At 39.1% G+C, this 140,606-nt stretch overlaps 14 protein-coding genes and 1 long non-coding RNA gene across 26 annotated transcripts; 9 read left to right on the top strand and 6 right to left on the bottom strand.

The window, feature by feature from the left end:
• The first annotated feature begins 4,532 nt into the window (after window positions 1-4,532).
• On the top strand, window positions 4,533-6,234 carry LOC116246246 (U-box domain-containing protein 28). Its single transcript, XM_031618009.2, has one exon. It carries the CDS (start codon window positions 4,857-4,859, stop codon window positions 6,099-6,101), a length of 1,245 nt encoding a protein of 414 aa, XP_031473869.1. The 5' UTR covers window positions 4,533-4,856; the 3' UTR covers window positions 6,102-6,234.
• Window positions 6,235-6,601: 367 nt separating this feature from the next.
• Window positions 6,602-7,803, bottom strand: LOC126409723 (uncharacterized). Of its 2 annotated transcripts, none has more exons than XR_007572339.1 (2): window positions 7,086-7,803; window positions 6,602-6,993 (listed from the first exon to the last, which is right to left on the bottom strand). It is a non-coding gene; the product is annotated as an uncharacterized LOC126409723 (long non-coding RNA). The 2 variants fall into 2 exon arrangements; XR_007572338.1 differs by having other exon boundaries at window positions 6,602-6,990.
• A 4,498-nt stretch (window positions 7,804-12,301) lies between these two features.
• LOC116248246 (protein TONSOKU) lies at window positions 12,302-22,629 on the bottom strand. 2 transcript variants are annotated; one of them, XM_031620936.2, is made up of 21 exons: window positions 22,211-22,629; window positions 20,541-21,338; window positions 19,056-19,232; window positions 18,774-18,865; window positions 18,545-18,643; window positions 17,984-18,468; window positions 17,873-17,913; window positions 17,546-17,791; window positions 17,137-17,284; window positions 16,875-16,994; window positions 16,599-16,699; window positions 16,355-16,475; window positions 15,924-16,036; window positions 15,383-15,494; window positions 15,090-15,194; window positions 14,931-14,997; window positions 14,695-14,818; window positions 14,434-14,604; window positions 13,400-13,517; window positions 13,249-13,307; window positions 12,302-13,176 (listed from the first exon to the last, which is right to left on the bottom strand). In XM_031620936.2, the coding sequence occupies exons 1-21, from the start codon at window positions 22,481-22,483 to the stop codon at window positions 12,730-12,732; spliced, it is 4,017 nt and encodes a 1,338-aa protein (XP_031476796.1). In that variant the 5' UTR covers window positions 22,484-22,629; the 3' UTR covers window positions 12,302-12,729. The 2 variants fall into 2 exon arrangements, with proteins under 2 accessions (XP_031476796.1, XP_031476788.1); XM_031620928.2 differs by having other exon boundaries at window positions 12,302-13,307; window positions 22,211-22,626.
• Window positions 22,630-25,320: 2,691 nt separating this feature from the next.
• Window positions 25,321-30,998, top strand: LOC116262851 (uncharacterized). Its single transcript, XM_031642377.2, has 2 exons — window positions 25,321-26,943; window positions 30,488-30,998. The coding sequence occupies exons 1-2, from the start codon at window positions 25,519-25,521 to the stop codon at window positions 30,704-30,706; spliced, it is 1,644 nt and encodes a 547-aa protein (XP_031498237.1). The 5' UTR covers window positions 25,321-25,518; the 3' UTR covers window positions 30,707-30,998.
• A 1,708-nt stretch (window positions 30,999-32,706) lies between these two features.
• On the top strand, window positions 32,707-38,188 carry LOC116246345 (uncharacterized). Of its 7 annotated transcripts, none has more exons than XM_031618181.2 (9): window positions 32,707-33,630; window positions 33,730-33,809; window positions 33,917-33,980; window positions 34,941-35,018; window positions 35,461-36,088; window positions 36,307-36,808; window positions 36,879-37,107; window positions 37,210-37,675; window positions 37,836-38,188. In XM_031618181.2, exons 5-9 carry the CDS (start codon window positions 35,652-35,654, stop codon window positions 37,837-37,839), a joined length of 1,638 nt encoding a protein of 545 aa, XP_031474041.1. In that variant the 5' UTR covers window positions 32,707-33,630; window positions 33,730-33,809; window positions 33,917-33,980; window positions 34,941-35,018; window positions 35,461-35,651; the 3' UTR covers window positions 37,840-38,188. The 7 variants fall into 7 exon arrangements, with proteins under 7 accessions (XP_031474041.1, XP_031474040.1, XP_031474039.1 ...); XM_031618180.2 differs by having other exon boundaries at window positions 33,892-33,980; window positions 35,464-36,088; XM_031618179.2 differs by having other exon boundaries at window positions 33,892-33,980.
• A 10,691-nt stretch (window positions 38,189-48,879) lies between these two features.
• LOC116257934 (PH, RCC1 and FYVE domains-containing protein 1-like) lies at window positions 48,880-57,154 on the top strand. Its single transcript, XM_031634958.1, has 9 exons — window positions 48,880-49,545; window positions 50,571-50,657; window positions 51,712-51,801; window positions 51,969-52,055; window positions 52,148-52,267; window positions 52,617-54,689; window positions 54,775-54,921; window positions 56,009-56,496; window positions 56,681-57,154. Exons 1-9 carry the CDS (start codon window positions 49,498-49,500, stop codon window positions 56,808-56,810), a joined length of 3,270 nt encoding a protein of 1,089 aa, XP_031490818.1. The 5' UTR covers window positions 48,880-49,497; the 3' UTR covers window positions 56,811-57,154.
• A 2,616-nt stretch (window positions 57,155-59,770) lies between these two features.
• LOC116252507 (autophagy-related protein 2) lies at window positions 59,771-73,414 on the top strand. 2 transcript variants are annotated; one of them, XM_031626828.2, is made up of 16 exons: window positions 59,771-60,074; window positions 60,884-61,758; window positions 61,835-61,984; window positions 62,141-62,286; window positions 65,129-65,385; window positions 65,490-68,789; window positions 68,917-69,029; window positions 69,559-69,757; window positions 70,084-70,197; window positions 71,219-71,326; window positions 71,431-71,563; window positions 72,124-72,326; window positions 72,533-72,729; window positions 72,802-72,874; window positions 73,003-73,054; window positions 73,158-73,414. In XM_031626828.2, the coding sequence occupies exons 1-15, from the start codon at window positions 59,907-59,909 to the stop codon at window positions 73,006-73,008; spliced, it is 6,042 nt and encodes a 2,013-aa protein (XP_031482688.1). In that variant the 5' UTR covers window positions 59,771-59,906; the 3' UTR covers window positions 73,009-73,054; window positions 73,158-73,414. The 2 variants fall into 2 exon arrangements, with proteins under 2 accessions (XP_031482688.1, XP_031482681.1); XM_031626821.2 differs by having other exon boundaries at window positions 61,829-61,984.
• A 3,958-nt stretch (window positions 73,415-77,372) lies between these two features.
• LOC116251578 (phosphatidate phosphatase PAH1-like) lies at window positions 77,373-82,847 on the bottom strand. Its single transcript, XM_050076371.1, has 4 exons — window positions 82,724-82,847; window positions 81,223-81,351; window positions 81,044-81,139; window positions 77,373-78,314 (listed from the first exon to the last, which is right to left on the bottom strand). Exons 1-4 carry the CDS (start codon window positions 82,724-82,726, stop codon window positions 78,294-78,296), a joined length of 249 nt encoding a protein of 82 aa, XP_049932328.1. The 5' UTR covers window positions 82,727-82,847; the 3' UTR covers window positions 77,373-78,293.
• Window positions 82,848-88,800: 5,953 nt separating this feature from the next.
• On the top strand, window positions 88,801-92,703 carry LOC116249849 (uncharacterized). Of its 3 annotated transcripts, none has more exons than XM_031623176.2 (3): window positions 88,801-89,099; window positions 89,229-89,414; window positions 92,245-92,703. In XM_031623176.2, exons 2-3 carry the CDS (start codon window positions 89,232-89,234, stop codon window positions 92,506-92,508), a joined length of 447 nt encoding a protein of 148 aa, XP_031479036.1. In that variant the 5' UTR covers window positions 88,801-89,099; window positions 89,229-89,231; the 3' UTR covers window positions 92,509-92,703. The 3 variants fall into 3 exon arrangements, with proteins under 3 accessions (XP_031479036.1, XP_031479021.1, XP_049931879.1); XM_031623161.2 differs by having other exon boundaries at window positions 88,802-89,099; window positions 89,213-89,414; XM_050075922.1 differs by having other exon boundaries at window positions 88,802-89,101; window positions 89,199-89,414.
• Window positions 92,704-94,084: 1,381 nt separating this feature from the next.
• On the top strand, window positions 94,085-98,683 carry LOC116257715 (RNA-binding protein 2-like). The gene is made up of 6 exons (XM_031634677.2): window positions 94,085-94,391; window positions 95,918-96,069; window positions 96,155-96,437; window positions 96,555-96,616; window positions 97,444-97,525; window positions 98,399-98,683. Exons 1-6 carry the CDS (start codon window positions 94,322-94,324, stop codon window positions 98,506-98,508), a joined length of 759 nt encoding a protein of 252 aa, XP_031490537.1. The 5' UTR covers window positions 94,085-94,321; the 3' UTR covers window positions 98,509-98,683.
• A 160-nt stretch (window positions 98,684-98,843) lies between these two features.
• LOC116257693 (putative pentatricopeptide repeat-containing protein At3g15130) lies at window positions 98,844-101,013 on the bottom strand. The gene has a single exon (XM_031634648.2). It carries the CDS (start codon window positions 101,011-101,013, stop codon window positions 98,965-98,967), a length of 2,049 nt encoding a protein of 682 aa, XP_031490508.1. The 3' UTR covers window positions 98,844-98,964.
• Window positions 101,014-101,021: 8 nt separating this feature from the next.
• Window positions 101,022-102,620, top strand: LOC116257700 (pentatricopeptide repeat-containing protein At2g20540). Its single transcript, XM_031634657.2, has one exon. It carries the CDS (start codon window positions 101,022-101,024, stop codon window positions 102,618-102,620), a length of 1,599 nt encoding a protein of 532 aa, XP_031490517.1.
• LOC116257707 (serine/threonine-protein kinase ATG1t) lies at window positions 102,472-104,974 on the bottom strand. Its single transcript, XM_031634666.2, has 8 exons — window positions 104,570-104,974; window positions 103,662-103,779; window positions 103,510-103,568; window positions 103,358-103,422; window positions 103,168-103,261; window positions 103,019-103,099; window positions 102,824-102,935; window positions 102,472-102,745 (listed from the first exon to the last, which is right to left on the bottom strand). The coding sequence occupies exons 1-8, from the start codon at window positions 104,831-104,833 to the stop codon at window positions 102,693-102,695; spliced, it is 846 nt and encodes a 281-aa protein (XP_031490526.1). The 5' UTR covers window positions 104,834-104,974; the 3' UTR covers window positions 102,472-102,692.
• Window positions 104,975-110,311: 5,337 nt separating this feature from the next.
• On the bottom strand, window positions 110,312-112,652 carry LOC116262622 (uncharacterized). The gene has a single exon (XM_031642110.2). The coding sequence runs from the start codon at window positions 112,381-112,383 to the stop codon at window positions 110,566-110,568; it is 1,818 nt and encodes a 605-aa protein (XP_031497970.1). The 5' UTR covers window positions 112,384-112,652; the 3' UTR covers window positions 110,312-110,565.
• A 2,226-nt stretch (window positions 112,653-114,878) lies between these two features.
• LOC116263467 (SKP1-interacting partner 15) lies at window positions 114,879-122,084 on the top strand. The gene is made up of 2 exons (XM_031643227.2): window positions 114,879-116,252; window positions 121,625-122,084. Exon 1 carries the CDS (start codon window positions 115,148-115,150, stop codon window positions 116,240-116,242), a length of 1,095 nt encoding a protein of 364 aa, XP_031499087.1. The 5' UTR covers window positions 114,879-115,147; the 3' UTR covers window positions 116,243-116,252; window positions 121,625-122,084.
• The last annotated feature ends 18,522 nt before the right edge of the window (window positions 122,085-140,606 follow it).

Genomic DNA, 140,606 nt, shown 5'->3' with positions numbered 1-140,606 from the left:
TGAAACAGGAGATCATGATGCGTTACATTATTCTGTTGAGGTAATAAATAGCTTCAAGTTTTAATTACTGTCGGTGAAACCACCCGGTGTACTTGGTTTGTGCGAGAAAACAGACATGGAAACCGGAAAGATAGCAAAGAGGAGAAAAAGACATTTTAAATACATCATGTTGGAGGACTCTCCAAAATTCAAAACCTCTGGGGATCCCTATAGGGCTTCTAGGTCTCGTTGATGTCACTATCCTCATTACAGCAATGTCCTTTGCCAAGTAAGCCATTGAAAGTGGTCACTGCGGCCAGTGAAATGTTGTTTTCCTACCACACCTTTTTTTTACCCTCATTGGCACATGGGTTCCCATGTTCTCGATTTGTCTACACCTACCCATCAAAGACGAAACCAATTTTACATTCATAGAAAGTATGAAAAAGTATGAGGGCAACATTTAAGTCGTGATGGAAAATAATAACTACTAATAATGAAGACAGCCTTACGGTCTTCTGTTTAAGGCTGGACAGCAGGGCGAGCAGTTTACCAGCTGCCTGTGGAATAGCTAATTTAACCCAACCTGGGTTGGTTACTGGACTAGGAATGAGGTCATTTCTTAACCACCCACCTGCTGGGGAGGCCAAAGCAGGCAATCTGAGATCGACCATTTTCTGGTTGATAGGTAGCTTATAATTCGTTCAGTGTTTTTTTAATTATTTTTCTTATTTTTAAATAAAACTCAATGTTTTAGCATCCAAATAGTGAAGCCTTTTTGGATGACTTGGTCTGCCAAGAACTTACTCTGGAGCAAAATAATGGTTTTGTTAAGCTATGAGACCCTTATTCTCGTTCCAAAGAGGTCCTTGTTGTTAAATTTCTTTTTGGTTCTAGAGAGGGAATGCAGGTACCCTCAAGTAACACAAGTCACTCATTTGACTGAAAACGTAACCTTGGTAAGCTACAAAGAACGGTTTAAGTAAAAGTCGATGGATATCTTCGATGGTGCAAAAGTCATAATAATAAGGATAAATTTATCGATTGCAACGTAAGCAGGCTTACTTCCATGAACTGCATACAAGATAAGATAGCAATGCATTTTTTTTTTTTAAAAAAAGCCCAAATATACAGAAAATTGCTGCCTTTTTTGGTGATCCAAAAAAGAGACGTAAGAACTCCATCTGCCATTAAAAACTTAGGTCAAGAGTCAAACGAGGGTCCTACGCTGCTGACACACTAAATATGCCTGGTACTTGTATAAGATAACCATTTAATATGCAATAGATGTAAGTGGTAGCAGGAAGGCCAAGGTCAGCTATCGATATAAATTTGCACAGAAAGCTATATTCCAGTGAAAATATGAAATGAAGCAAACAGCTGAAATAAGGTGAACTAATTTATGGAAGGACCTTTATTTTCAGCTATCTATAGACAAGCAGTCACTTTCTTAGAAAATACATTGAGGCACTTGTGTGATCAAGGTGCATTTCATTAAAATGAGGGCCTGAATTTCAATTACCCGTCTTAATCTTGTCTAAACCTTGTTTAGCTTTTGGCAAGAAAACCAACAATATGTTCATCGTTGTCACTTCGCTTCCACGAGACAAAAGGTCAAGGCATTTCCTGAAAACCAGAAATGTGGATGTTGATTGTGTAGCAGCTTAAAAGTTAGGCCGCAGCCGTACGGATGACAAATAAAAGGCGTTCTAGCAAATAACTGCAAGGAGTAAAAGATTCTCCCTCGATTTACCTAATCAAATAATCTATCTCAATAGAACTACGAAAATAAAATTCCAAAGTTTTTCATTGAAAATAAGTTTTGTTAAAAGAATGAAACGGAAACCTTGTTTACAGAAAAAGGTTGTAAACATCTAATGTCGATCCTAATAAATCTCAAGGTTGAATAGTGTGCGGCATTGCTTTTAAACCTCACAGCGGTTTTCAACTCTCTTTTGATGGTTTTTATTTGACAAACCCTTATTTGATAGCATGAATATCACTGTTACTAAGAAAATATGAAAGACAGTTTATTTTTCTAAAATTATAAGCAAAGGGTAATCCCTAAATAAAAAAAAAAAAAATCAAAAGGTCAGTTTTTTCTTCATCTGTCCATTTCAGTGTCAAGCAAGCAACAAGCCCAGCCCAGCATTGACTCTAATTGCAGAAGGATGTCCCAAAGCTATCAAATTCACATTATGGGCTTAAATTTTACTGATAAATAGGATCTCGAGTTAAATTTTATCATTCTGGAGACTCTAAAATGAAGGTGTTGTCGACCTTGTTTGGAAACAGACATCTACTCTCACAAGAAAAGATACTATTGTGTCGTATAATTTCACGAGATTTTTGGCCTGAGTCAATGAGTAGTAGGTAAAGGTAGCACCTACATAATAATCATCCCCCAAGACGGAGACGACTTGTGTGTTACAAAGAGGCGAAGAGAAGGGGACTAAAAGGGGCCATTCCCCCTCCCAAGTTTTGAATAAATAAATTTTGCAGATTAACATTTTTTCTAAATGTTTGTTTGACCCCATGACGGATTGGTCCCTGTAAGGCACTCCATCATCGCCTAACAAATAACCTTCTCCCGCCATGGTAGGAGCTGCCTCAAAAAATCCAAAATATAAGTCGCACTTTTTCAAATATAGTAAAAATTGACTCTTCCTTTTTATTTATGTGCTTATTCTCCACGAATTTTTATTCGTCGTGGAAAGAGCTTAAAAAGTGAAGGCTATAAAAATTTGGTTTCATCTAGCAAATGCCAATGCTCAATCACTCACAAGTCACAAAGACGTGTTCCCCATTAGGTTAAGTAATCAAAGGACCAAGTGGGCCCAGTAAATAGTTCTGTATGAAGTCATTTATTTGTATCTGTATTTGGAATCGTCTGGGTCAAAGGAAAGCTTTCAACCACTTGTTGTACCCAAAATTTGATATTAATATGATCTGTCCAATAGTGACCCGTAACCGAACCAGCAATTAGGTGCCAAAATATTTTGACGCATAAAAAAACAAAATAAAATTAATGACAAAGTAGTGAACGTAGGAAGGAAGAAGCATAGGATGCGGTTCTACTAAAAAAGTATTCCTGCGGATGCTTAAATCATTGATGCATATGAATAAAAGTTATAAAACATTTTAAGTATTTGATTAGTGCGCTACTAACAGCTAAAGCAGTCATTAGTGGAGGCTGACTGTTCTTATTCTATTGAAAACAAAATGAGAAAAAAAGGAGGAAAAAGAAGAGGCAACTTTGGCTTGTGTGAAACAGGTCTTGTTATATATGACTAAGAAATCCTATATGGCATAGAAGCCAAGAAAATGCATCCACTTTATCAGGATTTTTTGGTCTGTGGTAATCACACTGAATCATAAACCTACTTTTCATTATAAAGTTTTTGACAATTGAAGCCACATAGTATATAAAAAAGCTCATGCAGATGGATCATACCTGGTAATGAGAGTTTTCACATTGTTGGCTGTATCTCACCCTATTCCAACCAGATTCCAACTGTATTTAGTGATTCAAGACCTAAATCTATCGCCTTCCATGACCTGAAGCTCGTCGCAGTGGAAACATGTGGAGTATAACCTCATATTAGGAAAGTAAAAATATGAAATATGTAAAGAATAAAGAAGACCAGTTCAAATTGAATACAAGTTCCAAAGATGCTGATAACAAAGGCGATATTTTAATTTTTATGTACACCATGATTTTATTTCGCACAACAAGATGACCTGAAAGAACATTGCCAGTGTTTATGCCACTGATTTGAGAAACAGAATGATTTGAGTGCAAAAGCAACTTTAAATATTGGCCGAGAACGAACGTTCCTTGTTCGAGCTTATTATTTTTCTATTATTCCGTGATTTTATCGTTTCCCATGCCTACCAAAAGTTCGCAGAAAAAGAAGCGGTAATATTTGTGTCACTGCTTTGAACAACAGAATGATGATGGTAGGAAGCAAAAGTAACTTTAGCTATTAACCATTAACCTGAGAAATGAGAACCGCCTTTCCTTACTCCATACGGAACATAAGTTCACCGTTCATGCAATCCTTATCTACAACACAAAGTACCATCTAGCTGTTTTTTACTGCAATGTACAAAGTTTACATATCAGAACATCTCCTGAGTCCGCTATTCTCTACTACCGAACGACAATTAAATTAAAACACAAAAACTGAAATCACATTAATTCACAGCAAAGCAACATATTGAAGCTATATTAAGCATCAGAGAAGCAACAAATATTTTACCATGTTTGAAAAGCTTACTGTGAAAGGCCGCCACTACGGCAATGCATTATACCCCACTGGCAAGTTGAGAAAGTAAACTCCAAATCGAGCTGCATTCCTTCCCTTTAGCATAGTGGGACTCTACCTGTCCAGCAATGGAAGGAATTTCACCAGACTGGGGAAAGATGAGACGTAGAGGAGACGACGAGGATGTCCAAGAAGAACCAGAACGAGCGAGCACCTGAGAGACGCACGCGCGCACGCTTTTCCTTCCCCACCTCCCCACCACCATCCCGTGCTCATCACCCACAAAACCCACACGCGCGCACTGTACCGCCTCTTTGACCACGAAGACCAAACAACCAATTAATTAAACCACTCCTAGCGGTCTTCGCCTCTTCCCTTCTCGCCCTCCTATTAAAGTAAAAGACAGAAGCGCTACCGGAGAAAGTCAGTAGGGCAGATAACGTCATTCGTCTTTCCGCTTGTCCCCATCTCCTTTGACCATCTCCTTCTTACCCCCGACCTCCCCTTCAAAATCAACCCCTCCCTTCCCCTCCCCTTTCCCAACCCTCGGTTCGAGATTTCTCTCCATTGAGACTCTTGCTCCCTAGCCTTCAATCCCCAGTTGAGGAGATGCGGAAGGACGATCTATGCATCACGGTCCCCAGCTTCTTCAAGTGCCCGATATCGCTGGACGTGATGAAGTCGCCGGTGAGCCTCTGCACCGGCGTTACCTACGACCGGTCGAGCATCCAGCGTTGGCTTGACAGCGGCAACAATACGTGCCCTGCCACCATGCAGGTCCTCCAGACCAAGGAGGTCGTCCCCAACCACACCCTCCACCGCCTCATCCAGATGTGGTCGGAGACCGCTTCCACCAAGCGGCACCTACACCCGAACGGCCCCTTGGACCACCGGAAACAGCATGCCGATTCTGTCCAGCCGCCGGATGACCTCCCGAAGGTCATTGTCGGCGTCCGCGACGGTGCGATCGACTCCGTCAAGAGGGTGGCGCAAATTGTCCAGTCCAGCGAGCAGTGTCGCGATGCGGTGGCGACGGCCGGAGGTGTTGACGCGATTTCTGGCGTTCTTCGGGTGGAGAAGGGGATGGCGGTGTTGCAGGAAGCCGTTAAGGCCCTGGGGCCCATCTTGGCCGTCCGATCGGACCGCGCGGCCGCGGAGATGCTCACGACCCCGGAGGCGGTCCGATCCTTCGCGGCCGTCCTCGCCGAGGGGAATGACCCTGAAGCGGTGGCGGAATGCGCGAGGGCGATCGAATCGCTTGCGACCGCCAACTCCGAGTCGAGCTCCGCCATTTCGGCGAGCGACCCCATCGTGGCAGGCCTCGTGAAGGTGATCACCGCCGATTCGCCGGCGGGCGCCCGCGAGGTCGAGGCCGCGGTGTCCTGCATGGCGGCGATTGCCGCCTTGAGGCGCGCCCGGACACGGGTTGTGAGGCTGGGGACGGTTCCGGCAATTGTGAGGTTCCTACAGCGGCCGGATTCCGGCGCTGCAGCCTTGGATAAGGCAATGAAGGTGCTGGAACTCGCGTCGACGTGTGCCGAGGGGCGAGCGGCGATATGCGAGTCGCCTGAGTGCGTGACGTCGATAGTTGGGAAGCTGATGAAGGCCGGCGGGCCGGCGACGGAGAGTGGGGTAGTGGTGCTTTGGAGCGTATGCCACGCTTTCCGGGATAGGAGGGCGGCGGAGGCGGTGGTGAAGAGCAACGGGCCGGCGAAGATCTTGTTGCTGATGCAGAGTAATTGCTCGCCGGGCGTCCGTCAGATGGCCGGAGATCTCCTGAAGACGTTCCGTGCTGATTACAAGAACTGCCTCTCTCGCTACGAGAGTAAGGCGACGCACATAATGCCCTTCTGAGAAAACACCTGAGAATCCCCGTCTCTTCCTCCTCTCTTTTCCCCCTTTTCTCTCTTCATTTTCTCTGATTTTGTGTATGAGAAAAATTGTAAATCCTAGGATCTAGAAATGGAAAAATGGGGAATTCTCGCCATTTCTTTCTTGCAACAAATTTTGTTTGCCGGTAGTTTGCAATTCTGTTCGTGATCTGCGCAATCTAGATTTGAGTCAGGGAGTTTGGAAATATTTTAAGCTAACATCATGATTATGCGGTGGATCGGCGTGACTGTTTCTAGTTTAATTTTGCCGGTAACTCGAGGAACTTGAGGGGATTCAGATTGCATTTTCTTGATATGTTCGAAGCGGCGAATTTCTGGAAATTTACTGATTTGAGCTTATAAGAACGGCAAAGATTCTTGTAAAAACTGTGCTATTGAGGTCAGGATTGATCTTTTCAGAGATGAAGAAGGTAGAGTGTGATCCGAGACGAAAACAAAAAGAGAAACCATTGGAATATGCAATGATAAAACCAGAAATTTACTGGTTAGCTTAAAATCTCGAACAAGTCCTCAAATTATAGTCAGAAAAAAAAACAACCGATCGGAGGAGAAAAAAAAGTTGTATATTTCTGCTGATCTCTTGGAAATGAAGTTTCTAAAACAATAAAAAAAGGGAGAGGGGAACGTCATCATTCGGATCAAATTCTTCACCTACTGCGAAATTTAACGTCATTTATTTTTACCAGAAATTCATTAAAAGCAAGACGAAATCGGTCAAAATCACCCTTGCTTCGGGTAGATTTTCTCGCGCCTCTGCTGTCCCGCCCGGGAGACGAAGCCTCAAGGAAATTCTGCAATTAATGCGAACAAAAATGGGGACGCCGCAATTGCCGAAAGAATTCCCTGTTTTCCTGCTGAAAAGAAGTCAAAGGAAGAAATAAAATAACTATCTTCTTACCAAAGCCTTCCAGAATATTCACCCGGAAAGGACACGCAGAGATAATACTTTTGAATTCTTTTATCTCTCGATCGGCTCCACATCTCTCCTTTCTTTCGCTCCTCCCCTGATCGAAAGCATTAAAAAATAGGCACACGAAAACCACAATAAATAATTAGTGTAACGTCTGCTTGAGCGAGTGCGTTTGCTTTTCTTGCCTCAGGATCCAAAGAAAACCGAAGGGATGAAGGAAACCGCGTCTCCTGACATCGAGCAGAACAAGTCCTTCCTGGATCCAGCACTCCTTATTTCTCCTTCATCCTCTTGAATTCGTTCCATGAGCTCCCGGGAGAGCGATCTCCTGCTTCATTCGCCGGAGGAGGACGGAAGATCCGGCAGGAAGATGGATCCGGATCGGGCTCTTGAGTCCGTGCAGGTCAACCGCTTTGATTTGGACGACACGGCACGCCTAACCCCCGGATTGCACAAACATGCTCCTTGACCGCAAGGTCGGACGGTAGTCCGCTGGTAAAAGCAATAACAAACATCTCATCTGATGCGCCATCTCGGATCCCTCTCCCCCACGGAAAATGGGGATTCGAGATCGTCCTTTCCAATCTGAAGGTCACGGATCTCTAGTTCCACCGATTAACCAGGCGTTGCACTGCGGCATGGGAACTAGATGACCATAAGATCTTAATATTCATATGCATCTCTTCCGTGTTTGATCTCATTCGAATTGGGATCATGTGGGATTGGTAAGCATTTTCGAAAATTAATAGCCATAACAATCTTCAGTCTGTACGATTGGAAAGGAAATTTTGAATCGAGAAAAGGGACGATTAGGAGGTCCAGGATATGGGATGCTCATAATGGAGCAAGAGAGAAAACGAATTACATCTCGCTGTTTTGTTCTTTTGGCGCCTACTGGCTGGTTGAACATTATTTTCTAAATGTGACTTCATCGATGAGCTCAAGAAGCCGCGAATTTATTTACATTTGAAAAAAGAACCATCCAAATTCAATGCACCAAATGAATTTTATGACTCATTTTTTTATGAACTCAAAAAATCTAACGGCATTATAAAACCAATAATTGCATTTGATTTAACATTCTTTTCCATCGTATAAAATCTAGATTTGTGAATTCATTATTCTTCTAACATAGTACATAGTATAGTTGGTCGGACTAAAAGACTATACTCACAGGCATTAGCAGAACCAGAAATTTTTTTTGGTGGGGATATTCATTCAATATCTTTAATTTCTTTGGGGCACTTACATGTATAACAATCAAACATATCAAAACATTAACATATATATTAAACAAATTTTGTGAGGTTGGTGTGGCAGTTGCCCACACCAGCCACCATGTGGCTACGCCACTGCTCATAGGGCATATACTATATAGGGTAAAGCACGGCACTAACTCTTTGACTCCACTCAAGTTTCGATGCAGCTCTAAACTCTAGAGGTACTTTGACTCCACTCAGGTTTTGATGCAGACCTAAACCCTAGAGGTAAGAGGTGGAGGCTTTGGCTCTGGTTTAAGCACCTTTTGGTCACCTGAAAGTTAGTTTTTACAACAATGACTGCAATTTGACTGAACTAACTAGATGGTCGTGGATGGCTATGAACAGTTCATGAAACATCTAAACTAAGGAAATATGATGAATTATGAACTATTAGTCGAGTTTATTAAAGAGCTCATAATCAGTTAAACATCATATATTCTTGTTCAATCAATGAATATGCTTTTGTCTAAGCCTGGCCTACTCGATCTTGACCTCATACTAGCGCCTACAAGTCTTAGCTCCACTAAATTGACCACGTACGAGCCAGCACCATAGAATCTAAGCCCCACTTAACTTCACGTCAATGTGAACTCTTTGACAATGATACCTTAAGAAATCTGATATCGGATGATAAATAAATCAAAAAGCATCAATCAAAGCATGAAAGTCTCATTTAACCATAGAGTTGGGTAGAATTAGCATCTTCACATTTTGCTTTCCCTTGCATCGAAAGCTAAGGCACTAGTACGCTTATGCAAGTGACTTTTGACCATACTATAAGGGATGTCTTCTTGAGGATTTGATGCAATACAGAGCCGTAATTTCTCTTACAGTTTCATTCTCTGGGTGTCAACTCCCTGTGCAAGCCGACATAGTCGTAGATGCTAGAGATAAAGAGAAGAAGGGAGAGCCTTGGACTCGAATTGCATTCATTTTAGTCTCTAATCACCTAATAAATTCAGTAGCCAAAACCCAATCGCTACCTCTACTTTGCCACTTAAATGAGCATTTGATTTCAATCAACCAAAGGTGTGTTCCTTTACACCTTACTTTATGTCAAATGAATTGCGGAAACTTTGTTTCAGTTGACAATAAATAAAGCTGTCACAGCATGTGGCCGCTTTGATTCAGCCAATTTTATGATTTTTAGATCATTTAATGTGGCAGTTATAGCGAAAACTGGTTGATGTGCCTAAGATGAAATTCATAAAAGGACCAAACCAACCTCACAAAACATATTGACTTGACCAGACCTATGCTTAGGCCCCACTTTTCTTGGCTTTAAGTTGGGTCTAGGCACCAAACTGTTGAGATAATTGAGGTGCAGGACTGGTCTAGTCAGTTGGTGCATTCATTCCTCACCTAATCAAAGCCCAATGTAGCCCATCCTTTGTACCAGTACATTTATTAAACCCATGTTGAAGAACAAGTGACATATCCAATGAATTTTTCTCAAAAGAAAGTCCAAACCTACTAAAAGAAGAACGCATTTAAATGATTCCAAGAAAAGCCAACAAGAGCACTATGCACCTGGTTAAGTGTTTGGGCTTAAGATTTTGAAATGGGTGTTTTGGCCCCAAGACCTTAATTTACTGATATAAGTCTACGTTGGCATATAAGATTCGGGTCTGCCTAATCTCGTCTTTTCGATCAAAAAGAAATGAGAAAAAAGTTAAAAGTTAATTCAAAAATGTTTTTGGATTTCGAAAGTATTAGTGCTATAGTTATTACATTCAAAATCTATTGCATAACTCAAAACTTTAAATAAAAAATGGGCTTTAAAACTTAACCATGTGATAAGTATTTGGAATATGTGGATTAGGTATCACGACTATGTGAACTAATTATGAGCAGCTTGATCAACTTGATTATGGTTAATATGGTAGTAAGTGTATAACTAAGTTACTTGATGAAATTGTGGGCGAGAATTAGTAATTTAGCTTCAGAAGCTGTAATTTTGCTTGTGACACTTTATAAATCATCCATCATGTTCATTGAATGACTCACAAATATTAGTGAAAATATCTTATGTTTACTTTGTCATCAAGAAATTCTATGAGCTCGTGTGACAATCACACCTTCTATAAATCACAAAATCATGATCTTTATCAACACAGAATTTCTGTCTCAAACATCATTGCATCAGCTTCTAATCAAATTTTTCACTGAAAATATCATGATCCATTGACGACTTTACTCATTAGCCTTCCTTGTTTATATTTCCGGGCGTGCCAATACTTGGGCAGCCACAGTTTGTTCTCTATTTGCCTTCCCATGCTTTTTGCACACTTAAAAGGATTTCATATTCTAATCGAACCATATTGAAAACGGAGTGTTGTTTGGGTTTTTTAGATTTTCCTCATCTAAAAATGCTTTGTTTTCTTTTGTTTGTCTTCAAGAGAGAAATACGTATGTGAGCTATTTCTAAGGTGAACTATTTCCGAGTCTGCATTCAGACCAACTGTCGAAGAAAAGGCCAAAAGGATCATTGTCATGAAACAGTACTCTGCTAAATAATTAATCGCCCACAGAAAGGACCCAATAACTGCAACAAGTTAGTATAAGTTGGCACGTCACATGCAACACTTTCCGTATGATCCAAGTGATGAACAGTTCCTTGTTCAAACTTCAAAGTCTTGCGCCCATGAACAAATCCAAGTCCTTGGATTTTCACTTATATTCTTCTAAAATTGGTTGCTTGATGCGCAAGTGAATGTGCTGAAAAGGAATTGCTTGCATTAGGGGACAATATGACGTTCAGCCAAACATTATATGCCTTTAATTAATTAAAGTAAGATGTGTCTGTTTGCATCATTCAAGGACCGCCCCATGAATTGGTGTAATTTAATTTCTCACCATTGAAGTTACAGCCGCTTCTTCCTCAATCACCCACCATTCCTTCGATGGGTAATCAGCTACACAGTCCAAGATTGAATTAATATTTGCCAACGGTTAATCACGATCTGAGTCTGCCTTTCTAAGTTATATTGCTTCTTCCAAGAATTTCCAAGAACTGGAATGGTTTAGTATTCTCGACTTGGAGAAACAGCACCCAGGTCAGGAGACTTTGTTGCTTGCCTAGTAGCATAAAACTCCAGGGCGCAGTACCTGCGCCCAGGGGCCTTCAGCTTGCACAAGGTGTGACGCGGTGGCAGCCGAACCAGTGAGGAACCGTGTCCTTGAAGAATAGTTTCACCTCCACAGTCAAAGACCCCGTAAATTGTGCAACAAGAGCATATCGTGCGATAGTGTAAAAGAAATTTATAAAGTGTTAAGCTTTCAGCTTATAAAAGCGTTCGCCACAACATAAAAATAACAATAATACCTTTATGCCAATCTTGGACGCTTTGGCAGGAGGATCACTTCCATGAAACTAGCTTTATGAAGAACAACTAGGAAAACTCTGTTTCGATAACAGAGTTCCAAAGTAAGCTCACTGTTTGCAAACTAACTTTAGAGGATTGCCATTTCCAGTTCTTGACCGAATCTGTTGTAATTGTAATTTGAAGTCTGTTAACCTAGAGACACGACCTAAGGTAAGAACCGTTTCAGCAAACAACATCCGGCAGAGACCACTCTGCAGAACATTTCACAAGCGATGATATTGCAGAAACACCAGAAATTGCCTATGCGTCTCATTAGTTCCAAAATGAACTGTTGGGAGCAATATGATGATTATGAGAAAAGTTGATGTTCCCAGGCACGGAAGGGAATCAGATCCCTTTTCCCATGCAAAGCAAAGCTAAAGGAATGCCCTCTGACGCCTTAGAAAACTAAGACGTTCAATTTAGCACAGTGCAACCGTACAAAGAAACATCGTTTTTCTTCTCTTTACAGATTTTCTGGTCGCGTCTCCTCCACTCAACGCGGTGCACATTTGGTAACGACTATTGAGCAAATAACGTGAAATGCAACTCATCATTCCACCAACACAATTGACTCAAGTTTCCGCATTAGTCAACCAGAAGGTTAGCACTTGAAGGAGATAGGTGAGAACAAAAGAGCCTGATCCTGGTGGATTCCTTTGTGACCAAAAAAATAACAAGCGTCCCACAGAGGTTGCTTAGCGTTATATCATGATAATAGAACATGAGTAGAGTGTCTCAATACGCACGTATACAACAGACGCCAGAACATAGTGAGGGCCACTAAAATTAATAAGCAGGAAAAGTGGAACACCTTTTCTATGGTAGAACGCCTGGAAGGTCAAAGAACCGTGTGCCCGTCCTACGCATTCCTCCAAACAAGTGCCATTTAGCGACAACCATCATTTATTCTGTACAAGCTTGACAAATTGAAGTAGTTCACACTTCGCAGAAGCGTAGCGTATGAGAGCACCAAAAGTTCCTCTGCGGAAGATCAACGCGTTAGATGAGGAAAAAAAAAATTGTACCTTGTTCTAATTTGGTTCCATCAGTTTAAATCCCACTCCCACACCAGTCCTTTTTACAGCACGACCTTACTCCACAGCATTGCTTTCCCTGCACTGAGAAATGAACAATCTCATTCTCTGTGTGCCTCGCTGTTGAGCACCTGATCCTTGTAGATGATGACCACGAGGAGTAAAGTTTCTCAACAACCTCCGAGGTGAAACCGTTGCCACTGAGGTCCAGGCATTGAAGCTGCTTTGCATTGATAATGGCTCTTGAAAGGTGTGCCAAATATGGTGGTTCATGTTCTGAAGTCATTTCTGGTGTCTTGGATGACGCCAAGTTCGCTTCAGGTGATTGGCTTGAACTAGCACAAGTGTCATCATTCGGACCCTCTCTATCTGAACCCTCCTCGCTGTCTGCAGCTACAAGCCCGTTCACATCTGCTTCATGCACATCCAACACCGGCTCAACCGTTTCCACCTCCATGGCTGTCTGTTCAGAAGCAACAGCAAGATCAAGCCCCTGCGAACCCTTCAGACTTGCAGTTCTAGTTGGACAGCTTACAATGTCCGTGTTGGAATCAACGTTTTCTGAAAGACTGAGCTCTTCCAATGAGTTGTTTCCTGCAAGACATGAAGCCGTTAGATGCTGCTTTTCTCTGATGTTATCCTTTTATACGTTCTACAAGCCTACGTAATGACGGTTGCAGACGGACCTGACAAGGCCTCAACTATGCAAAGAATTCCAGAGAGACCAAGATGACAGCCGTCGAGTTTGAGGACTCTCAGAAAGCAACGAGAACTTGTGAGAAGAGACGCTAATCCATCCACGCCCTGCATATGTGACACCGCCATTCTTTAATTAAAACTGAAATCATGTCCGCCGTTACATGCCAAAGGAACCTGAAGCATTCTTAGGATATACCGCACCAGCAACTGTAACCAAGATACTGCACTAATAGCACATAGAATGAAATATAATCTGTAAATCATAGCTAAACATGCAGTCTCAACACACAAATGCTTTCACTTGCCCATATCGATTACTTATTAAAACATCTGCTCATCCTTTTCCATTTTGTTTTATGTGCTTTATCATCCAAAATGATGGCCTGGCTTTTCAAGGGTATTACAGAAAAGCGATGATAAATGCAATAAGGCTGGACTGGCAGGGAAGCCCGCCCCCTTTAACATTTGGTAGAACAAACAGATTCTTGTAAGGGGAGGAAAACGGCCAAGATAGCAGCATCTTGTGGAAACCTCTCCTCATTCCTAATCCATGTTGGCAGCTGCATTGGATTCCAGAAAACGAAAAAGTGCCTTTTCCAGTTCCAGCCCATGAAAAAAGTGGGCGATGAAAACTTGAACTACTTACGCGCACACGCGCGCGCGAGAGAGAGAGATAATGGAAAAATAAATGCTAAAATGAACAGGGTTATTATGGTGTAAAATTATTCTCGTTTTCCCTTTTTCCTCCCGTTGGGAAGGGCTATGCACGCCTACGCTGGTGAAGGAGAGACCATAAAATGTTCCGTACAAATTCAAGAATAAGAATACCTGACAACAATCTTAAGAACACTACTCATAAGTTACACTTGAAGATGAAATTAAGAAAAGGAACATCCCACGTAGATCATGCATCTGGAAAGACATAGGAGTCTGACTAGAGAGATGCACCAGAAAATATCAATCAAACATGATAAACGATATGCCTAACTATCAGTAATTAAGTAAGCCGAATCAAACAAACCTTTTGTTCGATTGAATTTCCACTTATATTCAGTTCAAGGATACCGGTTGAGGCTATGCTCCTGAATATGCCAATCATGTCACAAGATCTTACTCCACAATTTGATATATCAAGCTTCACAAATTCTTGAGATACATTTGACAAGGCTTCAGTTAATATAACAGCACCATCCTGTCATGTAATGTTGCCATTATTAAGAAAATGGGGAATTTCATCCACCCTTACAGTTGATAACTCTGAGAAGTCAGAAGGAACACTCACAGAGCCTATACAAGTGTTCCCAAGAGCCAGCGCTGCTAGACTTGGTACTTTTCCGGCAAACTTGCACAGACTATCAATTACAGCCTGGCCCAACCTTACACCAGTTAAACTGAGCTCCGAAAATCTACAGGTGTATAATGTGCATATACAAAAGGAGATCAGCAGTTTCCTCGTCCGCATATCAAGGTTCAAAAATATAAGAAAACAAAATGGAGTAACAATTGCCTGCAACAGACCTCCTTATACAAGAAAGTCTATCCAATAAATGCATGATGACACTCACAGAAATAGGATTATTTTTCCCTGCATAAGAAAATCAAGCCAGAAGTCAATGAAGAGGAACTTGAGAGACCCTAAAACTGAAAACTCTGTAAATGATCCAGAAAATAGAATACCTAAAGCAAGATGTGAAAGACTAGATTCAGACTGTATTGAATCCGCAATTGTTTGCACTGTTCTTGATGTGATTGAGCATTTCTCTAGGTTTAAGCTATATAGAGCTAAAACAGAGTAACATCATCAGGAAAAAACCATGACAACAAACTCCAACAAGAACGAAGACCTAATGTAACATTTCGGCTAACAAATGTCGAACAGTAGAAACAACTGCTTACAACAAGCTACCGGTATTGGTAAACACAGTATAAAAAGGAAGCATTTTGTAATGCTTAAATTTAAAGCAACAAACCTTTGCAGTTTTTCAATATGACTGAAAGGTATGATGCACAAGCATCTGTAAGGCGATTTTCAGATAGATTCAGAACTTCCAATCGACTAAATAGCACAGGACATTCACAGACCTGGGGAAAAAAAAAAAAGGGAGTGCTCACTGTTAAATTTTTAAAGGAACTGAGGCCAATCTAAATTTGTGGTTTTTGCATTCAACTTGTTCCATATATTAGAAATTTCTGAAATTACAAACCAGATAATTCAAGTATGTCTATATGCTGCCTTTGTTCGTGTGTACTGTAGGGCCCAAATTTTCCAGGCAATGCCTTAAAATGATGTACAGTTATTATTTGCACAAGTTGAAACCTAAAATCTACTAAAGATCTAAAATCTTATAGCCACAAAAGAACATGCATGTACAAAAGTGCTATACACAGAAATAGACTATTTTCCCAGTTAATGGGTTGATATTTTAAATCCTTCTTGTAAATTTCACGAAGTTAGCATGGAAGGAATTGCAAGTCCTCCAAAGGAGGAGGGGAATACTTTTGAGAGAGCACCTGGAATAATGCCGTTGCTCCAAAGCGATTCTGATGCAAATCTAGTGTCAAGCTGCCATAAATATGGGTAGTAGAGACAAATATTTGATGCAACTTCTTCATTGTCTCATTTCCTGAATCCAGTACACGAAAACATGACAGCCAATTATAGTCATAAGCCAGAAACCGGAAAATGGCACACAGTGGCAATGTGAAAAGTGAACATCATATTTAATTCAATTGAACTAATGTATTGAAAATCTTTTCGATCAAATTCTAACCCAACTTGGAATTAGATGCACAAAAAGTCTAGCTATACTAAGGGGGAACAGAAAACTGAAAAGTTCAAGCCAACACATGAGACCGGTTAGTCATTCATACTACATTTGACAAAGATATGGTGGGGCAGGAAATTTTTTAATATGTAAAGGCAAGTATAAGAAATTTCATACCCAACACGTTATGTGACAAATCCATGATAGCAACTGGATAGTCATAGAGTGCGTCCAAGAAAGGTAAAATACTCATGTCATCCAGTTCACAATCTGATACTATAACTTCATCCTCGGAAACCTTTTAGGAAAAATTCAAAAGAACATTGATTAGCAATGGGGAAAGAACCTAAATCATAAGAAAGATTTATCAGATAATACACAAAGATAGAAGAAAGTAAGAGCAAATAGGACCACAGCGCACCTCCAAATTGTAGAGCTTCCTAAGCAACTTCATGTTCGGAGATTCAGAGGTTTTAGAACAATAGTCAACATATAACTTCATCAAACGCTTGTGAATCCAACCTATAGAAAATACAACTTAGTGTCCATTAACATGTATAAAAAAAGTACTTCAGGCCTACGATTTGGTTCAATTCATGCTTGAGACTGACAAGACTTTTAAGATCCTCATAGAACGTAAGAATAATAAAGAGGCATGTATCCAATCAGTAGCATGAGCCTTAAGAAGCATGCATACCACTAATAACTGCTTCAATGCAGCCTTTTCCATTACCATAATCCTCAAATTGTTTAACTGGCTCGAGCAAATCCAGAGTTTTCTCATTCCATTTCAGTAGCTGAATAATTGGCAACATCCCTGAATGAAGCACAACAAGAAAGACAGGAGGCCCGAAAAGAGTAAAAATGACATGAAGTAAGCCTCCATAATTTCTTCTGCTAAAACATAGATGACAAACAAAAAGGCAAAAAAAAAAAAAAATGGAAGGTGGACTACTTACCACGAGAGCACTTGTCTTTAGGAAGCCTTAGATAATAAAGACATGCTAATTCCACCTTCATACTATCAACATTCACTTTATCGCCATTAGTGCATGAAGATAAATCCAAGTGGACCATTGTTTCATCAATTTTACAAGGAACTACAAGCTGCATTACAATTTAAAAAAGGAACATTATGCATGAAAAAAGAAAACCAGAAACTAAGCTTCAAGATGCTAAGCTGGATAGTTGCTTAACATTAGATGAAGTGTCTGAAGACTGACAAGAAGTACAAGGTAAATCTGGATCTCAGTTCAACTTGAAAGGCAAATAAATAAGGAATCCTCAAACTTTGTTATTTGAAAAAAGAAGGTCAAAGTAAAACAGACTACTGGCAGGCACCATTGTTATTGAAACTGGTACACTTACAGAATCTCCACTATTGGACGTCAAAGGATCAAACTCCCCTTGGTCAAGAAGTGTATTTCTGGAGGTGGAGCCTTTGGATACAAAACGTGTGTTACTTGTGGTCTCCCAAGCGCCTGTTTCTTTGCATCTGATTTCATTTCCTGAGTTTGATTTGTGATTATCAGATCTGTAGGAGGAACTAGCTTCTAGATGAATGGACTCGCATATGCTATGGTTATCTTTTTGGGCATCAGGATGTGACGATGCCTGAAGATCCAAGAAAAAATTGTTTTCAGTTTATCAGTTCAAAAGAAAGAAATCAACCAGCAATTGTCAAGCTTCATCAACCTTATGATCTTGAGAAGCACCAAGAGGAGAACTTCTCACACCTGCAATATGAGAAATTGATCAATACAGAAATGAGGAATGCCTGTAAAAATTAGTAAACAGTGAAGAGACCTTGAGAAGTAGCAATATTTGAAGTTAGAGGGTTATGTGCTTCCTCTCTAGAACAACCACTTTCATCATTCCCAGAATCTTCATCATCGGAAATGATAACACGAACTCTTTTACGGGAACCCAATTGTTGATCATCTGTAGAACGGCTTACATCAACAGAAATATTTTCCACTCGGAAACTAGAATGTGGAGCCTTCTCGGTGCAAAAACCCAACTGGGATGTCCTTTTCTGAGACGGCCGCTTGTTACGTTTGAGAAACATAGACAAAGGGAGGTCATCACCAATCTCTTTGTCATTATGAGGTGGATCTGACAAAGCAGAAAAAGGTTTTACATGCCGCTGGGAAGAAACATCCTCATCTGATCCTGTATCAGACAAGCAACAGGCTGTCTCAGTCTCAGAGCAGCATTCAGTACCCAGGTTATGGTGTTGAACTTCATCTTCCTGTAGACTCTTCAATCTATCTATGTCAACCTGTAATTTTCTGCAAGCAACAATCTACATAAGATACAATCGCGAATAAGGTTCAGTGCCACATACTCAACTCTATATTCACCAACCTGGCTTTTTCAACATCATCAAATCGGATCATATAACTGTAATGCATATTATCAAGAGCTAAAATCTGTTCATCAAGTAAATTCCCCTTGACTGCAATTCTGCATGAAAAGGAAAAATAGTATACTTAGTTGAAACACAAGAAACTGCCAGCATCAAGACACTGTGAACTGGAAGCATGAATTAATCAGAATAAAAGTGAAGTATAAGAAAGGCTGTCTTGATAATTGCCTGTAACCCTCTTCAAATGCATCTAGTGCACCCAACCAGTCACCATCAGAATCCAAAGCAGCACCAATGTTAGTTTTGGCCAATGATTGCCCCTGTAGAAGTTATAAAATGCAATATACATTAAAGTAGCCTTCCCAGTATTAAAAAGTAAAGAAACAGCTCAATATGTCTCGGTATCTCCAAACAAAGAACACAGACAACTAACAAACCTTTCGATTGCAGTTCTAAAATTGCAATTACAGCATAACCAAATAGAAGCAAGCAACATGAAACAAGACTTACTTTCAAGTTTCTAATTGACTTATAAGCATCCAAGCTTCTTGTGTACCACTTGCATGCTTTAGGAAAGTTCCTGAGGTTTTGATATGATTCCCCGATTGCAAGAAGTGAGTCAGCGAGCTTTTCCTTGTCACATAGTTCTCTTGCCACCCTTTTTTTCCTTTTGGCAAATTCCCAGTGCTAGAATGGCAGAACAAGTTAACTGCAGTAACTAAATACAGAACAGTGTACTCAACCAGAAGAAATTATATAGTGGAAGAAAATAGTTTGCAACTTTGCATACCACATAGTTAATATGTCATTAAAAAAGCTTTGTTAAGAATGAATGAGGCCATAGAATCATTAAGTAACGTCCTGTGAATTCTCTAAAAAAAGCCTTCTATTCAAGCCCTTCTAGTATGTAAAAAACTATGTATTTGTAAACTCTTTGCTTAGCAGATATATGAACCTGGTATATTAGGTAGTGTAATATCACTAAAAACAATAGGAATTTTTTTTTCAAAATTTTTATATTTAGAACATCGTCATTCTCATCATTGAAAAAAGAAAATCAGTCTTTGTGACACATCCAGTTTCAGTCAATTTCCCAAACATAAGTTGATCTGCCAATTTCCTCTCATTTTCACAGTTTTCACAACTTTAATTTGTGTTCATTTTTTTTTGCCAAGTCATACAAAACCAAGAGAATTTGCAGTTTCAAACACAATAAGTATAATTGAAGGATGTAAATATTGACTTGTATGGTCTTATAATTCCAGCACCAAGAACTGGGTTGTTAAAAGATCTAGGCAAAGCCCAACCAGCGAGTTGAGCCTAAATCCTAGGCAAGACTAGGTGCATTTAAGTGGTCAAAATAGAAAAGAAGTAAACCAATGAAGTTCAATATTAGTCTTTAAATTTAATTATAAATATGAAAATATTTTTAATCAAAAAACAATAATTATTAGTTATAAAAACAAAATAATCAAAACTGTACAACAACCCTCACAGTAAACCTTCAATAACACGATAATTCATAGGAAGCATTATTAAAAGTTTAAAGGACCAAATTTAGTAAAACTGAACAAATTAAAGTTTAAAAGTTACATAGCATAAAGACTAAAGAAAGCAAGTTTACAATTTACATCACTGATTTGCAATGTTTGTAAAGCAAGAAAAGCCTAAGTATAAAAATCTATGAACATAACTGTAAATACTTAAATGCAAACATGCATATATAGTTCTAGTGCAATCAGATGCAACATCAAAAGGAATGAGGGTAAAGACCATCTGAGTAAAGACAAAAGATGAAGAAAAAAAACAAACTACTTTAGACTGCACAAGGGGAAAAGAAAACTAGGTTGTTAATGAAGAAAAAAAACAACACAATCGAGTATACGGCTTAGGCTTCTTCAGATGGCAGGTAGTCTAGCAACGGCAAGCTTCGATAAAAGCCTAGGCACTTCATAACAACATAGACCAGGAACAAGAAATGCTTAGTGAACTTACTCTTGGCCAAGCCTGAAGCAGGCTTGATATCTCAATGAGACGATCAAGGGATGCACTCTGCTCCAATAAAATTTTTCTTTCAGCATCAGTTCCTTTAGCAAAAACAGCATTTCTGGACAGTTTCTTTAGATTCTGTTCTTCTTTTTTCAATTTATCTAACTCCTCAGAAGCACCTTTAACAGTGTTTATGTTCTCATTAATTAGTGCAACTAGTGCATTTTCATCTTCCATCGATTTTGCTATCTTCAAGGCCTTTTGGTAGCAAACAATTGCTTCGTCATACTTCTGCACTCGATTATGCAGCTCACCCAGATTAATGAACCCCTTCGCCTCACCTTCTGCATGTCCAATACTACGACAAATTAGTATATCCCTCTCAGTATGATATTTGGCTTTATCCCATACCCTCAACTCCATGTATAGGCGGCCTAGATTATGATGCAGCCTGCTACGCCCATCATCATCCTGCTTTACCTCTTCCTGATCACATATTTTTAAACCTTCAAGCAGTATTGCCAGCGCTTCATCAAGGTTATCAAGATCCATCTCGAGCAAACCAAGGTTGTTATAAGCATCGATCAGTTCTTTCAGGAAAAAGGAACCTCGATGGTGAGGATTTTCTTGTAGATCCCGAGCAAGATCCATTGCTGACCTAAAATACTTCTTCGAGTTTCTTAAAGCATCATGATCCTTCTCAGACCTTAGAAAAATTTCATGGTACGTCCGGCCAAGCTGTGTACTGGCTCTTTGCTCTTCAACAAGATCACCAGCTTTCTTTGCTAACTCCAGATGCATTTTCTGTAAATAATTGAATCAATGACATGCCAACAATCAGGGTGCGTCGCCGTCAAAGTTCATTATTCCAACTAGATTCATCAAATTTACAATCCAATTTGTCAGAGCACTCGATCTAGGATGCTGCGTTAAACAAATGAATGTAACTCCATAATAGAAAAATACAGTTCCAAGCGTGAGACTCGCATGGCATTGTCGAAGGAGCTAGCGGCAGCAAAAGATAGCACATCAATCGGGTGATATTGAAGCTAATACCAAATATAACTAAAGCTACGGGTCTGTGGATAAAAACTTCAGATGACTGTGAAACAGAAGGAAACCCTGCTGAAGAGTTGGCAGCAACAGAACTAAAACTCGATACCCACCGGCTTCAAAATCACAAGCACATGTCACGAGATGGGCTGCAGAAATTGGCTGTGCAAACAAAAATGCCCAACTCTCCTTTTTTGTTCTTAATTAAGCATAGGTTAACGCAATTCCACAAAATGACGCACCTAGGTTGTAAAAAATATGGTCATGCAGCAAGGCTGTAACAGGGCCGCCAAGGGATAACTAGCAAACAGATTCGATTAAGGTTCCTAATAAGTCTGGGATAAGTACAATCAACCAAGTAGATATTAATCGATGCACCAACGAGCCAGCCATTTTGGCCAACGTGACGAACATAGGTCACCGAAATTCAAGCAGAGGTGTCAAATATGCCAGCACCACAATGCGCTATACGATTGCTAAACCTGCACTCAGTCGCGATAGACCTTTCTCCTCTAGAAAATTGAGGCATCAGCAACATTTTTGAAACGGCATTCTTTTTCAGGAAGCCCTAGACGTCCAAACTCGAAATGAGGGGGGGGAATGAAGAAGCTTCAAGGGGAAACCTGATAAACTAGAGCGTCCTCGAAACTCTCCAGCCGGAGATAAACCTCTCCTAGGGACTGGCACGTCGGTAGCAGGTGCTTCTCCGGCAAGTGCTTGACGGATACATCATAATCGATCCGAAGCCACCGCAGCGCCTCGACGTACTCGCCGCGCCGCCTTAGTAGGTCGCCCATGACGTTCGCCCAGCGGGCTTCCTCCCGCCGATTTCCGGTGGCTACCGCCTCCTTATACGCATTTTTCGCCGCCTTCAGCTCCTGATCGTTGCGAGCCATCCAACTGCTACAGAAATTTCACAAAAGCTTCTCAGATTGGTCTTCCAATTCGCTATATTACAGACCCGAAAAGGAGAATCGAACAAACTAGGGCATGAATTCTTGGAAAATCGAACACGGAGCGAAAGAGAGCGACGAGGGCGGGAGGTTTTATATGGTTTTACGCGTTTCGAAATCTTCCCGCCAAGTTAAGTCCGAGTCATCGAGTCGGAGGAATTAATACATCGTTGTGTACGTATTTTAACTCGCCGTAAGGGTACGCTGAGGCCGTGTTTGATTTGGAAATCCGCCTGTTAAGTTTTGTGGACTAGAAAACCCCGGATCTGTTGTCCAACTCCTTCCTCTCGGACGCCAATTTAATGGTTTCCAATGTAAAACATATTTGAAACATGAAATCCGTTGATCATTCGGTACAGATCGCTTGGATCTTGGATCGGAGGCTACCAAATGCTCCTTATAGTTGATAATACTTGTTTTAACTTCACACTGGGGATGTGAAATAATTTGGACGTGGTTGAAAAGAAAGAGATATTTGATAATAAGTGTGATTGATCGATCGGATAACTCGTTCCTGGACCCGAAGAGAATGTGTTGTGTATGAGTCATCCAACGATTATTAATCAGAATTTAGATGGAATCTATGATTTTTGGAAACATTTGCGTTTGACTTCTAAAATTTAGTCCAGTATTGATCAACCAACCAGACACAATTACGCAATCGAACTTAATTGAATACACATCTGCCGTGGTTTTATGTTTGAATTTGGATCTGTTCCGATCGTTTGACAAATATCTGACCCGATCAATAATGGAAATGATCTTCTTTTATTTAAGATCCACAGCATCTGAGATAAAAGGATTTAATATCAAACTCTCCCTCTGCCCCGTTTTATGTCAAACTTGCTGTAAAATTCAAAGGCTTTTGGTATTATAAAAATTAACATAATAATATTTCATATGTGTATGTTTTACAACAACGTTCAGATGCAACTATATATGTGGTTTACTGTATGGGCAGAGAAGGTATGGCCGGCAGGGGCTTGGCCTGCCATTCATTATATATATATATATATATATAAGTAAATTAAAAAAAAGTATCATATATATTGAAAAATAATATTATAGCTGTTGTAATGTGTATTATATAAAACATAAGAAAAAAAAATAAAAGCTGATTTCGTTGGCCGCATGCGAGCAGCCACTCGTTGGAGCTTTTAATATCGTCCACATGTTCGGCAACCATACCGTCGTTATCAAACGAGTCGGCAATCTAACCATCTCACCCTGCTGCGCATAAAATAAAAATAAATAAATAAAGGACAAGGCGTCTTTCAGAAGCCAATTTGTTTGACAAACTATAGATACGTCTTCGTTAATTTTTGTTTGTTTTTAATAGCATAACTCATTTTCTATTAATTTCTTCTTTAGTTAAATATTTGGGACGTTAACATTGACTATAGTTCTAATCATTCCGATGTTTGTAATTGTATTGCTTTATTTTTGTGACTGGTGACTCGAATCATTTAGAGTACCAACCATTTAATCAGGGCAGTTTATTTGACGTAGATGGATGATTGAGAGAGTTGTAAGAAAATGTAAGAACCGATAGATAAAAGTACCGTGACTTTCGTTTTATTGTTTTTATCTTAACTCTTCAGAATGATAAATCAAATGGTTTTGATTATATGGTTAGGTAGCTCTAAAAAACCAAAGTTATCATTCAACTTTCATACATACACACACGCATATTATATATTATATACACTCACTTGAGTGGACAATGATTTTGGCTAAACAAAGACACCTAACAATTTAACAAAAACTTCAATTTAAAGCTGGTAGATGGTTGAGTAAAAAGTGTGTAAGTTAATATTAGGTTATGAAAATCCTCACTCATTTCTCCTTGTTTTTCTTTTGACCATTTGTCATGTTGGATTGAACGGGTCGTTAGGTGTCTTTAAAAAACTAGAGAGCTATCATTCAATATATATATATATATATATATATATATATGTATATATATATATATAAAAAGAGAGAGAGAGAGAGAGAGAATGGTGACTATATTTATAGTAATAAAATCATCTAACCAAGGCCACCTATAAGTTAGTTGAAAGAAACATAAACAAATATATAAACCAATATTAGATGACAAAGTTAAGTGACTAAACGACTCTGCAAAGTCATAGCTCAATATACTTTTGATGTGATTAAAAGTTGACACCCGATATCTTTGAAGCAAACCAATTTATTTCGAATGGACCGATTTATTTTAAAAGTTGATATCAGATCGACTGAGAAATTAGATGGAATTTGATTTGGAAAATGATATACGGACTAGATCCGTATTAAAATCTAAATAAATATACAAGTGGATTCAGGTCGGATTTAGTTCTAAATAAATTTATATATCAAATGTTCATATGTTTTGAAACTGTTATATTAATTGTAACGTTATTTAAAAAGCGATTTGAAAGTTTGGATTCAATTTAAGTTGTGAATTAAGAAATCAGATTAAAGTAGAATTCAGATTGTGATTTAGATTTTGATATAATATTAAGATTTTTCTCTATCGGTAGTCTCAATGCAATTAAAATGAGGAAAGCAGTATGGTTGACGAATCGAATTTGTTGACATTTATAAGAAAATATATTAAATTTTTGTTCATACATAAAAAATGTTTCAAAAGGGTAATGGGGGGGCATACTCTTAATGAATATATTTTACATTTCATATTATATCATCATAGATATTATGTATTATGCAGGGACGAAACTTTTCTCTCGGACAATTTTCACATTTTCCAACCCCCAACTTTTTTATAGGCAGAAAAATGATTCGCAGCTTACCAAGAATCGGGGATAGACACACAACCCCAGGCGTTCTCCTTTTCAGCATTCGTCTTCGCCGCCTCAAATACTTCACTGGTTGCCATCATCCTCATCTTCGTCTTCTTCTCAATTCGCCTTTTCCTTCGAAGTAACAGTTTCTCCCGAAAACATATACTAGAATCCCCTTGAATTCGACAATCAACCATGGCCTCTCTGGCCACCAATTTCCTCCTTCACCCTTCTCCGACAGAGCCCAACAGGCTTCTCCCATCCTTCCTGAATGGCAGGATCCTTTCCTCTACTAGGCCAAGGAAGCTGTTGTCCAAGAAGTTCAATCACTCCAGGGTCGTCGCGTCCGCGGATTCCGACGGGGCGAAGCTGCTTGACAGACCGCCGTCGCCGACGCCGAGCTCGAACGATGCTATTCAGCAGTTCCTGGAACGAGATTACAAGTGGGGATTCGTCTCCAACGTCGATTCCTTCTCCCTCCCGAAGGGCCTCTCGGAGGACACCGTCCGCGCCATTTCAGCCCGAAAGAAGGAGCCCGAGTGGATGCTCGAATTCCGCCTCAACGCCTTCCACAAGTGGCTCAAGATGGCGGAACCGCTCTGGTCGGACAACCGCTATCCGCCCATCGATTACCAGGACATCTGCTACTACTCCGAGCCCAAGCAGATGCCGAAGAAGAAGAGCCTCGAGGAGGTCGATCCCGAGATACTGGAGACCTTCCGCCGCCTCGGCATCCCCCTGACGGAACAGAAGCGGCTGGCGAACGTCGCCGTCGACGCCGTCTTTGATAGCGTCTCCATCGCCACCACCCACCGGAAGACGCTTGAGGCCGCCGGTGTCATCTTCTGCTCCATCTCGGAAGCAATCCAGGAGTACCCCGATCTCGTGAGGCGGTACCTCGGCAGCGTCGTACCTCCCGGCGACAATTTCTTCGCTGCCCTCAATTCAGCCGTGTTCAGCGATGGCTCATTCTGTTATGTCCCCAAGGACACCGTCTCCCCTATGGATATCTCAACCTATTTCCGGATCAACGCCCTCGAAACTGGACAGTTCGAGCGGACTCTGCTCGTCGCCGATGAACGGAGCTACGTTGGTTATCTGGAAGGTTGCACGGCGCCCTCCTACGATCGAAACCAGCTCCATGCTGCAGTAGTGGAGCTCTACTGTGCAGAGGGTGCCGAGATCAAGTACTCCACGGTGCAAAACTGGTATGCTGGTGATAAGGAAGGAAGGGGTGGAATCTTCAATTTTGTAACAAAGAGGGGATTGTGCGCCGGAAACCGATCGAAGATCTCGTGGACGCAGGTGGAGACAGGTTCGGCTATTACCTGGAAATACCCGAGCGTCGTCCTTAGGGGGCACGACACAATTGGGGAGTTCTACTCGGTTGCACTTACGAACAACTGCCAGCAGGCGGACACAGGGACAAAGATGATACACGTGGGGAAGAACTCGAGGAGTAGAATCGTTTCGAAGGGGATTTCGGCAGGGCAGTCCAGGAATTGTTACAGAGGGCTTGTGCAAATGCAGCCTGGTGCCGATAATGCGAGGAATTTTTCTCAGTGTGATTCGTTGCTAATTGGCGACAATGCTGCCGCCAACACATACCCTTACATTCAGGTAAATTGATGAACTAGTCGTCTGTTTAATGGTTTTTCCGTTACTCGCGATTTCTAATTTTCGATGGGTATGCCGTGTTTTTGGTATGGATGTCGTATGTGGTACTTTTCCAGGATAATTTACTCCTACTTCGTTGTCTTTCAAGACAGAAATAGTTCCTTCTTCACTCATTCTGCTTCTAGTTTGGGTACTTGGTTAGTCATGGTTGGTGGCACTGAAATTGAAGTTGTAGGATGGAACTTGGAACCATTTAATGGATCGTAACTGTACAGGAATTGTCTGAGTGAATAGAAGTATTATTCTTGAATCGGCTTCTGTTTCTTTTGTCCACTTTGTTCTTAGACATGATGGTTTATTGTTGGGTAATCAGCTTAACATGTGCTCGTGTTTCATCCGGTCCCTTCTTCATCCTTGTCTCTCTATCTTAGTTTTTTGCTATCTGGGTATCTAGTAGGCACCATGACATTATCAACCTTATAAGAATCTTGCTTTGGCCCAACCACCTGATTTGCGTAACCTGCTTGAACGTGTTGCATAATTGGACATTGGCTACTTTCCAGGAAATGGCTTCACCTATATTTCTTTGCGCTAGGATGCTTGTTGAAGCATATGTGTTCGGGCCAAAGTTCCAAATTGACTACGTGGGAAAATTTGAAAATTCAGGCTCGTTTGGTAGAAAAATTCGAGAACAGTGCTAGATGGTGGAGACTAGATCCCAAAATTTACCACATACTTCATATGGCTGTTTGTGCATGCATGCATGTCCATGTATAGATGTATATATGTATGTTTCATAAAAATAGTCGTATTTTAATGAATGTTTCATGACGACCTTATGATATTTCTATGAAAGTTGTCTTCTGATTACTGTCATATCTGGAAGCTTGTTATTATACGTTGAAGGGGTTTTCAGTTATGTCATTACTAAGGAGGTAATACACTTTCCCTATTTTCATATTAGACAGAACGGTGTTGATCATTATGTCTTTTCGCCCTTGTAGCTTTCTGCTCCACTGTTCATCAGTGCTAATAGCAGCTTGATTTCTGAGCAGTTTTGCTTTATTGACCCTAATATATTGGCTAGTATGTTTTTTTATCGGATCACTGGGATTTAGATAGGGTAATGTTGTGAGGAATGTTGCACGCTCATGAGAGATAGGCCCACCTCTCATGACCTACCTTTCGTTGTTTGCCTTTTTATTTTATTTAAAGGTTACTGTTGTTTCTCTTACGCAACATCATCTTTTTAGAGTTCTCCTGAAATCAAATTTGATGTTTCCTAATTTGCTGTATTCAATGTTTCTAATAATAGATGCTTCTTAAGAAGGGACGTTCTTTAGTTTTATCTTTGGCAGGAAGGCATGTCTAGTTGTTGGCACAAGGGGTTCTTCACGTCTGATGGGTCCCATTACATGGTCACTTTTGTGGAGGCTCCTTGATAGAGCCTTAAGGCTGAGAAAAACCTAGTTATTTGTCAAATCATATCCAGCTGATCATCCTAAAGATCTCCTGCAGTGGCTGCTTAAATTGATTAATTGTTCCTACTGTTCTAATGAATGTTGGATAACCCTAACTTGCATATTGGAAAAATGGACTACAAGTTCCATAATTTCATGGACATTGTTTAGTTGAACATGAGCAACATTTTTCTTGAAGTCGGTTGAAATCTAAAGCTCACAATGCTGGTACCATCAGCTTAGGCTGTTTTTTTTTTAATAGAATCTCAGGTGTAGAATAGGATTATGAAGGAATTTGAAGTAACCGAGAGATGCAAAGATAACCCGAGAACAAGGAACATTTTGGCTTTTATTTTTTCCTATTGAACAACCAAGCATAGAAGTGTCTGTCTTGGTAATTAGGTAATTATATGTTGGAAAAGTAAATTCATTTAGTTTGTGAATCTCTTTTTCTAGCAAGACTAGTAAATTCATGACTTCATACATGACAACCTATATTCAATTTTTGTCAGTCGAAAAACACAGAAACTGGAGCATACTTACGTGCCTGAAATCATGGAAACCTTCACTGGTAAATAATAGATAAAAACAATTGGAAAGATATTGACTTTAGCTCATAGATGGACCATACTGGACATTAACCTTTGCACCCTTTTTTTACTTCTGATTTGTAACCACCACTGGAAGTATGTCATCTGTAAGAAGGACAGGAAAACCATTGTGATGGGCCTGTGGAGATTGAGTGGTATGGAATCCTGTGAAGCCCTTTTTACTGAAGCTTGCCCTAGGGGATATGAGGCTGAATTGCACCTGCTGAGTGGTTGGCTGCAATTGATAGAGAGAGTTGTCGGAATTTTTGGGATCTTATCAAATAATAAACGGTGGAAGCATAGACTCAGGGGTATGCTGGCAGGCAGAAGGTCGATTGGTCAGAGATGGAAGCACATTAGAGTGCTCAGCCACTGTTTACAGGTGCTTTGTCAACTGCTTAGGGTAGAGGCTGTTGAGCAGATGCGTAGATATGGGGAAAGGGATGAGAAGGATGATGGTGATTAATTCTGTCTAGATCCTACAGCTGCTGCTGTGCTTGACGTCTTTTGCTTTTCTAAGTTGGGGGCAGCTTCTCTTGTCGTAGCTGGTTCTTTTGATTATGGTTTTGAGGCAGCTGGGTTATGCGTGCCTGGTTTTTATTTCCTTTTCTGGCTGATGCTCAATATTTTGTAGATATTTTTTTCTTCCTGTACGTATCATAATTTTTTGCAATAAAGGGAAGGGAGCCTATCTCCCAGCAGCCAATTTATTGGCACCACTGGAAGTATGTCAGATTCTTAAAGCTCCAAAAAAACGTAACGTGGGTGCAATAGATCTAACTATGTTTCTCCTATTAAATATTGGAGAGATTGAGGCTGTCACAGTCACATGATAAGTTTCAAGCTTTACATTAGCTATTATAACCACTCAGTTGGGGATGACGATTACATCATGGCAGTGCTTTTGAATTGAAATAAGTGAACTTAATAACAAGATATCTGATGGCCTCAGTACACAGAGTAAAAGACTACAGGCCTTGCAAAAGCTGTTCTATAGGGGCCTTCCTGCAGCGTTTGACATAAGAAAGCATGATGATTGCTTGATCTATGATCCTAGATATTCTTTGACCATCATGTGGGAAATTTTCAAGAACAAAAGATGAAGCCATCCTGATGCATGACCAAGCATATCACTTTGTTGAGAAGTTCAGAAACTAATCCAACATGTAGGACACCTTATCTCTCTTTACATGTGGGGATTTTCTTTTCATGTTGGTAGGAGGCAATGGCATGCGTGACACAAATTCCTTTTGTGTGTGTGTGTGTGTGTGCGCGCGCGTGCATGCTTGTGCATGTCTGCAGTCAGATCTTCAACCGTTTTTTCTTTTCAATTGATTTGTTTAGAATTCATTACTTTGCTAATTGCTGAACAGTAGTTGAGTGGTGCTAATGATTTCTGATTTTGCATGAATCCTGAGCTCAAGGCGTTGATAATGAGCTTTCAGTGAGCGTGATAGCTTTACTAGATACTAATTACTGGCATGGTTACTGTTGCAGGTGAAGAATCCCTCAGCTCGTGTTGAGCATGAGGCTAGCACTTCTAAAATTGGTGAAGATCAGTTATTCTATTTTCAACAAAGGGGCATTGACAACGAAAAGGCTGTTGCTGCCATAATTGGTGGGTTCTGCAAGGATGTCTTTAATGAGCTTCCGCTTGAGTTTGCAGCTGAGGTGAACCAACTCATGAGTTTGAAACTAGAAGGGACTGTTGGGTAGGCCTAACAGCCATAGGATGAGCACCATTTTGTGTATTTTTCCGTATCACGTAGCCACTTTATGTGGTCAAGATGTAAATGATGTACCCATATCTGTGGGGACTTGGAAGTAGCTTGCTTGGAATGGTGGTGGTAATGTAACGCAGTCCTGATCGCTCTGTACACGCATGTAACATAAGTAGCTTATTTTGAAGTGTTTGTAAGGCTGCAAATCAACTTGGTGATTATCTGCCTTGACGCTTATTATGGTAGCTGAGAAATCATTTTCTTTTCCCCTTCCCTTCAGTGGGGGATGTTTTTGGGTGGTGGGAGGAGGTTTATGATGAGATTATCAAGCAAAACTGGTTTCTGTCAAGGTATAATTCTGCGTAGAGATGCAATTTTTGACATTGAGTTCTTGTCTTTTTTAAGTTTGTCCATCGCAGAGCGAAGGCTCGCTTCCACCTACTTTAGAGGTGCGACCTATGTCACCAGGGTGCGGCAACCCTGGTGACGCACCCGCGTCGACGCGATGCGGGTGCTGGTGCGGGTGCGACCCAGATTCACACCTTATTGATTTTCAGTTTTTTTTTTAGTTTTTTTATCAAATTTGATACTATTAATATATTATATTAATAAAATAATAATAATAATAATAAATACTCTCGTCGCACCGTTGCACCGTAATTTTTTGAGATGTATCGCACCCACACCCCGCGTTCTGGTGACATAGGGTGCGACGCGACAGGAAGAAGTGGATGATCTTTACAATTGGCATCATGGCATGTGTTGTGGTGTGGCATATGCCATGCGTTGTGATCCTCCACTGAGTCTATTAGGACATGGTCGAGTCAGAAGTTACCATTTGTCGATCAAACACGCCTTAGTGCTATGTTTGTCAACCTCGGATTTCATACTGATGATGTGATATTCTAGGTGATTTTAGATAACTGAAGATTTCAAATCTGACAATCTGATGTCCGAAAACCCCCTCCAGACGGACTTGAGATCAGAGGGTTTTGCTACTTAACATGAACCTGCAATTCATCTGCAGTTTTTTTCTAAACTGAAATTCAGGAAGACTGCAGAATCTGGGTCCGACAAAGTCTCAGTCTCAGTTCATTTATTTCCCCTCAGAGATCTCAAATTCAGGATGGCTGTTCAAACAGCGGATTTAGCTTCTCCCATGGCATTGGATCTCAGATCCACACTGCTTGTTAAAAAGTGTGGGCAGACTTCAAATTCGTGGAGCGAAATTCATCGTGATCTTTCCGCAGTAAACAAATGCGACCTAACGGTTAATAACCAAAAGAGCCACGCTACTTGACAGCTGCTCACAGATACAAACGCCACTCCGAAGTCCGACCTGGAGAAGCAACATGATGGAGCTTGAAAGGACTTCATCTCCAAGTTCTGCACCATTTTAAGACATCATTTTAAATGTCACGGGTTGATTTTTTCAGGCCTATTTGGTTTGCATGGCGCCGAAAGTTTCCCAAGGTCTTCAACTTTACACCATTAACGTCCCCTTCTTACCACCTTAGATAGTTATTTATTTGTACTATCCGCTAATTTAAAGTGCCGCGCTGTTGATCGGCGTGGATACGCTTGGAGACAAAGATTCAGACACTAACTGATCCATTCGTTATTTTACTAGTTCGTATTATTTTTCTTGGTCTAATAATGATGTTTCTTTAAAAAATATTGAAAAATTATTCGTTCATTTTTTTAGCATAAGGTATCTGGGATTTTGTATCCTTGTGTTTTCACATAAAAGAAAATAGTTCGAATTTTGGGCCAGCCGCCGAGCAGTTGCCCACACGAACTCATATAAGTTGGTTTACTGCATATTTGTGTTTCACGAAATTTTTACTATGTATTTGAAGGGTTAAGATGTTTTAGATTTATATTTGTGTTAATTACTACATATTAGTGGCCTTCAGTATAAAAAATCCATGCCTCCGCTACTGTTCATCTCCTGTTGGCTTTGTTCAAACGATCTACGATAGATGGTGGAGCCGATCTGATGAGGGAGGTATCGTCCGGCCAAAGGCTCTGATCAAGTGGCCTCAACTTCTCACCATTTGTATTGTTAACCATTCTGCTCTCACGAACTGTGGCCCTTCTCTCTATCATCGGCTCTTTCTCTCAGTTAAGGTTTGAAGAAGATAGAAACGGAAGAGGTAGAGCAGTAACTCACAGGATAAGAGTCCGAAAAGTAAGGAGAGGGGGAGAGAAAGAAGGGAACAAATTTGGAGTTCTTTTCTTCAGTAGTTTAAATGCTTCTTAAGTAAATCTATCAAAAACTTACAAAATTCTACATGTATTTGTTTTAAATGACAAGATTTCTTGAATCTTCCTAAAATCTGTTTGCATGAAATTTTTTCGAGTTCTGCCGGTGGCTCAATGGCTCGTACGTCTCATAATTGACAGCCAATGTTGAGATAGTTGTTCGATTTGTTCTTTGCCATGTTCCATCAAAGCGAAAAAGAATGTTCTCTTTGAAATTTTTCTTGATTGAGAAGGAACCACAACATACTCCACAAGCAACTTGCTTATTGTCTGCTTTTGGAAAACCTCCACTCCTGTATCTCTGCCATATGCAGGAAGAGTGCTTTTATTGCAAAAATTTTATCCTCATAAAAATTGAATCACGAACTTCTAGGGCTCGTTTAATGGGCGGGAAAAATACTGTAGCCCAAGAAAAAAATTTCAAATTTGTAAAAGTTTTTCGTTTCATCAGACGCACAGATATTTTTGAGACTCAGGCTGGAAACGGAAATTTATTTCCGGAAAGGCACGCTCGCGTCTTCCTCCCAACTTTTAGTTTTCGTGCATCGTCCTGCTGCTGCTGCGTTTTCCTCCTTCCCCCATTCCCTGTCCCCTCTCCGTCACAGAGACCGTCTCTCCTCCGCTTGACGGCCGTGGTCCTCCAGCCGCCCGCCGGTGAGCCCTCTGCCGCTCTTATCTCTCACTCTCTCTTTCTCTCACTCTCTCTCAATCCCGCTCTTAAAATCACACAGTCTCATTCTCTCTCTTCTGCAGCTCCACCTGTGGCTCTCTCTCTCCCACACGCACCCACAGATACCCAAGCCCTACCGACGTCGCCCGCTTGCAGCCCTAAGGTGAGCCCTATGCTTCTCTCTCTCGCTCTCTCACATGCACGTTCTCTCGATAACCCATCTCTCTTTACTCTCTCTTCTACAGCTTCACCTGTTGTCATCAATTGCAGGCCTTCAGGCACCACCTTCAACAGGAAATTTGGTTTTATCCCTCTTGGCTGCTCCTTTACTCAGGTATGCCTCTCACGATTCCCCTTTTTTTCACTTCTATTATTCTCTCTTTGCTTCTATTCAGGTATGAAACCGAACATTCAAAAGTAGTATCTCTGGTTTATATTTTTGTCCTCTCTCTCTCTCTCTATATGTATATATCTGTTCAAGCGGTATATATCTATTCTGCAATGGCTGCTGCAAACGTTCGGCAGACTCTCTCTCTCTCTAGCTGCAGATTTTTTTTTGGCTTAAAATGTTGATATGTTGTTGAATTGGTGTGGTGTTTTAATATTAGGGTCTGATTTGTTTAACTGCAGAATGTTAAATTATGTGTATTTCATATTAAGATATTATCTGTTGAATTTCTGAAGGATGAATTTGTTTCTGCTTCAAATTAGGACCTGGTTTGTTGTCTTTTTACCAAAATCTTTTCTCTCTTTCTCTGTATTTTAAGTGTTGAACAGCTCTTAAATTGGAAGACTTGGCCATGTTGGTTTAGCTAGAACAGACACAATTGTATGAGAAAAATGGTATCCGTATTTGCCCACTGGTGGAGAAGATAATACATGCCGTATATGACCTGCTAGTTTCTGTTCAGTGGCTATTTTTAGCATAAACAAGTAACGATGTGGCCAAGGCCTCTGCTTATTCACCTGCAGACGAGATACATGGCCATAATGGCAAATCATTTGTAAGCAGTGGATAAATAATGAGAATGGTCATGCAACTCCTAATAAGCTGGTTGAAAAATACGTCCAGTTTTCCCTTGTTCTGCAGATCAGCCTTAACAAGCATTTCCTGATTACAAGAAGTTTGATTGAAGATAAATCTTTGAACAAATACATTGGCTGGCATGCTATTTCTGCTGTATATTCTGGATCAGTCTCCTTGTCTGAGCTCTCTGTATTTGCTAAATGATGATTATCATTAAAGATAGATCTTCAATCTACTAAATGATGATTATCAAATAAAATGAAGTAGGTGTTCGAAGTGAAAGCAGATTAGCAGAAAGCAAATTTGGAAACAATCTAAATTTCAGTCTCGTTTCATTCCAAATTTGTAAGTAAACTTTTGTCATTTTAGCTTGGTTGGAGCATTTCGAAGAAGTGTACTTAGTTTAGAAATTTTTTCCATTTTGATTATTTGTTTTAGTGCTAAGAATACTGCTGTTTCTATTGAGAAAAACATGGCTGTTTCTCTATTTTTGACATGTCCAATTTCATTTGCTAATAAATTGTGAAGTTATTCATCCAGTCTTCAATGTGTGCTTACATATCACACAGTAATGCCATCCCAATGTTGGTTGCAGACTGTAAACCATGTTGACATCACTTTGAATGTAAATATGATCATGCAAGAATATGAAAAATGGTACAATAATTACGAGTACTGGGTTTAATCCCCACTTCATTCCTCACCCAATTATTTGGCCATATTATGCTCTTTTTTTGTTTTATTTTGGGGTTTGCAATTACTTATTTTCTTTTCTTTTGTATTGTAGTAGCTATGGAAGGTTCAAGCAACTCAATGAATGATACTCATATGGACTGATGCTCAACTAGAATATCTTATAAATCTTCAAAGGAGGGCAAAAATGAAAACACTATGAAGAGTTACATGAAGTGTATGGCCAGTCAACTACCATAGGTCGTGACAGTTATAATTGTACTTCGTACATGATGACTGAAGACTATGAGCCCTATAACCCATAAGCCTGATTTCGGGATAAATGTTGATGAAAATGTATCTTTCACACAAATGTTGAACAGTAATTCTCCTATATCATCACCGACACACATTCAACAAGATTCAGGTCCTACTACATCAGAAAGTAGGACCATGAATTCATCAAAGAAAAGAGCAAGATCAAGTACGAATGACGAGGAGTATCGAACACTATTGCATGACATAGCCGATAGTTTTCGAACAATGATAAACACATCTACAACACAAACAAGGAACAAATGTGCAGTTATATTGCGTGAAATGCTCAACTTGGGAGAGATTGATAAGAACATGCACTTAAGAGCCCTGATGCTAATGGAGCAAGGAAAAAAGCCACACATCTTCCTCAACCTTCAGCCTGATAAACGGGTGCCTTGGTTGCTGTTTAATCTCAATCATCAATAGTAAGTAGTACATGTTCTCCTACATCTTTATAATTCAATGTTGTGTTTGTTCTAACTTCTATGCAATTGAAAAGATGTTATTGAAATTGCTTTATATTTCATACATATATGTTTGTTTTATGGCTGTTAATTCCTTTCACCTTTGCATATTAGAATGTTTTATTCGTAGATGGTATGATTAGACATGATGAAAGTTACTTTTTGTCTATGTTACCCAGTTCTATGCTACCCAGTGCAACAGTCATGTCGTCAGATGAAGAAAGAGAACATGCTATGGTGAAAGTGATGTTTGCCTTGGTCATCATATTTTTTGGGTTCCTTAATCGGCGTAGGCGAATTGTTCACCCTTATAGAAATGTTGGTAGTCAATTTATTGAAAATATCATCAACGGCCATCCAAAGAATTGTTTGGACTTACTGCGCATGGATCGCAGCTCGTTTATTACACTATGTAATATCTTGAAAGAGAAAAATTTAGTAGAAGATGCTCGGGAAATCAGCATTAAAGAACAAGTTGCTATCTTTCTACTTACTGTTGGCCATAATGAGCGCAATCGTGCATGCCGAAACACGTTTCAACACTCAAGTCAAACAATTAGCAAGTACATCAACCTCATTCTACGAGCACTATGTCAATTGGGTAAGGAATACATCAGCCGACCGAACGATGACACTCCATCCAAAATCCGCTTCAATCCTCGTTTCTATCCATATTTTAAGGTAAGCTAATTCATGATCACATATTATATTGTACAAATGCAGTGCAACTAATATTTTTCACTGTACGTAGGATTGTTTAGGAGCTATAGATGGCATTCACATACCAGTCTGGGTACGTACATCAGAAGAATCGAGGTTTCGTAATAGAAATGGAACTCTTTCACAAAATGTCTTTGCTGTAGTTGGATTCGACATGCGATTCCACTATGTTTTGGCGGGTTGGGAAGGCAACGCAACAAATTCAAGAGTATTATACAGTGCACTAGACACTGAGATCGATCCTTTTGTCATACCTACAGGTTAGGTTGTCAATACTCTTTCATAAACAATTAATAGATTGTTGTGTAGGTGTTAGCTTACTATTTATTTAATGTCGAACTCATAATAACTGTACTGTGTAGGGAAATACTATCTTGGTGATGGAGAATATCCAAACATACATGGTTTACTAACTCCATATCGAGGTCATCGATACCATCTCTCTGAATTTAATGCATCGGGGGCACGACGTGTTACATCTGCAGAGGAACTGTTTAATCATCGTCATTCATCATTAAGAACAACTGTTGAACGAGCTTTTGGTTTATTAAAAGGACGATTCCCTATACTAAAAGCACAAGTGTCATTTCCTTATCGTAAACAAGTTGGGATTGTGTTAGCCACGTGTGTTCTACACAATTTCATTATAGATCATAATCCTCATGCAGAACAGTTTGATGTTGACGAAGGTGCATCTGACGATGCAAATGAGAGTACATCGTTTGTAACCGAACTTGAAAGTGCGACACAAAGTATTCATCGAGGATCCAATAATGACCTGCGCACTTCAATAACATCTCAAATGTTCATGGATTTTCAAACTCGTAGGTGCGTAGTAACTTATCACACGCAGAAACTATTGTGTTGATGAATATTATTCATATGTTTGTTTTGTTTATGTTTTACTGTTGTTAGTTATTGTATTTGAATATAAGCTCTTCACGCTTTAATGTTTGTTAAAATGTGATGTTTATGATTATGTTCATAGGTAATCGAAGATGAAGCCCCGACATAAGTATTATGTCGTGTTCGAGGGTCGTTCACCTACATGAAGAAATACGATCACCAAATTTTTGATGACATGTGTCAACACACTTGAAGAAAATGAAGATTCTTTGAAGGTTGACATTCATTTACATGTTTCAAATCGATTCATGTGGTGGTCATTGTGATTTTGTTGAGCTTGTTTCCGTTATGGTGGATGTGTACATGACGCACTATATGTATATGCTTCTATGCATACTCTACCTTCACACTTGGCTATGTATTTAACGGTGATGCTTTTGTCAACACTTATGTAAATTATCTATCACTGATGAGAATATGTATGTGATTTATCTAGTATTGTCTACTTCCTAGTGAAATTCTCATATATTATCAATTGATGATGCCTAATTCCGAGTGTAAGGAGGGTATGTATAAAGTCTTCCAGAGGAAGAGAGGCTATGCCTATGCAGCTCTTTGATCAGACGCAGGAAGATGGTGTGAAAGTGGAGCCTGTTCTTGTAATTGGCTTGCTCAAGCCTTCTGCCTTGCTCTGTGCTAGTAGTATTAAAGTGTCTGTGTAATGGTTATTTTTTTTATTAAGAAATGTTATTTTGACAATTGATGTTATATTATTTATTAAGATTATAGTTGTTAAATAACTGGCAGTTGATCTTCACGTTCATTGCATCGCTGGTCGTGGTTTGATTCATATGCAATTTTCAAACCAGAGATCAAGAAATGTAAACTGCGTATTATCATTTATCAAATTTGGTAGATGGTTTATTATTTATCCGTGTGTTTATGCTAATGTTTGTGGTCGTCGGCTGCCTAAGATGCCTTGTATGCAGAAACATGACAACCACTAAAATCTTTTTGATGACAAATATGCCATGATTTGCTCCTGAATAGCAGATGCAACAGATGATCGATCATTTGGTTGTATGCTTCTGGTTTTTGAAAGGCATCATATTGCTGCTGAGTTATGGAAATGGCGTCTACGCTTTTGCTTGTCTGATCCTCGTATGTGGTTTATGTGTTAGATCAATCATCCTCTTCTAGTCATGCTTCTTCCATTTATTTCACTAGTCTGCATAAACGTGGCCTGCTACTTGCATGAAACAAAACTACTTTCAGGTCGTTTCCAGTAGAGATGCTACTTGCATTTGTTCCGATGTTCATTGGCAGTGATTCCAGGGCCAATTTTCCATATATAAGAGAGATAGAGGGAGGCCAGACTAGTGATTTAAGAAACTATATCTAAAGATTATGTAAATATGAAAATATGTTTCTTTATTATCAAACTAAGAAATAATTTTTTGAAAATTTATTTTTCAATTATCACAAACACATCAAAATGAGAATGGAATCTAAAGATTTTCTCATTCTTTTATTTGAGGAAAGTTATTTCCATAAGGTCGACCTTATGTGATGCACCGGAAATCCACTGTTCAACGAGGAAAAAAAAAATTAAAAAAAATTTCCTCCCCAGGACCCATCAAGCAAGAGAAGGAAAAACTGAAAAAGTGACCGTTAAAGTCATTTTCAGAAATATATTAGACCGTTAAAGCCATTTTCAGAAATATATTTCGGGAATTTTTTTTTCGCCTCAAAGCTGAAAATTTTTTTCCAATTTTTTTTTTTTTTATCGTTACCTGGCTCGCCTTCTTCCTCCCTCGCTCGTTCTTCCTCCGCCTCCTTTCTTCCTCCCTCTTTCTCTTCTTCCTCCCTCGACTCCTATCTGTCGATGGGAATGAGGATTGATATGCTGGAGGACGAATCGAGCAGAGTAGGAGCGGAAGAAATCGGTTCAGGCTTGATTCAGGCTATCGCCGGACAGATCCCTGAAACTGTCCTACATTCCGGCGATTGGTCGGAGCTAGGAAGGGGCTTTCACTATCAGGAGATCCGCATAGCCCTCACGAACATGTCCTCCAATTTTGAGAAGAATCGGTGAAGGATCGGACAAGATTTGATCAGAAGAACAGACGAATCGGCGAAGGATCGGACAAGATTCGATCAGAAGAACAGACGATGTCCAGTTTTAGAGTTTCCACCCACCAGTCCTTGATTCCGATCAAATTACCGGTGACTGCCCGAAAATTCCAGAGGGCTTTTGATCGATTGCATCCGCCACATTCTAACAAATATCTCCACCAATTTTGAGCCAAATCTATCTAACGGAGCTAGAGGAGCTGGCCGGAAATAGGAGGAAATCAGCGGCGATCTGAGGAATTTCTCCGCCAATGGCGGCCGCAACCGAATATTAGTCAGATTATTGGGTAAATCATGAAATCGGGTGAACTATCCACATGGATCTGTTCGTGTTTTGATTGTCTATCGATTGTTGGTGTTTTCATTGCTGTTTGTCTTCGATTTGGTGATAAATCGATCCAGGGAAGGCTGCTGCTACGTAACAGAGGCGTCGTTCTGGAGACAGGAGCGTCAGGCGACAACGAACTTCACAAGGGGCACGTTTTGCACCTGATCATCGGTTTCAGCTACAAACCGGGGCTTCCAATCCCCTACTCCGTGCTTTAGCTGTGGACCAATTTTTAGGATTTTTCAGGAGATTTTCCTGAATTTCTAAAAATTGGCGAGTTCGAGTCACTCTGTCAGCAACCGAACCTGATAAACGCCTGAATTCAATCATCGAGGCAGCGCCTCATCCGGCAGGTGAGACCTTGAACACCCTATAGTAGCAGGGTGGGCGTAAGATTGGAGCCGGCCTTGAAGGAGCTGAATCGGCCTATAGCATGTGGCTGGCACTCGTGGCGTTTTAGACGGCAATTTCCCTTAATTTCTAACACTGAACTTAAAAATATATTTCTTTTTTATCAAATTAAAAAATATATTTCTCAATGATCACGGACATCAAATGAGAATAGAAAAGATTTTTTTATTGTTTTCTTTTAAAAAATATATTTCCAGATGAACCATCTTGAATTATTTTTAGAAAACACCCCAAAAAAATTATTTCATGAAGCAATGGAGCCCCTAATCATGGACAGATGAATTATCTTTAATTATTTTTAAAAAACAAACAATTCAACAGTAAAGCAAATGTACTCTTCCTTTGTCTGTGAACATAGATTCAATGTTTTATGCCTGTTTAATACTTAAAAAGCAGTGCACTTCGGCCTTCATTTCTGAAAGCCACAGTTTTTTATGATTATGTGTGGTCTCTCAGCTTGGGATATGAGAACTTCAAATATAATATCTTAGTTATTCCAAAATTCCCTTTTCTCATAGTGACCGGCAATCATGTGTTGAATGCACAACTCCCAGTAAATGCACTTTGGAATCATACTGTGGTTACCATGCTAGCTTTTACTGTGATTCCATTCCTTCACTTTAATAATCCCTTTTTTTTTGCCTAACTGGAAATGGAGACAGTCATCATTTGCAATTTTGCAGTGCTTCTTGAGAAACTCAGGGCATTTTCACATTCCATTCATTACTTGCATTCGATAATGAAAAAATTGCATCTATCTCCAGTATTCTTGTGAAACTCGTATTCTAAGAACCTTATGTAAGTAATATTATTAATAATCAATTTTTAGTCAAACAAGTACATCCAGTATTTGCTTGGCAAAGTCCACAATGGGGCAATCGCCCACACTGACCAATGAAAAATATTTATTTTCCTATTGACACATGAGAAACTTTTCCTTTTTGCAGATGCTTGCCATCATTGCGGCATCGGTCCTGTGTTGTGTTTATAAAGTTTATCAGCATCATTAGGTCTTAATCATAAGATTCATTGGTGAAATCCAAGTATTTAATCATGAAATGGATTCTTCTCAAGATCCAAAATCTCATTGTCGGGGAAAATCTCACAATCTCTCTCTCTCTCTCTCTTTTTCCGGAAATCTAAAGGAGATTTGATTTTGGCATGCATATAGCACACAATATATAGAAAAACATGGATAAAACTTCGAAGAAAAATGATGAATAGTTTGTGTCGGTTTTACCAAAAGAATGTGGTTTTTTCTTTTTACAGCAAGTGATTTTTGAAAGTATCACGTTGGTCAACAACGTATCAAACTTTTGCACAAAAACGTAGTGATATATACATATATAATATAAATATATATGTTTTTTTTTTTCTGATTCTCATGGAAAAAGTTAAGTTCACACTAGAATCGTCAAAACAGAACTTGGGTACATATTGGATTGATTTCAAGTTTGATCAGCCAGATTTGGTCATCGTTTGAAATCGGGTTTGGTTCATATCTGGATCGTCGTCCAATCTGACTGCAACTTTACTGCTAACTTGCATGTTTTTTGCCAGTTCGTATCAGATCCGGTTCGTTCCTAGATACATCTAATTGGATGAACTTGGTGGTCGTTGAACTTTCAAAATTTGGATTAGGTTACAGGTAATCAGATTTTTCAAATTCAGATCAACTGCAGTTAGGGTTCACCCGGAATCCGATTCCAAAGCTCTAAAATTCTCAAGGATCTTCAAATCTGAATACGAAATTCAGGCCAATATTTTGGCTGTTCTCCTTCTTTTTCCCTCCTTAGAAAGACTCTAGGGCTTTCAAGAGGTGAAGAGTTCAATGCCTCTTGTGCACGCTTCTTGCCATAATGTAAGGACCAACCTAATTCTTGCTTGCAATAAAAATTTGAAAATTAAAAAAAGGAGATCATTTACATATATTTTCTTTTCCAGGGCTCGAATGTGTATGTTCTCCTGTAACATGACTTAGCAATTATTTGTAGAAATTTCTAGATATTCATACTTTTTTTAAAAAAAAAAATGAAAGCAAATTGGTTTAACGTGAAGCCTGAAAGAAAGGGACAACGGAATGTGAACCGAAGAATCTCACAACCAAAAGTAAATGGCTCGATGAAAATAGTGTTTATTTTTTTTTTCAAAGAATGGAAAATTTACTTTTTCGAGGATGCTACGATCCAATTGCATAACATGACAAATGACACTAGAAGACGTGCTATTTTATGGACCAGGGAATGACGATATCGACTCAAAGCCAATCAAACTTTGCCAAGTTAGAAATGGGAAAATTACATGCGGTATATATATATATATATATATATATATATATATATATTATAATTCAAACATGAAAAAGAGGTCGATACAGGTCAATTTGCGACTATACATATTGGCCAACATTAAGCCGTATGGATAAGCAAAGGTTATGAACTAAATTTAGATCTTTAAATGTGAAAAAGAATTTTGAAATTGAGATGCATGGAAATTTTTAATATCTCTTTCACATTTTTGAGTCTCTCACTCAGATAGGTTCTATCCTGCCACTCAAAATAAAGCTTAAAGACATCTTCATTGTCCTACCTCGAGGGTTTTGAGCTACACCAGAGCCAGTGTCAAAACAGTTCACTCTTTAAATTAGATGTTGTGTCTTACCATCTTAACACAACACCCATGAAAATCGAACTAGAGACCTATCTTTTTATAAACCTTTAGTCTCACCCACTATAATATGTTGGTTGAAATATAATATATTTTCACATTTAATAATGTAATTTTTTTCGCTTTTCATTTATTTACTATATTTTGCTTTCGATAAAGGAATCCATTTTATTAAATATGCATGGCATTAAAATAGTAGAGAGGGAGGAAAAGGAAAAAAGGCATGGTAAGTGCAGTGACGCGACCAACTCAGAAGGTTGTGAAAATGAAATTTTGTGACAAGAGAACATAGATTGATAGTAACTCAACACCTCCATCCCCTCCACATGGAAAGGCATTGTTTCCATATCAATCGACACAACATGCCCCACAACCATGTTTCTGGTGTTCAATGGCCTCCATGATGATTTTGTGGGTCCCCCATGGCCCTTTTTTAAACAGAATGATGACAAGAAAGGAATTCTAAAAAAATGAATTATAGGGGGGCTACAATAATTCTATGTTTGACGGCCTCAAATATGAGATCCGAGGCTACACACATCGAGGGGGATTTAAAATCATGGATCTATAGTCCGACCCCTTCCCGCCTCTTGGATTATAAGTCTTATGGTTTTTCTATTATGATACTCTATTAAAATTCAAAATTTAAAAATCGTGTTTGAATTTGGGTCCAGATCCGAATGTGGCAGGGTCGAACCTGGATCTAAACTATTTACAGTCGTCAAAACAATAATCTTACCAAGTATTTCATTTTTTCTTTTTAACTTTCCAAATGCAATTATTTTGAAGCCATAGTTATAAATAAGGTTGTGAACGGATCGGATCTAATGCAACAAAACTCGTTAAAGGTCGGATCAATTGACAGAATCGTGGAATTAGTTATAGATTGAGTGCCCATTGATGGAAAAATGATATAAAGGGACTTGATGATAAATCGAATTGGTTTGGATAAGCGTCATGATGATTGAATGGGCTTGAGATATTGGTAGCATCTATTTGGGGCCAAGTACCAGTTGGGGGTAGGCTGCTTACCTGAAGATTACAACAAGGGGATGATGCCAATAAGGACCTGATCATTGTGGCCCCCCCCCCACCTTTTTTTTTGTTGGGTTTCAAGAATGGATTGGCCCAAGTCTGTTGCTTGACGCCTTTTGATTTTCTTCTAAATTAAGGGCTACAACTTCACATCACACCCTAATCGTTCAGCTAATGAATCACTATGCTCTTCAACCTTCTCCAACGATCGAAGTTATTTCTAAAGTGGATATATACACACACACACACACACATGTGTGTGTGTGTGCGCGTGTGTGAATTCAAATATGCAAGATGCTGAATGCTATCAGGTGTTTTAAATTTAAAAACTGCCATAAAAACCTATAAACTGCAGGTAAATGTACAATGAACTATTGTTACAGTATAAATCATAACCATTTTTTAGCAATATGTTGTTTTATGTTAATAATTTGGTAATCTCTGACATTTTGTATCTCTGTGTGTGTATATATATATATATATAAAGCGAAAAAGAGAGGAAAATTGGTACATCCCAGACTATTAGGTCAGGGGACAAAACCAGATCACTTTAATGGAGTGATTAAAGTCTGTTTTTTTTTTGCTATCTAATATTGCCAATATGACCTTAAGATTAAGTTGATCATTTCTTGAAGTTTAATAGTGTTTTTATAAGAAAAAAATGAACGGCTGCCATAAACATCAACATTTTGATAGCAGAAAAATCTATATTTTTCATAAAACAACTTTAATCAAAGCATGTTTCATGTCAAAACAGTTTTTATAAATATAGATATATATATTTTATTTATGACATTTTTAACAAAAATTTAAAGGGCCTAGCTTTTTTTTTTAATCTCTGACCTAACGGTCTGAAATGTACCAAAATCTTTCAGTGCCTCTCCACACACATATATATATATATATATACACACACTGCTAGAGAGTTCATTCTTTCTTCCTCCTTTGGAAGCTACCAACTCTCTTTTTAAATCTAGACGCTAGATTATTTGAAAAGATGTATGCATGATCTTAGCTTTTATTTTATATGTTAGATTAAGTTTGAAGAATTGTAACTCTCGTGTTGGTTAAACACATAACACGTAAAGTTAAAGTCGATTCGCCCGATCCCAATTGTAGAGAAGAGTAGATGGATCAAGTTTGTGTGCCCGCTAGGCCTGCTCACCAGTCCTGTCACTCTCTACTGTCTATTATTATGCTGCCATAAATGGCGACCAAAGGTACGGAGGTTGAAGTCTAGGCAAATTAGGCCGCGGATCTTAATTGTTTCTCTTCTTTTGCTTCCTAATTATTTTTGGACCAAATCAAAAACTTTCTAGCACATCCATATGCACATCCTCCAAATTTTATATCAAGTCATACAACCATTTTTAACATGTTTTGTGCTTTTTCTTCGAGGAATTTATTAAGCGAATGTCATCTTCATGTGCAAAGATGGCGTGTGCACGCACACACACACATATTTTCATTCGTCAATATTCAACACCCTAAACATTTGATCATATATTAATTAATAACTTTTTTTTCGTTTTTTTTTCAACCATCCATCTTAAATAGCTTAATGTCAAATATGGTTCTTCAGGGACGGACTAGCTATATATATATATATATATATATATATATATATATATATATATATAAGTCAATGCTGCTGAATGCCATATGGCTAAAAATCTATAAATTGAGCACTAACATGATTATATATTGTTAATGTCAGTGGTTATTTTTTTAAGTTTTAATCATCTAACATGATTGTGCCTCTCCTTTTTCTTGTCTCGAAAGTCTTTTCACTCATTCTAAGTGCTATCATCACATGTTATACCTTGTTCACAATTAGATTTATGTGAAAGAAAAAGGTTGAAACATGGGAAGACACTCTTAAGCAACATGACACAATCTAAGCATATACAAATATTAGGAAACTCGGTATATCTCAAGCCACTTAGGTCAGAGATAAAAACAAAACCTCTTAATTTTTTGTTAAAAAAAAAATTTAAACAACATGTAAACATTCTAATGTGTTTGTAAATGCTGATGAAACATAAAAATGTTTTAATTTAAGCTCTTTTTAGAAAAAAAAAACATTGATTTTTCTACTGTTAATAAATTTTAATATTGGATGATGCAGCCTTAAACAATTGATTTTAATTAATTGATTCAGGAATAACATACCGCTGTCTTAAATTTCCTATTTGACGCCATAGAAACCAATAACTAAACTCAAAAGGTTGACTATTTCAGCATAAAATTATTGTCAAAATCTTTACGGTAAGGAGAAACAGCACAAATACTTGAACAATCAATTTTGTCTTACCTATTTACCACATATATATATATATATATATATATGGAGAGAGAGAAAAAAACTGGTAAGTAAGGGATTCTTAGGTCCATACCAATAAAGAATCATCTTAGTAATTAATTTTCTAACATGAATGGTTGAGGTAAAATCAAGGAAAAAAATTATGGGTGACTACAATATTCTATATCATTTTTTTACTTGATTTTCTCTTAGCTATCAATTTTAAAAAGATCAAACAACTAAGAGTCTCCTACCCGATGGGTCTCTCTCTCTCTCTCTCTCTTGTTTTGTATATATATATATATATATATATATATATATTATTTGTACATAAACTCTACAAGCAAACCAACCGAAATCGTGAAAATTATGTTAAATAGTCGGTATTAGGAAAGTCAGGTTAAGCATGAATATTCTTGGTTTCGGAAGTTCAACTTCTTTTTGTTGGTTGGCCAAAATAGTTGTACTTGAAAAGGCTGTGGGTCCCACCCTTTTCCTTCAAAGTTCAATGCATTCCCATCGAAACACTGCGAAGTCTCATATCATAACCCAGGCGATCAGTTCTGCATGCAATATGATGAGCCCCTCGGTTCACCGGAAATAACTTTGCCTTGTATTTTACAAGGCAATCAGGATTGGAAGCTTTCCAAAGCAACAAAATTTTCAACGTTTCTTCACGTTAAGAACGAAAGACCGCGATACGTATCGAGCAAGAGACATTGGTTGGAATCCGTCTTTTTTGTGAAGATCCAGATTTGAATACAATTTTGACCCGACCCGTTCAACGCGCCCACCGCTCTGACTTGATGACCAAATCAACTGCACGCTAAGACGTCAAATCAGCCAATCCCAATCACCAGTTCACCTCCTCATGCTTTGAAAAGTATTGCATTAACTTACTTTCATTTCCCAAGCACTGTAGAAATTGCCTGAAATGCCCTTGCGAACCAAAACTGCGAGTCCTGCCCCGTGACCCGAACCCTTGTTGGATCAAATTCCGTTTGGATAATCTTGATTGGACCCAAATATTATGGTCTGAACTGAGACCGAGTTAGTCCAAACAAAACCGATGTTGGGTGGATTTTGGATTGGCTGCTCGGTCCGACAAGATTGGAGAATTCGCGAGTTCTGGACCTTGAAAATCTGCCCTTGTAAGAGTCCAATTTCGATCGGGTTTTAGCATTAGATCGTGCGTTTGGATTTGGTTAAAACTCAGGGAACCATGAGATTTGGAACGTCTTAAACCAAATTCAGAGTGTATATCGTTTTCATATCGAAGCTGGATCCATCTTCTCTAGTCCGGGTCCGTGGGCCCATACCGAACCAGAACTGTTGATGACAAAATAAAAATATTCAAGGACAATATCGGAATCGTGGAAAGCGCAGTAAGAGCCGACAAAAAGTCCACGAGGGCGGGTAAAAGATGCGTCATGGTCGCCGGGGGCGTTCTTTCCTGTGCGAAATGACGCAACTATCCTTGACTTTATCGTAAAATGTCCCTGCGGTTTGGCAGGAGTTGAACCCTAGATTGTTGGCGGCAATATACCGCCAATTACTTCGAGGCGGTTTTCGGGAAGAAGTTCAAAGGACGGGGGGCTGAACAATGAATTAAACCTGAAATTCTGTATCTCGGGGGAAATTCTTCTCCATGACAATGAATTAAACCCAAGTTTGACTTTCGCACAAACATGCGTCAACCACTAAACGATTTTGCCTCCAAAATCCAGATTTAGGTGAAATTTCAGTTGCCCATAAGAACTTGTATCTTTAAAAGTTTTTCAATACCTAACCTGGGGTATTAGAATGTCATTAGAAATTCAGAAACTTCAATAATTTCACATGACATCGCCTTTCCCATTTAGCCGAATTCGAATTAACTCATGACAAGAAAGGATATGTTTCAAATGAACAAGAAAGGATGACCTGATCCCACCTTTCACTATAGGGATAATTTTGTAAGGAAAAATTTTCAAAATTCACTTTTTCCCTCGTAAAGAGTGGATCTTCCATTTAGCATTTTAATCATTTCGAGTGCATAACGTATGTTACCTTGTTTGGGGCAGTAACACATAATATGCTCCTAAGAATGTAGGTTAATAGAAATAATAAAGAAGTCAAGAGTTATTCCGAATTTCAGATGAAACTCAACCAGCCTCCTCTAATTTTCCGCCGGCGAGAGGACGAAAGAGAGAGAATAGGCAATACAAGAAGGTAATAAAAGTTAAAACGGAGGGTAGTTTCGTAACGCAGGCTGACGAGATCAGACCCAAGTTACTACGGGCACAAGGACCCCGGGCGCGATCATTTCGGGAGAGGAAGAAAGAGGGAGGAAGAGAGAGAAAGAGTCTTCCGTTTCCGTGCGAGCGTTTACTGCACTTCCGCTCTCTCTTATATCTCATTTTGTAATTTATTTGCTATTTTTTTTTGCATTTTTCCTATATTTTCTCTGTTTCTTTACGACCGGAATCCGAGTTCTCCGGCGATCTTTTTTCCCTCTCTTCACCGCCGGAGTCTGACTCCTCCGGCCACCTGCCTGTACCAGCCGTTTGATCAGAAGACTCGACGTGGATGCTTCCCGTACCTTCATTGCGGAGCATTGCTCCTCTTTTTTTCCCTTAGTGGATATCCCGTGAAAGCGCTGCATGTGTCTTCCCGCTTCAGTGATTTTTCGCGGCGAGGAGAGTGGGGGACTGTGGCGCGGAAGCAAGGAAGAGTATTTCTAGCTGGGAGAGTTGTGGAGGACTAGGGTTTCTCGCAGTTTTTTGTGGTGATAGGGCTTCTGAGATCGGAGATTGATGTCAATCCGCCGGTGGAGGCTGTGGAGTCTATGAAGAACCGCGTCCCGGAGCGGCGGAACCTGATGCGGGGTGGTCGAACGGGTTGTGCTCGGCGGGCGGTGGCGTCAGGCGGCAAAGTGTCTCACATGGAATGGCAGATCTTGCTAGCTATGGGAGTTCTGAGCGAGATATCGAGCAGGTGATTTGATCTTTCATTTTTCTCCGACTTCGTCCCTCTTTTATCGTGTTTTCTGTGCCTCTCCCCTCATTGACTTGGATGAGGTAGAGTTGTTTGTGACTTTGAAATGCGAGAGGTGCCGCACCCTTTGAAGGTTTCTTGAAGGTTTGAGAGTTTGTTTCTTTGACATTGTGGGCTTCTTCTTCGTGTTCCAAGTTATTTGATTCACATGGTAGACTAAGATCGAAAAATTGAAAAAGTTGAACCGAGAACGTACTTTTACGGAGGCAAAACGATCATCCTGTTACTCTGTTTTCATTCTTGTTCAAGGTTTTGTATGCTAAATGGAGCCACGGATTTATAATTTTTACTTTCTCGGAATGTATTTACATTTTACCATCTTGCATATGCTATTTGTATGAATTCCTTTTATTAGGTTTGTGTTCTCTTCAGTTTGCTCTTTTTTTTTTCCTACGGAAAAAGGGAGTGGAGAGGGAGCCCTGAGTAAGTCTTTCACATTTCACAGTGTCAGAGGATAAAAACTGTATTTGATCATGATGCATTGCCATTGTTCTGATGTGGTTTGGAGAACGGTTTTCCGAGAATTTTAAAGCTAGTGATCAACTGTATGACAATGGATTACAGAGAGAAACGTCAGTGGAACTTCTTGGTACTTGTTCATCCGCTCTGGTGACGCTGGATTTTTTGCTGTGTACGGTTCTTTCTTGCTGTATCGATGATCTGCGACTTCGAGCATCGGGTTCTGCTAGCGCATCTGATTATGGACTACCTTGGCTTCCAGAAGAAATTTGTGGTTTATGTACTTTAGAATATTTGCAACTGTGAACAATTAAGAGCAAATGATTGTTATCTTCTATATCATTTACTTGCTTTTTAGTTTTTGTTGTGTGGAATAATAAGTCACTCTAGATGCCTTGTTCATGCAGTTAAAATCTGGAATTTTTTATCCGGCTATCTTTTTTCTACCTCGTACATTTTCTGCTTTTATTTGGCTGATTTTTTTTTTAATATTTCTCTGTTTTAAGGCCCTTATTGCTTTGAAGAAAGGCACTCAGTTGCTGAAGTATGGCCGCAAGGGGAAGCCAAAGTTCTGCCCATTTAGACTTTCTAAAGTAGGTTTCTATCTCCTTCGTTGTCTTTATCTCTTGTTCGGATACTTATTTCTTGCTATATCTCCTTTCTGATTTAGCATATTGCTATCTGGGTTTTAAGAGCAGAAAATTTTGCGTTTCATCAATGCACAAGATGGTTAATCGAAGTGTTATTCGTCAATAAAATGGGTGCAGTAAATGACAGTTATTTCCTGTATGTTATACGGAAAGAGAATCTTCATTCCTACTGCATTCCACAAATTTCTGTGTCCGTGCTATTAGTGTGAGATAAAGAACAATGGAAATCAGGGAATGAGGCATACAATATGAATAGGAAGATAGACACTCCAAAATATATGTGTGAGTGGAAAGCCCATTGCCTGATGAGTGTGTTGAATTCCAATTTAAAGTTAAATAAGAGATTTCAACTACTTAAGGGTTGCATAATTCTGATGCAGAGTTCCATATTAAGTGCCTCAATGTCATCCTTCATCTTGGCCATCTGAAAACAGGACTGCTTAGTGTTTAGAAGATTATCACAGATAATCACGCTTTGCATCAATACATTTTTCATTTTCAATTTTGTGTGTAGGCCATTATCTTTACATGTTGATCACTTTTCTAGGATTTGACTGAATGTTCAAATTTTTAACATGATATAATTTTCTTTGTTGTATGATTTTTGTGATTGCTCAGTGCTTCTACTTTTTGATGCATTTATGCTCTCACATCCTTTTTCTTTCTATTGGAAGTATCTCTATCTCTCTAACTGTACACAACAAATACATATACATATCTATGTCACATGGGTGCGGGTACGGGGACACGGCAATTTTCAAAATTTTTGGACACGTGGACATGGTAAATTTTACATGAACAGATGAAAGGGCTCATTTTCAGTTCATAGCAGTCATTGTACATTGCTATGTTAAGATATTCTCAGATTTTATTTATAGTTTTACAGCAGTATTTAGTATGAATCATGTGTCTGCTGAGACATTTACATCACAACTTGGGACCTCTGGTTCCTTAATCTCCTATAAATTCCTAATTTATTGGACTATCTGCTTTTTAGGATGAATCAACTTTGATCTGGTTTTCAAGTGGTGAAGAAAAAAAGCTAAAGATTGCATCAATCTCCAAAATTGTTCCTGGACAAAGAACGGTTAGTCACTTGTTTGATTATTGAAATTCTTGTTAGTGTTTAAGAAGAATTTGATTGGCTTCTGTTTCAAATATAGTTAAAGTCTCTTACATTCTGAAGAAAGAAAACTTTTTTGTCGGAGAAGATCCTTGTCTCTATTAATAAAATTTCACGAATGCTTTTTCCAGCCAATTTTCAAGCGAAATTTATGCCCTGAGAAGGATTATCTGTCCTTTTCGTTGATCTATGACAATGGTGAGCAGTCTCTTGATCTGGTAAGTTCTTTTTTGCTTTTTTTTATGCTTGGCTTCTCTAAGTCAAAATTATCTGATTCTTAGCAAAATATATCTTCTATTCGGTTCTGTAGATCTGCAAGGATAAGATTGAGGCTGAAGTTTGGTTTGCTGGACTGAAGGCATTGATTTCTTCTGGCCAAAGGGGGCGGTCAAAAATAGATGGCCGGAGTGATGGAGGCCTATATTTTGATGTAAACTTTTTCTCTAGTTTGACTGCCATATTTTTATTGATAGTTGCAGTTGCTCTTTTCTGTTTCATGTCACCTTGTGCTGCTGACCATATTATTTATATGTGTGTGTTGTGGGGCTGTGTGTATTCATGCTTTGCATGTGTATATACATACATATATACAAATGATATGTCATATGTATATATTTGTAGCATCTATGGAAAATAATATTTGGTTTCGAAAAAATGTTGTTTTCTGCTTTGATTTTTGCTTTAAGCCTTTTGGAGTCCCCTGTGCTAAATCTTGATAAATAAATTGATGAAAAATTCCCAACTTTACAGTGATGTCCATATTCATGGTAAATTTTCAGGATAATTGTGTTCTCACATCTAGCAGTCCAAGCGAAATTTCGCTTGGTAACACCATAGAGATCAGCTCTCAGAAAAGTTCCACCAGTGTGAGCATAGAAAACTCGAGGAGAGCTCAATCTTTTGAGAGTGTGACGACTTCAGTTAGATCAGATGTAGGGATAGATAATACAAATATGCAAGTTAGAGGAGCAAGTTCAGATGTATACCGAGTCAGTGTTTCAAGTGCCCCTAGCTCTTCTAGTCAGGGTTCTGCTCAGGACGATTGTGATGCTTTAGGAGATGTGTACGTCTGGGGGCAAATCTTGTCTGATGCTTCTCTGAATAATGTTAATGGTAGAGCTCCTAGGATTGACCTATTGGTTCCTAGGCCTCTTGAATCAAACATTTTGTTGGATGTTCATGGTGTTTCTTGTGGGGGTAGACATGCTGCACTTGTCAGCAGACAAGGTGAAGTTTATACCTGGGGTGAGGAATCTGGTGGCCGGCTTGGGCATGGGGTTTTAATGGACGCTAGTCAGCCTCGGCTTATCGAGTCATTTGCAGCTTGTAATGTTGATTTTGTCGCTTGTGGTGAGTTCCATACTTGTGCAGTTACTCTGGCCGGTGATCTTTTCACATGGGGTGATGGCACACATAATGCCGGACTTCTTGGCCATGGCAGTGATGTTAGCCACTGGATACCCAAGAGAGTTTGTGGACCTCTGGAAGGAATCCAGGTTGCGGCAGTTTCTTGTGGTGCATGGCATACTGCCTTAATAACTTCAACTGGGCAATTATTTACTTTTGGTGATGGGACCTTTGGTGTCTTGGGGCATGGTGACCGAGCAAGTGTTTGGTTCCCAAAGGAAGTTGAATCTTTGAAGGGGCTGAGGACAATTGCAGTGGCATGTGGAGTATGGCATACTGCTGCAGTTGTAGAGGTCATTGTGACACAATCTAGTGCTAGCCTTTCCTCAGGTAAGTTGTTCACCTGGGGCGATGGAGACAAGAACCGTCTTGGCCATGGAGACAAAGAGACACGGACTGTTCCTACTTGTGTGCCTTCCCTTATTGAGTATAACTTTCATAAGGTGGCATGTGGACATAGCCTTACAGTTGGACTGACTACATCGGGGCATGTTTTCACCATGGGCAGTACTGTTTATGGTCAGCTTGGCAACCCTCAGTCTGATGGCAAGGTACCTTGTTTAATAGAAGATAAGCTTGTAAGTGAATCCATTGAAGAAATTTCCTGTGGTTCCTACCACGTTGCCGCCTTGACGTCAAGAAATGAAGTCTATACTTGGGGAAAAGGAGCTAATGGAAGATTAGGCCATGGGGATATTGAAGATCGGAAATCACCCACACTTGTTGAAGCCCTGAAAGATAGGCACGTTAAACACATCTGTTGTGGCTCAAACTTTACTGCTGCTATATGTCTTCATAGGTGGGTATCTGCCAATGACCAATCGCAATGCTCAGCATGCAGGCAGGCATTTGGCTTTACGAGAAAGAAACATCATTGCTACAATTGTGGGCTTGTTCATTGTCATTCCTGCAGCTCCAAAAAAGCATTAAGAGCAGCTTTGTCTCCTAACCCTGGAAAAGCATATCGTGTTTGTGATTCTTGTTACTTCAAACTTAGCAAAATATCAGAAGGTGGTGGTAATAACAAAAAGAGTGTTGTACCTCGTCTATCGGGCGAAAACAAAGACAGGTTAGACAGGCTTGAGATCAAATCTTCTAAATCGGACCTTGTTGAATATACAGACAGCAAAGCAAACAGACATGGCAAGAAACCTGATTCCTTGTCGCCAATTCTACCTTCACAGATGGCTGCTTTGTTACAGTTTAAAGACATTTCTTTACCAGGTGCAGTAGCTCGTGTTATTCCCAAGCCATTGAGCACTCCAGCTCTGCAATCTGTGATGAATTCTCGAGCTGTGTCACCTTTTTCAAGGAAGTCCAGTCCTCCTCGTTCTGTGACCCCTGTTCCAACAGGAGGAGGGCTTTCCTTTTCTAAAAGTATTGCTGATGGACTTAAAAGGACAAATGAACTTTTGAGTCAGGAAGTGCAGAAGTTACGGACCCAGGTAAAGGAATTACTTGCATATCGGATTTTTTCTTTCTCCAGTGGATATCATCATCATTTTGTATGTCTTCGCTCTTGTCCTCTAGGTTGAGAGTCTCAGGCAAAAATGTGAATTCCAAGAATATGAGCTGCAGAAATCTGCAAAAAAGGCTCAGGAGGCTATGTCACTGGCTGCTGAAGAATCTGCAAAGTGCAAGGCAGCTAAAGAAGTAATTAAATCCTTAACTGCACAGGTAAATTTTTTGTCATCTTTGCTAATCTGTGTTATAGACCTTGTAGTTCCATTCCTGCAGAAATGTTCTAAAACAATAGAAAGAATGACATCTGTGGTATGATGGTGCATGCACGCAATTGATGGTGAAAGACCCATATATGGAGGATGTATGGTTAATCATTAATCTGTTTTAAAATGCCATGTTCTTGAGTGATAAATAGCACACTCTTTCAGGAGGGTGGTATTTGAAGGGCTAATATAGGTTACTAAACCGACGTGCTATAGCTTTGGAAGGGCAGACAGTCTACTACGCCTTTTGTGGGTTTGGTATAGTGATATTAGAACACGTGTTAAGTTATTTCTGCAGCTACGTGTTAAGTTATTTCTGCGGTTAGGTTACGACATAATACTAAGCTACCCTGGAATATTGGCCTTTAGAAAACAGAAAATCTAGAAGCCTTTCATTAGTAAGTTAACTATACATAATAATGGATCTTGGGCATTTGCACACATTGTTAATGTTGAATTTCGCATGATTAGGGCTCACTTACCAGATGAGAATATGAGAAGTTTGTTTTTAAGGCATGATGCTCACATGGGGGTCGCTTCTTTCCGATGGAAGACTTCTGGGAGTTAATCTCCCTTCCCATTTTATTATCAAAGAACGTAACATGGGGGTCACTTCTTTGCTTGAGTACATTCTCCTGGTTACGACAATGTGAGCCGTCCAGCTACCTCACGCAACTGTTGTCTACCTTTCAGAATATTAAAATACCCGCTTTTTCACATGGTGATATCCTTAAGGGGACCGATGATTCACTGGAGGCTCTGCTTCTGTATGCCCTTGAAAAGTTAGCAAACTGCAACCACGTGTCCGATGTCTCTTCACATCTCATCCAGTCCTTTTCTTTGATCAAATCGCTTTGGACATGATTTTGTCTAATCCATATATGCGTCATCAGCAGGCAGTTGTGTAGGGTGCTTAAGCAATGAATTTGTGCTACTGCTACCATTCCCTGATTTTGTTTGCTTATTGTACTAATGGTCACTGCATTCTTGATTTCGTGCTAATATGATTATCTTTTTTTTTTTTTAATGGGGTTTAGCTAAAGGATATGGCTGAGAGGCTCCCACCTGGAGTTTATGACAACGACGGTTTGAGACCAATGTACGTGCCCAATGGGGTGGAGCCTAGCACCGTTCACCGACCTGCTGCCAGTGAAGAGAACCAACACCATGTCCATGCAAACCACTATCAACCTGCAGAACCTCCAAATTTAACTGGCCTTTCAGGCCAGACACACTCGCTGGGAGATGATCGAGTTGCAACCAACAGCACAAATTCTCATTTGAGAGAGCCAGAAAACTCAACAATGCAAAATGGTGAAGAAAATTTGCCACTAGCAAAGAGTTCAACAGGAACTACGCGAGCAGAGTCCGAACCCGTCCAGAATGGCACAAAGGGCTCCATCCCCACGTTGGCTGGTGGTAATCAGGTCGAAGCCGAATGGATTGAACAGTATGAACCTGGTGTATATATAACCTTGTTGGCACTTCGGGACGGCACCAAGGATATCAAGCGAGTGAGATTCAGGTAGTCATTCAACAACTTTATTACCTATTTTCTTCTAAATCCTTTTTTGTTAGTCATCCTAGGATTTTTTTTTCTCCTTTTAAAATCATTTTCAGCAGAGGTCAGGTGATTTTCCTGGTTTTTGCTTGTTTCCACTCGTTGTTTTTGAGTCCCTTTATCTAACGGCTGTGATGAATTTTCCCAGCCGGAAAAGGTTTTCCGAGCGCCAAGCGGAGACTTGGTGGTCAGAAAACCGGGAGAAGGTATTTGAGAAGTACGACGTGCGGGGGGAGGAAAAGGCCTCAGTGGGATCGTCAGCGCAAACTGGGCAATAAGTTCGAAGGTCTGCCCGTATTTCCCAAGTTTCACCGCCCAGGAAAAAGCACGCGACGACAGCAATGCCGCTCATTGTCACGTTTTTGTTGCTACTGTAAGCTTGGGAACCCGCTCTTTTGATGGATGCGAGAAGGCAAGGAAATTTTTTTCTTTTTCTTCCTCTTCTTTCTTCGTTGATATCTATTCTTTTTTCTCTTATCATCCTTTTTCTCTTTCCTTCTCAGTTTTGAGTCTTGTTACTCTGCCCTTTGCTGTTGTACGTTGTATATATTTATACATATACTCGCTTCTTGTAATCTATGGGCAGCAAAATATTCGCCGGTGCCATCCATCTTGTTAAAAATGGGTTCATATCCACTTGAATATATTTATGCCTGAGACGGGCATTCGGTCTCCGACTCAAACATCAAACAAATTTGGACTGGACTCATCGAGGACCGAGTCTCTTTGTATCTCAAGCTGTTAGTCCACGTGGGTGCGACAATATAGGCCTGTGCTGGACACTACAATCGGATAATTTTGACGATCCTAGCAAGACCAACCAACCCTACCAAAACAGAAAAATAAAAGAACAAATATGTCTTGTGTCCGATTTGCAGTATGATGATCAAATTTAAAAATTAATAGTTGACCTTCTGGCTCATCCTTTGGCGCCCTCTGATGCAAACAAGTTAGAGAAAGGAGAAAATCCAAGGTATCTGATTGGCAGTTAAGAGGATCTACCATCCAAAACCAGAGTATTTTCGTGTCCTTCCTGAGTATATAATTTGGCCAATAAAACCCAGATTTCTTCCAGTGCAGAATTGCGGTATGAATCTCAATTTGCCAATGACCTGTGAACATTTCCTCTTGTGAAAACTAAAATTAGGTGGAGCTCTTGGGGTTTTGTTTGGATCTGCCCCAATCTTTCAAGCCTATTCATGAGACAGTAGTAACATGCTAATTAGTTATCAACATGAGCTTCCATCCACAAGAAGATGTCTGTTAAGGCAATCAAATTTGTGGGTTCTCCAACGCTGGGTAGGGTACTTGCATAGGGCACAAAGATGTCAATCTGATATATTAGTGAACACGAATCCAAAGAGCTGGGACTGGTAAGAGACGTCATATCCAACTGGTAATTAAGTTTGAACGTGATATTGAATATTCTTTGAAATACGACGGATATCCGACGCTCATAAACATAAAACATTAGTGAAAAAGAGGGTTGAAGACTCCCTCATTCTTGCTGCTTTCAGGATCCTCGAATGCATAGTCATCGAGTGTCAGCCGTGCATCCTTCAACTTAGGTTCCACACTCCACCAATTAAGACACAAAGGCATAACACTTATAGGAATTATCATTTTTAACAGCATACGATTTGTTTGGGACCAAATTTTTAGTGCATTTCGGTGTTTGAGATCCAAGATATCTGCAACCCTAATTTCATTTGCTTAAAAGGCCAAAAGAAACATGAACGCTTGGCAATTTTGGTTCATATTAGCATCAGCTTGCCGACGCGCTTCTTATTAGGCCCACATCAAGTCCTTAAGTAGTCGTACCCAATTTGTCTCTTGGGGATGGCCACCGACAAAATTTCATGAACAAAAATCCATGGTATAGTTACCAAGAGATAAATGTCCATGGATAAAATTTGTGTCTCGTGTATGATGGGCATAGATTAAAATCCTTGAAATAATGTCCACCGTGTATGGAACTGGATAAAATTCTATGGGGAAAAAAATATCCGTTGCAAAATGCAGTGTTGCCAAAATCTGATTTATCTCTTGATCTCATGAACTTGAAAGTCTTGACCTCCACAGTTTACCAAAAATTCTGAAGCTTCAGGTTTCAAAATATGGTATACTTTATAAAATTTTGGAGAACTTTATGTTAAATCTTAACGTTTTGCTTGAAGGATCAATTAATTGCCAATTGATCAATCCAACTACTTGTTGTTGCTTGCAACCCTGTGAAAGTTTCAAATTTTACTTTTTTTCATTGTTTTCGTAAAAATTTCTTTGCTTAGAAGAAATTCAGGCAACAGAAATGTGGATGTTACTGTGCAATATGAATAAAAATTCCCTCCTCCACCGGTGAAAGTTGCTGAAACGGAATATCTGGGAACCGCTTATTTTCAACAACTTTGTTGACTTCCTCTGGTATGGGAAATTTGAGCAAACAAAAAAAAAAAAAACACACCCTGTGTAATAGTATGCTTTACAGGGCCGAGTCGGAATCAATTCATTTTTACAGCCTATATATAAATATATAAAGAAATTGGTAGACATGATGAGGCCCTTAGGTGCGGACACACACAAAAATTCATCATAGCCATTCATTTTTTCAAGATGAATGATTGAGATAAAATCAATGAGAAAAGTTATTAATTAGTTATATATAACTAAAATATTTTATCCCTTTTCTCCTTCATTTTATCTCAACCAAAAGATCAACGACTAAGAATATTTCTTACTGATATAGCATGTAAGGATCTTTTTTTTTTGTGTGTGTATATATATATTATATAGGGAGAGAGAGAGATTATTTTTTTTTTTTGTTGCCGAACGGTAAAAATTTTAAAAACCATTCTTAAAAGTACAACAAATCATTGCTAAAAACACTATAAATTGTTGCTGCATCATAAATAGGGACTAAAATTTACATGATATTTACATGACAACTGTATTTTAGTTGTATATTTTGAATTCTAGCCATTAACCACCTTTGCAGGTAATTAATGTTATATAACCGAAATGCTAGTCTTTTTCCCTGTCCTGTCAACCATATACTTACAGGTCTAGCACCAAAGAATCCGGTACGGTACCTACTCATTCCTACGTCGGGACGCAAGTGCCAGCGATCCCATCCGAAACTGATTCGGTATAATATCAAACGAGTCGAATCGGGTCCGACCTTCCCTCCCCCTCCTTTTTTTGATGATTGCTTTTCTTATTTGTGCCTATCGCGTTCGAGAGAGAATAAAAACTTCGCCCCCTTCCATCTCCGCTGGTTGCGGATGGGTAATATTATCTTCTTCCTCTTTCGCAGTACCGTGCGGAGCTAGGGTTTAGTGGACGGAATTCACGTTGGATTCCGGTGGGTCGTCGGCGCCATGTTGTCGCGATGGGCGCTGAAGCACGTCTTCAGATTTATCTTGAAGAAGAAGCTTGGGAAGATCATCCTGGGGGATCTCGACCTCGACCAATTGGATGTCCAGCTGGGCGCCGGCTCGATCGAGCTTCATGACCTCGCTCTGAACGTCGAATACCTCAATCAGAAGGTGCGCCGTCTTTTTTTTTTTCCTTCTTCCCTGTCTGAATTGGTCGGTTAATGTTGTTGCCAGCGTCGACGGTTTTGTTTCCTTTCCAGAAACTGACTCGTGGGTTGGGAAAAGCTGGCTTGTTTTTGTCGAATTCTGCAACCTATGAGTGCATGAATCGTGACATCGATTTTACTGCTGCACTTGTTTCTGCTGGCGTGATTGTTTTGCTTCGGGTTCAATTCGTAGTTGGTTTTCGAGGGCTTTTTTGGTGATTGTATTTTAGTTTTCTCTCCATGTTTGGAATTTTTCAATTCTGGAGCTTCTCAAGTAGCTATGGTTGTTTGGCGTTATTCACTCTTGCAAATTCAGTTGGAGGCGTGATTGTATTTTAGTTTTCTCTCCATGTTTAGAATTTTACAATTTTGGAGCTTCTCAAGTTGCTTTGGTTGTTTGGCGTTATTCACTCGTGCAAATTCGGTTGGTGGCGTGATGCTTCTTCAAGAAGATATTAGTTCTGGGTTGAGTGCAAATTTTATTTAGGAGGAACTGTATTTATTCAATTTTTTGGACTATGCCTCGGTATGGAAGCCAAAACAAAAATTTTATTGATGGTAACTTCTATGCTATCTAAAAAAATTTAGCATGTTGTTTTTGTAAGATTTTCACAGTATTCAGGTACAAGGTTCAACCCGACAGCTGAAAATATTAGCTAATGCACGATACCATGTCATCATCTTTCAGTAACATATTTTCAGCATATGTACGAGACTACTTCATGTGACCAGCGCAGGGGAATATGATACATATGCTTCCTTTCATTTTTGCAGCTAGGAATGAACCCTATCATGGTCAAAGATGGATCAATTGGTTCTTTATCAGTCAAAATACCATGGAATGTAAGCAACTGTGAGGTTGAAATAAAGGATCTTGAGATTGTACTTTCACAACAGTCGGTTGAAGAAGTCCCAGGGGCTGTTGAACATATGCGATCCCACAGAGTTGAAAAACCATCAATTTCGGGTAGTCGTGTCAAGATTAGCGACAGTAGGATCCATCAAGATGCTACATTCACTCCTTCAGATGTTCATGAAGGAGTGAAGACAATAGCAAATTTGGTGAAGTGTTTGCTTTCCAATTTCCATGTAAAAGTAAACAATTTGTTAGTTGCATTAGATCCTAACCCAAAAAAAGCTGGAAAGACGTCACATATCTACAGAATCATGGTTTTCCATATCACAGAATTGGCATATGGCACATGCCTGTCTGAAAGTGTGCAGACACATTCAGACTCAGGTTCACAGAGTGATGGTTTCCTGGGGATGACAAAGTTGACAAATTTCGTGACATTCCATGGCGCAACAGTGGAACTTCTTCAGGTGATTGATGAAGAGAGTCAGTCAGACTTCTCAGATGCCTCAGGATTCGGTATTAGTCAGAGCTGTAAGCCTTTTGTGCCTCCAATTCCTGTCTTTACTGGAGAAAATGGTCTCTGTGGAACTTTGAAACTAAGCATGCCATGGAAAAATGGCTCTTTGGACATTAGTAAGGTAGATGCAGAATTCCATATTGATCCAGTTGAGCTAAGGTTTTATCCTAGCTCCATACAGTTTATCATTTTCTTGTGGGATTCTTTCAAGTTCATTGGGAGAAATGACAATGGAAGCACAAATTGTAAGGCCGTGGGTTCCGAAACAGGTTTAAGGTTTGGATCTGACTATCGCCCCTTTATTTTGGTTTCATGTGTTAGATGCTGACAAATTAATACCTACTAGTGACAGGTTAGTAACAAATATGAACTCTCATATTGGTGTTGAAACTTTACCAAATGAGTCAATTCCTGGCACACGTTTAATACTTGACTGGGTGCCAGTGGGTATTATCAAAGACAAAAATGCTGGAGCAGAAGTAGAGCCTGATTTTGGGGCAAGGTTGATTCTAGTTCATGTTCTTCTAAATCCTTTTTGATCTGGCACTGCAATCTGTTTTTCTTATAAGCTTAAACCAAGCTTTTGGATTGCTTTTGATTGCTAATTAAACTGCTTCACTGGCAGTAGTCTAACGATTTTGGTCTTGTGGCTTTACAGTGTCAATCAGTTCTTTGACTGTCTGGATGGTATAAGCTCTCAGTCTGCTCTTAGTAGCAGCGGTATATGGAACTGGACGTGCTCTGTTTTCAGTACAATTTCTGCTGCTTCCTCCCTTGCTTCTGGTTCCTTGCATATCCCAACTGGTAAGCACATCATCGCCCTGAGACTGATAACATTCTAAATGCTATTCTCCACTTGTCTATGTCATTGTTAATTTGATCTCATTTGCATAAGTGCATTAGAATTGAACAAATCTTTTACTCATTGTCTATTTATGCACCATAAACATACTTGGATGGCAATAATTGTTGTTAATTTTTTAGGTAAGCACCAAGATGGTTTTGAATGTCATCTCTTGCTATAGTTTTTGGTGTCATATCCTGGAATGTGGCTACTAGTTCGTGACTGGACTATTTAGGAAGTTGTAAGAAGCTCTAATGTTGGATGTAGTGATGTTTATTTGACCACTTGACATGGCTGTATGGTCAAAATCATATGTTGGTTGCGTGTCTTTAGATCCTCTAAAAAGACTAGTTTACTCTAAAAAGCCTAGTTTACATGTCTGTTGGTTGCCGTGATTTTCCTGAGAATGATATTTGTGACAATGTTAATAAGTCATGACATAGAGGAAGTAAAAAGATTCAAAATTTTGTGCATCTTTAGAATTTTCTGCATGGTGGAAATGAAAAGAAGTGAAAGTTCCAACAACATTGAAGAAAGAGAGAAGAAAAAATGAAAAAGAGAAAAAGAAGAAAAACAAAGAAAAAGGAACTAAAAAGAAAAAAAGATGGAAGGAGAAGGAAATGTATTTGTCAGGAGAGAGACCCCCGTGATTAACTTTAGTTGTTTGAATGCCTACCAGTATGTCAAAGGACTAGTTGGCAGCTACTGGAGCTAGCTGGCAACCAGGTCGACAACCAACTACATGAATTAGGTGAAGACAACAATGTCAAGTACATGAAGACTGCATCACATGCTTGTGCCAACTGCCATGCAATGATGGGTCCTTTTCATTAGCAAAAATAGGAGTTAGTAGTTGGAAACTGAACAACGAAGATTTGTTTATTTGAAATCCTACATACAATATTAGCAATTTACTTCTGAATTCAGTCAGCAACATCACCTGCTTGAAGGAGGTTCTTTGGATCCGTGTTTCCCCTCTTTGAGCTACAGCCTACAGCTGATTGCTTTTCCCTCTTTCATCTGTGGTTCCCCTTTTAGTTTCACCTTTTTTACTCATCACCTTCCTGTCTGTTATAAGCCTCTACTTAGTCTAAGATTCTAATGAGGTGATTTGATGTTTGGAGAGGCCTCTTTTGTTTTGCTTCTTTGCCATTGTACTTCAACAACATCAAGTGCTTGAAGGAGGTTGACTGTGTTTGTAACCATTTTCCCCTCTTTAAGCCACAGGTGGTTGATTTACCCTTGTTCCTGTGTGTTCCCCTCTTACATTTTCTGCTTGGCACCTCCCACACTACCATAGGCTCCTATCCTAAGTCACATGGTTACTTCAGTAAGGTCCACGTACCCGTGTCACCGTACCCATACCCAAAATGGATACTTTGACACTTGGGTACCTATAGACCCAAACTGCTTAATTTTACTTTGATTTAATTTTTTCCACCTTACTTTTTTATTCTATTCTTTCATGTGAAAATTTGATTGATTTTCATATTTGACTAGGGGGCTGCTTGGTTGTCCATATGTTTAAAGTTTCTCATAGATTTCTTAAACACACTGCTGCAAGAGCCGTTGATATATGTTTTCTATGTTATTTATTTGTTTATGTTGACGTATATTCTTTATTTTGATACATATTTTCTAAGTATTTCTTATTGTTTATATATATATATATATAATATATATATATATAAGGCCGTACCCTCCGCACCCAAGTTATATATATATATATATATATATATATATAAGGCCGTAGCCCCCGCACCCAAGTTTTTTGAAAAGGGTCAGTACCGGCACCCGTACCCGTACCTATGTGACATAGCTCCTATCTAGTCTAACAACACAACTTGCTTCTATAAGAGAGGTACTTAGTTGTCTTTATCCTTCTTGATGATTCAACTCTTGAACGACAATGTTGTAGAGACCATTACAGTAATGTTTTAAAACATGAGTTTCTCATATCATCATATAATGAAAAGCCTGTTGAGAATTCAAACCAGGCTAACATTTTAAGAAATATAAAATACTAATGAAGATAAATGGTGAAGAAACTTGTAGAGTTTATGAAAAATGATCACCAGACTCAAACTTTCTCAAGACGTCAAACAGTGAACTTATATGTTGACAAAGCTGACTAATCAACAACCTTTAACTATCATTGTCTAATCCAGGAGTAGGTCCACAATTTCTAAACAGTAAATGCCAGGTGTATCCATTCAAGCAGAAGTCCTCTTAACGAATACTTTAATCTTGATAGTTGTCTTTCATCACATCAACCTTTTTATTTATTTCTTTATGTCTGTTTGAGAACCTTTTCTGCCATGTGTCAACTTATAAAGTTTGGGGCCAATTGTTGATTGAAGTTGCTGCTGCTTTGAGGTCATCATGTATCAATTGTCAAGTATATCGTGACTCTGATTGAGAAACATGCAATTTATGCCAAAATTCTGGAAAGCCTTTATGCATTTCATTAGTTTCCGTCTCCCAGATTGATTAGTGGTCTTTCCACTGCCGTGTACCTTCTTTTTGCAATTTTTTTGATTCTAAAGGATGTAATGAGCTTTATTTTTTAACAAGTCTCTCTCGGTAATGAAGTTGTAGATCGGGCCATAAATCGCGATCAATACTGATTGCTCTTATAAGTTTATAATATTTTTTCATATCTTATCATGCTATTATGTTGTTCTGTAACTTCTGTTTTACATGCATTTTAGTGTGAGATTTCTGTAAACAGTGGCACTGGCATCTTAATTAATCATGGTTCTAAAACTGGTTTCTGATCCTGTTGCTTGCTTGTTTGTACAGAGCAGCAGCATGTTCAAACAAATATAAATGCGACAATTGCTGGAGTGTCCATCATTCTATCTTTCCATGATGAAACACAAAATGGATGTAATGGCATGAAGAGCTCTGGGGAAAACATGTACGTCAACAACATGAATTCTGATGTAGAATCTCTGCATCTGGAGCAAAAAAATATGTTGCCAGATCAAAAGACTTGTTTTTATAGTTCTGTGCATTATTTAGAAGCAAACCTTCAAGGACTTAATGTCATTTTCCAGGTAATTATTGCAGAGATTTAATACATTGATTTTCTTTTATGAAGTACTTTTTCTGTTCTATTTCGTTGGTTGAATTGATGTTGAGTTTCTGGCAAAGGCAACAGATTTTTCCCCAACAAGTAAAGTTTGAAGCGGTACTGAAGCAGATCATGGTCAATGATTGCTTTAAGTTTGAGGGCAAAGCTACAGATTCGGGCTTGTTGGTTAATGGGGACGAACTATTTAGAGAGGTGAATTTGGTCCATTCTTTGCAGTCAGAGATTCAGGGTGCTCTTCCACCATTCCCTTTTTCATTTGAAGATCCTCCTGATATGTTGAAAAATGTGAGTCGGTCGGATACTGTGGTTGCAAATTTACACTTGGAGCCTGTTGATACCAAGGTGCAAGGAGATGATCACAGACCTATTGCGAGGGCCAAGTATGTGAAGATGAATATTTTGAGAACAAGTACTTCCTCTGAGCATCTGATTTCTGTGATATCTCGGCATGCAAATGGGAAACTAAGGGCATCAACATCGTTCTTTGCCCATCTTCCACCCACCATAATGTGGGTAAACCTGAACACTGTCAATATGCTATTGGACCTATGCAATCAAATTCGGAAAACTGCTGTTCCAAATTTTGGTGGAACTTCAGATGCATCATCTCATGGTCGTCAGGATCGTAAAGGGTTTGATCAAACAAGTGAAGATATGGCAAACCCTACAGTGGTAAGTGTTCAAGGCAATATCGTTCTTGCTGAAACAAGAACAATTGTGTGCTTTCCTCTCCAAAGATATGGGGATTCCAGAAGCCTTTATTTCCATAACAACTTTGCTGTTTTTGACCTGTGTCCATCAGAGAGGACAGATAGCGCAGGAGAGACTTTTCATGTGCAGAATGGATGTTCAGGAGGCAGCTCCAATTACATGCCTTCCACGTCTATTCATTTAAATATTGGTAGCTTCAGTGTATATCTAATTTCAAAGCCTGATAGAAACACTTCTGAGGGAAACTTATTTGTCTATAATGAGCAATCTTTTTCTGCAAAAGAGATTTTCTCTTCCATTGCAGGAAGTTGTGGCAAATGCTCTGGTGTCTTTATGATTTGGAATGTAGATGCAGTCACAGACATGCGTATAGCAAAGAGAGCATGGGATATGGCTACTTCAAGAAACTTCTCTAGGAACAAAGATTCCAGGAAGAAGTGTGAGTATGCGTCTGTAGCTACTGTCAGTGATCAAGAAGGTATAAGTTCCCAAGTACACCAGGAATTGATTTCTGCTTCAGGTTTTTCCTTCCGCGTCCATTTTGCACGAGCCATTGTCAGTCTTGGCCACACAGAGTATGCACTGCTGGTGCATCTCATAAGCCAAGTACTGGGTGTCTTTTCCAATGGCGGCTCAGCAAAAAATGATGTGAATACCAGGGAGGACTTTTCAAAGGACAAACTGCAATCACATGATGTCAAGTTTTCTCAGTCATCATTTCTTTTAGAATGCGATGTGCTAGACATTTCAGTCAAATTGGAGGAGGCGTTAGATGTGAATACATCAATCCAAAAGGAGCTTCCAGGTTCTTGGGCTAGTACATGTCTGACGGTTCAGAATTTTGAATTGCTTTCTGGTTCAAATATTGGTGGCATGCCTAGCTCAAGCATTCTATGGGTAAGCCATGGTGAAGGTGAGCTTTGGGGTTCCATTGTTAAGACAGCTGGAGAGGTTGCAGGAACAAGTGAGGATATAATGCTTGTCTGTGCCAGGAATTCTGCGATGCGTCGGGGTGATGGAGGTGGTGCCAATGCTTTATCATCTGGATTTGCTGGTACTTCCATTGTACATCTCAGTTATCCAGATATGCAAATGTCAACCTCAATAACTCTCAAATGTGGGACCCTTGTTGCTCCAGGTGGTCGTTTGGATTGGTTAGCGGCTTTATCATCCTTCTTTTGTGTTCCTGCTGGTGATGGTGCATGCAGTTCTGACGCTGATAGGCAAAAAAAATTTTCTCAGAAGGAAAAGGTCTATGAATCATCCTTTTTTCTGGAACTTGTGGATGTTGCTTTGAGTTACGAGCCTTACCAAAAGGGAGTTAAGGCTGGTAAAGAGGGGCTTAAATCTGCGTGTCCAGATCCCATGAAATGCACTGGCAAGATTGGAGAGCAAGGTGTGGCATGTCTTCTTGCTGCAGCTTCATTATATGTTTCGAGTAGAAACTCTGATGGTGCAACATCTAGTGATTATAAGATCGGGATTCAAGATATTGGCCTTCTTCTTTCTGATCTTCCTGCTTTGTGGAATTTGGTAGATTATGATGTAAGGCATCTCCGTGCAAACAACTATGTTAAAGTTGCTGGGGAGACATTAGTGGAAGTGATTTTGGAGACCGACTCGGACGATGGCACTTGGCAACTAACCTGCTCTGGTTGTCATGTCAAAATCAATACATGCCATGATACTATGGCTGGTTTGATTTGCTTAGGCAACCAGCTTCAGCAGCTTTTTGCACCTGATTTAACAGAATCTGTGCTGCACTTACAGACTCGATGGAATATTGTCATGCAAGCCAACAATGACAGAGATGAAACAAAAGCTTTTGGTGGGGATACATCTAAATCTCCTCTTATTGTGCAGGTTACAGACGAGGATAATAACTCGTCACCACTTGGTCTAATGGATGAGATACTAGATGATGTCTTTCGTGAGGAAGCAGCCCAATCTTTGGGCCCATCTGAATCTTTGAGCAATCATCCTCCATCCAGTGAAACTGTTTCAGATAACAAATGCTTCCTACATACGTCTAAAAATGGTAATGCTCCACTAAATGCCTCAAGTAATTTACTGCATCAGCCTGAACAAGGAAATCTCAGTAAACCCTCTCCCAATTGCTTGCCAGAATTTATAGATGACTACTATGTGCTAGATACATTTTCTGCACAAAATCCTGGTGGGTATCACAAACACAGTGACGCAGGTCCTTCATCTAGGGCTACTGGTTCTGCAAATAATGTGGATAATGGGAAGAGTGGATGGTATGAAGATGGCTCGTTCTGTATTGTTGAAAATCATGTCCCCATTGTGAACCATCATGAAGGATGTATAGATTCAGCCAGTTCTGAGTACTCCTTTAGTTCTTTTGCTTCAGTTGCAGAGGAGTTAAAGAGCAAAGGAAGGATTATTCTTGAAAATGTCAATGTTACATGGGCAATGTTTGCAGGATCTGATTGGTCCAGCTCTTCGTGCAACGGTTCAGAGGTCTCAAAAACAATTGGACGTGACACTGCCAAGTGCCTAGAGCTGTCATTGTTGGGGATGAACATTAAATATGATATTTTCCCTAATGGGAAACTTAATGTATCAAATCTCTCGATATCTATTCAGGATGTCCATGTATATGATAGCAGTAAAGAGGCCCCATGGAAGATGGTACATTTTTACACTGCCTGATTAAACCTTTATTTTGTTGGTTTTTTGAAATTCCATTGTTCTTGAGTTTTCCTGAGCACATTAAACTGGCAAAATGACAAATTCATCTATTTTGTGCATTTTGAAGATTCTGGGATACTATCATTCTAAACTTCATCCTAGAGAGAGCCATGCAAAAGCAGTAGATTTGATTTTAGAGACTGTTAAGCCAGATCCGCTGATACCTCTTGAAGAATACAGGTTAGATCTTCACTTGCAGACATATTATACATTATCTTTTCACTATTATCTTAAGAGGAATGCTCGTATTTTGTTTCTCTTTCTTTTGTTTTCTTGAACGCAAGTCTAGTGTGAAGAGAATACATCTTTGGTCATGAAAAAGGTCCAGGTTGGACCTCCCTTTTGCTTCTATAACAAGCATCATTGCTGATGCAATTGATCATACTCTTGCTTTATCCAGTTAACCCATTTGATGAGAGAAAAACTGTTTGCTATTTAGAAGTTACAACTGGTCTCCACTGTCAAGTAATCGTAGCTATTTGCCTTGAGTTTGTTCAATTTTTTAACCATAGGACTTTTACAACTGTACCTATTGCTTTAAGAACTCATTTGGTTTTCTTCTCCATCACTGCAAAGGTTTGTCGTTTGAGTTGTCAAAAGTAGTTCTTTCTTCAAAGCATAAAAATGGAAACAAATTTTTGATCATTTGCATCTTAAAAAATATTTCTAGCCTTAAACCAACTAATCTGGTTATTTCTATTGTCTGCAGGCTGAAACTTTCATTGCTTCCTTTACGGCTACATCTGCATCAAAGTCAAGTTGATTTCTTAGTTTCGTTCTTTTCACATGGACATCCTTCCAGTGACCAATTTTCTTCTGTTCCCAATGACCTGGGTAGGCCTTGTACATTTGCAACCAGTGTTAGTCAACTTAATGTCGTTGAGGAGGCATTGCTTCCTTTTTTTCAGGTACTCAGTTGGTTTCTTTAGTTTACCTTGTTTAAAATGTTTTCCTGAACGGGACCTAGTAGTATTCTGAAATTAATTTTGCAAACTTAGCTATCTAAGCCCATCAATTTCTTAGTTCATCTTGGTGTGCTGTGTACCTTTTAGCCTTTCCTCTATACAAATATTCTCTGATTTATTGTCATGTATTCTTTGTTTCACTTTCAAACTTCTTTGGCATGGTGAATGTGATTGTTTCTTACACTGTTAGAGAAGTGCCCAGGATTTTGTTCAGCTGGTCATTATAACTATTTTAATTACAGTATTTTTACTCACATTTATTTTTTCAGAAATGTGACATCTATCCAAGTATTCTGCGTGTGGATTACATCCCTCAACATGTTGATTTGGCAGCACTTGGTGGGGGTAACTATGTTGAGCTTCTTAATCTGGTTCCTTGGAAGGTGATGCTGCTCTCTATGTTTGAACTTGTGGAATTGTTTTATTTCTTCTGTAATGGCGGTTGTCAATCTGGAGGTGCAATGCAACTTAGATTGCAATCACTTTCAGAAGAATTATGACTTTTACTTTCAATAGGAAAAAAGAGACATGCCTCTACATCCAATTTGTAAGAGAATGAGACATTACTGGTTCAAGTACAAAGCACTTTGTGTTCCTAGTTTAAAGGGTGGGTTTTGTCTGAGGGCAACCATTGGGATAGTTGCTGCCAGACAGTTAATATTAAGATTTATTCATGTTTTGTCAAAGGTGCAGAGGTTCTATGTTATGTATTCAGTATGAGTTCAGCATTCAGCCCAGTTCTTCTTCATAAGGATATGAAAGGGTGGCAATTCTGGTCCATTACATTCTATAGTCTTCTGCACCTGCCACCTCCTCTTCTTCTCCCTCTTTTTTCTTTATTTTGGAATCTCCTCTGTATTCTTTTCCTCGGCCATGGTTTGACAATCTTATCAGACAGATCTCTTAATAGCAAACTGCAGCCAAAAGTTGAATTGTAGGTCTTCACTGTATTCTTCTTGACCAATTCCCTTTTTTGTTCTTTTTCATGCTTCATTTGCAGTTTGAGGGTGTGACACAGAGCTGATCTTTTGGATTAGACTGAAAGTTGGATCTGCTTTTTAATTGGTTCTATTTGAGTTATTCCTAGCACACTTTTATTTTCTAACTTGGATCCAAAATCAAAATTGTTAAACTGTGCTATTTAAGACATGATTGTTCTTTGAGAGGAATATTGTAGATTGATCAATTTTAAACCCTAATTTTATTTTTTTTAAGTTCTCTTCTTTTCTTTCGTTCATTCAGTTTGCTTTCTAGTCCTCTTTGATTTGCATTTCCTGGGAATTAGAGTGAGGACCTCGCATTACTGCATCAGGATACCAGTTCTTAGGACTTATGCATCTGTATAGGTGTTTTCAGTAGACTAGTTCATGTTGACTAATGGTTGGTGCTGAATATTTTATTCAGGGAATTGAGTTACGACTCAAGTATGTCCATGCTGCTGGCATTTATGGATGGAATAGTGTTTGTGAAACAGTAATTGGTGAATGGTTGGAAGATATCTCTCATAATCAGGTTTGTTGAACCTTTTATGCTTAGAGAAAGTATGAAATAGGTAGTTCATTAGTTTCAATTTTACTGTTGCTTCCCCTTATGTAGACACATATACTATTTTGCAGGTCCGTGAGTTAATTAAAGGGTTGGTTCCAGTTAGGTCCTTGTGTTCTGTTGGCTCTGGGGCTGCTAAGTTGATATCATTACCGGTTACAAACTACAGGAAGGACCACAAGCTGCTCAAGGGTTTACAAAGAGGTATAATCCAATGGATGGACGCTGCTTATCTATTTTGTGGCAAACTTGCATCCACAAAGCTTTCCTTTCCCTGAGGATCCAATAGGATCTGTTGCTTACTATCGATCTTGGTGAGGCCTATGTACACAAAACACATATTGATTATTTGCAAGATCCATGAAAGTTGGTCACTCCTCTAAGCAGCATAATGGTGATTTAGGAAATAATAAGATCAGTAAAAGTTTGGTCACTTTTGAGACAGCGTAATGGCAATTTAAGAAATAAGAGATAAAGAAAGAGATCAAACAAGAGGATGAGGTCCAGGAGAGGAGAGGGGAGGAGAGGAGAGGTAAGAGAGAAAACCTGGGAAGAACCAATTTTTTTTTTTAAATTCTGGGTCTAAAAGCACAGTTAAAGAACAATGGATGAAAATTTGACGTTACTCAACCATTCTGACTATTATGATTATATGGTTTGTGGATGACAGTAAATTTGTATTTTCTACTTTGTTTACTACTAGTACTGCTTTAATGTTGGACGTGGCTGTGTTTTATGTTAATGATAAGCGTCATGATCCTCAGGTGCCATTACATTTCTTAGGAGTGTATCACTTGAAGCGGTTGCTTTAGGTGTACACTTGGCTGGTGGAGCCCATGATATGCTTCTTCAGACAGAGTATATTCTTCAAAATGTGCCACCTTCAGTACACACAGCTTCTAGAGACAGAGAAGATGCTGCTGTGCGAGTCAATCAGCCAAATAATGCACAAGAAGGAGTACAACAGGTAATTGTGCCGAGTCTTCTATCTGGTTTTACTAGTTACATCCTTTCCTGCAGTAAAAGCATGTTTCTAAATCTGGAAAACAGGCATTATTTACAATTTTGTTACTGTGTGAAACCACCATTGACTGTCAGCTATTAGATTTTGTTAATCTCAGATATGCTCAGTTTGTTCCAAGTGATAGTTTTCATTCCTCTTGAAATTGACAGGCATACAAAACCCTTGCTCATGGTTTTGGAAAGTCTGCATCTGCGTTGGTTGGAAATCCCATGAAGTCATACAACCGTGGTGCGAGTGCTGGATCAGCTCTGGCAAGTGCTGCCAAGTCTGCCCCTGCTGCTGCTGTGGCTCCTGCTACTGCAGCAGTTGGTGCAATACATTGTGCTCTCCTCGGTGTAAGAAACAGGTAAGCATATTTTTGGATTCTTCATATGGATCCTGTACTTTTGGTGTCCAATAAATCATTTTTATGTTTCAGCCTCGATCCAGAGCGCAAGAGAGAATCTATGGAGAAGTATTCTGGTCCCTCTAGTCTGCATCATAAACCCATGGTATTATACTTTTTTCTGTAACTTCTTTTCCTTCTCTCTTGATATAGCATATTTAATACTCCATGTTTGTCAGCCATTACATTAGTATTTGCTACACCTGTTTCTGATCCTACATTTTCTCTGTGCAGAGGTAGAAGTGCTTCATATATTTGTTTTATGGCTGATAACAGCTTGTATTATGTAAGTTAGCCATTCTTAGAAAAGCATAGCCTCTTATTGTATTCTCTCCTCATTTCGCTATTTTCGTTGTATGTGTTGTGTTAACTCAGTTTGGTGCGTGCAGGTGTACAGTTCCAACAATTCTTTGCTTGAAGAATAGGATGATGTACAAAGTGTAAATATGTGAGGAGGCAGCTTTGGAAGTTACCTAATTGTTAGTATCTTTCCTGACAGCCCCGTCTGTTTGGGTCTTGAGGCTGTCGTCTGCTGGCCTGGTATATTGCGCATAGCGATTCATTCTTTCATTGTATGTATAATCTGACAATGGTGTGAAATAAAATTGCAGAATGCTCTCTCCGGGCATCCTTTTCCAAGTGAAAATCCATTTGTAGCCTCAGCATGTTTTTTATTGTGTTACCAATTTGTCTTCTGGATAACTGGTCAGAATCAAAGGAGATGAAGTACCGAGGACTAAAACCATGGTTACTGTCTTTTATGCGCTTTATTAAGGGAGTCGCCTTTTCCCGGTCTTCTTCTTCTTCTCTCATACGTTGAGTTTCTTCCTCCTCAACTATCAGACGTTTAGTTGCGTGTTGTCCTGTGCGGGGCAGCTGGGAAGGCGTCAAACGTGTCACTCTCACGTTATTCCATTTTTTTTCTTTTTCTTCTTTTGTTCGATTTCACGCTATTCCATTTTTCTTCTCTTACAAAAACTCTCTCCCTTTCTCCCGCTAAATTTCTCTTCACTTTTTTTTTTCCATCTTGCCAGCAGATACTCTCTCATTGGAGGCCAGCTGAAGCACGTTATTCCATACCAGCAGAAACTCTCTCTTTCTCTCTCCATCCATCCTCCTGAACTGTTTTCTCTTGTTGCACTGTCCCACTAAATGTCTCTTCCTCCTAATGCAAGAGTTCTCCATTGTTCAAGTAGTAAAAAATGCAAAAGAACCAAAGAAGTCATTCTTTTGAGCGAAGAGGAGGAGGGCAGTGATCACACAGAGAAGCTCAAGACAAGAATGAAGAGTTCAAATATGCAGGAAGGTAAGATTATAGAGGTTGACAATGATGTTGAAATGAGAAAGTTTGGAAGGAAAAAATGGTGTTCAAGTTCATGGAAAGAAAATGAACCATCAGACGCATCTTCAAGGATAGGGATCACAATTTGCTCCTCTATTAATGGAAAAGGTGAGAAGAAGAGAGCAATTGAGCTCATGAGTAGTGGGGATGATAGTGAAGTTTCAACTCATGAGCACTAAAACCATGGTTACGTTTCATGGTACCTTCAGCATCACAAGAAAACCCATGCACTTTGATGGTGGTAACCATGACACATGATGATCGATTTTTGCATCTGCAAGTGACAGTCGACAAAGTTAACTGCAACGATGCACGTATACCTCTATGATGAGATTGGTGGTGATACCTCCGCAGCAACACCGTAGAAATTATGCTACCAATTTTTGCCCCCTTACAGTGAATACGATCATCAGCGTGATACGATATGCATAGCAACATATATTGCAAAATGAACCAGTCTGCTTTTTGCTCAAATATTGATTAGCAGCTTTCTCCTATGTGCGTTGATCCGGTGGGCCAAACAAACTGTCCAAAAATGATATCAACAGTTGGAAACGTACCAATTCCGAGTTAATTTCTTAAGGGTGGCTGTTCCCTCCGTTCATGATGTTGAGAATGATGGCTAAAGCTGCCATAACCAGCTAATTTTTGCAACAGTAAGCTGCGGTAGGCAGGAGATCACTAAAACCCCCCTCCATTTCTTATGCACCTTTATTGTACTGGCCTGAATATACGTGACAGTAACTAGAGAGGTGAGCTCCTCCTGAAAATAACCATAGTTAACCCGTTGGACGTACTTTCTTGACCTTAGATTGGTACATCTATAGCTTATGAGAATCGAATTAATCTTGATCTTCCATGCGTGGCAGAGCCCCACTGTGACAACCGCTTAGGTCTGCCTATGCCCATTATTTTCTATCATGGATTTCTTCGTAGCGGAAAAACTGTTTGTTTTCTTGACTTAACCGCCACGGGGTGTAGAAAAATGTGGTGTATGGCACCTATGTCGCGTGCGGAGGTAATTGACTTGGTCCTCATGCTATTCTATTTGGACGGCATACCTACGGTAATTGCAGTCATATTTGTAGTTCTCTGAATTCATACACACACAATGACACAGTATATATATATATATATATATATATATATATATATATATATATATATATATATATATATATAATATTCTTTTTAGTAGCGGATATTCTTATCCTTGGTGTGGTCCATCTCAATTTAGCAAACAACAGGGGATCCTAGTGATGGAATGCTGTCCCATTATTAGCAAAAAAAAAAAAAGTAGATCGGCATTCGCCATCAGCAGTTCTAGAATGGGCTTCTCTGCTCCGAGTTTTTTGCAGTTTGTTCGAGCAGGGCAAGTGCAAAGTTGCCCATATATGGGTCATCAAAATGAAAGGTGCTTCTGAGAGAAAATTGTTGATTGCAGAAGGAAAAGCAGCTTCTGCTTCGTGAAGGGTATCAACAAGTTATTGCTGGCAAGTTGCGAGAGACCATCGCAGCAATCAAATGATCCATGGGACTCTTGGAACTGACGCGATTGCTTCTGAAAACCCAGTCCCATCTCTGACACCGTTAATCGAACTACGCAGTGGCGCTTGCAGAAAGCTTTTGTCACAGCAACAAGTTTCTTGAAAGCTTTTTCTAATTTTCTAAAAGCTTGCACTTACATCTGGCAATTACACATAGAAAAGGACCTTCCTTTTACAAAGTACATTTCATGGGATGTGGCATGGGCACTTGGTTCCTTTTCCTTGTTATCCGGCTCCTTGTTTTGATGCCTTCATTTTGGTACTAAACAAAATTTCAACTTAGCCTCTTCAAAATGTGCGTACGAAGTTTGGAAATTTGAAGTTAGAACTATTCTTGCACTGCCTTGTGTTTCTTCGAAATTCTGCCTGACAAACATACATCTAACCTACATTCAAGAAAGCAAAAACACTTGATCGCTTCGTGAACCAAGCTCTGAACTTTGGTTGCGTTTAGATACATGCATAAAATCATTTTTATTATGAACATATCTGATATGCTGATCAAGTGAATTTGAAAAATAGAAAAAAGCAAGATCTTCAATATGACATCACGCTGGAATTGGTGATCTGACGATTTTAAGGCAAATGTAACATATTAAACTTTGGTTTGCTCCGCCATTCATGTACCCAAACAAATCCCAGTTGGTGAGCTAATAAACTGAATAATAGTTGGTTGAGCTGCATATCTTTTAAGGAATACCTTTGGCTTTCAATTAAGGAATATCTTTTAAGATGAATCATAAATTTATTGCACTTGGATGTCCGAGGTGAACCATAACTTTAGGCCGTACTCCAATAAAATGTAGTTATTAGTTTTAATTGCTGTCGGATCCATTTTTTACGTAATAATCGATGGGGTTCATGATCATTTTTGGTAACGAACTATGTCGAGTTAACTGTTGTGTTCACAAGTAGAAACTTCAAAAAATTGTAATCTTTGGTTGGTAATGTATCATCTTAGAGATTGGGTTCAACATGACGTTTTGGGTCATGTCAAATCATTCCTATGCTCAAATTTCTGCTCACCCTCATGAAAATTTTAACCTTATGGCATGCCGCTGCTGGGGCCGCCCATGGCACCCACCTTGAAAATTGTCAGCCTGACTTTGACCTGGTCATATGTTGAACAATATAAAGCTGAACCGGGCTTGTCTGTGCAGGCAGGTTGCCTGACTCGGCCATGGCATGGCAGGTACCTCATGATGCTGAGTCCGGGTCCTAGTTGGGCAATGTATAGCCTTAACATGGCATTAGGATTTGACATATGGATGAATTAATACATGGAAGCAAGTTTTAGTGCAATCCCAAATACAACCATGGGTTCAAAAACCATAGAAATATGCAGAGGCCACAATTGTTTCGCAGTTACAGGAAAAGGTGAATCAATTTTGGCGACTGTCAGATTCCGATCTTCACATAAATGTTAATCATGTAGTGTTCCCAATACCTTTTGGAGCAGATCAACGTTCAATCATGTATGCTAGCAGAGGAAGGGGAAGAAGAAAGAAAGGTGTTGCCGCTAACATGAACTTCAATAGATTATGATAAGGGCATCAGCTTCGGGGTTCTACCGAGTACCGACGACCGATGCATCCGTTATTGTCTGATTCCACTTGAATGGACGATGCAACTTTATACTTTCATTTCGGAAAAGAAAAAGCTAAGGATGAAGCTAAAGTTTCCTATTCAATTCAATCGTGGTCGTGGCAGCGAGATAAAGCTCAAATGAGTAAATCTTTTTTTTTTCAACTATTTTTCATTTGAATATTTCCAACCAAAAAAAAAAAAACTTTTAAGAAGAAAAACAGGGAACACCACCATGTCAAATTCTTGTAGTGGGTCCCACCCGAAGCCTGAATCCAAGTTTTGTGGGGAGTCGGTTGGATTCCCTTTCTTTCTCCAAATGCATAGACAGTAGCAGTTTTGGTGTCAACATAGGAGTTGGTTGCGTCATCAGTCGATGTAATGTATGGAGGAGAGGGGGGCCAGTTAGGTCAGTTGTTAAATTTTGTATAATCAACAGATCAGAAAGACGAATCAAGAAAGCAGGGGAAGGGGGAAAGGATGCAAACCCTGTAGCGCGGAGGTGAAGGGAGCGTAGAGATCAAGAACGGCGATGGCGGATGGGCGGCTGAGGGCACCTTGATGGCGTCGATGGCCTTCTGCAGTAGGCTATTGTGATAGGTGACAAGCCTATTGCCGGAGGCATCGTAGCGAGTGTAGGATGAGTTGGCCGTACTCAGGGAGATGCAGCCCACCGGCGGCAGCCCCATCACCCCCACCTTCTGCAACCCCAATCCCAGGATCCTTTTCAGGTTCACCGCCTTCTGGTTGACCACCAAGCTTTTTACACCCTACACTGGATCTGCTGCTCATACAAATCGATCTGAGTGTTCAAATGGGCAACTACTCCCTTTAAACACGCTATAAAGAAGCGAATTATAGAGAAAGAGGAGAATAAACAGACAGCCTGGCTACTTTCTAATGTCCTTCCATCTACTGCTTGCCTTCTTAGCCAGTCTGTTTTGTCAAACCCGACAACGGCTACAGTGCCGTAAGTCAGTCTGGTCAAACGCAGCCAACATCTTGATCCGTACCAATAATATTTGATCAGGAGACCTAGCTCAATTCTGCATCTAAGTGCATTGGAGTACTGGCTGGCCAAAAATAATGTTCAACGTACATATAAATCAAAATTAATGACTTAATTAGTTATATATTGAAACTTGAAATGTTGTTTGGCAACAAAAACACTTTATCAATGTCTCGTGAATCTGTCCCAACGAATGAGTAAGTTCACGTTTAATTATCTCATGAACATGGTTCATTCGTTGGGACTGTTTCATGAGAGTATCTCTACTGCCAAATGACTATTGACTAAGACGTTGAGATTTACTAGCTTGAACATTGACCTTAAAATGTCAGAATCTCAACTAGTCGATCATCAACTAGTCGATCATCAACTCGTCAAAAAGAAACAAACTAGGTTAACTCTTTTTTTTCCCTCTCTTAATCCATACTCAGCAATTGTGATTTGCTTCGACTAATTCCAAGCAGCATTTGTGTTGTATGAACTTAGTTTATTTTTTCTTTTTAATTTTGAACTCTATGAGAATTCTTTCATACATCACTAATAACGTGAATCATTTTTCTTTGCTTTTTGCATTGATGAGGAGAGAATGAATAAGAACGACTAAAAGTGTGCGATCTCTTTTGGGGTGATTATGACATTACACCTTTGCTTTGACCACAACATTTTTGAAGTTGTGTGATTTTTTTAGGTGTTGATCGTCACTCAAGACAAATAGATCACCAGTTATATAACAAAAATGTGTGACATGTGACAAACGTCTTTATGAAAGTAATGCTTTCTTATGCATGTGACTGTTGTTGATGGAGATTTGACCGTATGAGGCTTGTGACTCTGTTACCACCAATCGCAGGTTTGAAGATGATTATTTAACCTAACAGAAGAAATTCAGTGTCCTAACAGAAGTAGAAAGTATATTGGATTTTTTAGGGTGCACCATCTTTTATATTTTGTTTTTTTTTACATGCATAATAATAATAATAATCTCTATACACAAATGATCGGTTTGTAGGAGCCTGATATATAAACATAGGGAATGGAATGAGATTTTAGGTAGTTGGCCTAAGAATCTAGAAAAGTTTTTATTGATTGCACCAAAAATGTGAAATTGAAAAAGGAAAATCTGGGAATAAATGTGAACAAAATCCATTCATGAGAGCCTACTCATCTGAATTGGAATTTGACAACAAACGTGTTAACGAATAAAAGTGATTACATTGGGATGCATATTCGAGCTGCTGAGAACTTAAACGTCAGGCTTAAAACCATGTGGTGCATTTTCTCATGTTTGTTTGTTAAAAGTTGTTTATGATTTCTTGTCCTTCACACACTCTCATTTCAATAGCAAAGAAATGACTTGTAGGTTGAGGAAATATATATGGAACTATACTTGCCTATCTAGATTACCTCTTCTTCATCAGTGTTGAGTTACTCTTTTTATCTTTTTTTTGTTTTTTCTTCTAAAGTCTTCTACTTTTAATTGATAGGCTGGCTATGACAACTCGATGATATGATGGAGGCATCGGCTCCATTGGTGGTGGCTTGCTAAATTAAAAGGAAAAAAAGAATGTATTCTTTTTCATATTTTAATTTTAGCACACATAATTGTCAGACAACTTTAGTTTATAGTGTAGTTTGCTTGAGCAAAATAAAGGAAAAGAAGCACCTCTAACTGATTTTATTAGGGGGGCAAGCTGAGCCATTGATGTTCCTTTACTTTTAGTCTAAAAATTTTGAGTGAAATTAGAAATCCTTTCTCTCTTTTTTCATTTTTTTATTTTTAAAGTCAAAATAAATTTTATTTTGCATTTTTATTTTGGAAGTTAGGGGTGAGTGGCTGGTTGGAAAATTAATAGATGTACTGTTATTATTCTAATTTTCTTAAGCATGGGCTATTAAATTTGTTTTACACTTGCCTTGTTTGTACACTAGTCAAAAAGAGAAAATGAGTGTACATGTACATTGTATCGAGTGGTGTGCTGAGGATTAAAGATTTTCAGTCTAAACTTAGATTGGAGAAATCTGTAAATTCTATACATTAAAATGATTTTCAATATATATATACCACCTCATTAACACAACCCAAACAAAAAAAATACATTGGGCTGCATGTGTGAGATGGATTCTTCTTACACTTGGAGAAATCCATATTATTTATATAAGGGGCCGTTTGATGGCCTGTAAATATATTTCTGGAAATATATTTCCGGAAATATAGGAAATGGAAAAATGGAATGGGAAAAAGTTTTCCGATTCCAATTTTGATGTGTGTGTGATGATTTGGAAATATGTTTCCAGAAATATATTTCTATGTTTGATGAAAAAGAAATATATTTCTAGATTTTCATAAAATTAATTCTTGGTTTGATAATAAGGAAATATTTTTTTAGATTTAAACCACGTACACAAGGAAGAGGAACCAAGTTCAACATGATCTAACAAGAAAAACTATACAAGCACGCTGATTAAGAAATATACATGAAAGCTGTTTCCGCTAAGAAATATATAGAGCACGCTGATTAAGAAATATACAAGAAAAACCAAGTTCAACATGATATAATGCATAAGATCATTCAACATTACCCATGAAAGCTATTTCCGCTAAGACAAGTTGCAAAATCGATTCACAGCAACAAGCCTAAAAATTTTATCAACACTAATCCAACAACCAATCATTATCATTAACAACTTTATCAACACTAATCTGACCATCAATTCCACTGTTTATAGGCAGCCAGAAAGCAAGCACATAACCCAAAACAGGGCAAAGAAAAGGAAAAGTGGAGAGAAACAAACCTGCTCCGGAGACGTTGGGGGGAACATATCATTCACTAGCGTATGCAAAGAACAATATGACCTTGAATCAACGCAATTATCAATGGCCACTTCACCCTGCTCAAATTCAACATGAGAAGATCATTTAGAATTAAACAAAAATAGAAACATATTAGCAGCTGGCAAATCAGGGATCTAACCTTGGGATTTATAATAAATATTTTTCCTTTTGGTATACCAATCTTCCTGTAGCTGAGCTCATCAGTGTCTCTGTTCCCAAATCCAGCATAAAATGGGTTGTAGTCAGAAGGAAATAGAGCTCTTATTTCCTGCCAAAAAAGTGAAGCAAAATGGATTACCACACAGAAAATCTGAAAATAGTTAGATCTTACACAATCAGGAAATTGTGTGAGTTTTACAGGAAATCTTAAGACAGTTCCCAAACAAGACACAACCACAATCTTAAAGAAACAATCAAGGAACTAAGCTTGCAATCGTGGAACCCAACAATCAGGGAAGTTATCTGGATGTCATACAGGAATGCATTTGTCGCCTTGCAGAAAATGGGCTCTGTGCCCTTCCTGAGCAAATGGCTTGGTGAAGTTCCATAAGTACTCATCAAACTAAAACCTCAAGAGAAGGTGCATCTCTGATCTGACATTAGTTGGCAAGGCCTCCATCAGAAAAGAAATCACTGAATATGCCCCTGAATGGAGTGCAGATCCGGTAGCCCAGTGTTGTAGCACTCTGAGATCCTCTGCCTTCAAGCCGACCCAGATTGCTCAATCTAACATTAGACCTAGCCTATGTGGCATGTGGCAGGAACGAAATGCCACTAAACCTAAAAAACATTATACTCAGCTTGAACATGATTGGATCCTCAAATAATGATCAACAAATGATAGTAAAACGGACCACATTATGTATTTAAACAGAAATGAAGCACAAAATTAAGAGTAGGCTAGTCCTGGATGACTGAACATCGGATTTTTTATGCAATGACCCTAAATCCAGCTTCTACAATTCTACAAAATAAGCATACAGTGCCAGACTTGTAGGCTAGTCCTTTTACTGCTGTAGAGCAGATAATGTTAAGAGATGAGACAGTTCTTCGTCCATGCTTGTGAATAAACATGACATCAGTTTCCTGTAACCCACCGTTCACTGTAATTGCCTGGACATCCAAAACTTTGGTTGAAGCAAAAAGGGGGAAATAAAACAAAAGGTATAATCTCTGCACTAAAACAAAGTACAACTATCCTTTCTTTGTTTAGTTTGAAAAAGATCCTCAGATTGAGTGAGAACAATGGTTAAGAAAGCAACTTCTTTGTTTTAAAGCATTAGAAAGCAACCCCCTTTTTCTTCTCCATACCAAAATCTGACGACCCTCAAGGTTCATCCACTGAACATCAAACCGATCTAAGAACCAAATGGAAACATCACTGGTCATATGAAAAACAGAAATGAAACAGCAGCTAATTTGGTCATTCATTAGAAATCTGGGCTGGCCAGAGAGTGAGAGCGCAGCCGGCATTCGCCGGAGAGGGAGAAAGGGGCACCCGAGACAGAGTTCCCCTCCCGTTTGCTGCTGCCTCCGCTATGTGTCCATGTCATTCACACGCAGTAGAAAAGGGCGACAGAAGTGAGAGTGAGAGGGAGAGGGGAACAAGAGAGAGAATGAGAGAGAGAGAGAGACACTACCATGTGAGAAAGAGAGGAACGGGAGGCTCGCGGCTGCACTACTCGGGTGGAGTGGAGGGAGCGGCTGTGAGACGACGCGGCTGTGGGACGACGAGAAAGAAGAGGGAGCGGCTGCGGCACAGGAAGGAAGACGCGAAAAGGGAGCGCTCGCGTTCAACGGTCAAAAATTTATTTCCGGAAAAAATTTTCCGTCTCTTCAGGTGGAAAATTTTTTCCGGAAAAAATTTTCGGGAATCAAGCTCAACGGTCGAATAAATATTTCTCCGTTTGATTAAGTGGAAAAAATTTAAATTTTTGAATTTTATTTCTCGATGAACAGTGTATTTCCTGTTCATCAAATGCCCCCTAATAGAAAGAGAGAGTGCGAGTGTGTGGGTGAGAGTTCGCGCCATGTGCTTGAATCTGCCCGTGCCTTAGCCAGAACCGACAGAAGTCCTTGGAATGGATGGACCGGTTCAATGGCAGACATTGGCGGTCCGTAAGCTTGATTCATAGGTTGTGTTGTAGAAAGCTAGCTAGTTTTTAGAATGGTTCGGTCAGATATCGTAATTGACATCCCTATATCCTCACATTACTATTTTCAAGGAGTCAATGACCACAAACAATGGCAGAAGTAGAACCAAATTTTTTTTGTTATAGATAACTTATTTATGCATAAGAACAGAGCTAATGGACCACCATGACAAATAGTTGAACATCTTATACTTGTCAACAAATCTTTTTCTTTCATGTATGAGTACGTTAAATTTCTTATTCAGTATCATTTTCCTGTCCTTAGAGAATTCCTACATCCGTTATCTTGTGGTTTTGAACATCATGTTATATGTCTTTCTACCAGGAGAATTAAACTATTCAAATCGAACACATGAGTTGGAAATTAGTTTTCAATAACTTGATACTCTACACGAGGGCAGGTTTTTGAAGGAGTTTATTTGAGGGGCAGATAGTTGAAGTTTCCAATATTAGGTGTAAAATATGCTTGTTTGGATCCAACCAACAAGCAAAGGAGCTTTTTCTTTATATGTATTCAATTTTATAGGGTATACCCAGAACTCAAGAACTCAGGTCAATCTTGGATTGGATCTTACAAGTAATTTGGACCAAAATTGTTCCACCATTTCTTTTACTTGTTTTAGTTTGTTTGTAACTCAGTTTTGGCCCTATTGTTATAGTTATTGGTCATTAACATGTACTATTTTATTTATATGACTTGTTTATTTAAATGTTGCTTTTATTATGATTTCTCTAGATCATGCATGGATCGTAAAAGTAAGAATTATTGAGCGCAATATGTATTTATATTATGCCAATGTCTTCGTTAATTGTTTAAGATTAGATCTGTCTAGGATATAACTTAGTTTTGTTTACGCTAATATATATATATATATATATATATATATATATATATATATAACATTCATTTCCTCCAAATTTTTTGATGTAGCCGCAGATTGATCCATCTCCTAGGGTCTATGTTACAGTTACCATGTAAATTGTTCTATACTTAATACTTTTAACCAATCAAATGAGGAGCTTAAATTAAAAAAAAAAACAAAAAACAAAAAAATAATTACTGTTATGTTAGAACAAGTTCTCAAGACATAACATAATTACGTTTTCACCTTCCAGATGAAAGAGGTCAAGAGTCCATTACGTGTCATTGTATCCTTCAAATCAATCCTAGCTAATCAAGATTTGGAGATCCATAATGTGGACAATGTAAAAACTTTGTTAAAAAGGGATCCATCAAGGCATATGAATGTTTCACATTAGTAACATAGTGTTATTATTCCATGAATTTATTCTACAGATCCATTAAATAGTATGTTGCAGTATTTCATGAATTTATCCTATTTTTCTATGGAGATTCATGAAATAGTAACAGTTATTATTACCAAACAACCTCTTGTAGAGACTTTAAGGGACATATTGTTAATACATAGATCAATATGTATCAGCTTTATCTCATGACTATGAATGAGTGACCATCAATATTTGAGAGGAATTTTCTGTAGTGTGTTGCACTTGATTAAGACTCATATACGAGAAAGAAGGTTGCATTAAGGCTCAACCAGCTCAATGAATGAGACATACTGCTAGCTCAACTCAAAAGCAAATAATGTTTTCTCTGTTGGTATGGTATTTATTGATAAAGAAGTTTTAACAAAAATATAAAAGGGCCATTTATATGCTAAAAAACTTTGTGGATGAAGCTCTCCCAAGAGTAGAAGGAAAAGATGAATCTGACTTAGACCTGACAAGTATAATTGGTTTGCAATTGCATGTGTTTGGATGCTTTTATTGTCAAGGAAATTGCTTCATTTTATGCATACTCAAGGCCACAACTACCATCCTATGAAAAGGTGAGGGCAGTGATATGAGAAGCAGGCGCAAGAAAATTAGCCTAGAAATTTGCAAGTGAGATAGAAAATATGGTTATAGCACAGTAACTAATGTAAGGCAGAAAGAAAAGTACAAATGAAAAATGGTAGCACAACCATTGTTGTTGTTGTTGTTGTTGTCTTCACTTATGTTCAACTATTATGGAAAGTGTTTCAAGGGAATGTCTTTCAAGGAAAGATCTTTTGTTCTGGCTTTCAAATCCTTTTTTCTTGAAACAAGGGCTCTCAATTACTATTTACTTGAAGTGGGGGTAAGATCTTTTACCTTAATGGCACAAGGGGTTGAGTGGGAGCTTTGGCTCTATGCTGAGCAAATTAAGATTTCTTTATATGTGTAATCCTACGGGCAAATACTTTCTCACTTGAGACGTATGTCAGAAGGTATGTCAATCACTCCTTTGCCCTTCAATTGGATCTCTCTTTCCTTATCACAAACAAAACATGTTTGCTTTTACTAATGAAGCAAATTAGCAGGTTTGCTGCTCTTCTCACTAGCATCCAAGAATTACCAATACCAATACACTAATTTCAAAAAATTCAAACTTGTAAATTTTAAAATATGATGGCTCCTGCCAACCCCTTGCTCCGCCCCTAATGCTAACGAATTTTCAATACATCTTTTTATGTTCTTTTGACGTACAAGCAAAATCTTGAATAAGCGTTTTTTTTTTAAATTTTGAGAAAAATAATTTTCTCAAATCCTTAAAAATACAGAGGCACATGACATTTTCATTCCAAACTCTTCGCAAACACGTCGAAGAGTTCGCATGCTGCTTGCTTATCCAAAGGACTATAAGCTTACCTAATTTTAGGCACAATAATTCCAGCAATATATATGGTTCCCTACCTCGGCTTCTATTTTCTAAAGCATGTCATTTTCTTTTGTGGGTCTATGCATCAACAGTAACATGGACAGATTTACAATAATTTTTTGAACTCAAACATGACCAACTGCGACTGGTTGAACTAGCGAGCAGACCACCCAGCAGGTGTGCAGAATTCGCGTACAGAAGACAACCCCAGAAGCTCGGACAAGTTAGTTTGCAGCTTTCTTAGGTAAACTGGATTCTCTTAAGTGTGGGAATGCTCTTACCTAGGAAAAAAGTAATGGAAAAACTTTCTCATGTAAATTAGTTAAGTGGGCGAGTCACTTTTCCTAAGAAATGAAGCCACCTGTTTTGCTAGCTATAGTTCTCTCTCTCTCTCTTACACAATTTCTCATGTTTGCAGCAGAGGATTTTAATATCAGACTCCTTCCCTGCTTTTGCTGACTTAGCATATTCTTTTTGAGAAAAGAAACCTATCATTTACATATACTGAAAGTATACCTGTAAGAATCTCTCCACATGGTGAAGTTATGCATATACGTAGGAAACCAAGTAGCTACCACACTCTCATATACCAGACTTTCATGAGAAGTAATTGGATCATTGATTCCAAAGATATTAAGCAGTAAATATCAATTTGAAAATTAGGAATACCCCATCAACTACGACCCTGGATCGTGAATCAATGGTTCGGGTCCGGACCCTGACCTCATCACCAACCCAAATCATGCAACTGGATATGGCCGACCGTATATATCTGATGCACACAAAATATATATTATATTGCTGAGGATATCAAATAACTAAAAGAGTGTTCAATACTACAAGTTATGTGATAGAAACGGATCTAAACGTCAGTTTCAGATCAACGTGTGACAAGTGACAATAAAAAGTATATTTTATATTAACACGTCAAATCATGTCCTCTGATGAAAAAACTTGAACTCCTCGGCACTATATTGACAAATTTCCTGATATCCTACAAGATGCTCACGAGAATATCATGTTCTTTTTCAAATTTCTTCCAATCCGGAGCTTTACAAACCGCTGCCACTTTCTTCTAAACCTTTTTTCCAATTGCGAAGAGGAAAAGGGCTTTCGTCTGTAAAACGTCTGGGTAGGGGAGTGAGTCGCCTTTTCCCAGTTTTAGAAAAAAAAAACGGCTTCGGTCGAGAGAGTCCAAAAAGATCGGGTATTATAAAAGTGAGTAGGCCTGCATCCTCAATGAGAGGAGAAGATGGTTTTGGAGTGCACAGAATTGAATTGAATTGTTAGTATCTTGCCTGACAGCCCCGTCTGCTTGGGTCTTGAGGCTGTCGTCTGCGGGCCTGGTATATTGCACATAGCGATCCATTCTTTCATTGTATGTATGATCTGACAATGGTGTGAAATAAAATTGCAGAATGCTCTCTCCGGGCATCCTTTTCCAAGTGAAAATCCATTTGTAGCCTCAGCATGTTTTTTGTTGTGTTACCAATTTGTCTCCCTGGATAACTGGTCAGAATCAAAGGAGATGAAGTACCGAGCACTAAAACCATGGTTACTGACATAAAGCGCATAAAGACAGTAACCATGGTTTTAGTGCTCGGTACTTCATCTCCTTTGATTCTGACCAGTTATCCAGAAGACAAATTGGTAACACAATAAAAAACATGGTGAGGCACTCCAAAACCATCTTCTCCTCTCATTGAGGATGCAGTCGCAGACCTACTCACTTTTATAATACCCGCTCCTTTTGGACTCTCTGATATTTTCTGCTCCCTTTATTAATAATTAATCTGCAGTGAAGCATCCCCGGTTTGAGTGGGCGCTTGTTTACTTGAAATATCTGTATCTCTAAAATAATCCCGTTTTCTGTTAATGGCTAACCAGTTTCTAGACCCAAATGTTTTTTGGGGGGCCGAATCCCAAGGCTCGATCATGAATGAATACCATTCCGATTGGTCTCAAAACTTTTACCAGCAAGCACAAGCTTTGTTGGATTTAGGATCGCGATCCACATTGGCGTCCCAGCTTTCTTTATATGCTAAGGCTAAGCCAAGAGTTGAGTTCAAAGAAAAGGCTCTAAAAACAAGGTACCTGCGAGTCGAGAGCTGGGGCCTGTTACGGGTACCTGATGCTCACCCTTACCTACATCCAATAACTGCATAGAGAAATTGGATTTGAATCAGATCCGATCCAACATAAGCAGGAAAGATCTGATGTGGAATTTCAGATTTTGATTTAAGAGCCACGTGAAAGGGTAAGGTGTCTGTGTAATGCTGGTGCCTAGCATTAGCGGGTTCATCATCGGTCCCGCTAATCCCTCGGAGGAATAAGCAAGCCCCTGAGCATAAACGTCCTCACGGGCACTATACTGTTTTGGAAGACTGATGATCATTTTCCTTAGAAGCTGAAGGAAGGAACCTCATGGCCGAAATTGCACCATCTAAACCTCTATAAAGGGGTGGTGGTGAACAATAACAGTTGGGAGAGAAAGAAATAAAGCATACAATTGGTTTGGTTTGGCTGCCATTAAAGAAAGCATTGAAACATGCCCATTAGAAAGGGCACCCCGAACATATCCAAAACCAAAACGTTTGCTTTCTTAGAAACCTCTATTGCTAAAGTCACTCATGAAGCTGGGTCTTCCCTGCCTCTTTCCGTATCACAAAGAAGATCACTTTTTACGATTTTAACATAAATATTATACTTTTCAAAAGAATCGCCAAATAAGAACAAGAAGTAAACTTGAGGAAGAGACAAATACAACGGCTTAAATAGTAAGAATATAACAATTTAGTGATAGAAGATGATGGTTAATGAGTCTTTGCAACCTTTACGAAATTATTAGGCCGAAAAGCGGCTGTCTTGTGCAAGGGGCGCTACCCTTCTCTCTCTCTTTCTCTCTCTCGTTTTTGTATCTAGGGACTTATAGTCCCTGCATCCCTATTTTATCGGCTCTCCCTCTACCGCCCCCTTCTATTTCGAGCTCTCGCGGTGTCAGGGTACCCTTCTCTCTCCGGCTGGTTCTTGTCCCTCCCTTTTCCCCCATCTTCTCTCTCCGCTGCTCCTTCTCCTCTCGCTGTCTACCTCCTTCCTGTGCTACAGCTGCGTTGACGAATGATTCTTTCCTCCTTCTGGCAGTAGGACCGAGAACGAGTCAAGGTACACACACTCTCTCTCTCTCTCTCATGCGAAGATAGTTCTTCCACTTTTTTTTGGTTTCTCTATATTTGATCGGCCTTGGTTTTCCGTCTTGTTGGTCTTCGAATTTTGAGGCGATACTTCTGAAAGGCAATGCCGCTCTATGACTGTATGCTTCTTTTCAAGCCCCACATAGAGAAGGCAAGCCTAATTGATCTGGTAGCCAGAGTTGGGAATCATGTGTACAAGAGAAATGGAGTCGTCACGGATATCAAGTCGTTCGGGAAGATTCATTTGGGGTATGGGATCAAGAAGTTAGATGGCAGACACTACCAGGTACACCAATCTTCTTTGTTACTTCAGAGTGTATGCGTGTTTTTTCCCCTTTGGATTCACGGTTTGACGTTTGGTGGTGAATTTGTGTAGATTTTGTTCAACATGATGAATTTACTTCTTTTCTTATCTTGGATATATATATGTTTTATTGTTTCACTTCTCTTTCGGTTTTTTTTTTATTGTTTCCGGATAGGGATTTCTTTGTTCTTCCTTTCTTGAGTTTTTCCTTTTTGTGTAGATCGATCAGTGCCTTGTCTATTGGGTACTTTTGCTGTTCTTAATGCTTTTCATGCTTTACTTTGTCGGGGGCATCTCTGCTGTTCTTTGTGTGGTTATTAGCATGGATTTTCAGTTTTTCTTATGGGCGTGCTTTGGTACAGGAAAGTGAGGAGAATCAGTTTCTTGTTTCATTGGGTTTATTTGCCTTTTCTTCAGCTGCAGAAAAACATTAATCACTTTCCACTCAAAAGCACATTAAGCATTTTTTTTATTTGCCTGTGATTGTTATTGAGTTGATCTTGGTAATAGATCAGTGTTGTGCATTGCTAATGTTTGTCTGTGAACTGCTTAAGGCGCAAATGGCCGGTTATCCTGGTTTCATCCATTGGCATAGGTAATGCCAATGTACGAAGACGGAAATGGAAAATGCCAACGTAGGGAGAAGGAAATAGGAACGTTCAGACATAAATACCGTCACTTGGGTGGTTATAGCCTACATGAATCTCGACCCAACAATTATTTAGCTGATCATTTGCTAAGTTTACTGGATTCTGATCGTTTGAAACCCCTTCAGCTGCGTTAGATGGATTAGACTGGGAAGTAATGATCATAACTGACCAATGTGCTAGTTGGTGGCTGGCAAGTATCAAGCAAGAGTAGCTGAGGCTAGCAATTTGCCTTAGCCTGACTTTGACTGTGAAGAGTAGCTTTTAGCGGATTGAAATAGAGAAGGCGCTCTTCCAGGTCGACCCATTTCCTGCTTCAACCCAATTTAGACAATGTCTAGGCCCTCTAGGGTACAGTGCAGGGAGAGCATTTCTGTAGCATATATACAGGTAGAGTGTTCCAAGTCTTCCTGTGGCTTTTGAAACAAGGTGCCTGATGGACAAACAAAATATATGTACAAAATAGTAGTTCCTAAGGAAGTAAGAGCAATAGGACCTCTATGCTTGTGTCTTATTGGATGCAGGTATAGGTCCAGCTACCTTTCCAAACAATGATAGTGACAGGAACAATAAAAATATGTCTATGTATATATGTGGAACATAATATAGGCCAATACACATAAAATAAACAAAATAGCAAATTGCATCAAAAAATTGTTTATTGGCCTATGAATGTTGTGGAGTTTTAAGCATCTGTGTTGCACCTGTTCATTTTATGTTTGTTAAAGCCAAAATCAGAAAACAACTACAAAGGATATTCTGTAATTAATTCTACTCGAATTGAAGATATAAATGAAGATAAACTACTAAGCACTAGGATTCAGACCAAATCAAACTTTATGAGAAGTACTATTATTCAATACCTGGAATTCTGCAAGCATATTCTCTATCAAAGAATCCTAAGTCTCACTCCAAATGTTGGCAAGCAGTTCTTTATGAGGTTCTAATGTCTTCCAAGCAGAAGATTTGAAATTATCATTCTCATGGAAATTGTACCAAATTCCATCAATTTAATCACTTTTTAAAACATATGTGATGTTATTGGTAATTGCATGTTTTCATATGTTTGATGGTATTTGAGCTTATTTTGTGTTTGGGTTTCACATGCAACTTGACCATCCATTTTTTGATGCATGTGGCTTGGCATGACAATCTTTTCTTTGTACCGTGCCATCTTAAAAAACTGTGAATAGCGAACTAAGACCGGTTACACTCATCAGCAATGTGCTACTGCTGCATTAATCTGCTGGAGCTTCTTTCTTGAATGTTATAAAGCTGATATTCACTTCAGGTTTCCTTTTTTATTGTTTTGACCAGTGTCACAAAAAACGCAAAAAAAAAAACATGATAAATTAAATTGCCGTTTAAAACTTTTTTTTTAGGAAAAAAAAGAACGTTAAAAACGAAAAAAACACGTAGCATGTTTTTAAAGTGTTTTTTTCGCGTTTTCATTTTTTTCATATTTTTTTAATGCCAAACGGTTTTTTTTTTCATTTTTTATTTTTTATTTGTTGCAAATCTATTTAGTTTTTTGATGTTTGTGTTATTAGTTTCTCACTTATTTTAGTTTTTTTTTAATTTTAAAAAATTTATCATATATTTCTCTTTTTTTTCAAACTAGCCGTATTATACCCGAGAAAAACTTTGCCGGTTAAAACTCCGAAATGTTATTTGTGACTATACTTTTGACAATCTAATGGTTCTTGGAAAATTGAACAAAAGTGGGATCCTTGTGTGGGAAGAACATGGTGATTTAAAGGGACCAAACATGAATGGAGTTGGATGCCGTGTCATAACTCTGAAAGGAGTAAAAAATTGGGCCTAAAATGGCAAAGCTGTAAAAGATTCTTTTATGCCTGTTGCCTATTCAGTATTAGGCATTTGGACATATTCTCACAGTAGAAAATATTTTTTGTTAAGCTTTCATTATCTTTTCTGTATGTCATATCATCTGGAGCACCTGTTGGCGTAAATTTTTTATTCATTCGCCTTCTTTCTGTACAAGTAGTGTTTTAGTCATCAGCCTAAGTCTCATGCCAAATTGCATGGCTTAGGTGGATTTCCCTGGTTTTTTTCTATTCTTTTCTTTTTAAGGTATTGCATACGCCTACGGATGGCTCAGATGTGAAGTTGAACTTCAACGATATCTGTGCATGCTTGTGCAGGGCCAGCTGATGCAGTTGACGATGATGACTACTCCTAACTTGAATAAGGAGCTCCACTACCTGAACAAAGAAAGTCGCTTGCTGCGTTGGCTTCTAGTCAAACACAGGGACACTAAGTATGGCTTAGACTTTGTTAATGACGAAGGCCTAAGAGGTGATTTCAGCAAGTACCAGCGTAACTTCTTATACAATGAAGAGGATGAAGATGATGATGACGATGATGATGAAGATGATTATGTGGTGGAAGAGACTACTGACAAGTAGTTTTAGTCAATTCCAGCGTCGGTTTCATGCTACGGCAGTCGAGCCTCATTATATGATACCAGATGACTTTTCACAGATTAAAGGATATTTCCCTTCTGATGTTCTTTTTATGTGTTGTAGTGCAGTGTCAATCTATCTGAATAAGCTAGATGCTTAGCCATGGATATCAGAGAAAGGAACGTTTTTTGTTTGTCACGATGGAAAGATTCTTGATTGACGTCTGCGTGTCTGGGAGGTAAGAGCTAATGATTTGAACTCAAACATAAATTGCCCAATAGATATATGATCCCATGAAATGGGCTTTTATTAATCCTGGCTTCCCCCTATTTTCCGTGGGACGTTGTTCGCTACACCTAGCCAAGACACTTGTTGTTTTTTTGCAAAAAAGCTTACTCTGACAGGAAAATAACATCTTTTCTTTGTGGAGATCCTTTTATTATCTCAATTATTCAAGATGGTTTAGATGAATAAAGAAGCAGAATGAGAGAGGAACAAAACAGACGGAATTACATGTCATTGATGATCTAAGTGTGATGTGTGGAACCAAAATTCAAACTGTCGGAAGTATCTCTACTACCTTTTGGAACAGCAAATCATGAAAATGCAGCAATAATTGTAATTTAAATAATTTTACATCGAATGAGTTTCGGCTGTATGGTGGATTCTTATCAAGCCAACCATGCAAGTTCTTGCAATTAATCCCTTTTTGAAGCCTAAGCACGATACAAAATGCATCCCTTGTAGCCGTCCTACGGGTTGTATCAACTGAAATGCTATTTCTCAAGTTGTATATCTTCAATGAGATTCAATCTTTACAATTTCAGGTTTTTAGCAGATCTTGTTCTGGTTGAAGGCAGTCATTGCCTCACGCAGTAACGGGTACCAAACAAGGCAGTGTCAAACGTCCAACTAGATTGATCGAACGGCAGAACAGATTATTGCATGTTGTGACAATGTGTTTCGCTCCATTTAATCAAACTACTTTCATGTGTTTTGGGCATAGACTTGGGGTTGAGGAGTATACACAAGTGGTTTACTGCAGTTTTCTCGGATTCTCGTCCAAGATTTGGACCCTGAGGGGGACGTCAATTGTCCAGTTGTATCATCTCCCAAATCCAGTGAACTGGGTAGTTACATCTTCATATTTAAATTTGAACGAACAAAAGTCCAGATCACATCTGAATCCAGTTCTCGAGAACACTGCAACCAAATCCAATCGGAAATTTCTCTTGGAAGTAGATGTATGCATTTGCTAATGAAGTTCAGATCTCATTTCAAAAGGAGAATTAGATATGGATATTCGGAGAGTCCGGCTAGCATCTTAAGGTAAATGTCCATAGTTCAATTGGACATCTTTGCGAAACCAAACTCGAGTCCGCATTCAATCAAATTCCGTTTCCTAAATCCAAATCCGACGTGAACTTGTTCGAATTTGAAAGCATTATCTTTACCCAATTGATTTGGTGTGGTTCGATCCAAATTTATGCTGCTTTGTTTCCCAGGCTTCTCTGTGCCACAAGCAATGCATGATCCGCATTGTTTCCGACTCGATTAATCGCGAATCCAATCGGATGCTAACCCGATCCGATTGATACGTCGCTGGTGAAGAATCGTCCGTCTTTTCAAGAGGGAACCAGGGTCCGACCGAGTCTCTTCAATTTCCGAGTCGAATCCGAGCCATTTTACGGGGGGAGAGTTCAACAGACGGAGGGAGGAGTGGAGGAATACGACGAAGCCAGGGTTTGTATTTCCGGCATTTAAAGTTTTCCAGATATTTGTCGATCGTCGGAAATCCGGCGGCGCCTCTCTGGAGATGGCGGAACCCTACTGGCAGCCCGGGGATCCGTCTGCGCCCGCAGGGAAAAGGCCGAGACCTGCATACGGTATGAATGCCTCCTTTGTGCCCTTATTGTTGTTGTAGTACCAATATCTTTTATCGCTTGCATCTTTTACTTTTTTGGTTATTTGAGAACTTGGTGGCTCTTGTTCCGTTTGCTGCTTCTTTTTTGTTGTTTTCGGTATGTAAGTTGACTGCACTTCTTGACTCTGGTGTGGAGGCTCTGTGTTTTGGACTCTTGAAATCTTGGATGAAGTGCGTATATTTTAGAAGTGAACTGTACCGTAAGCTCAGAGTAAGAACCCGGAGCTAGACATTTTGTCGCGAAGCATGATTTGAGAAGAAGAAAAGCCAGGCATGGTGAAAGAAAGGTTAGAATTGATACTAGACGCAGAGTCATGTTTTTGTCTGTGAAAGCAGGGTTTATGAGGAGTACGAGATTTCGTGATTTTGCTCGCAATTAGGTTTATATGGGATGGAACTCAAGCTTTTAGTGGAATTAGGTAAAATTAGAATTTCTCGAAATTACACCTGATGGTTAAGCTGGATAAAAAACATACTTTAGAGAGCAAACATATTTCTTAAACTAGGAAAACATAATGACCAATAAATTGCACTCACTATTCAATTGCTGAAAATATTGTAACTCTTTGGTGTTCGATCTTTTAAGCTAGTAAATACTTGTTTCCGTTCCTAACTGCTTATTTTGCTTACGAGCGGTTTAGAGTTTAGACATACAGGGGCTGCGATTTTAGCTTAACAGTTCAAGAATTGGCATCTTATTGGTTTTATGGTAGTGTCTACTGATAATAGTTTTAATCTTCATCAAATTTTCTGAGATATTTATTAATTATTTGGTCTACATTCTCGTCGACTTTGATGGTAAATTCATGTCTGGCGGAATTTCTACGCGGTTGGAAGCATTGTCCAGAAAACAGGTATGAGCTGTGAGACACGCAGTTCTCCAATTCCTTTTTTCTGGATGAATGATGTCGTCTACTATTTAAGGAGATGGATGTGCCATGAGCATGGATGTTGTTAACATGGCCTTTGTTGTTGTTAGTTGGATTTCCATATGGATTGCCTAGAGAATTTTTCCAACTCATGCCCCCTTAACTCCATAAAAAGAAAGTTTGACAGGGGAGATTATGCATGATCCGAGCACGATGGTTAGAATAGCGAGCATAACAATCTGATTTCTGGCAAAAAGATGTCTTTCTAATTAACTTGGTTATTGCTGAAACGAATTTAGGTTGCCTACGCGAATCTAACTGGAATACGCTTGCTTTTGTATGGCCACTAAAAAAAAATGTGCAGGCTTCCAATCACGAATTTTCCTTTTCCTTTGTGAGGTTCTTTTCAAAAGAAAATCCTTCTTTGGGACCTGTTCGTCAGTTAAATACTGGCGAACTCCATCATTTTTTTCTTCTTGTGACTATGCCATTAGTCTCTTCAAATCCTTGCGATGCTGCTAGTGTACTATTCACTTGTCCTCCCTCTCTCTCTCTCCCATACTTTTTATTTTCCTATTGAAAGGAACTGACTTGTTTTATCCATGCTTATGGATTTTAGATTTTGTACCTCCTGGAGGCGGAACCCAAATGGGAATTGGTGGTCAGGAGGTGTCTGGTTATCTGGCACGTGAAGATAATCGTGCTGCAGCTCACGTTGTCAAAGATACTAGATCCATTATGGAATCATATGACCGTTATCTGCAGAATGGGGTACCATGCCAAATTTTTTTTGGCGTCCTTGTCATGGTATATCTCTAGTTTTTTCCGCAATGTTTACTGTGATTCTGTTTTGCAGGCAATTTCTACTCATGGGTCTGGAGAACCCAGAAATATGCCTGCTGCTGGTTTTGGTGGTCAAGGGGTGGCTGGGCCTCTTACTGCCAATCCTGTTATGATGTTTGGTTCAGGTCTTGTTCTTCCAGACATTGCTGCAAACAGTAGAAACATGGGGTTCAACAACCAACCTCCTGTCGATCTAGTGGCAAGGCCTGAGCGAGAAGTTCGTCTTCCTCCAGATGCTTCTAGCACTCTTTTCGTTGAGGGCCTTCCATCTGACTCCACACAGCGAGAAGTTGCTCGTATCCTTTCAGTTCTTTGATTTGTATATCAATTGTTTTTTATTACTTTTTGTCTCTTGGTCTAACGAGAAACTTCTTAGATTCCTGGATATGTGCATCCTTGACTCTAGGTTGTAGATATATTTAGGCCATTTCTCGGCTACAAGGAAGTGAGACTTGTGACCAAGAACCCAAGAAATGTAGGTGCTAAAAATGGGATTTTTTCTTTTTATGCTAGAAGTCTAGGACAGTGTTGCACATGTCAGGATAATTGTACTCATTGTGAAATAGATATTTACATGTACAATAGAATCATAGACCACGCTAGTAATTTGTGCATGAGACATACTTTTAGATGGTTAAAATATAATCAAAATGTTCTACAGTTGTTGCAATGAATTGAGTCCTCTTGTTTGGCGTACAGTCAATGCATAGTCAAGCACATCCTATATGAAGATGTCTGTGAAGAGAAAAGAATACAGATGCTTAAGTGAGTCGTTTGGTTATGATCAAATGGACAGCTGATTTTTGGAACAAAACTGTCAGGCTATCAGCTAGGCTAAGCTGTACGACTGTCTAAAATTATCCTGAAAAACAACAAATGAAGAGGAAACAAGAAAACCCAAATAGATCTTCATTCATCAAACCTGGACTGCCATTGAAATGAAGCTATGATCTATTTATTGACGAGAAAAGAAGTGCATTCATAATCTAAGAAGACAATTCTAATCCTAACACGATTAGGTCCAAATGGATCTTGGGGCCCCCTTGGGTTCAGCTCCTACATCAGGTTGCCTCACCATTAGTGCAGAGTGCAGACAACGTGTTTGATTAGTCATTAGGAGGGGTAGATTTGACATGATTTACTTTTTTCATTTGAGGAACTTATGATGTGGATTTCGTTCATGCTTTTATTTATTTGTAGTCCTATCTGTTGTTGTCGTGGTTTAACCTTTTCAACATGATTTATGTGTACCTAGCTTCCGTTTGACTTTTGACTTATATATCTGCTTCTTTGTTCTTGCAGCCTGGCGGCAATCCTGTTGTTCTATGTTTTGTGGACTTTGTAAATGCTAACTGTGCTGCAACTGCGCTGGGTGTCTTACACGGTGAGATTCCTTTCTCAATTACCTTTGTGAAAAGAACACACTAGCTTAGCTTGAGCTGTTCATCTCGTGCTGCCGTAGCTTGAGCTCATTAAATGCTGCATTGTTTTCAACAGAACTCTCTCTCTCTCAAAGTTGAATAAGTTTTCAGCTCTAGAGTGTAGACCTATATTGATCTAGCTCGTTCACAGAATAGGTAACGTCATTTCAAAGTTGGAAGCAGTAGAGTATGAATTTGAAGCCTGTTTCTGGTTAGCCAAATAAGTATTTTCTCCTCTGTAATCTGTCCTCTATGAATTAGGTAAAGGCATCCATTATTCATTTTTGACCTGCGCACTTTACTAGTATAGACAAACCTTTTCTGGCCAAATATAGGCTGCTGCTTCCCTTTCCTCCCACTAGATGTGGCATGCATGGTTTGGGATTCTTTCACTGGAGGAAGAGGAAGCTAGATGATGAACATGTGTTGTGGGAAAATTGTTATGCGGTTGGAAGGATGAATTGTAATTATGGTGAAATGACCTGAGCAGAACCAGGAATTTTTTCTCCACGATGTGATATTCTTGTTGCAAAATGTGGTATGTTTGAGCTTAATTATGAAAAAACGAGTAGGATATTTTGGACAGAAAACATTGACAAATGAAAGTAGGAATTTGTTAGGGCTTAATCTTTTCAATCCAACAACAGGGCTGTGGCTGTGGTTTTTTTCTTTGAATTATAGATACGATTATTCATGCCACTGTAGATATTTTTTGAGTTTTCTTTCAGAAAAATTGAAATGTTGTTCGGTGAAACTTTCCTGAGGGAAGAGCCTGTATTGAATATTTCCCCTTTCTGGACAATACGAGCATAATAGGTTTTTATCTTTCAACTCAGGTTACAAAATGGATGAACAAGATCAAAATTCACCAGTTCTAAGGATGCAGTTTGCACGGCATCCTGGACCAAGATCTGGCAGTGGCATGGGCCCCCGCAGCGGGCGATGAGGTGAAAGTTGGCGAGATTGTCTGCATATCTTTGGACCCACTTTGTTTTTATCCTTTGCTGATCATTTTCAGGGTCTGCTGTAGCTTTTGGCCACTCATTGTTCTCTAATTTTTGGTATAAACATTAGGCTCAATGTTCTCTAATATTAGTTTTACTGCCAGGGTTCTTCCTCAACGCAAAGTTTAATATGAGCACAGAGAGAGAGAGAGAAGGTTTTATGTCAACAACGTACTTGGTGATACACATGGTTCTCTTCCACTAAAAGCTAGAATAGATGTCGCACTAAGACGAGACTCAAAGCGGTTGACGTTGGAGGTAGGCCTTCGCTGTCAGGTGGGCGATAATAGTTTAAATTATATATCACTCCTTGCACAAGCCAATACAACGGGTGTACAAGATAAAGGTCGAGGAGGAAAGCTTTTGGTGATAAACGCAAGATCCAAGCCTGTAGTAGGTCACCAATAGTCACCACAACTGCATGCTCCGTTATAAAAACTATGGAACCTGTTGGCATCTCTTACCAGTATTTCTCTCCCCAATATTCTTGAAACTCCCTTCAAGAACTCATGGCAATCCCCACAAACCCTCAAGTTCTTGAAAACCCTAATAACTTCTCCTGTCCCACCAAACCCAAGCACAATCCCCAGCCCAATGGCTAGCTTCTCGCTGTGCAGCTTTAGGTTTTCTTCCTTGGACTCTGCATCTACATCATGTAAAGAAAACCTCACTCCTACAATGTAACCCATTTCCTTTATCTTTCCTGTCACCTCAGTCAAGGCCTCATGGATTTCTTTGAATAGAGGGTGTGAGTCATCCCCTCCATAGAAGAAATGTACCTCCTTGCCAATTTCTATCCAGCTCCAGCCTGCTTCCTTTTTCAGCCCCTTTATCTTCATCTTTTCCCTTATAATTTCACATTCCTTCCACAGACCTACCTCAGCGTAAAGATTGGACAAAACCACATAATTCACAGGATTCCTGCTGTCCAACATTAATAGAATTTCTCCCACTTCTTTACCCAAGTCCACATCCCTATGAATCCTGCAAGCTCCAAGCAATGTCTGCCACACAGCGCAGCTTGGTTCAACTGGCATACTGTGTATCAAATTCTTTGCTTCCTTTAAACATCCGGCCCGGCCAAGCAGATCCACCATACATGCATAATGCTCTTGCTTGGCTTGGAAACCAAACTGTTCCGTTAATTTTGTGAAGTACATTCGACCTTCTTCCAGGAGCCCAGCATGACCGCAGGCTGAGAGGACTGCCAAGAAGGTGACTTCGTCTGGCTTGGTTCCTTGCGCTTCCATTTCATTAAACAGACCGATTGCCTTCTTGCCATGGCCATGTTTCCCGTAGCCTGTAATCATCACAGTCCATGAGATTACATTCTTTTCAGGCATTTCATTGAATAACTGTTCTGCTTCAGGTATCATGCCACATTTGATATACATATCGACAATGGAATTGATCACAGAAACATCTGAACCAGAAAGGTTCTTGATGGTATACCCGTGGAATTGTTTGCCAAGTTCTACCAACGCAAAATCTGCAAATGACCCAACCAAGCTAGAGATGACAAAATTATCTATCTGGATTTCACTTCGCCGAAGTCGGCTAAACAACTCCATTGCCTCCATCATCCGTGCTTCTTGAGCATAGCCAACAAGCATTGCTGTCCATGAAACTACGTTCTTTTGCGGGCTCGCCTCAAAAACACTACGTGCTTCAGTGAGGGACCGGCACTTAACATAGAGATCGATGAGTGCACTAGCCAATATTGTACTCTTTGAAAACCCTAATGTGATTACAGCGGCATGGATCCGCAGTCCCCTTTCAAGGGAGCCAAGACTGCCGCTAGCCTTCAAGAGGCTTGATAATGTAAACTCGTCCGGTATCTCGCCTTCCTTTTGCATCTCTCTGAATGCTGAAAAGGAATTCTTCTCCTGGCCACAATGTACATATGCTGCAATCATGGTATTCCAAGAAATGAGATTTCGCATTCGCATTTTCTCAAACACTTTTACCGCATCCTGAAGAACACCAGTTTTGGCATACATATCAATAAGTGCATTGCTCACAACTGCGTACCCTTCGAAGCCAGTCTTCACGCACAGATCATGTATCTGCATGCCATGAGCAGGAAGACCGAGGGATGCACAGGCTTTCAGGTTTAACGAAAATGTGAATTCATTTGGTCTGACCCCTGCAACACTCATATCAGAAAACAGAGAAAGTGAACCACAAGGCCTTCCTTGTTGCAAATATCCATTGATGAGGACAGTCCAGGAGACCACATTTCTCTCAGGCATCATATCAAACACCTTTTGTGCAACATCTGGTTTCCGGCATTTAGCATACATATCCACCAGCGTGTTGTTCATTACAAGATCAAACTCATTTCTCAGCTTCAGGAGCATTGCATGGATCTGCATTCCTTGAGCTAGCAGCCCCAATTTTGCGCAGGACCTCAGAAGCGGCGCGAATCTCTTGTTCTCTTCCGCCATCGCTGTCGATGAGAAACTGTTTCATTTCTGTTGTCCGAGACTTGGAAAATCAAGTTGCACCCATATTACAGAGCTGCAGAGACATTAAGCATCTGAAGCAGACCCATGCCCATATCGTTAAGATAGGTCTCTCCCAGAGCAACTTCTTAATGACCAAAATATTAGACTTTTGTGACACCAATGACGGCACCGACTATGCATCCTTGATCTTCAAGCAAGTACTAGCACCAAATATCTTCTTGTATAATGCCATGATCAGAGTTTACAGCAACAACAGATTTTTCAGTGAAGCCATTTCAGTCTATAAGCAGATGCTCGCAGACTCACAAAATGGAAGACCAATCTTGCCAGACAGATTCACCTTCCCCTTCGCACTTAAGTCCTCTGCTGGTCTTCTACACCTCCATCTCGGCAACCAGATTCATGGCCATATCTGCAAATTGGGTCTTGCAAAGCATTCTTATGTCCAAAACGCTCTCTTAGACATGTATGCAAAATGTGGCAGCCTAGACGCTGCACAGCAAGCGTTTGTTGAAATGTCTCACAGAGATACTGTCTCCTGGAATACCCTTCTTTCCGGATATGCTGGAACGGGAAATATGAGCAAGGCCAAAGAAGTCTTTGCCACAATGCCGGAGAGAACGATAATCTCTTGGACCGCGATGGTATCTGGCTATGCAAGAAGCAACTATTATCGCGAAGCGTTGCAGGTGTTTCATCAAATGCAGCTTGCTGAACTAAAACCTGATGAGACCAGCATTGTTTCTGTGCTACCAGCTTGTGCACAGTCAGGTGCCCTTGAACTTGGAAGATGGATACATGTCTATGCGGATAGGCACAATTTCCTACGTAATATTTGCATATGTAATGCACTGATTGAGATGTACGTAAAATGTGGAAGAATCGAGGAAGCGGGCGAATTGTTTGTTCAAATGCCTGAAAGAGATGTCATCTCATGGAGCACCATAATTAATGGCTTTGCACACCATAGCCAAAGCCAAGTAGCCATCCAACTCTTTCATGAAATGAAAGTAGCTGGGGTGGAACCCAACAGTATTACGTTCCTTGGCGTTCTCTCTGCCTGTGTTCATGGTGGACTTCTTTATGACGGACTACATTATTTTGAGTCCATGATGAAGGACCATCGTATCAATCCTAAGGTTGAACATTATGGATGTCTCGTTGACCTTCTTGGACGTAATGGCCAACTTGATTCTGCTCTTGAATTCATACAGGACATGCCAATAGAACCAGATGCAGCCATATGGGGCTCGCTGCTCAGTGCTTGCAAGATTCACGGAAATGTTAGAATCGCAATAACAGCAATGGAGCACCTTGTCCAACTTGAACCAGAAGACATGGGAAACTATGTATTGTTGTCCAATATTTATGCAGCTGAACGCCAATGGGATGATGTTTCGCGAATCAGAAAATTGATGAGGAGTAAGAAGACGAATAGATCACCAGGTTGCAGCTTGATTGAGGTCAATAATTTGGTTCAGGAGTTTGTAGCAGGAGAAGGCTCATACCCACAAGCAGAAGAGATTTACAACACGCTTCATCTATTAGATCAGGAACTAAGGATAGCAGCAGACATTGTTACATGAGTATCTACATCAAATTTGTCATGCTGATCGCCCCATAGAGGGAAGTTTGAATCTGGCATGCGTAGTCACCGCTCATTTGTTCAGGAATTTGTGATGATAAAATTCTTCGAAGGACAACCGGTTGTCTGCAAAGTTAGTCATCCACATCAGGGTCCGAAGATGATCTTCTATATGTGAATCATCTTATAAGTTCATCAACAAACCTGGGTTTTTACACAGTAACCTTGTACACATCTCCACGCAATCAGGATGCAGCTTCGGGAGAATGAGTTCTGAAAATGGAAGCCTCGTAGAGTTGGTGATACCCTGGAGCAGCTGTAGTGAGTCATATCAAGAAAGATACATGTTAGAAAGGAACTGGATGACGGAAAACAAAGGAGCTGGCGTAGCAGAGATACCTGAACATTGTTTCTCCCTTTAAAGGGTGGATACCCATTTAAAAGCTCGAAGGCAATGACACCAAGACTCCACAAATCGACCTACAAAACAAGAACCTGAAATGCATCGTTCAATCGACTTAGCAAATACGCAAAAATATAGAATATACCTTCTCATCATACTTTTGAAACTGCAAGACTTCTGGAGCCATGTATAGAGGAGATCCACAAACAGTCTCTGCATTATCACCTGGACCTATAGTCCTGTAATACAGTTGAAAGTTGAAACCGTTTCATTCCTTTTTCTTTGCTGACAAATTGTAATGCTGAAAAAGAACTCCAAGAGGTTTCTTAAATAACCTTGACAGGCCAAAGTCTGATATTTTTAGCACAGCATCACAATTTGGTGTAGAGAGGAGAATGTTCTGCGACAAGAAAAGAATTGCTCAAGCACAACCTCAAATACATGATCGTTCTACAGGGAAGTATTGAATGAAAAAATGTTTCCATACTTCTGGCTTCAAATCCCGGTGAATAACGTGGTGAGCATGTAGGACCTCATAACCAGTAGCTGGAAAACACAGATCAGTTTTTACCAACTGTCCAGTAGCTCGTCTGTATCAAACAAAACATATTCCACACACCATATAAGAGAAGGGATTACCAAGTTGCCGTAAAAATGTTCTTGCAATTTGTTCTGAAACCATGCCATTCCGCTGAATGTAAGAAGACAAGTCTCCCCCAGCACAGAACTCCAAGACAAGGAACAAATATTTACTAGCCTACATGAAAGTAAAGGTAAAGCCATGATCAAGTATCAGAACAACAATATTTTCTATAGAAGGCTCTTTTCTAGAACAAACAATTTTACATTTTCGTCTACTAATATTCTGATGAAGTTGAAGCAAGCACCAAATTGAGTAGAAGCTTCAATATGCTACGTTGAGGACGAAAAATGATTTATTCGTTGGCTATCAAATGCCATAAAATAGCATTTTACGGTCACTAACACACGTAGAAAATTACTATACCGATGGTGCAAGTATTACTTGCATCACAAAAACCACACTGCAGCAAGTTGTTACTGACCTAGGTTCCATAATCACTTAACCCACCATTTAAGCTACATTTCGCAAGTATTTAACAGCCACAATTAGATTCCCTGTTCAAGACAAAACCCTTTCAATTCCTCAACAGCAGAAACAGCTAATCGGGTCACTAGACTCACTACCCAATTCGATCTCATCAATAATTTGATGTAACAGAAAGCATCAGAAAATTACAGGATTCAACCATCAGATATCACCACAACCAAGTTCACTTGAACAAAATCAACCATTTATTTCACGTTGAACTCCACCTTCTTAAATATCCATCAAAGACTCCACAACCACTTATCAGTTATCACTCCTCCAACAACATCAAATTCCGATCCATCAACACCAAGAAACCTCCAATTTCGGTTGAAAACTCAACAACCAACATGAGAATTAGCCCCCAAACGCAAACTTCCTTCACAAAACGAGAACTGGGCACTCGAATTTGACAAGAAAGCACAGAGACAAGTCTAACCTCGAAGACTTCAATCAGCCGGATGATGTTCGGGTGATCAACCTTGGCCAAGAACGCGAGCTCACAATCCAAAGACTCCCTGAGCCTCCTGTTGAGCATGGAGAGGTCCACCCTCTTCAGCGCAACCCTTCTGCCGCTGATCGCGTGCTCTGCCCTCCAAACCACTGCGCTGTTACCAGCACCAATTCTATTGATTACCAGATAGTGGCCCACCACCCTCCCGGAGATATCTTCCTCACCGTCTTCCACTTTCATCATTGCCATTCTTCGCGCCCTCTCCTCCTTTCATCTGCGAGCTGCTGCACAAAATGGCGGTTTTCTCTCCGGTATTCGTCTCATGATCATCAAATGGAGGTTTATCGACCGTCCATCATTGAGATGGACAGCTAAGGAAAGATGAGGGGGTGGAGAATTTCTGCGGGACCCTACCACGGCTTCGATTGTCCTGATTTCAGTGAAAACTTCTGTAAGCACTTCAAATATTCGGATGACTCCTACTAAATATTACGTGAATAAATATAAGGGCGAGATCTTCAGAATATCGTTGATTTCACCAATCTCGTATTATCCCAGAAACCGTATAAAAAATATTAATATTTCCTGCCTATTAATGGCTTTTAAAATTTTCTTGATTTACCATATTCAATATGTTAATTAAGGATCAGCACAGGTGATAGAAAATTGTAGAAATACATGCTTTGTTTCAAAATTAGATAATATTTTCAATTCAAACAATATGGATTCATACTCATTATTAAGCTAATGGGTTTTTGACGTCGGTTGGACTTGATCAATTTTTGAATTCAAAAGAAGCTAGTCTCCATTTGGCTGCAGGCTTAACTTAGAAAAAACATGGTTAAGCTAGGTTTCAGTGTAGGGTCGGAGTGCAGGCAGATTAACTCAATAGCCCAAATTCAAGTTCTGATCACAGTAAGCCTACACTATGTAGATTCATGAAAGGTAGGCTTAACTGCATATTCCGTAATAGGAACAAATCCAGAGGGTCCTCCATTAGAGAGTCGCATGCTCTTACGTGGCTTAAGATTTCATGATCTATTGCCAACTTTCAGCAATAATATTGACAGACAATGTCAAAGATACACCTCAGGTTTTTTTAATGTTCAGATGTGGATAAGTTCTTGACATGTGGTGAACACTTGGGCCTTTTCCATGTTGATCAGAAAGGTCCTCGAACTTCCATCTGTCACCAAAATGATTGTAAATGCTGAACACTTGGGTCTTCCAGTATAAAGAACACAAATTTTCATTTATATAGGACACAAATTTTCATTTGCCATTAAAGGTACGTAAAAGTTACCCTTCGCTAATAATCGCCATTTTCGTCCGGTTAGGGGGTTGGATTTGGGACCTTCAGGTTGAAGAACATCAATAACTAAATCAATACTCATGGTGCCGTCTTTGTTGGCATAAACTGTAAGGATCCATCCAGCTTCAACTTTTCAACTTATCTGTGCAAAAGAGAGACAAAAAAAAGAAAAGGCACCGACCAGTGTTGGCAGAGAAAAGCTTCTTCAGGAAATTTTGGCCAATTTAGCTCAATTAGCTAATGTTTGATGTCAAAATGACAAAATATCGGCTTTTCATTAATGGCATAAAAAATGAAGTGTGTTTAACAACATCAAACATTCAGCTTCTTTTCTGAAACGTTACCTGAAAATGGGTTACAAAATATTGATGCCAGTACAGTGTGAGCACCCACATTCCCAACCATCGATTAGTGTCTGACACTCAGAATAGATAAGAAACCTTGAAAGTTGAAACTGGGAAGACTTCACCGTACATGATCAGGGTTTGATGAAACTAAACTGATGAAAAACAGCCAAAACCAGACGACTGTTTTCATGAATATCTCCACAGATGAGCTGTATAGTTGCTTTATTCTGGACTTCCAACCAACCGAGAAGGCACATGTAACTTCAGTTGTTCTCCAATGTAGTTTTCCTTTTTCTTGACAAAGAACTTCGCAGCAAGGTGGCGTAGCTTATTTCAGCCTGCATCCTCAGAATTATATGTAAAAGGGTGAACAGCCACCAGACCAGAAACTGCAACTTGGCCGGAGATCAGCCATGGGTGCAATACAAGAGAAACTCTTCTCTAACATCCTTGGGGCCTTGTCCTCGCTATGTTAGCCACAGAAGCTAATGGTAGCTGGTACTCTTTGACCTTGAACTTCCTCTTCGCCCCCTGCTGCCCCCACCATCTATTTCCTGGTTACAGTGTTCCTTCACCATCCCAAGAACACTGGCTTTATACGGACCGGGACCACCACTACCAACACCAGTTCAGTAGCCGTCCACTCCATAGCCCAACCCACCTCAAACCCCAGCAGTTTACAACTTACAACTCTCCACCACCACCTCCTGTTTATAAACCTTCTACCTTCACCACCTGCTTATAGTTTACTCCCACTGCCTCCAGCCTATAGATCGACACCATCACTGCCCCCAGCGTACAAATCAATTCCTCCACTTCAACCTCCTTACCTAAGCCTGAAGTGATATGCCTTCAACATAGATTAGCTAGAATGCACACGATACATGTACGTGGCTTCATAGGTTACCTAATATTCTTCATTCTCCTTTCCTTTTGTGCTTTATTTGCTATTTCTCTTCTCCTCTTGTTTTGTGTGTAGAATGATGAGCAACTGTATGCTGAATAAATGCACTGAAGCCATGTCTTCTTATATCAGCTAACTTAATTTGATAACTTGCTACATGAGGAGCACCATGCCTTGTGCATCAAGACTCATCCAAGCAGAGAGAAAGTAGAGAGGAACCTGGACACCACCTTCTTGAAACTGATGTTTTGAAAATATCATTGCTATAAGATCTTTCAAAATTTTCACTGGATCTCCCATCAATTGGAGATAACTAAGTAAACAATGAGCTACTGCATAATTAAAAAGGACAAACTGGTTTTTGTTCTTTTCAGAATACAGTATAAAATTGAACTCTCAATTCTGGATACTTCATAAGTCTCTTTGAAATTCTTAATGGAATGCTTCAGTTTCTTTCTGGAATATCAGAGAACAGATGTGCCTTTAAATGGAATTTCTTTTCTCTGATGGTAGCAAAGAGTAGTGCAAAATTCCCAAATCATTACCAAACTAACAGATATTGTTACTGGTTATTAACAGATACGTTGCTGGTTAGGAAGGCAAGGAGCATGAATCCTATAATCTATATAGGACTGTGCCTGGCGATGAAAAAATTACAGAAGCAATTAAAGAAGGTTCACAAAACACTAAAAAGAAATCCACGAATAGCTGTAGCCTGTAGGCTTTAATGTGCCGTCAATACTAGAAGAAACAAAAATGTTCAAACAGCACTACTTGACTAATGCTGATGTAATAAATCTTGCATAGATGGGTCTCATAAATACCCAAAAAATGCTATGATCCAGCATAAAAAAATGACCTGTTCTTAGTTGATAACATTTGCAATAAAAAAGAGAGTTGGTTTGGCATCTCAAACACATTATCATGAACAGACCCTTCCCATGCTTGTAGAAATTTCTCCAATAGTAGTGTGGTTCCCAAAGACAAGCTTGCACAGACTATAATGAATCCAAAATGGTTCAGTTCAAAATTCTGTTATCATTTTCTCAAACTAATGATAAGAAACAAACTGATTTCCTTTCGAGACTGCATCAACAACTCTGCCCTTACAAACATGCAAGTACATATTGATATTATGTTGTTCACAATCTGACACAATTTTGTAACTATAATTGTTTAAGCAAAGCACTTCACTTCCATTTTTTTTTTATTAGAAAGATAACTTTGTGCCCCTGGACCTTCGACCAATGCAAAAGGATGATGATAGTACATCGCTTGTTTTTGTAACATCAACTGTTCATGAATCAATACTGCTACGGTGATTTCCGAACAAGAAAATAATAACATTGAAACAAAAAAGAGACATGTAGAAAATGCAATGACCGGGGCCACTCTCACACCGAGCTTGGGCACAGGCTCCTAGTTCGGCAGATCCTAAACCACCCCCTAGCAGTTCCGATTTTAGCCCTAAAAAGACTAGGAACCATGACAATCAATAACTTGACAATCTCTTTGATAAGTCTTTGAAAATCTTTCATAATCTTTAATATGAGACTAAACTTCTTAAGGCAGAGTATTACAATCCACCCCCTCAAGGTACATGTGTACGCATAGGTGGAGTCTCGAGTCCAAGTGTTGCACCGACTCTGATATTAAATGTAAGGAACTAGTTTGATAGATCCAATCCTAACCCCCCTGGCAGTTTTGGTTGTCGCCCAAAAAAAATTTGGAACCAAGACAATGAATCACTTAACCAGACCCATTTATAAGCCCATGAAGATTATTCATAATCTTCAATAAGGGACTAAATTTCTAAGGTGTTACAATCCACCTCACTTAAGGCATATGTGAATGTGCGTGTGGTATCACAGGTTCGAGTGTTGAACTGATTCTAATACAACTATATCAACCCGACCCCTAACAACTTCGGTTCTAGTCCTAAAAAAACCTAAGAACTAAGACAATCAATCAATCACTCAATTGACCGCCTTATAAATCCCTCAAGATTCCTCACAATCTTAGATGCAAGACTAAACTTTCACAATGGAGTGCTATAATCTAGCCCCCTTAAGGCCCACGACCCACTCTCACATTGGGCTTGAGCTCTTGATTCGGCAGATGCCAACTCAGATTCAGATCCAGCTCAAAAAGACTAAGAATCAGAACAATCAATAATTTAACAACCTCTTTTTTTAAAAGTTTGCGAAAATCTCTAACAATCTTCAATGGGAGACTAAACTACTTAAAGCAGGATGTTGTAGACAAAGTCATGTTGGTATCTGTAATTACTCTTTTCTTTTCAATTTAGTTGCACATAGGAAGATAGAATACTCTTTTCTTTTCAATTTAGTTGCACATGGGAAGAAAGACATTGAGACTGGATGACATGAAATAAAGTTACAAGCATCAGACAATAGAATAATCAACTTAATGCAAACAGCAAAATAAGAACACAATGAATGGGATAAGATATAACATGATCTGGCCCATTCAATGCATCTGACTAATCTTTAACATTTTCATTTACATTGTCCTAGGATACAAACACGAGGTTCCTTGTTTCACCAAATGGATACTGAAAAAAATTTCAATCTACGGGAAGACTACTAGATCACCAGCCTATCGTATAGGAGCTTGTAGGCCCAGCTATATGGTCAAGGACCTGCCATAAAGCTCATATATGCCACGAGCATCATACTAATTTGAAAATATTTCTGTTTTGTCTCAAGATATTAATAAATTGACCAAGTCCATAAATATTGCAACTTCAAAACAGTCACCTCCCTATGCATGTTGGTTTTGTTGCAGATTTACAAATATTAACACGTATATCAGGTCGTCTTGCACTTTTCATTTTTAATTCAGTCTTTTCTGAATACCACTGTTTCCCAATATTTCATTAAATAGTGTTTTATTTCTCCTCAGATTTAGGATATTTATCATGAGAACCTCCCTACCCAGAAAAACATTTGTGAGTCTGACATAGGCTCATACAACTGAAGGGAGCACAAGTATCTGCCGAATTCAGTTAGTTTGCATCCATGGTGCAAGAATCCTCATGGATTACTCGCATCCATGCATGTGCAAGTGAATTCAGGGATTAGTGAGTGTATTCATGATTCTCACAATGCTTCTGCATAGGGACATTCATACTACAGGGGAGGAAAACAAAAACAGGAAGCTCATAAGCTAAACAGTGCACAATCAGGTGCTGAAAAGTACATTTAGTACATACAAAGCTGTGCATGATCTAACAGTCTGGACAAATCCAGTGCAGACCTCTGCGAAATTTACGGTGTTACTGGCACATCTTTCTCCACTCATGACACCATAAATTACTAGCATATGTAGAGGCTTGCACACCATGAAGTCTCAGTTTCTTACAACAGCTTGGCAGCTATAGCTGCCTCCCATCTGGTTAAGCTTGGTTTTCAATCATGAGATCGTCTGAAAGAGGGTCAGTTTTCCTGTGCGGAGCTCCTTTAACATCCAAGCATCTCCTTCTATACTTTCTGGGGCTCTCATTGGACGAAGGTTCCCTTCTATTCTGCGCCAGCAATGAACAGGATTCATCTGCCGTCCGATATATCTTGTTGCCATAGTTGAATGATTCATCACCACAATGAACAGATTCGTCATCACCTATGGACAAAGCAATATTCTGGTTTTGACAACTTTCAAACTCCGTGTCCAGGCTATCATCGTCTCCACTAGAGTTAGCTGGTTTATTGGAACAGCTAGCTTGCTCCTCTTTCACCTGCACATCCCTACTGCTCAAACGGTCACCTTCAAAATTATCAACGCCATTTTCCGTGAACCTCTCAGAAGCCATCTCTCTACCTGCATCACACCCAGCATCGATCTTCCAAGTCCCATGATCGATCTCGTATACCTTAGTAGTGTCAGCATGTGTCGATGGTACACCAGTAGAAGCGCCCAAACAAACCGACAGCTCGGCCTCTGATCGATCTGGGTTTTCAAAAAGTTTATCTCCAGTGCAAGCTTCAAACCTCCCACATATGCTGTGACTTCCAGACTCTGACTTTGAAGAATCGCCTGAATCATTCTTCGGCCAAACAGTCTGCTTATCCAAAAGCCCATTAATGTTTCTCCCCCTCTTCGAATTTAACACGGAATTTGAATCACGCTTACGGTACGTACACATCCTACCTTCCCTCAAAGATGATAGGTCTCGATTGACGTAGTTGTTCTTCAATATCCTAGGAGAGCTATTCATTGCCCGGTGCAATTGAAGAGCCAATTCCTCATCGGTAATCCCGCCATCTACCTCTTTCTTAGCGTCATCAATGCCACTACAATGCCCCACAACCGGAGTACCACCCTTTCTCAGGGGATTGTCCTCCACAGCAGCGAGAGCCACTACGACATTCAATGCAGCAGCCCCCGTAGCATTCTCAGTCTTCCTCAATGCCTTCCCCTTGGCAAAAGTGGCCACAGCCACCGCCATTTCTGTCTCAGAGTTCGCCTCTCTCACAAGCTCCTTCACCGGTGGATCTGTATGTCTAAACAGCGAGCTCTTCGACCCCTTTGCCGAGCAAGCGTCGGACAGAGCCCTTCTCTGACTCTGCGTCATACAACACCGAGCCGCGGTCAGTTGCTCAGCAGGAGTTTGAACTTTGATTTCATCGGTCTGTAGTAATTCGGGCAAAGGATTCTTCAAGCCATTGGAACCAACCCTAACCCTAGCCCTGACCTTGACCCGATAATTGGGCACCCAACAATCGACGCACACAAACGACTGCGATTCTAAATTGGATGCAAAATTCCGTTGCCGGGACCCACATTCCTGGTGGACAAGGCGGCGGCAATTGACACAAGAGAAGACCAGCAATGGTTCAGAGAGCTTCGAGAAGCAATAGGAGCATACCTCCCTGGAGTTGATGGCGGCGACGCAGGAACGGCAGAGGAGGACGACCCGCCACCCGCTCTTGAGCATCTGGAGCTTCCGGCCGCCTCCGGGGCCTGCGGTGAGGGTGCCGCTCCTGCCGCAGCCGTGGCACTCGGAGAGATTGGGGAGGTATCGAGCCCTAGAGCGGCTGGGGTTGGGGTCTCGCGCGGACGGAAGGGCGGGCCCGACGGAGGATGCGGAGTCTGGCGGCGGGGAAGGTACCTCGTGCTTCAGCCCGGCGAGGAGGCGCTTCCTGGGAGGGAGAGAGGAGTCCGCGGCAGCGGCGGTGCTGGGGCATTCCTCAGCATTCTGGTCGCCGCCCAGCATAGAGAGAGTAGGAATTAACGTTAGGGTTTGTGGAAGAGGGCGTTCAATACGGCCTTCCCACTGAGATTGAAACAAAAGATCCTCTTCTGATGAAATGATAAGCGAGGAGGTGGAGAGAGAACCAGAGAGACCCGTCTTGTCAAGAAGAAGAAGAAGCGAGAGAGGGTGAAAGAGAAATCATCGAATAACATTTCCGGCCCCCCACCATATGCGAGAGAGAGAGAGAGCAAGCGTTCGTGCGTGTGCGTCTATCTTTCCATGTCTTTGGGACTTCACGCTCACGGCAGTAAAGATTTCAAGGTTTTGCGTTGCAGCCTTCAATTTGGTAGTCGATTTAACTTAGTACTAATAATTAATTGAATTTGGTAGTCGATTTAACTTAGTACTAATAATTAATTGAATTTGGTAGTTTTCACAAACAAATTCAGTTTAATAATAATTGATTGATTATGGTAGCCTGTTTGATGGCTATGCTTTTCAAATCTCTTTTAAGCAAACAAGAGGGTGGGGATCCGAGTAATTAACACATTCATTTATGGTAGATTTCCAAAAAAAAAAATTAGTTTAACTATAGGGCTTAATTTTGAGGAATTCACAATTAAGATTAGTAATCTTCACGAAATTATTTAGTACCTCCACCTCAAAATAATTTAATCAACTTTAACGGTTTCAATTCCCTTCAAGCAAGCAAGGAGAGAAATGTGGCTTAAAGAGTTGTTGATAGTTGATAGAAGCGCAAAGCGTTTAAAATGTGGGCTTAGAGAGAACATGTGACGTCAGAAGACTGAATTCTAGTGCAAGGTGTCTTTTCTTTTTGTATCAGATCTACGTGGAAAGATAACTATGCAGATTTAGTAAAAACCGCCTGTTTTTAAATCTGCTCTTGCTTCATTTGTTTTTCACATCCAGTTAGACATCCTGAATTTGCAAGCATCTCAGTATTGGATATTCTTTTAATCCACAAAATCTTAATAAAGTTTTCGATCATCTGTCTAGCTAAAGATGGTAGATCCGAGGTGTATAAATAGCATGAATTTTAAACACATGATACATGTTCGCAATCATGGATTTAAGGTTTGATAACCGAATGGAGAAGGTCTGACCTTAAATTCATGGATCTTGATATTAAAATCATATCAAACACCACGAATCTCAAATTCACGGTGAAACAAACACAACCATATGGATCCGAACGAACTCGGATTTTTGGTGGATCGTGGAGTGAATTCAAAACCACATCAAAATTTGACCAAAAGGTTTCACGCTGATTCCAAATTCAATTAACAATAGCACTATAATGTTTGACTCAAGCTGAGTATTCTGATTCATGGTCGAAGTAAGTAATCTATGTCAATTTCTTAAATGATATGGTACTGACACTTACCAGCATATATTGAGCATTTGCATCTTTGAAGGGAAATGTTGTTATCTACTTCTTAGATAGCATTTGATAAGAAGAATTAGAATACATGTTTCTACGATATGTTTGAGGGAAATTGGTTATGTTTACTGTCTCATTGATGAGTTTAAAAGCAACATCTATAGTCACATGCTATTTCTTATAACAAGTACACTATGTTCTTAAGTTATGCTTTTCGTGTTATTGTTAAACAAAATACATTATTATATTTAATTTTTGATGGGTTTAAAAGCAACAATATAATCACATATTGTTTCTTATGCTAAGATAGTGCTTTCAAATTATGTGTTCTAAGAAGACCTGTTCTAAAAATATAATATTCTTCTCATTGGACCACTTATTACAACTGGGGAAAGTATAGAACGCTTTTTGGTGGTTGTTTTTAAGAGACTTTATGTTCATTTTATCGTTGACTTAAAAAAAAAAGGTTATCCCCAATATAAAAACCTACTCTGGTCAAACTTAAAAACCATGCCCATTTAACTCCACCAGTCATCATCAACCGGGGGTTCTCTGAATACAGGTGAAAAGCGGAACTGTTGACAATTAACACATAGAAAAAGATGCTACCATTTTTTTTAAATAATGAATATTTTGCATAAAATTACATAGCTTTTTTTTTTATTAAAAATAGCTACAATGAGAGTTTTTGGGTGAACAAGGGGTATTAATCCCACCACTCGAAAAAGGTCTGAAGGCTCCCCCATTCTCCCTGCCACCGGGGTCTTGCAAGATGCGTCGGTGTCAACGATAGCAACGGTGCACCCTTCAGCTTAGATGCCGCGCTCTACCGCCTTAAGACACAGGAACATAACGTCCACGGGAATCGAATTAGAGACCTACCTTAGTATAGACCCCTAACTCAACCAGCTACGTAACGAGAGTTCATATCAGTGTATAAAAACTAAAAAGTCGACTAAACTATTTAGATTTGTATAAGATCATCTTTCATTCTTCCAATTTGTTTGTTACGATATTTGTAAAATATTAAAAAAAAATATTATTTTGGTTTTGTAGAAAACTGGATGTGAAAAAGGATGGAGGGAAAGCACGCGCGTATATATTTTGCACACGATATGTAACGCTGGCGGGTAAGCGGACAAATGAGATTGGATGAGGAGCGGCAGTTGAAAATGTTTGATGAAATGTCTGAACCAAAGAGGAAGCCTTCTCTGAGAAGGCAGCTTGTTTTGCCACTGTAATGGCCGGAGCCATCTATATCTGGAGCTAGCTTCTCTTCTTTTTCCGGCCACAGATTAACCCTTTGAAGGCTGGGGTCCGGCTTTTCTGAGGTCGAAAGTTTTTGCGGCATCTTTTCTTGCGTTGTCGATTTTCAGGCGGCCAATGGAGACGACGAGTCGGACTACCATTTATCAGTTGCCGATCGACCCACTTCAGCAAATCTTCACGCGCCTTTCCGTCCGGGAAATCTGCGCCTGCCGCGCCGTGTGCAAGCTGTTCAAGCAAACCCTAACGTGCCCCTTCTTCGTCCAGCGCGTGGCCCAACGTACCGCCCTCAGCTGGTTCGTCGTCCATCCGTCGCACTGCCGGAAATCCCGTCGTGCCTCGCCGGACTCCCTTCTTCACGTCTACGATGCTGACAGCGATGAGTGGCTTCGCTTTCCCCTCGATTTCCTCCCCTTCAACTCCGCCATCCCCGTGGCCGCCTCCTCTGGGCTCCTGTATCTATGGTGCGAATCGGATTCCGGCCGCTCGCTTGTTATTTGCAATCCCATCACGCGAAAATATAGGGTTTTGCCTCAGTTGGGATCGGCGTGGTTTCGACACGGGACCGTCCTCTCAGCTGGTTTGCGCGTCTTGGTCCTCAACGAGTTCGTCGCCCTCTATCTCGCCGACGGGAACCTCTGGCTGAATTTTTCCGCTGGTTTATCGTCGAAACCGCGCAGTCCTGTGCTCGTCGGATCCGCCGTCTATGCCCTCTGTGACATCGGCTCTCCGTGGAGGGCTCAATGGAAGCTTGTCTTCTGCAAATTGGATGAATTGGGGCGAGGCCGTGCCTGGGATCGACTCGAACGGCGGGAGTGGGGAGAGATCTTCGACATCTTGAGACGGCCGCGGCTAATCCAGGGGAAGGGGGACAGTCTGCTGATGGTGGGAGGGCTGAAGGCCTCGTTCGCAACCAATTCCGTCTGCTCGACCATCATCATCCTCCGGCTCGACCTTGCAAATCTCGAGTGGGATGAGGCCGGAAGGATGCCTGGCGAATTCTTCGACTGCTTCCGTAGCTGGGGCAAATTCAAGGTGTTCGGAATGGGGGATAGGGTGTTCTTCTCAGGGAAGGGAGCGGGGAAATTGGCGATGTGGGATTCTTCGGAGAAGGGCAAAGGAGCTTGGAGATGGGTTACAGGAATCTCTGAGAGCAAAGATGGTCTCTGCCGGGGCTTCGCATTCGACGCTAGAATCGACGCGGTTCCATGAGAAACACAAGGTATCCGCTTCTTCTTTCACTCTTTTATTGATGATCGTACTATTTCTCCGAAGTTTGTTGATCTATATTTGAAATTTTGAACTAACATAGGTTGTAGCATTTCCCTACTAATTGAGTACATATTTTGGTCTCACCACCTTCGCTTATGTCCTGATTTTTAATATTTTGGCCAGTTTGTTTGAGATTTTTCTGGTGAACATAGTGAGTTCTGCTGATTATGCGTTTTGTTTTCGTTAGTTTGTTCTCAATATTGGAATGCTGGGATATTCGTTAGGTTTGTTCTGCTTTAGAGATACTGCGGTGGTTGGACCAACTCTGATTTGCCTTTGTCTACCAACCTTTTGGTGATCAGGCCCTTGTTTTAATAGACTACGAATTGAAATTTAAACTACCTGGATGAGTTAGGTAGGTGAGATTGTCAGTTAAAAAGTTAGAAGTGTGTGACTGTCAGCTTGTATTGCTGTTCAATTTTCTAAGTTGAACTAGTTTTTCTCCCCTTATTGGTATGATATGGGTATAGATTCATTGAAGTAGTCATGAGAGTGGATACCCGTAACATCCCAGTGTGGAGATGACCTACAAATGTTCTGATATCTAAGGTTTCCAATAAATTTGACGGTGATATGTACTTGTATCTCGCTACCTCATACCCGAGTTTGCAATCTTATCCAGGGTGCTAACTAAAGCCAGCTAAGTAGCGAACTGGCATCCGCTTGAGTGGGCACTCAATTCAATAATAGACAGAACCGTTACATACGTTTTGGTCCTGGTTGTCATAATTGAGATGACTTATGAGAGTTATGTTTGACACTTGAACCTGCGTCTGATACGTGAGGATACATTTAAAGGGGGGTGGGATTGTAACATTTTATGCCAATATTTATGATTTTTAGGAAACTTGATGGACCTTTGGACTTGAGTTTCATGCTACCTCATGTCTTCGTTGGTAGCCTTTTTGAGATGTGAAGTGAAGCCAGCCACAGGACAGGTTAGGATTTGTCAAAACAAGTGCTCGGAACAGTTTTGAATCTTGACATGGGCTGGTACCAGGCAGGCAAGTTAGTTCTGAATCAAGTTGTTCCAGACTTCCAGTAATAGTCACATAGAGAGTAAAATGTTTTGGGGTTGAAGAATAAATGCTGTTGTTGTTTTCATGTGCATATATCTAGGCATGTGTACCATATATAAATAAATTGAGAAAGATAAAATATATTATCCAGAAGGAAATTGTTCTAGTTAGATAAAGCTTGTCCATGGGGCACCTGCATGCTTATTTCTTCATGGTACTGTCTCAGTTATTTTATTGATCTCCATGTATGTGATTAAAAGTGCTAGGTGGCAGACTCCATGAAGAGGCGTAAACTGTCCTATTCAACAAAAAATGGGGTGATAAGGTACAGACAGGGAGAAAGAAATAGTGGAAAAAGGTCAGCATGGGTGTTTTGAAAAAACTCTACCTCAGTCAATATACTAGATCCACCAAACAAAAGAATTAGAATTTGTAGAGTTAAATTTTTAAAAAGTAAACGTTTTTTGTTTGGACCACCTAGGTCCCTTAGGCACGGGCTCAGCGCATGGGCAGGCTTAGATGCCCTTTTGATTACAGAGGTCTCCATTTTGTATAAAGAGGCCATTAAATACTCTTAGTGCTGGAAGCAGTTGGGCGCCAACTGAGCACCATAGGAAGTGCAGCCATCTGCTACAATTCCAAATTTATCAGCCCCTGAGATGGCAGAGCCTCGAGAACCATTACTCTCTTCACTAGAAATGACTTGCTACCTATCAGGCTGCACTCATAGTGGAGAAGGAAAAAGGCGAGGCATCACTTGCAACTGTGGCCTGACTGGTTATTTGTATAGTTAGACAACTAATCACTTGTAATGTTAAAAGAAAGGAGAAGGCCTTTGTGTACCAGAGGAGATACTTGAAAAGAAAATGAACACTTAGGAATGAAGGTATGAATCAGAAAAACCTGTTCCAGCCTTGACATTTGTGCTTGTAATATGATTTATTGAGCTGGACAACTTTGGGTTGTTGGTTTCTGCATATTTGGCTTCAACTAGGCCAACGATTGAATGTCAAGGAACTGATTGTTGGAGATCCATCCTTAAATAATGCTTTCGTTTGTACACAGCCTTCTCCATCAGATGCGAATGCATGGATTTTGAAGTGGTAGTAGGTTGGTTGTCTCCTTCAAGCGAAACACACTAACATTGCATGAAAATTCTGAAAATGACCATCATGAGTACATTTGGTTATTTGTCAGAGACTCAGAATAGATTAACAATAATTTTCAACTGTATTGGGATCAACCAGTGAAAAGGAGAAAAAGCATGTACAAGATATTGAAGGGATGAATCATGAATGTTGTTTTAGTGTTAATGGCATGTCAAGTGGCCTGTGGCCAAGCCATGTAAGATGACCTTGGCTCATGATTTTGAGGGTTAGTTGTGTGTTTCTCTGTTTATATATGAGATGCAGAAAAGCTCTTTCTTCATGTAATGATTATACATGGGGATGTCTGCTCTCTAAATGCCACGTATAACTTGTAGATTTTTGTTTCTATATGTAACTGTTATTTGGGATGAAAAACCATGAGATGGATGTGGGTGTGGGTGAGAGGTAAATTTAAAAAAACTAAGCCTATATATATATATATATATATATATAGCAAAAAGAGTGGATTTGAACTAGGAATTTGTAACTCATTTAATGATACCATGCTCCAACTGGAGGCTAGTATAACATACATGTGTGTGATTGACCATGCTTGTTGTAGCTGATATTTGCATCTGGCGATTTGAATCAGGCCAGCACCCAGTGCAGGTCCGGCATGGATTCACCAGTCTCCTTCAAATGTCCATGCTACATGGCTGAAATGCTATTTTTACCTTGTAGTTATATAATGACATGTCAAAATCTTGAGTCTCATACTAATATTTTCTTTTTGTTCTACTCTCATGTCTAGCATGACACCTTTTACTATATATTACATACTTCCTTTTGAGCGAGTCATTTGGAGTAGACAATTTTGATATTTATTAATGTTTCCATATACAATATGTTACATCTTAGATCTATATTTGGTATTACATTTAGAAGTGACAATGATTTTTTTTTTTTTCTGGTCTTTCACTCCAATATTGGTTTAAATCAAGGTTTCCAAAACTGCAGATAATAGGTGCTAATTTGTTGGGTTCCTTATCTCAAGCCCCCTGCATCAATTCAAAGAGAAGAAAACCTCATTAGAAAAGTTGTTGTTTTGGGTCAATCATTAAGTAGCTTATTATTATTAACACGTATTATAGTGTAAAAAGCTTCAAATAGTCCAATTATGCCTCAAGCAGGCCTCCTTAGCTTTTGGGATTGATGTCCCTTGAAACTTTCACATCACCACAGCACCAACGGTTATCCCATTTGTGTGTTCAATGCATCAAATGATTATATACGTTCTATCTTCCATTTGTTTCTATGTCTTGGAATGAGATACTTCCAAGACCACACATCCTATAAGAACACAGATTATCGTGCCTGATATCTTTCAGTGAGATTTCAGTTCCAGCTGCTGTTTCAGTAGACATCTCACAACTGGACTGATCAAACGAGGAAAAATAGTTAGATTCCATTGTAATCTCCTAACTTTTGGTTTTGCATTCTGTGTGCTCATTTATATATTTTTGCATCAAAACCTCTTTGAGTTTCATGACTATGCCTCATGTATTTATCAGCAGAGCTTGATGAGAAAAAAGTAATACATAAGACAGAAATGCAGAAGATAGAGATTGCTAGAACTTGCTGCTTATAGCTTTTTTGTCTGTTGAACACCAATTCCATATACCAACTTCAAGAATCCAGGTTCAGATATCTGGGTCCATACTATTTCAATCTTTGATGAGTTAGTGTTTGCAGTGAAATAAAGGTTTGTTAGATCAAAAGAAGCTTTACAGACAAAAGAACTTATTGGAAGTGAAACACCAAGAGATATACTTGGAGGACATACAAATGATGAAAAAAAGTGCTGCGGGAGTTAACCTTGGGGTGCTTATTTTCCTTTTCACCAAAGATTGAAAATTCTCTATAGGAAGAGTTCTCTAGTTAACATTTAGTTTCTCAGAACTGCACTTAAATATCTGTGCCTACCATTAACATTAATAGTAACAGGTAGTTGATTCCTGGAGGCAGTCTGGTTCTGGGACTGTTCATGGCTCTCACTGCAGTTCGTCTTGCTACTGTCAGTAACTTTCATGGAATTGACCTTAGTGCCACTTGGTATGTTTGCCAGCTCCTCTGGAGGAGGGAGGAGGAGTTGGTTTTGGGTCTACCGAACCCCAGTTTTTGAGATTGAGGTGGGGCATTTAGCTGCATAAAGAAGATGATGTTGAGATGGGAGGTGGTTTGCATGTGCCTCTTATTCGTGTATGCATTTAGCCGAGTGATATGTGGAGTGTTGTTAGTTGGAAGCATACAAATGGTTCTGGGCCCCTCGCTGGTACTCTGCTTGTGCCTGTAGATGGTTATACATTATCAGTGAGTTAAACTGAATCATTCCTAACATTATCAATGAGTTAGACTGAAAGACTGAACCGTTCCAATATTATGGATTTCGGAGGAGTTGAATCACCATTAAAAATGTGCAGTTACTGGGGACAGTGTTGAGGTGGATGTCATTTTCTGAAGATAGTAGAGTAGAGGTGGTTAGCACAGGCTATGGTCATGCTTTTGCACCTTTGGCCATTTTCGTATTCTTGCGCCTGGAAATCAATGCTTCAGTTCTCCAGATTTTCTTGCAGCAGTGGCTGTCTCTGTCGCTGATGGGATCAAGTTAGAAACTGCTAGGCATAGGAAGGATCACAAGGGAAGTTGACTAAAGGAAAAGGAGCAGAAACTTTGGACTTACTTTTAGGCTTTAACAAATTTCCTGGAAAAAGAATTCTTGCCTAAGGATGTTGGTATTCTAAAGCAGGATCGTGCAGGTATTAGAAGTTCTCCAAGAATTTCTCACTGGACAACATACCTTTACATCCGAGTAGGTGTCAGTCAGGATTATGAATCTTTCAAGTGTATCGGCTAACTAGAGGAAATAGAAATGAGAAGCTGACCCAATAAAGATTGACAGAAATGAGCATGTCGGGGCCATGCTGGTATGCTAGGCGCCTTGTTCTTTCTTTCTTCCTTTTTTTCTGGGAGGTGATATATACTCTTTTGGGCTTTTTTTCTGGGAGGTGATATATACTCTTTTGGGCTGTCATGTAGGTGGAATTTTGTTTTCTTCTATGAACAAATTTTCTTCTTGATCTGATTATTGCATATTTCCTCTGCTCCACTACTTTCTGCATGGTATTATGGTAATATTCTTGAAACGTTTGATGCAGCTGCTGGTTATGAAGAAATTGTATGTGGCTCCAAAGATGCACGGACAACTTCACCATGAGAAACAAACGTGAAATCAAGTGTTCTTTTCACTAGTTCTTCGTATCGTTACTACATCAGTCCCCGAAGACTAGCATCTCCAAGATATCTCTTTGGTCATTTTGGTTCTTTACAATTCCTGCTGTTTATTGTACAACATGGTTGCAAACATGTAAAGATTCCTGCGGGCTGGAGATTTTGTTACTGATGCACCTCTTAATTTAGTGCATTCAGGTGCCTTGGAGACTCTCATTCTAAATGGTACTTCAACTGGTGGTTGTACATTAACTGAGTAGGACTTAGTGTGTAGAACTTAAATTCATCCCCATTATCTTCCAACCCCCAACAATCCCCCTTGTTCCCAGCAATGAATTTGAAATTTGACATGGACAAGTTGAATCCATAATTTACCAGCTTTCCCAACATCTGAACTGCATTTGCTTTGTGTTGATGGTACAGGCTTCAATGGTTGATTGATACGGCTAGTCATGTCAACCATGAATCACGTGATCCAACGTCAATTTTAAGTTTTTTTTTTTTTTCAAAATCATGGCAAATAAAATGTGATATACATGATTAAAGGTCCATGGATTCATGCTTGGATCGGTTCTTTCTTTTTCTCCTTTTTTGGGTCGTTTGATCTACCTAGAATTATGGAATTTTAAAATAAAAATGCTCATTCATTAAGAAATTATAATTTGTTAAACAAGTGGAGTATTCTGTTTTTGAAATTAAGAAATTGAAACCTGAAATTTTGATTCCATTCGAGTTTGAGGGGGAATTATGATTCTGGGTTTTCATTCTTGATCAAAACTTCTAACTATACAAGGCCCCTTATTTTACTTCAAATTTGTTAAAAAGTTCAGAAATTTAGAAGTTTTGAAACTTAGATTGTAGAATTTTGAATCCTCACAAAATCCTACCTAGTCTAAATTATGCTGGATTGGGGTTTGACTTCTAGATTTAATACTATGTAGGCCACATGAATGAGTTGCTGAAATGGCTTTCTAAAATGTAACTGCACAAGTTCTTTGGAACTGATGCGCCACCCGCGAACTAAACTAGCGATAAAATTACAAAAGCTGGCTTTGTTTGAGCAAATAATAAATCACCGTTCAACTTTTAGACGTTGACATACAGGCGCTGCAAAATGATAAAATGCCTCTTGTAAAGAACCATTCCTTCATAGTCAATGAAGAACTTTTTTTTTTTTTCAAAAGAATCATATTTTGTCATTGATATCAAAAGTTAATGTTTTTCCACCAACAAACGATTCCTTGAAAATTGCACCAATTTCAGATATGAAAAGAGTTCTTTCTTCAAATAAGCTAATCCTAATCTAATTCAGACCAATGGAAGCACTACTTTTGACGATTTCCTGAATTAGTGACCTCTCAAAAGTTTCAACACTTATTTGTTCACTTTTAAGAGTTGAACTGTTATTTACTCAAATGTAAAACCATCTTTCTATTGTGTGTGTTTGGGGTTGTTTAACATTGCTGTGGATATTGTGGGATGATTAAAATTTAAACTTTGTCACTAAAAATAGTCATTTTAAAGACATTTTTTTGAATTTTAACAATCCGGCAACTAATCGGGACATGACACTATTGACTTTTTGAAATGTAAAAACTAAATTTTCATGAGAAACAGGGTAAGTGATTTGACCTGCCACCAACCAGAAGCTCTCTCTGTAAAAGTTGCACTCTGGGGGGGAAAGCAAGATTATTGACCGTTAGTTCAAGTTGTCTGGCACTTTGAAAGAGGATCCATAGAAGTGATAGTTAATCATATTTACTTTTCCTTGTGTTATTACCGGATCACCTGCTAGCTTCCGATGCTTCTAAGGATGCCAACTGGTTGGATGTTATTTGAAATCTACCCAAGATAAATTTACCCGTTGAATTTGGAGAAGAATCCCATTAGGATATTTTTTATGTTATTGATACATGGATCCAGATCTGGTTAGATGAAGGCTCGAACCTCATCAGATTTCAGTTAATCAAGTCCAATTATATTATTTCTAGAATTTATGAAACACTATGTTACAGTGTATTATATTATAAATCATCTGCTCTAAATCTTGAGGGCATAGAAACAGGATGGCACCTCATCATTCGACCCACTGCCTGCTGGAAAAAAGGGTATTTTTTATCTTATCCAACTTACTCATACATACATAAGATGTCTCTCACATTAACAACTATGATAAGTAGGCATAGTGTTACAATCTCATCTAATGAGTTGCATGTCATGAGAGATCTGTGGAAGTTCTTTTTGGTTTTTTTTTTTTTTTTTTTGAAACTTTGGTGAAGTGTTTAAATTTGTATGGTTTTGTCTTTGTGCATTTTGACTGCCACCATAGATACAATTGAACATGACCTCAAAAAATGTATAATTCCGATCCTTCAAATTTTAGAAGAAAAAATATGGCAGAAAAGTTGCTTAACACTTGGGGAAATAACAAATTACTGTTCATTTGTAAACTAGGAGCTCAATTTTGTAGAGTAATTCTCGAAGAGCTATTTACTAACAGAAAACATTAATTTTTGATATAAAATACCAAAAATATCCCGCTTGGAAATAAAAAACATCTTTTGTCAGCTAAGTTAGTAATGGACTTTCACTATGGGACGTTTTTATAATTCCTTTTTTTTCATTTAAAAAAGGGGGTATATTTTAACCTATATAGAAATTTAAAAAATTATATTTTACCCCATCTTAAAATTTTGAAACTGTACTTTGGCTCCTACAACGAAAAATTCCTAGCCTGCCAGGCTCTTCCTTAAGATTAAAAAAAAAAAAAAAAGCCCTGGTCCAACAAAGTTCAAATTAAAATGGCTTGCTAGTCTGGTTTATTATTTGCTCTCACATTTTTCAATGTTACTGTTACCACCAACAATAACTCGCTTGAACTTTAGACTAGACTCTCTCTCCCATGGCCACCACAATTTTCACGGAACATCTTATCATAGTCCTTGTAATAGTGAGCACATATTTCCCGGAAATATGGGCGCCAACATACACACGTATTTCCAATCTGTATCATATGGGCGCGGTGTTTGCAGTTCGTTCTTAGTGGTTTGGTCGTCCCACTTGAAATTTTTCCAAATTCAACCATAACATTTTTGTTAGAAGACGAAAAAAAGAAAAAGAAAAAGAAAACCCGACGTGGATACCATTGTATAATGGTGCAAAAATCAATTGTTTTTAAGTCGTTTGGACCATAATATCTGATATTTCACATCCAAAATTTTGATTTTTTTTATTCAATTTTTCCAACATGTGTGTGTGTGTGCATTGCATCGTTATAAAATGAAATATGCATGGCGACGTACATAAGAATCATATCTTTTAGACATGTATTTAAACTCATAATATATAGAGAAATGCGTCAAGATGTTTTCGAACAAGATAGTAAAGAAACTGAGAGCAAGTTACACGTTTGGCCTTAGCATGAGATAGTGTGTTAGGACGTCCCAGTGCATTGCTTGTGTGTGGGAAGTCAAATGAAGAACACCGAGGTCATGTTGCTCATTTGCAAATGGTCAGCTCCTCTTGATAGGACACAAGAAAACTCCACACCAGTTTAAAAATGGATACCGCCTTCATTGGTTGTTTACTTGTTTTAAAATGAATTTGGTGGCTGCTCACTGACTGCTCCAGTTGCTTCTGTCCACAGAAAGGACGAAAGAGAGAGAGAGAGAGGGAGTATTCGTTTGTAAAGAGTCTACTGAGTACTGCTTTCAGACCATTAAAGAAAAGGCCTAATGACGTTGGTGTACCCCAATTTGGAATATGTGAAATTTTAATACTACACAAAGCATTGGAAGACTAAACAAGGTGCATACGGGCACCAAACTTTAAGCACATTTATCGTTAAAAATTCATGAAAAAAGTTATAATTTGACGCTCATTTCAAAAGAATAAGAGCCATCAGCTTAATTAATTAATTGTACATGCTCTCCCTCTCTCTCTCTTATATGCACACATATAAGATAATTTAATCTTATCTGAGCATCAAATGTTGTCATATGGTTAAAATTTAAAAGTCTATCACTAAAAACAATCACAAATTTGGATTATCAATTGTTTATGGTGCGACAATGATTTATGGTGGCTTTAACAACAATTTATGGTTCTTTTTTGTGATAATTTTTAAATTTTAACCATCCCACAATTATATTATATTCAACAACATATATAAGTGTGTGCGCTTGTGTGTGTGAAAGAAAGAGTGTATGTGTTTAAATGATGGCTCTAGCTATCTGGAGCCACCCAACTCTCTTATAGCGGCCATCCGATTCATTATGATGAACGATTAAGAGGAAAAAAAAGTGTGAACTTAATGTTAGATGATGAAAATATCGTTTTGTTTTTATTTCAATCGTCCATCATGGCCATAAGACGAGCTGAGACACTCAATATATATATATAAATCCTTAAATGAGGGTATAAATTCTAAAATAATTATTTTTAGAAAAAGCAAAAGATATAAATTCCAAAATAGATTTGGAATCCTATTTCCTCGGAAAGTAAATCTTTGGCGCCAATTTTGTGATTTCTTGGAGACCGAGTCTGCGAGTGAGACGATACCTTACCATATTGAACCGATTTTGGTCATGTAATGAATCTGCTGACCCGATCCGAGTCGGCATCCACAAGTCATGGCGAATTGCGATGCCAAAGGTTCGCGTTTGATTTTGTTCTCCTTTACTTTACAGCTTAAAAATGTCGCTAAACATATAACATCTTGTTGTGATAATTTCTTTTGCTGACGTTCACTTCACAGACATGGATAAAAAAAGATAAGGTTCATGGTCATGTTTCCGTGGCTCAATGTCTTTTTTGCCAAGACATGTCATATCCATGCAAAGATATTGAAAACGAAGAAAAATAGTATGACTATCTGCAGTGCGGGGATGGAGTTGAAAAAAATTCTTCAGTGACTTCAAAAATACTTTTAAAATTTCCAATGGGCCAAACAATATTTTCAAAAATTTTAAGAGTTTAAATAAAAAAGAAGTCAAAATTATAACTAGATAATTGTGTTTAGCCCACTTGGCCCGTCCTATTTTATTGAATTAATTGCAGAAAGAAAAAGGCAAAAGCAAAGTGGGGACATCAAAACCCCAAAAATTGCAAGGTTAAAAGAAGTCCACCACACTAAGAAAAGACAATTGTAATTAAAAGAATCACCACATTTTATGAGAAAACCACTACCAAATAACGGCTACTTTTTGCCTATAATTTCACAGGAAAGCCACTTTCTTCGATTTTATTGGTAAGAACTGCGTCTATGTTTTACGATTCTACCATTTTTGGTTTTACAAGTTAAAAGAAATTGATCCTTCGTTATTAAGAACATCCTGAAAATCTATGTTTGGTTTGTCTCTATCTATCTATCTCTCTCTGCGTCTCTCTAACTCATCAATGAATGCCAAGCCGGCCTATCCAAATTTCAAATCTTATTAGCTTCGATGACAATCTGAAGCCTCTGAGCTTCATTCTTCTTGGTGGCTTCTCTGCGGACATATAGAAGATGCAATACAGCTTCTACACCCGCCAATCCAGTTTTTCCGGCGACGATTTTCCGGTGTCGTCTCGTTTGTGGCCGGTGATGCGGAATGCAGACGGACAGGACATCGTGCGCTGCCTAGAGTTTCTTCCCACACGCCAGCTACTCTGCAGGGAATCCATCAGAATGTGGGCAGGGTCTGGCTGCAGAAGGCGAGTTCTCGCTTACCACTGCTGAGATCCAAAGCGGCCACATTATGACACCCATGAAGAGTAGAAATAAATTGGTATACTAATATAGTAACCATTAAACTCCTCCACAGAGTCCACACACATAGGCTGGCAGTGGGTCTGGTCAGCAGTTTAAGGGAGAAGGCATGAAAAACTAGTCTCAGAAGTGAGCAGCTCACTTCTGAGACTAGTTTTTCCTACGCAAACGGACATGATTCTTCCTAAAATGAAAAACTAGTCTCAGAAGTGATGGTTGGTTCAGTTTATCTTTTACTGATGAGAAAGATATCTTCAATCTTATTATTGCCGTTTTGTTTTTCTCATTGCAACTTGACAGGCTCAGTCACTATTGATACTTCTGCGGCAAATGTGTGTGCATGGCAGAGAGGAGGGAGAGAAAGAAGACGGGGGGAGAAGTTAACTCGACTACTTTTATAGCAGAGCATTGATTGAAGTCACTAAAGAACTTTTATAGCAGTGCTTTTAATCTCAAGATCAATAACTTTTATAGCAGAACATCAATACTCTTCACTACTGATGAGAGAATTTTGTTCATTCAAACTTCATTGTCATACACAAAAACTTCATTGTCATACGCAAAGGCAGTTCAAAAGCTTACGGCACAACAGAACTTTTGCATATTCCATTAGGCATAGACTGTTCCTGATTAATACGACAACATCATATATATATAAGAGCCGATAAAATGGGACTCTAAGAGAGAGAGAGAGAGAGAGAGAAGATAAAATGAGAATGTAAGAGAGAGAGAGACTGGTAGGGGTTAGACACTTTAACATTTTACAAACCGCTGCCACTTTTTCGTCCCGCGAGTTGGTGCTTTGGAGGATTCCTTTTTAAGCTGACTGGCACTGAGAGACTTTTCCCACTGGCCTGAGACGTCATTTCTCACCATTTTATATGACTTCAGTCGATGTGCAAAAGTTCTGTTGTGCCGTAAGCTTTTGAACTGCCTTTGCGTATGACAATGAAGTTTTTGTGTATGACAATGAAGTTTGAATGAACAAAATTCTCTCATCAGTAGTGAAGAGTATTGATGTTCTGCTATAAAAGTTATTGATCTTGAGATTAAAAGCTCTGCTATAAAAGTTCTTTAGTGACTTCAATCAATGCTCTGCTATAAAAGTAGTCGAGTTAACTTCTCCCCCCGTCTTCTTTCTCTCCCTCCTCTCTGCCATGCACCGCACAACATTCTACAAAAACAGAGACCTTTATAGGGAAAAGATTGCCTTTGAAAACGACTAAAATACCCCTATGTTTTCTAAAACAAAATAAATACCCCTTCCGTAGCCGCTGGAGTGAGGCTTTAGAGGGCGAACATAGTTTTGTTATTTTTCAAAAAAAAAAAAACACGAATTGTATTTCAGAAAAATGAAGCCCTTCTTTTTAATTCAGCAAAACAAACCAGCCTAGCCCGCCCTTGTGTTTGGTTGGTTGGCAAAGGACAGTAATTGTACTCATATCGAGCCAAAGAGAAGCATGGCCAAGTGCCATTTGTCTTCGTATGTACATTTTACTACAAATTATTGTACTATCTGGACTCCTGTTCCGATTATCCATTTTATGTAAATTTTGAGGCATAAATGGCAGTCAAGTTATAAAAATTAAGTATGACGATATATTCACCACATTTTATATCAATTTTTGCGGATTTCCAAATATTAATGTTGAGAAAAATAAAATAGCGAAATACACATATATGGACCTGCCTTGATCTATAAATTAGTTTAAATGAACACGATCATCTGATTAAACAACGATAAATCTACTGATTAACGGATTGATAAAGATATCGCGCCCATGCCAACACAAACGCTTAGTGCTTTAAACTTCACTGCCCAAATTAAGATGATATCAATCACATCACATGAAATAGAATCTTTATATATTGGGTGAAAAAAGCAAGAAAATCAGATCTGGTAATTACAAAAAAGAAAAAAGGGATTTGCAACAGTCGAAAAAGCAAAACCATTTACACCTCCTTTGAATGTGAACGCTTCATAAACATATACACAATATTTATTTTATTTTTTGACATAGAAAATGAGTTTTACAAGCTGAAAATTTCTCACAATTGGTTACTAAACTTTCATAAAAAATATTAGTTACACATTTTAAAAATCTTAATTTTATATGAACTTGTAACCTTTAGTTATGAAAATCACATTCATAGGAAAGATTTCATACAACACATAGCAAATAATGAAAAAAAAGGCTGCGACACTGTCAGAATGTCTTTATTTCGGGGCGTGTTATATATATATACATGCTCTCTCTCTCTCTTATATGCACACATAATCTTATCTGAGCATCAAATGTTGTCATATGGTTAAAATTTAAAAGTCTATCACTAAAAACAATCACAAATTTGGATTACCAGTTGTTTATGGTGCGACAATGATTTATGGTGGCTTTAACAACGATTTATGGTCCTTTTTTCTGATCATTTTTAAATTTTAACCATCCCACAATTATATTATATTCAACAACATATATAAGAGTGTGCGCTTGTGTGTGTGAAAGAAAGAGTGTATGTGTTTAAATGATGGCTCTAGCTATCTTGAGCCACCCAACTCTCTTATAGCGGCCATCAGATTCATTATGATGAACGATTAAGAGGAAAAAAAAGTGTGAACTTAATGTTAGATGATGAAAATATTTACCATTTTTTCATTTTGTTTTTATTTCAATCGTCCATCATAATGAATCGGATGGGCATAGGGCGAGCTGAGACACTCAATATATATATAAATCCTTAAATGAGGGTATAAATTCTAAAATAATTATTTTTAGAAAAAGCAAAAGATATAAATCCTAAAATAGATTTCGAATCCTATTTCCTCGGAAAGTAAATCTTTGGCGCCAATTTTGTGATTTCTTGGAGACCGAGTCTGCGAGTGAGACGATACCTTACCATATTGAACCGATTTTAGTCATGTAGTGAATCTGCTGACCCGATCCGAGTGGGTATCCACAAGTTATGGCGAATTGAGATTAGTGGTGCCAAACCAAAGGTTCGCGTTTGATTTGGAGAATTGGACATGACTCAGCGGAGTCTGAACATGAGAAGATCTGATCCTGTTGTTATTATTAGGCCGTGTCTTGGAAACGTTGGGAGTGTAGTTATCATTGTTTCAAATCCGAGGGATTTGAGATCCACGAGGAATCAAACGCATAGATGAATACTTCCTTTTCATATCTTTTTCATGTTTCAGTCTCAAAAAAAGAAAAAAATCATGAAATTGAATTTTCTTGTAAAATAAAATCTCATGGTGGTAGGAAAGGTGTCGTTAAAATAGCAGCTACCAAGAAAAATGATCGTTTAATAACATTGAGCTCCACTGTTTTTATTATTAAATTTTGATTATATTGACTAGGAAACATTGCTTCCATGGCATCTTAGTGATGGGGCCTTACAGAAGATAGATAGTTTCTCATTTTAGGAAAAACTATAACTGCTCTTCCTTACACTGCAGGAAATCGGTTGTTATTTAAAAGCCTGGATGCTGGATAGTTTTGCAATCGCCTCCCTGTCGCGCTCTCTCTCTTTGCGACGTTACCACCACCTCCGAAGCTTTACAAACCGCTGCCACTTTTTCGCTTTTCGGGTGAAAGTGGCTTTCGTCTGTAAAAGGGGGTCGTTTTTTCACTTTCTTCGATTTTATTGGTAAGAACTGCGTCTACGTCCTACGATTCTACCATTTTTGGTTTTACAAGTTAAAGAAAAGTTGGCCTTTGATCCTTCGTTATTAAGAAAATCCTGAAATTCTATGTTTGGTCTCTCTCTCTATCTATCTATCTCTGCGTCTCTCTAACTGATTCAATGAATTGGCAGCCGGCCTATCCAAATTTCAAAACGTTATTAGCTTCGATGACAATCTGAAGCCTCTGAGCTTCATTCTTCTTGGTGGCTTCTCTGCGGACATATAGAAGATGAACTGGTAATGAGGAAGCAAGAACAGAGAGTTCGTGATCCTAATTAATTTGACGAGGAAATAGAGAAACCTCAAGGCAACAACTAATGGCGCCCGCTGCCGAACCGGAAGTTGCTTTGATTACTGGCAACAACTACCACACACATAGGCTGGCAGTGGGTCTGGTCAGCAGTTTAAGGGAGAAGGCATGAAAAACTAGTCTCAGAAGTGACTTATATTTAGCATTGAATTTGGAAACTCTGTTCTACTTATAAACTGCTGCTTGTGAAGAAGGTTCCTAGTCTAGCTGATTTTCTGATAGCTACCTTCTTCTTGTTTGCGAAAGGTACATTCAAGCTGTTGTATCTAGAAGTGAGCTGGTTTAATTCATTCATGCCTTCTCCCTTAAACTGCTGACCAGACCCACTGCCAGCCTATGTGTGTGGTAGTTGTTGCCAGTAATCAAAGCAACTTCCGGTTCGGCAGCGGGAGCCATTAGTTGTTGCCTTGAGGTTTCTCTATTTCCTCGTTAAATTAATTAGGATCACGAACTCTCTGTTCTTGCTTCCTCATTACCAGTTCATCTCTATAAAATATAATAAATCAAGCTTCTTCGTGGTGGTGAACGACTACTATTCATGTTCTCATACATGAAGGCAAATTATATAATATTAAAGGGTCACTACCAAAAAAGCGGCTGCTTAATTTCTTCCACTCTGCATCCTGCCACTGCCATTATCCCACTTCCATCTTCTTCAATTCTGTTTAGTCTGATTAGCATGTTAAAGAACATTGCCATGGTAAGTGATACAATCTATGGATGATGCTGACATTTGGAAAAAATTCCCTCAAACGACAATTCTTTCCTTCTTTTACATCCAGAGAAGTCCACATCTTCTTAGGAGAGAGTCATCAACTAAGAAAGAGCGGTTCCTCGTGAAAAAATATATATTTAGGTGAATCATTTTCCATTAAACGTAAATGCTCCTGTAAAAAGTGAGGATAATAGAAAGTGAGGATAATGTTCTTTCTTTCATATTAACGAGTCGAACTTATTTTTTCAATCTTTTACGTTTTCTAAGTTGTAACTACAAACCCTTTTTCAGATCTAGTTGCCACCAAAGAGAGACTCATTTTGAAGATGAGGTCTGTATCTTAAGTTTATGAGACAAAAGTTTCGAGTCAGTCGGATTTCTTATTTAAAGAAATATGGTATGATGATAATGATGTTTTTATATTTCTCAATTTAATGTTAGAGATAACCATACCATGTTTTTTTTTTAATATAAAAATCGTGTTTATAATGAAAACATATTTTCTTTAGACTGCTACTCCTTTGAAAATCTTCTTTTCTACGCGTCCTGACCACTGAATCATCTTACACCACCAGATTTGCCGTTGCCCGTTGCCTTTCTCCATTGTTCCCTGCCATCGAAGGGGACCCCATGCAACCTACATAGTTTCTTCTCCTCCGTTTCTTTCTACAAATTTCCAACAGATCCATCTATACGTGGTCAGGTTTTTGTTTAATGGAAAATGATTCACCTCGGCTCTTTCTTAGTTGATGACTCTCTCCTAAGAAGAAGTGGACTTCTCTGGATGTAAAAGAAGGAAAGAATTGTCGTTTGAGGGAATTTTTTCCAAATGTCAGCATCATCCATAAATATATATCCACTGAAAGTGGCGGTTCCCCACTTTGCTTTTGCCTTTTTTTTTTTTTGTTTAAAACCACTTTTTGTGCTTAATCCCAAGAATAGCGTACGCTTCCTCAACATTCCTCATTAACTTTAAAAAGTTTGTTTGCACTTTATCTTCATTTGCTTTTCTCGTCTCTTTTTATGTTCCATGAGCAAATAATAAACTAAAATTTAATGTCATCATTATACTTATGCACTCATGTAATCCTTGAACGCACTTATAAGTTATAACATCAAGTGTTTATGAAAATACTATTTGGCCAATCCTAAAAAGAACTTCTAACTCCACCCCTATCCAAGCAACCTTGATTAAGGATTTTATTTTTTAACTTAGGCTGTGGAACATAAAAAGAGACGAGAAAAGCAAATGAGGATAAAGTGCAAACAAACTTTTTAAAGTTAATGAGGAATGTTGAGGAAGCGGACGCTATTCGAAGGAGGTGGTTGCCCCAGGTGGCTTCTCGAGGCCCTACTTCCCTATTTAAGGATTAACGTAGCAAAGCCAAAGAGAGCGCGACAGACTTCTCATTCCCTCCAGCCCGGAAGAGTTGCTTCGATTTTGTTTCTGGTGGGTCGGCCATGGCGTGGACGCTTGCGGGCATGCGCGTGCCTCTCGGTGTGGGCGAGGGCTTCGCGCCGAGACCGGGCGGCGAGAGAAGGCTTCGTTATCTTTGCTCTCAGAAGCACCCTGCGCGTGAGTTTCTTTCTCTCCGTTTTTTACTTCTTCGTTTTGGTCTGTCGTTCATGAAAGGGAGCTTATTGCATTTGTTTGGATGACTTTGAGTTTCCCGGTTTGGATGGCCGATCTCCAGCTTTTTGGCGACACCTGGGAGCATTGCAGCTTATTATTTTTCACGTTGTTCGGAGTTCTTTTTCGAATGTTTTAGTGCGCCTTCGAGTCTTCGCAGCGCGATCTTCTAGTTGAAAGGTCTCGTAAACGTCAAGATGTTGCTTTTTGTTTGTTCTCTTCATTTCCTGCTTTCTTCTCTTGAACTCTGGACTCGCTCTGTTGTACAGCCGGTATCTGGAACGAAGTGTCACCTTTTGTGGTTAGAGACCTTATTTTGCGCGTGTATTAAATTATGTTTTTCATGGAGTTGAATGGCAAAAGCGACACAATGTATATGAGACACCAAAGCTTATGCCTTTTATTTTGCGAGATTTCTTTTTCGCGGTCAATACGTCTCGCATCGGTTTACGCAGCGCTTGTTTTCCTATGTCTGCGTTAGACATCTGCGTTAGACATGCCCCAAACCCTTTTGAACACATTAAGAGCCTCCGGCAACCAGTAGCATGAACATGACATATAAGAAAATGACCAAAACAAGAAAATTGTATGGTATTTTGTACATTCAAGTATGATAAAAACCGGGAAGATAGGGACATAAAAGTAAGTAGTAGGTACAACATTATAAGTATGAGATTCTTTTCCTTGCTAGTTGCCTTAGATGTTGTTTTTAACTTTTGTCATTGATGGATGTGGACATTATTGAGTGTTTAATACAAAGGTAAGCAAAAACATGCATGGTTTTGTGCTGCAAAACCAGAGAGTAAAACACAGATGACAACATAGGGTAGTTGTCACATTAAGCTACAGTCCTTAAAGTTCCATATCCTCCTTTCCTTTTTTAAGTAGTTGTTCAAAGTTTCAATGTACATTGTGCAGTTAAATGCTTTCCATTGTAACAGCCCATCAGGTTTCTTCTATAAGGAGGTTATCTTCCAGGAGGACTTCATCTTACGATACAGAGAGCCCCCAAGTTGATACTGAGGATGTCCCCCAAGTTCAAACGGAGAAAGTTCAGGTCTGTTGGAGCAATGGATCTTCATATGCTGTTTTGGTATCTTTCTATGCTTCATGGATATACAAATTCAAACTAATTTTACGATTATTTATACCAAAAGACAGTATTTTTTGCATTTCAAAATGGTTAAGTAAATTACAGCTATTACTTTTTTCTTTTCTTTGTTCTCGTGGAGGCACGTTTTTTAGAAGATGTAGTTCTGGATATATTGATTACGTATGATTTATGTCAACATTGTGCAATTGTCTGATTCCACTTGAATGGACGATGAAACTTTATACTTTCATTTCAGAAAAGAAAAAGCTAAGGATGAAGGTAAAGTTTCCTATTCAATTCAATCGTGGTCGTGGCAGCGAGATAAAGCTCAAATGAGGAAATCTTTTTTTTCAACTATTTTTCATTCTTAGTTTTGCATGCCGTACCATTCGAGAAGTCTCTCATACTAATGGAGACGATAAAGCTGGTCAGCAGTCAGTTGGTGCCTTAAATATATATCCATCTAAGTTTGGATGGAAAACTCGTTTTGGGCACCCAGATATAAAAAAAAAAAAAAGAATTAAACCAGATTCATTGGGCAACCCACGTCATGCAACCCAGCGGCCTTTCCAATGAAGTCCCCTCATATTCATCTTCCTCTCCACAAGCAAGGACCATTATCAATCAGTTACCTGACTGGAGTATGCTGCTTGCTGCAATCACAGCTATATTTTTGGCTTCAGAGAAGCAGTGGGTCACTTTTGATTGGAAGCCAAGAAGGCCGGATATGTTGATGGATGCTTTTGGATTGGGAAGAATTGTTCATGATGGTTTTGTAACTTGATGCAGAGATAGATAGATAGAGAGAGAGAGAGAGAGAGAGAGCGAGACCAAACATAGATTTTCAGCAGCAGATAAATAATACTGTAGTTCCTTCTTCATTTTGTAACTTGATAAATAATACTGTAGTTCCTTCTTCATTTTGTAACTTGATAAATAATACTGTAGTTCCTTCTTCATTTTGTAACTTGATAAATAATACTGTAGTTCCTTCTTCATTTTTTAACTTGATAAATAATACTGTAGTTCCTTCATATCTCGCTGTTGGGATGCCCTGGGGAAAAGGGAGGAGTAGGAGAAAAATGAAAGGTCTTGTTTTGCTTGGAAATTATGTGAAAGACTAGTTTGAATTTTGAATTGTAAATGCCATCTGGTTCGTTGCTAATTCATTTCGCCACGTCGACTTCCAAAGGGCTAATTCATCTTCACTGTAAACTAGGTGCTCAAATTTTTAGTGTAATTCACGAAGAGCTATTTAGTAACAGAAACCATTAGTTCTTTTATATAAACTAACAAAAAATATGCCGCTCGGAGATAAAAACATCTTTTGTCAGCTAAGTTAATCATGGATTTTTTATAATTCTTTTTTTTTTATTAAAAAAGGGGTATGATAATTACAGAATTCCACGTATTTTACGTGCACTAAAACACACCCACCCTCTCCCTTAGTTTTTAGAAAACAAAAATTTTACTGGTAAATTTTAAAATTGTATTTTAACTTATATAAAAATTTGAAAAATTATATTTCGCTTCATCTTAAAATTTTGAAACTATAGTTTGGCTTCTTTTACAACGAAAAAATTCCAGACCTCGCCCCTGCCCTTAGGCTTTTCCTCTAGATTAGAAAGGATCAAATTAAAATGGCTTACTAGTCTGTTTTATTATTTGCTTTCATATTTTTCAATGTTACTGTTACGAGCCAATCATATGCAACAATTTGGTAGTGTGGATCGAGTATGATCCCACTTTGAAGGCCACAATAACTCACTTGAACTTTAGACTAGACTCTCTCTCCCATGGCCACCACAATCTTATCAGAGTCCTTGTAATAGTGAGCACATATTTCCCGGAGAGCGAGACAAATATGGACGCCAACACACGCACACACATATTTCTAATCTGTATCATATGGACGTCGTGTTTGCACTTCGTTCTTAGTGGTTTGGTCGTCCCACTTGGAATTTTTCCAAATTCAACCATAGCAATTTTTCAGAAAAAAAAAAAAAAACCGATGTGTGGATACCATTGTATAATGGTGCAAAAAATCAATTGTTTTTAAGTCATTTGGACCATAATGTCTGATATTTCACATCCAAAATTTTGATTTTTTTTTTCAATTTTTCCAACATGTGTGTGTGTGTGTGCATAAGAATTATATCTTTTAGACGTGCATTTGAAAAACATACTGTTGCATTTAGATCTTATAAGATAATTATACAATAAATGCATTTTTCATATGTGTGTGCGTGTGACAAGGAACAAGCGATTGAATTAATGGGAAAAAGAAGCTTAGGCTGAAGCATAGCTTAGATATGGGAAAAGACTATGCTCCTTCCCACTTTGGTGGATATATATCCATAAATATTGTCATTCAGCTTTCATTGACAGAAGCATGAGCTTATGCCTTTTGAATAATCTACAGGAAAAGGAAAAGTCGTCCTCCAGCAACTATCACCTCTCCATAATTGATCAGATATTTAGCTTTACACGTTGGCCTTGCCTTGTGATTTTTCTTTTTCGTTTTCCACAAGTTCTTGATATTCGTGAAAAAAAATCCCGATTTTAGAAATTCTCAGAAGTTCTTACTTTGGTTAATTAACTTATTAAGAGCTACCGAAGTTAGTAAAGCTCCAAAAACGTACGGCTGCTAGTACTAGCAGTAGTACGCGCAATAGTAGGACCTTTGAAGTTGGTGATCTTGGTCCCTTTTTGGGGACACTACGTCCATTCACTTAGACTGGACAGGGCTTGTAGCTGGAGCACTCAAACAGGAACAAATGGGTTCTTGCTTTGTCAAGGAAGAAATATATTCCATGACTTTCTTTTCTGCTTTTTCTTTGCTTTCCCTCAAAAGTGACGTATCGTAGAGAATATGCACAAAAAAGAGGCGTGATAAATGTGTCGTTGTCCGGAATGCAAAGGTCAGCACCTTTCTGTTTCCCAGTGCAATCAAACATCAATATTAAATTCTCACATGGCTTTCTTTTGGATCCCAAACACCCCGAATAATGGACCACAGCCCCATTAAGTAGCCATTTCTTCTTATGTGCGATGAGTAATACTTCACTTTCACTTTTTTTTCTTCTTTTATTCCTTCTCTCTTGAATGATGACTCTAGCTATCTAGATTGAGTGTCGCCGATTTGAAGTAAACAGATGATATTCATTGTACTTTTCTCTTAATCATTCATCATAATAAATGAGAACTCCAAAAAACTAGAATTTTCATTCAATTTATATATATATATATATACATAATATAATATATATGTAGAGAGAGAGAGAGAGAGAGAGCTATATTTTGACTTGTGACTTCAAGCTGCTAAATGAGTCTATTTATCTATTTTTAACATCAAATAAGAAAATAAATTATTGTAGTAGTGGGGATATGTAATGCGTGTATATACGAGCACATGTAATAGCTCTTTCTATTGAGCATGATACTGATGCAGTTGATTAATAGTTATTGACTTCTTCTTGTTGAGTATGATAAAGATGCAGTTGATTAAACTTTGGGTGAGCCCGCTTTAAGAGGACAATTAAGGCCAACAATCAAAGTGAAAGCGATAAACAAAAAGAGTTTGCTAGTTAGTTCTTTGAAGGGTTGCTTTGAACGTGTTTATTTGTGAGTCGCACAATCATATTAATCAAATAGAAAGTTAGTGGATACAAATATTTACATTTAATAACGTCCATGTGTAATATAATACAGAGAGAGAGAGAGAGAGAGATTGGTAGACAAATAACTCTTATGTGCAATCACTCAATATATAAAACTTAAGGCATTTAATCAATGAGGCCCTTGAGGTCTTCCCTGCCCACTTAGGATATATGCTCAATCTTTCCATTGACCAAAGTAAACATGCAAAACGCTTAATTAGTTATATATATTGCACTTATCACATGAATAGAATCTTTATATACTGGGTGAAGAAAGTAAGGAAATCAGATCGGGTAATTACAAAAAAAAAAAATGATTTGCTACAGTCAAAAAGCAAAACCTGAATAGCATTTCATACCCATTTACACCTCCTATCGTAGTTGCTTTGAAAGGTCTAGAGAAGAGAATGCTACGTCAAAATCATGGTTTCTAAGATTCAAAAGTAATAAGACTGTATCCTTTGTATGCGAATGCTTCATATACATACATACAATATTTATTCATTTTTTTGACATAGAGAATGGGTTTCACAAGCTGAAAATGCTCACAATCGGTTATTAAACTTTCATAAAAATATCAGTTACACATTTTAAAATCTTAATTTTATATGAACTTGTAACTTCTACTTACGAAAATCACATTCATAGGAAAGATTTCATACAACGCATAGCAAAGAATGAAAAAAAAAGCTGCCACACTATCAGAATGTCTTTATTTCACCTTCGTGGGCGTGTGTTGCAAGAGACGGTATATATATATATATATATATATATATATGTCAGCTCTTGGTAGGACACAAGAAAACTCCAAAAAAACGGATACCGCTTGATTGGTTGTTTACTTGTTTTAAAATTAATCTTGTGGCTGGTAACTGACTGCTCAAGTTGCTTCTGTCCACAGAAAGGACGAAAGAGAGAGAGAGAGAGGGAGTATTCGTTTGTAAAGAGTCTACTGAGTACTGCTTTCAGACCATTAAAGAAAAGGCCTAATGACGTTGGTGTACCCCAATTTGGAATATGTGAAATTTTAATACTACACAAAGCATTGGAAGACTAAACAAGGTGCATATGGGCACCAAAAGCACAACTCTAAGCACATATCTTAAAAATTAATGACAAAAGTTATCATTTGACGCTCATTTTAAGAGAATAAGAGCCATCAACTTAATTAATTGTACATGCTCTTTCTCTCTTATATGCACACATATAAGATAATTTAATCTTACTGAGCGTCAAATGTTGTCATATGGTTAAAATTTAAAAGTCTCACACTAAAAAAAATCACAAATTTGGATTACCAATTGTTTATGGTGGCTTTAACGACTATTTATGGTCTTTTTTGGTGACAATTTTTAACTATCCAACAATTATATAGTATTCAACAATATATATATATATATATATATATATATATATATAAAAGAGAGACACACACCCACCCACCCACACCCACGTATATATAATTCACTTTACTTATTCACATGGCATGCAAGGACCAAATAGTGAATATGTCAGATTAGTGGGACCATTATGATGATAACCACAGTTGATCTAAGGACAAGGTAGAGCTCGCCTGTCCAATTAAATAAATGAAAGAAATATCATAAAGCATTTTAAGATTTCGATCGATTTGCCAAATCATGTCCGTTTGCGTAGGGTTGGGACAGACCCGTCGAAATTAAAGTGTTCTTTGGATTATTTTTTTGCAACTACGTCACAGAGCATGGCTAAGGTACGGATAGCCATAGATTCGGGTTTTTTTTTTTCATTTCTTCAAATTAGTATTTTAATTATTCCAATCTAGGGGTGTTTGTTTATATCCGGGGTGCTATGAAATTCAGGGCACCAGGATCTCAACTCCGACTCCGTTTTTTCTTTTTCTTTTTTTCCCTCAAATTTGCAAGTTTTAAGTTTACAAGTTCGATTGCCCCGGATTTGAAATCCATGGGATTTGAGATCCATGTATTTAAGAATCTAAGATAAAACCCTCTCCCTTTGATCCCAAAACAGACATTTTCTCCCTTTTGATTTTAAAACTGACATTTTCTCTATAAGTGGCCGAGTCCTT

The sequence above is a fragment of the Nymphaea colorata genome, chromosome 1, assembly GCF_008831285.2.
Source record: "Nymphaea colorata isolate Beijing-Zhang1983 chromosome 1, ASM883128v2, whole genome shotgun sequence".
Lineage (NCBI taxonomy): Eukaryota > Viridiplantae > Streptophyta > Magnoliopsida > Nymphaeales > Nymphaeaceae > Nymphaea > Nymphaea colorata.
The sequence above is the reverse complement of the archived record's forward strand: the minus strand, read 5'-3'. Positions and strand labels throughout refer to the sequence as shown.

What these genes read in the sequence shown, in the direction of transcription:
- LOC116246246 (XM_031618009.2), top strand. Translation starts at nt 4,857, where the DNA reads ATGCGGAAGGACGATCTATGCATCACGGTCCCCAGCTTCTTCAAGTGC.
- LOC116248246 (XM_031620928.2), bottom strand. Translation starts at nt 22,483, where the DNA reads ATGGCTCGCAACGATCAGGAGCTGAAGGCGGCGAAAAATGCGTATAAG. An exon ending in TCTTTCACATCTTGCTTTAG is followed by an intron (nt 14,998 to 15,089) that starts GTATTCTATTTT and finishes TTTCTTATGCAG; the next exon opens with GGAAAAATAATCCTATTTCT. An exon ending in AGACTTTCTTGTATAAGGAG is followed by an intron (nt 14,819 to 14,930) that starts GTCTGTTGCAGG and finishes ATACACCTGTAG; the next exon opens with ATTTTCGGAGCTCAGTTTAA.
- LOC116262851 (XM_031642377.2), top strand. Translation starts at nt 25,519, where the DNA reads ATGGCCTCTCTGGCCACCAATTTCCTCCTTCACCCTTCTCCGACAGAG. An exon ending in ACACATACCCTTACATTCAG is followed by an intron (nt 26,944 to 30,487) that starts GTAAATTGATGA and finishes TTACTGTTGCAG; the next exon opens with GTGAAGAATCCCTCAGCTCG.
- LOC116246345 (XM_031618182.2), top strand. Translation starts at nt 35,652, where the DNA reads ATGAGCCCTATAACCCATAAGCCTGATTTCGGGATAAATGTTGATGAA. An exon ending in TTTAATCTCAATCATCAATA is followed by an intron (nt 36,089 to 36,306) that starts GTAAGTAGTACA and finishes TATGTTACCCAG; the next exon opens with TTCTATGCTACCCAGTGCAA. An exon ending in GTTTCTATCCATATTTTAAG is followed by an intron (nt 36,809 to 36,878) that starts GTAAGCTAATTC and finishes CACTGTACGTAG; the next exon opens with GATTGTTTAGGAGCTATAGA.
- LOC116257934 (XM_031634958.1), top strand. Translation starts at nt 49,498, where the DNA reads ATGGCAGATCTTGCTAGCTATGGGAGTTCTGAGCGAGATATCGAGCAG. An exon ending in GTGAGCAGTCTCTTGATCTG is followed by an intron (nt 52,056 to 52,147) that starts GTAAGTTCTTTT and finishes TCGGTTCTGTAG; the next exon opens with ATCTGCAAGGATAAGATTGA. An exon ending in TTAAATCCTTAACTGCACAG is followed by an intron (nt 54,922 to 56,008) that starts GTAAATTTTTTG and finishes AATGGGGTTTAG; the next exon opens with CTAAAGGATATGGCTGAGAG.
- LOC116252507 (XM_031626821.2), top strand. Translation starts at nt 59,907, where the DNA reads ATGTTGTCGCGATGGGCGCTGAAGCACGTCTTCAGATTTATCTTGAAG. An exon ending in GAGCCTGATTTTGGGGCAAG is followed by an intron (nt 61,985 to 62,140) that starts GTTGATTCTAGT and finishes GTGGCTTTACAG; the next exon opens with TGTCAATCAGTTCTTTGACT. An exon ending in TTAATCTGGTTCCTTGGAAG is followed by an intron (nt 70,198 to 71,218) that starts GTGATGCTGCTC and finishes TATTTTATTCAG; the next exon opens with GGAATTGAGTTACGACTCAA.
- LOC116251578 (XM_050076371.1), bottom strand. An exon ending in TATTTATTATAAATCCCAAG is followed by an intron (nt 81,140 to 81,222) that starts GTTAGATCCCTG and finishes GAATTTGAGCAG; the next exon opens with GGTGAAGTGGCCATTGATAA. An exon ending in CCCCAACGTCTCCGGAGCAG is followed by an intron (nt 78,315 to 81,043) that starts GTTTGTTTCTCT and finishes ATTTTTGGCCAG; the next exon opens with CCAGTACTCCAATGCACTTA.
- LOC116249849 (XM_031623176.2), top strand. Translation starts at nt 89,232, where the DNA reads ATGCCGCTCTATGACTGTATGCTTCTTTTCAAGCCCCACATAGAGAAG. An exon ending in TAGATGGCAGACACTACCAG is followed by an intron (nt 89,415 to 92,244) that starts GTACACCAATCT and finishes ATGCTTGTGCAG; the next exon opens with GGCCAGCTGATGCAGTTGAC.
- LOC116257715 (XM_031634677.2), top strand. Translation starts at nt 94,322, where the DNA reads ATGGCGGAACCCTACTGGCAGCCCGGGGATCCGTCTGCGCCCGCAGGG. An exon ending in AAGGCCGAGACCTGCATACG is followed by an intron (nt 94,392 to 95,917) that starts GTATGAATGCCT and finishes TATGGATTTTAG; the next exon opens with ATTTTGTACCTCCTGGAGGC. An exon ending in TGACCAAGAACCCAAGAAAT is followed by an intron (nt 96,617 to 97,443) that starts GTAGGTGCTAAA and finishes TTGTTCTTGCAG; the next exon opens with CCTGGCGGCAATCCTGTTGT.
- LOC116257693 (XM_031634648.2), bottom strand. Translation starts at nt 101,013, where the DNA reads ATGGCGGAAGAGAACAAGAGATTCGCGCCGCTTCTGAGGTCCTGCGCA.
- LOC116257700 (XM_031634657.2), top strand. Translation starts at nt 101,022, where the DNA reads ATGAGAAACTGTTTCATTTCTGTTGTCCGAGACTTGGAAAATCAAGTT.
- LOC116257707 (XM_031634666.2), bottom strand. Translation starts at nt 104,833, where the DNA reads ATGGCAATGATGAAAGTGGAAGACGGTGAGGAAGATATCTCCGGGAGG. An exon ending in TCAGACTTTGGCCTGTCAAG is followed by an intron (nt 103,262 to 103,357) that starts GTTATTTAAGAA and finishes ACTGTATTACAG; the next exon opens with GACTATAGGTCCAGGTGATA. An exon ending in TTCAAAAGTATGATGAGAAG is followed by an intron (nt 103,100 to 103,167) that starts GTATATTCTATA and finishes CTTGTTTTGTAG; the next exon opens with GTCGATTTGTGGAGTCTTGG.
- LOC116262622 (XM_031642110.2), bottom strand. Translation starts at nt 112,383, where the DNA reads ATGCTGGGCGGCGACCAGAATGCTGAGGAATGCCCCAGCACCGCCGCT.
- LOC116263467 (XM_031643227.2), top strand. Translation starts at nt 115,148, where the DNA reads ATGGAGACGACGAGTCGGACTACCATTTATCAGTTGCCGATCGACCCA.